Source organism: Cuculus canorus, chromosome 16 (assembly GCF_017976375.1).
Source record: "Cuculus canorus isolate bCucCan1 chromosome 16, bCucCan1.pri, whole genome shotgun sequence".
Taxonomy (NCBI): domain Eukaryota; kingdom Metazoa; phylum Chordata; class Aves; order Cuculiformes; family Cuculidae; genus Cuculus; species Cuculus canorus.
Genome location: NC_071416.1, coordinates 6,860,378 through 6,978,894, shown reverse-complemented (window position 1 = coordinate 6,978,894; position 118,517 = coordinate 6,860,378). Strand labels below are relative to the sequence as shown.

Sequence of the window (118,517 nt, the reverse complement as noted above, 5' to 3'; positions counted from 1 at the left end):
ATCAAAAGGATTTAATACTGAGCTTCTCTTTTGACAACCCCACATTAGAGCCTGCAGCCACTCCATGGCTGGACCAAACCTTTCCCCAGCGACCGGCTTTTCCCGGGGCCTCATTACGAAGGGCAATCTCACTCTATTATGATTATTTTTGTGTGAGCCCTCACGCATACCTCAGCTTTGCTCAGGCACAGAGGAGCAGGAAACCTCTCAGCAGGGAAGAAGGGATGCGGCAAAAATGCCACGTCCTTCCCAGGCTGGCGATGAGCAGGGGACGTTTCAAATGGTAGGAAATCACAACCAGTGCACATTACCATCAGCTCTCCCAGGTGGCTACAGAATGGGAAAATGCCTTTTTTTTGGAGCCAGGAGAGGCTGGGAACCATGGGATATTCCTGCCCCACCGCCTGGGCAGCAGTGGCAGTGGTGCCCTGTGATGCAGAGCAGGTCTGCCAGGTCCACTTGGACTTAGCGAGTGCGTTGCTTCCACCAGGGATATGCCAGAGGGACAAGCATCTGGACCATCAGCAAATTTTGCTTCATGAAGCACGGCCTCAAAGCAGCTTGGGTTTCCTTCTCGACAGCCATTGCGTTCCAGAAGGACAGGCAGTCTGGTGTCAGGCTGGCGTTAATCAGCTTGATGTGTTAGGAGGGACAAAACGTCGTGCTGGGATCAGAGGGTCTCTGGCTATCACAACACCAAGAACAGCATTGTGAGTTCACTGCAAAGATGGGGAAACTGAGGCAAGGGTAGAGGAGGCTCAGTGTGAGGCACCTGCAGAACACAGGACCCAGGCACCAGCCCAGGGGCTGCTTGGGAGCAAACCCTGAGCCAATGCAAGGGCAAGCTGTCAGTTGAGGGGCTGAACGGTGCACAGGGAGGACAGCAGCAGGTTGCAGAGGTCAGGGTGGTTTTCCAGCATCCATGGGACCCTGGATCAGCAGGGCTGCTAGAGGACTGTCTGGTTTCCCCATCCATGTCATGGCAGTAGGAGGCAAGACTTCGTGCTAGTTGTGTAATTTAATTTCTCTCTTTGCTTCTGGCTGATAGTATTAAACTCCTGGCCTCTGAAACACACATACAAATCTTTTTTTCCCCTTTTTTTTTAAAAAAAATATTTTATATTAACATATTTCCTTTTGAAACTGTGTGAGGCTTTTCTCAAAACTAATGGATTTTTTTTCTCCCCTTGTCTGGGTCAAATGTATTCAAATCTTAACTCAGTTAAGTCAGAAGATTCCTATCGTCTCAGCAGGGAATCCCACCCTTTATTCCACAAATCAGCATCCTTTTTATTTGACTTTCTGATCTCCAAAGGAAAACGGATGATTTTTTTTAGAGGCTTTTTTTTTTTTTTTTTTTAGTTTAACTCTGACGTTGATGTTGCAATGCTCTTTGATAGCCAAGAACACAAGGACTGACTTCAGGAGCAGCTGAAACTTCATCAGGAACCAAAATATAAGAAGAAGGGATGCGAAGTGGGAAATGGCAGAAAGTGATACTGTTGAAACAAGCCTTTGAATTTTCCCAAATGATGTTTGATCTGTGAGTCCCTTAAAGCTGCCGCAATACCTTTAGAATCAAAATGATCTTTTTTTGGGGGAGGGCGTGGGGGGCAGGGAGGAGTATTTTAATATTTTTTTTGATACTCAGAAGAAATACATTTAATTTTAACCTGTAAAGGCTTCACCTGGCAATTTTTATTTGTGTACGTTTATCTGGGATTTAGTAAGATTCTTTAACCACCTTTCTCCCCCCTTCTTTCTTGCTTGAATATTCCTTTATTTCAAAGGAACAGCAAAGGAGACACAAGGGACTGAACGCTGAGGGATAGATTACTCCTGAAACACGCTTTAGTTTTTCTTTATCCACCCCCAAAATACCAAGGCACTGGAAATGAAAACACAAAATAGAAACTCCCGAGAGGAGAAGGAAGGAAGAGCCCAGTCTTCCCCTGGGGAAAAGTCAGTGTAGCTGCGTGGATGTTGATGTGGCCAGAGGCGGCTCCAGCCCCGAGATGCTGCCCCAGCCCTCCTGCTGCAGTGGCGTCCACCGGAGCCCAAACTGGGCTGGATCTCTCGGTGATGACCACATGGAAATGGAAGAGGAACTAGTGAAAATCCCTAAGGAGAAACCGGTCCTGAGGGAAAGACATGGGGCATGTCCAGGCTGTGGAGAAAACAAGCCTGGGTGGCTGCCTTAGTCAGCAGGATAGTGATAGAATCATAGAATAGTTTGGGTTGGAAGGGACCTTGAAGATCATCCAGTTCCAACCCCTGCCTTGGCCACGGATATCCCACTGGCTCAGGCTGCCCAAGGCCCATCCAACCTGGCCTGGAACACCTCCAGGGATGGGGCAGCCACAGCTTCCCTGGGCAACCTGGGCCAGTGCCTCACCACTCTCATGGTGAAGAAATTCCTCCTAACGTCTAATCTAAATCTGCCCCTCTCCAGTTTATATCCATTCCCCCTTGTCCAATCCCCACAAGCCTTTATGAACAGTCCCTCTCCAGCTTTCCTGTAGCCCCTTCAGGTACTGGAAGGTCACTATAAGGTCTCCTCGGAGCCTTCTCTTCTCCAGGCTGAACAAGCCCAACTCTCTCAGCCTGCCCTCGTAGGGAAGGTGCTCCAGCCCTCGGATCATCGTTGTGGCCTCCTCTGGACCCATTCCAACAGCTCCATATCCTTCTTATGTTGACGATTCTCGAACTCGACACAGTATTCTAGATGAGATCTTACAAGAGAGGAATAGAGGGGCAGAATCACGCCTGGAAGACCTTGTATTTTTTTCTCCATGAAGGGCCTGGCAATAGGTTTAAGTGGTCAGAAAGAATATAAAATAACTTATTAATGTCATCCTGCAAGGGCTTAGCAGGATTTTTTTTCAGATCCATCCAAGTCAACGGTCCATGTATCTGCTCCATGTTCTTACCTGGTTTTCTAATTTCTCCACATTAATTTCTGGCATGTACTGGGGACCCACTCTGGGCAGTATCTGTGTGACTCTACGAAAGGCACACATTTTTCTGATGCCATAGAAAAGGCTGCCATCCAAAGTGAGCCAAAACCCGGGCACTGGATGCAATTGGCACCGTATCATTTAAAAAGCCACAATTTGAACCGGTCACCTCCTTTGCAGATTGCTGAGGGAAGGGAACAGGCTGCGTTTATACTACTCATCCCGGCTCCCTTTACTCTCGTAAGAAAGCATCACATGAAAGACCGTGTGGATTAGATGGCGAAGAGCATGCCTGTTTCTTCTGCAATTAATATCATATGCAAATGAAATGTTTCCACTGAAAGTTTGCAAAAAGGGAATGCTGCCATCTCTGCTGAGCTAAAAGGTTTTTCGCAGACAACATTTTTCATGCTGGTGTGCTTTACATTTATTGAGCCCTGGCAAAATGTCTGTAAATCAGCACAGTATAGATTTGGTGTATATCCAGTTTGCAGGAACTAGCAAGTCACAGAGATTAAGATAACAGTAGGAAAGCTCTCTGACCGACAGCAGCAGAGAGATGGATGCTGCCCTCACTCTCCCTGCAGCTCCCATCCAGTGTAATGGTTTTTCTCCCTCCCATTTGGTGTCTTCGCAAACATCAGACTGCTGCTCTGAGCTGTTTAAAGGCTGCTGGGCTCTACTGCGGAGACAGGCGCCTTTCTGTGGGAGGCAGAGAATTGCCTTCACAAAGCAAGTGCGAAGTCCCACGTGCAGAACAGAGATCAGAATAACCACAGCATCCCTGAAAATCAGATCGGTTGCTCTTAGGCACAAAAAATTTACCGTTTCCCACCTGTGGGATGCTCAAAAAATTTGGTGAAGATCCTGGGGACCCGAGTTCTTCGCTGACTGCCTACAGCTCACGGCACTTGCAACTCCAGAAGGATAGTGAACCCCAGGATAGGGAAATCCTCAGCAGAGCTGAAGGTCTATAACTTGTGAGTTCCTTTCCTGAAGATGTCAGATTGTTTAGTGCATTAGTGATGTGATAAAAGAGCCCGAGGAGGAACGGGCAAAGCTGCTCTCTGCCTGTCTTCTGCAAGCTGTCACTCTCCACCACCATACACAGGCTGCGAGCAACTCTTCGTGGCACTTGAATGGAATAAGAAAGATTATTTGAAACTACCTGCCCATCTCCAGCAGCGGGGGCTTGCGTACAGGTTGCTCTCTACTCAAGTTTACCAGGAGGGAGTTCTGGCTAGAGCACTTAAAATTAAAATTAATAAAATTAATATTAAAATGGAAATCTGCATTTCTGAACAAGCAGATCATGACCTTGGAGCAGAAGCATTTTTCCCTTTTTCTGTCTTGTGCAGTAATGCATCCTTCCAGGTTCCAATTTCTAAGCTGGGTCTCTGCTAATTTTGAGTTTTCTAGTGAGTACTAGACATTTTAGAAAATTTTCTTGGTGTGAAATGCACACTGAGAGTGTGTTAGGGGACACTGGTAACTCTTCTAAGCCTGGTTACATGCAAGAAGCAGAAAACTATTCAAGAACCAGTTCTAGCAACAAATAGAAATGGGTGGTATCCATAGATGCTATAAAAAGAGGGATGGGAGTCACTGGGGTCAGCCTGAAGCCAGGGTGATGTTAAGAAGAAGATTTAACAGCGTAAATCAATAACGGAGAAGACAAACATTTAAACTGGGCATTTGCTAAAGAAGTGCCACAGTTAAGAACCATTGCATAAGCCTTCCCCCGCCCCTCGCAGAGTCGGAATGGGGCATATTTCTCAATCGCAGTGGTTGTGAAAGGACTTTCAGACATTTATGGTCATCCTAAGGCTGCCTAGCGGGGCTGGTTCAGTGGGTGGGAATTGGCCTTGCTGGAGCTTTGAACAGACATCCCTTTGTTGAAGATCTGAAAGCCAGCACTATGATAAGTTTAGTTACAGCTACTCTGTTTTTCACCATGGTGGCCACGGGAATTGTCTGTAATATCAGTAAACCGGGCCAGGATGTGATATCTTTCAGTTCATAGCCATCCGTTTCTCTCCCTAACAAGGAACTCCAGAAGCCCGTGTTCTACTTGTCTACCAAAACCCTGGGTAATAGTGTCTTAGAGAGAGATTGTGATAAAGAAATAAATAAAGAAGTGTAATTTATGAAGCAACCCTTTCAAAGCGTTAAACCATTCATAGCTTTATGACTACATATTAATCTGCTCTCATTTATTGCTTTGTAAGGCTATTTTGACAAAAGTTCATTATCAAGACTGCTAAATGCTTTTAAAGCATTGATTGGGGGAATTATTACATCACGGTGATAGACACAGTGTGTTAAGATGGATTGTAAGGCTCGGACCGTCTGAAATTTCCCCCTTTTTAATTGGATCGATCCCCAGAATAAACAAAGTTTAATTGAATTTTGAGGAAAATTGAGCAGTTGTTTTCAAGTCTCTGTCAATACGCATTATTTCAATTACATGATGATAAGCATAGAGAGAGTTTGCAAACAGCCTGAACGGAGGTGGAGGCTACACACCAGAGAGGATCTCTGCACACTTCTGGCTTTTACTTTCTTTTTCCGGGATGAGCTACATTTTCCAAACGCACATCACAAGGGCAGAGGCCCTGCTCCTGCAGTCCAGATTTCAGAGAAAATTACCCCTTGTCTCTCCATTTTCTCAGCTGTCCTCATCTCCTGCCTGGCACCCCTTCCTCATGGTTCCCATACCCTCTTTCTTACAGAGACGGACAATTTTTCATTCTCAATCCAGGCTTTTTGTTCCAAGACCTCAAAGTGATGTGGAAACATTGCCCAAGATATGCTGGCTCAGAAAGCTTTGCTGCAGTGAAATTAAGAAACAATTACCCCTTGGAACCTATCCTGCTCCACGCCAAAGCAAACAGACATTTGTCTCCCAGTCTCTGCAGCTTCAGTGCAAATTCTGGCCTCTCCCTGGAAAGTCCTGGTGAAGGTATGTTGAAGTTAGACCAGAAACATGTTTCCTTTTGAGGACAATAAGCATTATTTAGGGAGTGGGGCAGACAGCTGGAGGTGCTGGTTTCCTGAAGAAGAGCTCGCCTGCCAGGTTTCGTTACTTGCACCCCTTAGACTGCACCAGGCAGAGAGGGGTGGTGAGCTGAGGCAGCCTTCTGCCACATGTTGGAGCAGGATCTCCATGCAGCGGAGCATCCTTTTTAAAAGGCATTGATACCTTATGCAAATTTCCGTGTTCCTTCAAAATCTTTCCTCAACTCAATATTCCCTCCTCCTTCACAAAGAGCAGATCTGAGCAAAAAAGCATGAGAACTTCGACCGAAGGAAGAAGAATTTGGCACCACTTGAGAATGAACAGCATTGATGTAGTGATGTCCTGATTCTCCACGTGTTTCTTTGAACATCCAATTAGCAGAAATTATTTACTACAATGTTTTCCTCCTTACTGTTGGTAGAAACCTCGCCACAGTTTTGTATCAGCCACAGCATCTTCAGATGCGCTCTGGCAGGATGGTCTTCACACCTTCCTTCTCTGAGGCTTCTTTAGCTGGCACACCTGCAGTGGTTTGAAGGGCAACTTAGCTCAGTCATTGTCTTTCGTATTTTCTTTCATTAACTGTCACCTCAAAAAATTAAGGTCCTCTGCTAAGAAAAACAATATAATTTATGACCTCTCCATAACCGTGAAATCCCCCTTTCTGCCCTTCTCTTGTAGTCCCAACTCACTGAAGCTTGGATAAGTTATTGTGACTCTCACTGCAAGAATATAAGGTGCAAACTCTATGCAAATGAAGCTGTTTCTCTTCTTTTTTTCCTCCTCTAACACCACCTTTCTGTGTTTATCAGCGAGTTCATGCTCCAGAGCATGGACAGAAGACCTTGGCAGTCCGAAACTTTCTGGAACGCTTGCAGCCTCTGGGATGACTGCATTGAGGTGGATGTGTGCTATTGGGTGCTTTTTAGCCCATCTCAGGCCTGATGATCCCAGTGGGAAGGTGAGACTTGATAGCAACAATGGCCTGAGACCTCTGGAATGAGTAGGAAGAGGTGGTTCAAACTGCATCTCTGGTCCCGTGGAGTCCAGGCAGCCTCTTCCAAAGCCCAATGGTTTGTGGCAGTGCCCTGCCTCTGTAATTCACCTGCAATGCTCCCTTTGATGCTTTTTTTTTCCTTGTGCCTGCACCGTTTCCCTAACCCTGAGCAAACTGGGTGACACTCAGCTTCACTTAGAGCTGCAGGCACGGGGCAAAGCGTGCTGGACTCAGAGAGCCGAGGGTCAGGATAGTTCCCTCCAGGGTTCCCTGCTGCAGCCAACAGCCGAGGCATAAAGGATATAGACGTTGTTATAGATTTGTTAGTTATTCATTGTAACAGCGTTGATCCTAATGAATTCATTTGGTATTCATTGGCTGTCACACACAGTTCTGTAAGTCTTCAGCTCTAATTTAGGACAATTAAAATGAAGTGTTAGCAAGCAATGTTTCCCCTGCATTGCACAATCTGTAATATTTTCTTTTCAGGGGAGGGATGCAGACTAACCGGGCTCATGCTGCTGATGTTATCAGGGAGTGAGATCTTACAGCTTGATCCTGCAATGCTTAATGAACTAATACAGCAGATATAATTTTCATGGGTCAGTGTGTTGTGCTGGCCTGCAGATCTGTCTAGATTAGGCCTAGGGAAAGACTAATTGAAAAATACATGTCTTGGTTTGCTTAAAAACAATAAGCAGATATCTACCAGGGAGAAATGTACAAACAAGATGCATAAAAGCAAGCCAGCGATTTGTCATATGCTTCATAGTTCATGTTGTAAATTAGACAATCTTTCATAATCACAGGGCTGGGAAGGGGGGAACCCAATCAATTTGTCTGTAAAATTCTAAGTCCTTTTGAAAAAAACAATTGAAATATAATTCCTCCGTGTTTCCCAGTTAATTATCATTTACAATATTTCTGGCATCAAAGCTTTACTAGCATGGAGGGATCATTTCTTCATCACAATACCACTTTCAGGATTCATTTATCTTGTCTTTTAGACTAATTATCCCCAAATTCACCAATAGGCTGTCACACTTACATGCTCCAATAAATGTAGTTTTAAATCAGGAGCTTACTTTGCTGCAGCGGTACAAGCGTTCCTGAATTGTGTCTAACTAGAGCCATTCATCTGTGATCACAACACTAAAGGGAGAACAACAACATTAAGGTTTGTATGAATGATCATGCTTATTTATATGCAAATACGTCTGACAAATCAATAATGTATGATTTAGCTGTTCACTGTGCATTAGTAGAAGTGCCGCCAGTCCCAGGTGGCAATCTCAAAAGGATCCTCAGCTCTTCGCCCTCCCTGTTTCGGTCCCGCTTCAACCAGCATCTCCGGTCAAGTGGCTGCAAACCCAGCTGCTGCCTGCTCGGTGTGTGCTGGTGGGATGGGCAGCCACCTCAGCTGCCGTGGAGGGATGGAGTTAGAAGAGGGCGATGCTGGCCTGGGGTGACTGGGAAGGGGGAGAGGTGCTGTGCGAAGGGCTGTGGGGATCCTGGAGCGCCCTGGGATGGGATGGAGGCAGGAGTCAGGGGGTTAAATGAAGAGAAGCTCTCGGATGACAGCATCTGACTTTCTGCAGGCTGGGGCTGTCACAGGCGTGTTCCTCCATGTTTCAAACAAATGTGAAGCATAATAACACTTGGAGCGGAGTTAGCCCTCTATGTTGGTCTCATGGCAGTCCTCCATCCTACTCCTTTTTCCTACCCAGAAAGCAGCTGCACGTACTATCTGCCTCTCACTGCAGACACTCAGTCACCCTCCTCTAGCTGCACATATATGTCTATATGGCCCAGTATCTTCCACACAGCCCTGCATGGATCTGCCCCACAGTGAGGGCTAATTTCTCACCCCAGCATCCCCTCACCCCCTATGTTGACCGTGGCTTTTCCTTTCTGCCCTGCCACCCCATCTGCCAGTCATGTGGCACCAAGCTCTTGGGTTTTCTATTATAAACCATCATTACTACCAGAGAGGCCTTTTACTTCCCTTCCCAAGGTCTCCAAAACAAATTCTCCTTTCTCAGAAAGAAAAGAGGCAGGAACTACAGTGGGTGTGTGGCACCATTTTGTCCCTGTCCTACACTGCCCATGCGCTGCTGGAGCGTAGTACGGTGTATCTGCACCTGTCTTGGGGACCAGCCCTACTCAAGGCTCCAGTGCACCCCTTATGACCAAGCTGTCAGGGTCTAAGAGATCATAGAATCCTAGAACGGTTTGAGCTGAAAGGGTTCTTAAAGATCATCCGGTTCCAACCCCCGGCCATAGGCAGGAACACCTTCCACTGGGTCAGGTGTCTCAAAGCCCCATCCAACCTGGCCTGGAACACCTCCAGGGATGGAGCAGCCACGACTTCCCTGGGCAACCTGGAACAGAGCCTCCCCACCCTCACAGCAGAACATAACTGAATATAAGTAATGGTATGATAACCGAAATAAGTAAATATTAGATATCTGTACCTTGTACCTAAGTAAAAGTGGATGCTGGGCTAGCTGTTAATGTGGTGTAAACGCCTGCATTCCTTTGGAGACGTGCTTAAGGCAGTGGTGAAGTGGGCTTTCAGCTGAAGCCAGAAGTGGTTTGTGATCCAAGAAAAAAACCTTGCGCTCAGCTATTGTCATTCTTGCTGTACCCTTCAGGCTGAGAAGTAATTGTGTCCTCCTAACCAAGGCAGACTGCAATGCCTCTAACTTCATTATTCAGTTGGCAAGAAACATCTGGGTGCTGCGGAGCAAGGCAAGTAGTTCTCTTTCTCCCTCCAGACTCCCCAAACCACCTCCGGTAACAGCTAGGTGTGGGTGGAGAAGGCTGTGCGGGTTTCCATGCAAAGGGAATGAGCCATACACCCTGCATCTGGCAATTGGCCGGGATGGGGGCTGATTTATATCCACCTTACAGGACTCCTTATCCCCTCTTGGCATCACTATCCATCACCTGTCCATCTCCATTTCCCCTCTGCTGTGGGTATAGATACCCACACCTTATGCAGGAAAGTGCATGTGGTCTGTCTTGGAGCTCTTATTTGCCATGACAGGTGATAAGAAGAGCAACTTGAACAAATGCTGTGCCATACACTCTGTCCCAGCGATAAATTGCTCAGTTGTTGCCAGCTTGGAAAGAACTACTCAGAAAGCTGTGAAAGCAAGCAAGAAATCCCAGTGTACACAACACTGGGAGGATGAGGGGAGGAGTAAGTTTAATGGCCTGCATGAATTTTCAAGCAAACCCTCTGCAGACTTCAGCATCTTCAGTGGCACATTCTCATTCTGACACAGAAGCGACATTTATAGGTCGTAACTCTGAGGAGCAGTTGGTCTCTCTGGCACTATTACACTTAAATGTGAAGGGCTTCATCTGCTGACTATCACAGTGGAAAAGGCAAGTTGAGCAGTTAAAGTAACAGTTCAGGAAGAACCCCGAGGGACGAAGTGAGCAAAAAAGAATAATCAGGCATTTCCACAACTTGCCCCTGTAGCATATTAGTTTCTGGCGACTAAGCTGCTTTTAGCTTTCCCGGTTTATTTTTAATCGTGTCTATAGAATATACTGCTCGTATTCCCATTGCATTTATAATTATAATTGGCTATCTAACTAAATAGCCTTACAGATCTGTGTGCTGGGAAACATGCTGTGCAGATGTGTTCGTCTGTGTGCACGCACACACAAACCTGCACATCCGCACACTCCTGCCCTCACACACACACTCTTAAAAAAACTAGTCCGAGATTGAATTAGCGTAGAGATGGAGCATCTGCACAACCAATAATTTCATTACTGGGGAAAGCAGGAAACTGTGTTTCTCAATGAAGCTCGGATTATGAATCCGGTCATTTGCACTGGAATTTTAATAGGCTTGTACAAAAAAGGACTGGCACACATCAGTTCTTCTTTGAATAAGGCATAATGCAAGGGACGTGCTGCACACTCTCAGATGGACACTGGACAGAGTAAGAGGTTGTGGTGTGCTGCCAGCAGGCACATTCAAGCAAAAGAACACGTGAAGAAACAGTGCCCGTGCTCTCCTGGGCCACTCTCTCTGTGGAGGAAGAAGACTGTTGCTTTAAACAATTTAATATCTGTGCCATGTTTGGTGACTGAAACTCTTTGCTATTGGGGGACAATAACGACATTCAAGAGTCCCGGGTTTGGAGCAGTCCCCTGAGCACGGCCATGCCGAGCTGAGACCTGAGAGGCTTTCATGAATAAGGAAGGAGGATATTATAAGTGCGTCAAGTCTGAGTAATTGGTAACCCATTTCAGAAAGAGGACCCATAACATGAGAGCCAGTCTCCCATAGATAACCATGTACAATCCCTGTTTTTTGTAGGGAAGAACTAGCTCTTGCTTTTATACATCATTTTTCCCTTCCATCAACCTAAATTGGTTCACACAGGAGGAATCACCAGCAATTGCAATAGTTCTGCATTTTGGATAGTGATTTTTCTGCGGGGTCTGTCTCCTTGCAGTGCTACCAGGCTGATGAGGCTTTGCACCCTCCCTGCAAGAAGAAATCCTCTGTGGTTCTCTTCAGAGTGACAGAGAGTGAGACTACATCTCCCAGCAGCCCCAGGAAGGAACAGGATGAGATTTTTAGGGTGGGTTTAATCCTCTTCCAAAAAAGATGGCATTTGGAAAGTTCATCTCTGATTGGCAGTTTAAGCCTTTTGTTTTCAATAGTGCTGGGGAAGTTCACAAGAGTTGCATCAGTTTTGCCAGAGTCTTTGCAGAAGAGACGTGTGCACGCATAGAATTCAGACAGTTTGGCTCGCATCTCAGTCTCCATAGGCTTTTCCTGCAGGGTGCTTACTAATATGAAATATTAAAAGTGCTGTGTCCTTTCCTTCATATATTTCTTCATATTCAGTCTGGCCACTCACTTGATATGTAAATAAAGTGTACCACCACTCTATAAAATGCAGATACCCTGCATTATTTAAGCTGCAAAAGCGATGCATCATCCGTTATGTGGCTTATTGGGGGAGCCCTGCTGTGTATTTGGCAATAAAGCCTCAGAGCGCCTCATCAGAAACAGCAGTTGGTCCAGGGGAAGTTCATTTATGCATGAAATATTCACAGAGCAACAATGCAAACCTTAAACATCAGTAATTGTTAGATTTCTATTGCCTCTAACTAGTGTCTCTAAATTATTGCAAAAGACCAGCCAATTTGCAAATTACATATATTTGTCATGCTCTTGTACCTTTAGTGAACAGACCATAATGGTGATAGCATTTTTAATGTACACAGTCACTGAGCTTCCTTTGGAGAGCTACCCAAAGACTGGCTCTTTAATGGAAAGAGCTGGCCAGCTTTCTGGAGAAAGCCCCTGCTATATTAATTAATAATATTATTATTGCCTGTGATTTTTTTCCCGAATGTTTATCTCTGGCATCTAGTTGGAAAAACTTTATCCAAGATGGTTCTCCCACTCTCTGCATGCCTTGGAGAAATTCTTTCTGATCACAATACCGGTAACATGTAGAGCCATGACATGAGCAAGTCCAGCTCAGACTTTTGCATGAGTTCTGCAATTCAGTCCTCGCTGCTAAGCGCTGACCTTGCCTGTGGCCCTGTTGTTTTGCAATTGTTGACCTCTGAAAAAAAAAACCAACCTGAGGTTCCATGTTGAAAGCAACACGGTGAAAGAATGCCTGGTGTACTCCCACAAAGGCTGCAGAGCTGTGCCAGGGATGACCGATACCTGCGGAAAGCATCCTCAAGTCTGTCTGTACAACCCTCCTGGTGGGCTCTGAAAGGAGGAAGGTGATAAACGGATCCACTTGCTTTGAGCTGTGTTGGGATTAGCTGTGACGCTGATCCAAGAGTTTGTGAGATGCTCTCTATTTCAAGCTGGGGATTTTTCAACTCCCTTTAGCCACATCGAGCATGAAGTCTGCAGCCAGGTGCTCTCATCCTGCCTTTTGTGTGCATGCTGCAATGCTTGTCTCCATGCCTTTGGCCCTTCAAGAAGACCAGCTGGAGCATGGCCAGCCCTAAGGGATACTCTCTGCTGGGAGTCAAATGCTGCCACAGCGGATGAGGAATTCATTTAATACCTTCAGTTTTATTAATAACCCTCCCGGCAGGACCCAAAACAACAACTGGGAGATCAAAGGGTCAATTAACACTCACAGTGTCTAATCTATCAGCAGATTAATTTCTGAGTTGCTTTATGACCGAGTATTCCCTACAAAAGGTGTAGAAGGAAAATGCTCTGTCCCTGTCTTTCCTTTTCTTGGTTAATATTGAACAGAAGTCTTTTAATGTGCTTTTCCATTTAACACAGTAATAAAATATAGCATCACCTTTGACAAATCTCTTCCTTTTCACAGAGGAAAGGGTGTATTTCCCCAGACGGCACCGTGCTGCTTTATCTTTTACGCCGTGTGTCTCTTTGGGAAGGAAGGCTTTTCCGTCAGGTTGATAAAACACAACCTCCTTTCCCCAGGCATATTAGTCCCTCAGGAGGACTCATTACCTTTGCAGAGGATGGGGGCCAAGAGAAGCATCATTTCTGGTTGTCAGAGGTGGGAAGTGCTGACTTTCTGTGGGTCACATTATCCCAGAAGGAGTTCATGGCTGTGGTGGCATCTGCTTCTCCCCTGTGAGTCTCAGAGTAATTTCCATGTGAGGTTTGATCCTTTTGACATACAAATTGTTGCTTGCTGACAACCATTGCGGCTGGTAAGGACAGCTTTTTGTACCTTTAAATAAAGTAGAATCACCCCAGACACGTGATGGGCCGTGGGGGGATGAAGGTCTCAATGTATTTTCGGAGGCAGGGCAGATCACCTGCTGCAAAGTCCACTTTGGCTTCAGATATGGGATCTCTGTGCCAATTTTACAAGTGATAGTTTTAAATTCATCTCATTCCTAAGGCCCTGCCTGTGCAAAGGGGGGAAGAGGAGAGTTGTGAGTGTATGTGAGCTCAGAGACCAGCGCTTTCTCTATGCCCAGCACTAAGAGTTAGTGTGGCTCTGGTTCATATTAAAGCCATCAGTGCTGCCCATAGAATAGCAGAGCTTGGGATATCAGCTGTGTGCTGGACTGGTGTCTCCTGGCTTCATCTGCTCCAGGCTGCAAGGGTGAGACCTTCACCTTGCACCAAGGTCCTTAGCATCCTTGTTTCTCTTCAGAACTTTGGCTGAGAGACGTGTGGACAACTGGATTTCAAAAGTGGACTTAGATGCGTGTGCTGAACATGCAATATAAATTCTTCCCCTGTGCCTCAGGCCCCTACTTATAAGCTGAAATAGCTGCACGTCTGTACCTCCTGGGAGTAAAGGCAGACACTACAGGAATTTTGCAGTGCACAGATATTACAGGAATAGGGGCTGGGAGTGTGTGAAAAGACCGGCTTCATCTTGGCTCTGTGTGTAGGAAGGAATTACATCCTCATCAATCTGAGCAAGGAGGCAGCTCAGGACTAGAACCTGAAAGGCAAAACGGCACCTTTTGGCCACCCGGCAGGAGATGACAATAAAAGCTAATTTAGAAAACCAAACCCACTGGAGTTTTTAGTCACTTAACGAAATGAATTTCTTGTAGAAGTTCTGAGGCTGAACTCTTTCAAAGGCGATCACTCCTGACTCCAGGTTTCTCTTTGACTTGCTTTATGATGTTTGCTGAAAGTTCAGAAAATTAAATCTTTTGCACTTTCAGAAATGCACATGATGGATGTGTTTTGGGATTCAAATCAAGGGAGGGAGAATGCTTCTTTAAATTATTAGTTTGGCTTCTCTCCACCATGCTGCCGCTCTGTTAATTAAACAGCGGACATATGTTAAGGCTGTTTTACAAGCATCTGGAAAGAAAAATTAACATTTTTTATCACTGTCACTGTAATTTCTTAACTGTATGTATATGTGGACAATATGAAAATTAGTTTAATTTAAAAGTTAGAGTGGTTTGCTTTGGTTAGAAGACAGGCAGGGTGATGAAAAGGAAGTCTGATAGCTGAAGAAGAATTTGGCCTGGAGTTTGGGAGGCAAACCATGATGCTCGATGAGGCTGGTCCATCAGGGTAGAAATCCAACAGCATGTATTTGTATTAAAACAACTGCACTGTGCATTTCTGTTAGCATTTTCATGGCTTTGGAGGTAGTTTGCAAACAAGCTCTGCAGAACTCTGTGGAGTAGATTTTGAATGGTCATCTTGGACTCCATGCTGTAGTCCAGGCTGATCAGCTTCTTTCATCCTCAGAAGTTCTGGACCCTCAGAGCATAGATTTTGAATCTGACACTTAGGTGCAATCATTTGGGCTCTACTGTTTCCTCTTGCAACGCTTGCACAAAGTCTCCTTTCCTAGAAGACTTTTCTGCTGGAAGGTGGGGAATCTCAGGGCTTAGCTGTGAAAAAGAACTTGGACGTGATTGCATGGGACCCATGCTTGACCTTTTTTCAACCATGCATGTTCACTTTCAACCTAGACGTAGAGACGAAGAGGAAAAAGGAGAGTGTCAATGTTATTGTCTGAACCTGATAGCTGTTTTCATAAATTGAACGCCGCAGAAAGCTCTGCTCCAGCCCGGGGTTGGGGGAGCTTCTCAGGTTGCACAATGCGCTGCACTGTGTAAATTAAACAATATGTTCCTCAATTGACAGATTGGACAGACTCCATTTCCAGAATTCCCAGTCCGCACTCGCTAATTATGGCAATATGTTGTTTATCAGTGAAGAATTGTCCAAATCCAAATTTCCTTGAGTAATGAGGTACACTTAACTCCAGCTGGACAGGATAGACTGTACAGCAGAGCATGACAGGGATTTCTGCCTTTTCCCAGGGCTGGGAAAGTCACAGACTTGGGGCCAACATAGGGCCAATTTACTCACATGAGCAGGCAGTAAGAAGTTAATGGGACTGTACCTAAGAATGAGGATCTGATCCAATGGCCGTTAAAAGCAACAGCCCTTTCATGGGTTACAGAGGCCCTTAGATGGAGCATGAGGGGAGGAGGATTTGGTCATGACCCTGCAAGAAAAATGAGCGGTGAGATATCTGCATAGCAAATGAAGATTACATAAGATAATTTGAGGTTTCCAGCACTTGATTGGCTTATATTAATTAATTTCTCTTTTCCTTGCAAACAATAAAGTTCCTCTTCTAGAAACTTTTATTTTCTGCCAGAGTAAATTCAAAGGCAGAAACGACTGAAAAAGCAGGCTGGGAACAGAGCGTTGTTCATTTATCCATGCTGCCATCAAACATACTCCCCTTGAAACCCTAATGGAATCGTTAACATGTCTTCATGAAGGTAGCATCTCTTGTAGGAGTGGCAGAACCATAGCCTGGACTGCTACATGTCCAGTAGTATGGCTAATCCAAAACTTCCAATTATGTTTCCATCATAGAATCATAGACTCACTAGTTTGGAAGGGACCCACTGGGTCATCGAGTCCAACCATCTCTCCATAATCCTCACTTTCTCTATCATTTTTCTTACAAGAATAAAGAGGATAATCTATTCCCGTATCCTACCAACAAGTCAGCTGGGATTTTTGCCTTAACCCGGGTGCTTGTAGGGCTCTGAGTATATATATGTTACATGACTGATTAACGTATGTACCTTGGTCCTGTGTGCGTGTTGTTAAAATAATGAATGCAGGAGCCTGGACTGTCAAACGAATTAATCTTGGACTCCTGATGATATCACAAACCACTAGGGCTTCACTCTCACAGGTTGCAGTTTCATCAACCCCCCTCGCCTATTGATTTATACCTACAGAATCCATCCTTCTCCCTATCCATTATCCTAAATGCAATGCTAACGTACCAGAGAAAATCTATTTGAGTTCATTTAAATTTTCTTTTTAGTTCCTGAATTAATGTTTTCTAAAAGGGTATTTTAATCAGGCACTTTTTTTTTATTAAAAGAAATATTACAAGAATAAAACACCAGCGCTCAAGTTTCAGTCAGTTATGGCAAAATAGCATATTTGGCTAATGCTATGCCAGTCTGCTTTTTTCCCCCTTTGCTAAATTAGCAATGTGAATTAGATCCAAGAATTTTAACCCTATTCGACCAATGAGAGTTAACTGATGAACACAGTTAATTTATTTGATGAATCAGTGTCGTGGGGATTGGTGAGGTTTTGTTCATTCCTTCTAATAATATAAAACTGCAAAACCGCAGGCTGTTATTAGCTTGAATTATCCTGTTGCAGTGATTAGGGAGATTTGTTTTTTTCTGCTTTTATCAACAGGGTGTTTCTGAAAATAAGCCTTTGTATTTCTGCATGGGATAGAACAGTTTTTGCAGGTAGTGCGTGGCATCATTGTCGAAGCCAGTGGACAAAAATCAGCTCAAGACTTAGTAATGAGTTTGCTTGTTCATTGCTCTGTATAAATTTTTAATCCTGTCTGGTTGGCAAGACTGCTACTTCCATTTAAATCACATTTTCAAATTTCCCGCGCACAGAAATTTTGCCAACCTCTTTTTCTCTCTTTTCATATTGAAAGCTGAGGTTTCTACACAGCCATTTGTTTCCAGAAATTAGGGCTTAAAGGAAATCACTATATATCCATCTCTCAGTCTGCAGTAGCGTCATGGGACTTAGAAGCATGGATTCTGCTGAAATGTTTGCAATATATATAACAAGTCAGAACTTACAAATCTAAAGCTTCAAATTCAGCTATTCCCAAATGGCAAAGACAAACACTGAGTGCAATCATTCCGCTTTATAAATAACGAGAAACAATTGATTTTATCTTATTCCTCTTTCCAGGGCCCTTAGAAAGATACAGTTTGCTGGCATCACAGTGTGCATCTCTATATGCTTACCTATCTATATGTATAATAAATGTGTTTGCACACACTCGTAATACACACATGGCATGTTTGCAGGGGCTCAGCTCAACTGCAGAGGGAGAAGGAGTGTGACGGAACCCACATTGCTCACAGACAAAAAAACCTAACAGCTTCAAGCAGGGGAACAGCAAGGTGAAGGAAAAATGAGGCTACCTGGACCTCAAACACCAGCCCTGTAGCTCTGTGACTGCAGCTGAGTTGAATCACGCAGCTTGCAGTGTAGCAGTGAAATCACCGAGGCTAAGCAAGCGCTCAGACCCTCCAGAGCACTAAATTCAGAAGATTTCCTCTGGATCAAAAAGGAGGTCTGGTGGAAAACACATCAGTTAAACTACGTTTGTCTGAATTCTGTGTTGAACATGCCAGCACTCATCTCTATGAGAGATAACACAAGCTCGCTGCAGGGAGTTTCAGGTCAGGCTGCGCAGGCTCCTCTAACTGTCTCCATACAGGATCTCATCCCAGAGCCTCTGTTCTCCTGATTTTTTTTTATTTGTGGCTGCAGGAGCCACATCCCTTCCCAGCGGTGAGCCTTTGGTGGTTTTAGTAACAGGATCTTTGGAAAAGAAGTTATAGGGATGTGTTCCTCTATCTGTATCTGGTCTTAATTCTCTGGGGCCCTCAGCACAGGAATCCTGGAATCACGGGAAATGGAAAAATAGTGAAGATTAATTGCGTTTGACTGGTTTTTGGAAGGTTGTGAATCAGAAAAGATTGTCCCTACTCAGGCTAAAACTACATATGAATGCAAACCAAACCCCAAAACTAAGCATCCCCAAGTGCTTTAGATTTTGCTCTAAGCTTTTTTTGTTATGAATTGATGTGCAGGTGACTGGTAGGAGTCTGGAAAGAGAGAGAATGTGAACAGGAAAAAAAAACAAAAGGGCTGTGGGGACTAGTTGGCGAATTTAAACATTTTACATGAAAACTTTGTGATGACTTTGTAGACAACAGATTTCTGCTTTCTTTGAATTCTTTGTAAAGCACACTCTTTAGCTAGTTTGCTACACCACCTCCTACTTGCATGAGTTTGTGTTATTGGAGGTCAGTTCATCGTGATAAATCTCTCCTGTTGGGGATAACATATCACCTATGTTACTTGTTTTGCTTGTTTTGGTCAAAGCTAGTGGGGAGGATACATCCAACTTGAGCTAATGTGTAACACATCCTTCACTTCCAAGTGTTCAGTCCCTGCTGCAGTCAGGCTGGGAAAAGTATCAAGCATGCTTGTAAGGTTTGCAGAATACTTTCTGCCTGCATTAGAGTCCTTTGCTGTCACAGTCTTTGCCTTTGCGGGTTAATAAAACCATCTATCACAGTTCTTGATGACAGGTGTCTAAATGTCCGAATAATACCCAGCATAGAGGGCTATGCGTTTTGACAGCCAGAATCAGGTTTCAGAAGAGATTGAGACGACTCCAGAAGTGAATGGAATGCACAGATGTTAGCAAGCCTGTCCTTCTGATTAAGTTTGCTGCAATGCAGAAGGTATAAATATGTTCAAATGCTCAGAAGGCCATGGGAAATGAGAAACTGCATTTTAGCACCCAGCACTTTTGAGTCCCAGGGTAATCCTGATTTTAAGTACACCTTTTATAGACCAATCTGGCTGAATTGTTCTACAAGTTAAATGAAGCAAAGACTTTGTAGAAGTATTCTGGCAAACAATATAATGTATCACTTAAAGAGCTATAACCAAGCAAGTGGAAAATGCAGCTCCTGTTGCAATTGAAAGCAGAGAAACCAAAGTTCATATTTATCATTTTATTGAGGAAAATTAAAATAAATATCGGTAAGCAAATAGATGTTGTACCCAAATGCACTCTGTTACCCAGAGATCAACATATGTTGTTGAGTAACCATCGTCCAGACAGTTTATAACTCTAGTGTAGTTTAGAAGAGTGTCAGTGGATATTTTCGGTGTAGTGGCAAGCTGGTGCTGTGCAACTCCAGTAAATTCCTGCTTGGAGAAAGAGGCTCTTATTCCTGTACTCCAGTTCCTAGGTTTTTGTGACACGCTGTTGTGGAGTCTCCTCCAGCCTGGAGGTAACACTCAGTCTTGGAAACAGCCTGACCTGACAAGAACAGGGATATGTCTCAGGCTCACAGCCTGCCACGTGCCCTGGCTGTGAGATTCCTCAGTTCTTGCCTGAGGATTATAAACCTATGGATTTCACACCTTTCCCATCCCAGTGACTTCACCAACCAAAGATCCCCACTGGCTTTCTCCAAGGACTTGGGTGAAATTTTCCCATGATGAAATTGGTGCTTAATTGACCTGGCAGCTTCTTGCAGCAGATGCCCGTGAGAAACGAGGAGATTGCAGTCCAGCACTGCCGTAATCCCACAACAGAATAAAATCAAACCTGAGAAAGTTTTCTCCTAGCAAAGACATCCCAGCAGAGGAGGAAGGGATAAATCATAGATAAGGGACCCTCTCTTCAATACTTGCGATTTCTCTGATGACTGTGATTTTAGTACATCTTAATAGGTCACTTCCTGGAGTCTCAAAACATTCACAGGGGGTTGGTTCCAGCTGCTGGGTGTCTCTCAGCATCTGGCTCTTCAGCAGGGAAAGCTGACACTCCAAAGACATCACGTGCTAACCACCACGATATCGCTGTACAGTGCAGTGATACTGCATGACCTGGGCCAACGCTTTGGAAAGTGCTGCTTCTGAATGACTCGGAGCAGGGGAAGTAATGCATTGATTATTCGTGGAACTATACTGAATTACATGATTTTATTAAAAACTTATACCAGTAAGGCATAACGTTTATGAGACTGGAAATGTCTTCTGAGTGACCGTTCCGGATGTTGGAAGCACATACTGCCTTGGGTGTCTCAGGGGTCTTTGCCAGGCTGGTAAATCTGAAATCCCCAGTTCATTCAGGACTGGAAAATGCTGTAGTCTTGAATGAAGAATTGGAGGAGTTTTTTTACACCCGGATTTTTATAGTCTAACCTCAGCAGAAAAAAGGAGTAACTGTGGATTTTCATATCAAATGAGCTCAGGAATAGCTCACATAAGCAAACGGTTCGGTTTAAGGGTTATTTTTTTGAGCACTCACTTTGGCTTTGTTTTCTTTAAATATCACAACTTGCAATAGCCACTGAGTCCACTGAGAAAAGTCACCCCAAACACTGCTTTCTTCTCATTTCCTTTCCCTTTCTTGTGAGCTCTCTACTTCTCTGCTTTTCCTTCAGAACTGCCCGATCATGTCAGCAGGCTTTGGGCAGAGACGGGGGTTGCATTGCACTCAAACCCTGCGCAGAGCACGGGGCAGGCGAGCGCACTGTGTGTGTGCGTGTGTGTGTGCACGACGTGCGGGGAGTTGCTGCACTGCCGCGTCCTGCAGAGCTGAGTGCAGGGCAAACAGCCATCCTTCCACTGCGTGAACAGAAACGGCACACAGAGGGTTAACAGCTATAAATCTAAAGTACTCATCTGCAATCTCAATTTGCTCAGAGTCCAGCAGCTGCATTAGTTGAGATAATTCTGTCAGTGAGTGCTGTTTGTACTCAGAACATGCCTGCTAAATTTGTTAAAGAATACCCCAGACTAACGCATCATTACACTCACAAAGTCATCTATCTTTTACTTCAGATTAATTCTTTTTTTTCCCTCTCTCTTCACCTCCTCCATAAATCCTGGTGCACTTAATTAATTTCAGTTCCAGTGTAAGGTCCATAATACAGAATTGTTCAAGCAAACACAAAATTAATTATTCTATTTACGGCCTTCTCATTGAAAGGAGCATTTCATCTTTCATAATTACATTTTGGAACGTCCAATTATGAATTCAGACTTCTGCTGCTTTGCATACCGTGATTGTACGCAAATGTCTCCATGCCAATGAGAACCAAGATTTGGGTCTTAAATTTCCTTCCAATTAGACTAAATTCAAGTACAGTTCCAGTCGGAAAAACCTGCTTAAGAGGTGACCCAGGGAGAGGTGGGAGATCGGGGGGTACCTAAAGAATCAGGTTAAAAAAAAGCCTATGTGAATCCACTTTAATGTTTCTTCTCCAGTGAGAGAGATGTCTTTATAACGCAGAACAAGGCTTGCTGTAGCTGGTTCAGTAACCCTGCCAGCTGCTACGAACTCAATTCTGCAAGCAAAAGACTTAATCTAGCTATTTTTGAGATAATTGAAAGATTCCTTGCTTCGTATGCCTTTAAAACCGCTTTTGAACTCATGCACAAGTTGATATATATTATACCCTTGATTTGTGTTAATTCTATCAATTTTTAATGCCTTCGATCACACAAGCTGTTTTCCTCAGAGCTGTGAGTGAAATCTGAAACTCCAAAGGTTTTCTGCTTGCTGCAAACCTGGGGCGGACTCAAGGTTTCAGGAGTTTTTTGAGAAGTCTGGTCCCTGGCCATGAAGCAGGGATGGAGACCCCTGGGCTCAGCAGCTCTGGCTTCTGCCTCTCTGCGAGCACATTTCCTCCATGAAACCGAGGTCCGTGCTGAGTGTTTGGTTCCCTGGAAGCTGCAATGCCATGGGAAGTAGGAGGGAGACAGAAGATGAATCGATGCTTTCTTCAGGGAGAGGGTTTTCCACCTGCAGCCACAGCAGAGTTTGGCTCACGTTTGGAGACTGAGGCACACCTGAAATATTTTAAGGTTATCCTTAACCACGCTGAAGGATTTGGATTGGGGGTAGCCATGAGGTAAGCCTTGTGGGTCTGTTATGGGGTTGTAGGAAAGTCTTGACCTAAGTCCTTACCCTTCAATAGGAAGCAGCTAAGGAAGCCTGAGCACAGGGTCTCAGCTTTGCCACAGACACTGGGGGTGACCCAGAGCAGGTAATTCCAGGCGTGATCCGTACGCTGAGGACAGGAGCTGTGAGCTGGGTAGAGCCTTTGGAGGCTGCTGGATGGACAATGGGATAACAGCTGCATGCCATCATCCCAGCACAAAATCTTCCCTGTGACAGTCAGTTTGGCTGCCTGGGGATGAAGCTACAACTCTTCCTTCCCTAATGCCTCCAAGCTCCTCTTCTCCTCCAAGCTCCTCGTCTCCTCCGAGAGCGCTGAGAGCTGCCTTTTGCATTCAGGAGAGAGCAAGGGCTGAAATCACATCTAGCTAAAGAGGTCACCCAGGCAATCCAATGCTTTTTATGCTCTCCCTCTTTGCATACTTGAGCAAAGGCCATGATCAATCTGACCTTTTGAGATATCTGTTTTAAAAATTCCTGGCCAGTACAGGTCGAAATGAGCTGTTATAAGAGCTACAAAGTGGCTCTAGAGTCTGCCTGTCAAGTCTGATCACGCTCTGAAAAGCCAAAATGTGCTCATCTCCTTTAGAAACACAAATAAATTGCTTTAGCCTTATCTATAGTTTTACAGTGACTGCTATTCTAATAGGATGAAGCGTGGTAATCAACTTTATAGAGCATATTTCCATGGCACACCCGTTATGTCATGCCTTGTTTACACAATTGGAATTAGGGATTAAGAGGTACACATACTGGGCAGGGGGCCAAAAATACTTTTACAGGCCTGATTTACTGGCTAGCCCGTGCAGGACTTGGGAACCGTGCGTGTACCGGCTGCGATTGGATTGTGACTGGCTTTGGGATGTAGGATTTAGTAAACTGTAGCATCGCATCACAGTTTCGAGGTCGAATCGCATTGCATTTCAGACACATCACAGGTGTCTGAAAACGAGTGCTGGCGGGTGGGTGCTGCGTGTCACCACCCGAGCTCTGGTGGGGTGGGATGGATGGGACAACTGTTGCTGCTTTGTTGACGTCTGTTCCTCTCCAAAGACATCTTCAGTTGCTGCTCAGATACCTGGGAGTTAAAAGGCTAGGCACAGTGCCTGGATACTGAAGAGAAGCACGCTAATGGTAATAACAGAGTTTAATCTGCCCGAGTGTGCTTGGAAGGGAGGTCGACAGCTGGGACTGGGGAGCATACACCTACGGAGAGATGCCAAGTCCTGGTTTGGTACCAGCATTGACAGAAACATGGCATATATAAGGAGAACTGAGATGTGAGAGTGAAGATTTTTCACAGAATTATTGTTTTTATTACAGAGAGTGATATTCGTTGCTTATGGATTTTAAATTTTGGATCAGAACAGAAAGAGTTCTTAACTTTAAATATAATTAATGTGTCATTTACAGCCAGAGAGCAGGAGAGGCTGACTATGCTGTTTGCCCGTTTGGAGCACTCTCATCGGAGGGGATCCATCCCTGCCTTGCTGAGTCTGAAGAAGGACTGATGCTCTTATACCCTTACACATGCAAACCCAGTGTTTCTCTGGGGTCACAGGGGATGGGATGAGAGGAGAAGCAGACTGAAGGCTCTGTGGCCATGTCAATCAGGTAGGAAAACTGCTTTATGTTCAGAGATAATGGAATAAGGAGAAGCAGGGAGATGGATGTGGACATTTCCCCATGGCTCACCCAGGAGGAGGATGCAGAGGCAAGCAGGAGGGCACACGCAGCTCTGCTGCAGAGCCAGCCTGTGACAGCCACCTTCCCTGGTCACCGATGATGGGGACTGATGGGGACGGGAGCTGATGTACCCTGCAGGGACACACACATGCACAGGGCTCATGGCTCCAGTGGTGAAAACCCACTAGCTAACCTCAGCCTGAACTCAAGCATGCCTTTGCTCAAGCTGGGAACAGTAAAGATATTTTTTTCCCCCTCCACAGATGCTGTTGCTAATTTGTTAGCTGTGTACAAGCGTTAAGTTTGCTGGGGGAAGCCAATTTGTGCAGTTTTTAGCTCATTCAGTGGTGGAGTCTGCCTTATCTCTTGTGGAAGTTACTTCATGGCTTACATGAAAAGACATAAATAATCTGTTTTAAAAGCTGTTGGAAGAACAGTGGATTTATCAGTCTTATTGCCAGAAGGGGATTATAATGACCCTCTGGTCCAGCCTCTGGCCTATCATAAACAATTCCTGAATCAAAGCCCACATCTTGCAGTTGAGCTGGAGCATGTTTTATTTTATTTTTTTTTAAAAATACATCCAATCTTGGCAACACTGCTTCATTCAATAACAAAATATTTTTCTTACTGTCCTTAGCTGGCAGGAATTAATTGCTCCCTTTTGTGGGCTATGAATGGGTTTGTGCTGTTCCACCTGGCATCTCTGCTTTTGTTTGTTAATTAGGTATTAATTGCCGGGGCTGCTGGGGATTCGTAGGTGAAAAGAGTACTTGTATGTTGGGGTATTTTTTTGAGGTATGAAAGATGTTATAAAGTGTAAAGGGAAATTGTGGAAAATGGGTTAACAATAAACCCATGTCTTGTTTTATTAATTTAATTACAAAACTAGAAAAAGCATGTAAAAATGACCCTTAGAGAAGCTGGCTTTTTTTCGGGCTGTTAAGAACCCTAGGAGAGGTGAGATGGTTAATCAGAGATTTTATACCTTTTGAAATAAAATTTACAGAAGCTATTTACGGGGGAAAGAGAAGACAGAAACTCCAAGTTAAAGTTACTAAGGAGGACATAGCACTTTAAGGGATGTAAAGGATTCTTTTAAGGTGGTTTTCCAAAAACTTTTATGAAATCACAATATAGAGGTCTAATTATTTCAATCATTTCTGATTGACGAATATATTTAAAACATAGAGAAAACTACAGTTTGATAAGTGGATATGGCTGAGCTAATTGCTTGACCTAAAGGTTACAAGGCAAAGGCTGTTACTTAGAAATTCTTTGGGGAATATAGAAAAGTAAGAATGCCCACTTTGCAGCAGTGAATCTCATGAGCCGCAGGGTATCAGCCCTGGCAGGGAGGGGTTGTATGGGAGCTGCAGACCCTTGATCTGCCTTTTTCCTTGATAGGTGGATTTGCCAAGACTATCAGCTGTGGCTGTTTTGAGAAAGACTGAAAATTCAATTTCCAGAATGATGAAGAAGGCAAAAGAATGTGGAAAATGAGGTGGGGAAGAGATTTTCAGTGGAAAGCTGAACAATTTCCTGTTTAATAGAGTATTTTAATGCCTCTGTGCTTTTGTTGTGCTGCCAATGAATCAAGAAACCTTGCATAGATTTTTAAAATGATTTTAAGTCAGCCAAATGAATTCATAACTATTACTTCTGATAAGCCAGCTCGTGCAAAATCATGCCTTATTTCTCCAGCAATCTTGTTGAAGCACTGTTTTTTGTCTACAAAACTCGGGCTCTTTCTGCTTCCGTCTCTAACTCCACTCTAAATGCTCTCCCTCGTGCTTACTTGTGCTCTCATATCAACCTCCTGTATCGGGACAATGTGCTTTTCCTATCATCAGTGCCTTTATTTTCCATGTTCTCCAAGGTTCTCAGGGGAATACCCAGTGTCTATGATCCATACAAATATTACAAAGTCATCAGGGCAGACTAAAACCATCGATTATCTTTAAAAGAAGTGTTCTGTAACTTACACGGGAGCAGGGGGTTTTCCACCCTTTGCCAATTACCTCAAAGCATAAATCCTGGGCAATAGGCATGTGAGCCTGTGATGTGGAAAATAGAGTCAGGGATTATAGACTTTCAGTTTTTCACTATCTGAAGTTGCTTTCGCATCCTTCTCTGTTTTTCATCTATGTCTTCAGTGGAAAGTTTTACTGTTTTGTGAGTTTGCTTGTCCTTCCCCCTCCCTCCACACACCCTACAGATACTTTAATTATGTGCATGGAAAGAGGACTTTCCAATGTTTGTGTGAGTGATGGTATATCCTCTGGAACGTGTCAGTGATCAGAGACAGTGACGGTTTCAGGAATGTAGATTTATTTCTTTTTAAACAAAAACATGTTTACTCTTCTAGCACACTACATTCAAACTGATGGCGTTGCAATGTCGATAGTGAGTCTAGGAGACTCTGCTCCCTTACCTCGTGTAATCACACTCGAGATGGCATCAAGGAGTGGTTTAACCATCATCTTTCAATGTGCAGAGTACCCAGAGAGGTAAATTTGCCAAGGTGATGGTGATGAGGGCTTCCAGATGAGACTGGAACCCAGCAAGCAAGTACTCACAGCGTTATTTTCAAAGTCCTTCATGCTGCCATGTTGCTAAGAGATGTTTTTAACAGAGGGTTATGACTCTACTCAGTGGGTTCTCTCTTGTGTACTTGGCTTTCATAGAGTTTAATTATCTGTAGGTGACTCGTATCTTGACTGAGAAGGGTGGTGAACTGGACTGTGGCATTTCTGTTGGGTTAGATCCACAAATTATGATTATTATTTTCAGCAGTTTTATTGCATCGGTGGTAAATCACAGACATTCTTCTTATAAACAACAAGAAACTTTGAACCTTTTATGCGCTTACTGAACCGCGGAGAACTTGTTAAGCTGTATAAAACACAGTAAGAAAGCAAAGTGCAAAGTACTGCCTGCCTTGTATTACTCACAGGTCTACACAGGTGGCCTCAGAGCGATGTTCCTGGTTTACCAGTGAGCAATGCAGGGTGCTGGGTAGGTAGAGGCACTTATTTCTTTGGTCACAGTGGGAATCTGTTCCTGTTAACCCCAGGAGAAGAGGTTCTCTGGGTCTTTAATGAATGTTTCTTGCTGATTGAGAGTGATACTGCTCCACTTCTTGCCTCTCCTCTCCTTCACTCTCTTTTCCTCCAAAGCTGTAAGTTTTTCCCAGCATGATGCCTATCCAACCCTTAGTCTTCTGGAGAGGTGTTTTGAGGTCCGTGAGAGCTCTGAGAATATTTCCTTCCCTGTCTGTTCTTTCTTGCACAGATCAAGATTGGCCTTTTGTTGGGGATGGGATAACAGGGCATCTCTGAAGAAGAAAGTGAAAAAGAAAGCCATGGTTATATTCATAGTGCTAGCAGGAAGGAAACACTTTTCACTGCTGTCCTTTACTCTCAAGATATTTTTAAAAACAGAAAGAATTTCTAACTGGCTTCAAGCCAGCTTGTTTCTGAACTATTCTGCGGGTCACAGCATCCAAGTATCATATTCAACACCCAATCAAGGAGAAGACGCATGGAGGCCTCACATGAACACATTTGGTTTGTGACTTGTGTATTGTCACCGTGTATAACTTGGGACACTGTTGAAAGACCATAGCTGTGAGACAGTTACCGTGAGTGCTGGGCTGTGGACGCAGGAAAAGTGCAGGAGGTAGTGCTAAAATTATCACTGACAGTAACACATGTGGTAGCTGTGCAGTGTCTGCCTGCTACAAACATCCCAGAGTTAATTCAGACTGACTCGGTGTCAGAGTAGGATCTAACAGGTCACTGGAATGACAATGACCAAAGGAACTTATTGCAGAAACATGAGATGGTCTCAAATTCCTATAAACATAAGCAAGGCTGTTTTCCCAAGGAAAATAGTTATTAAAATAAATTAAGCACCATTTCATAGAAAATGTAAACAAGGTATTTATTCCAGAAGATGTTTTGCTCCAGAAAACAGAAAGGACACTTACCCATGCATCAACAAGAACGTCCTTGAGAGGGGAGAGTGTTTCACTGCCATCAAAAACCAGTGAAAAGAAGACCGCCATGAAACAACACTGTTTTTCCTACGTCTTCCCCCCAGGCCTATCCAAGTACAGCGTGAAAGTCATTTGTTTTGGATGTAGGAGGTTCTCTTGAAACCCAAAGCGCTCCTTTTCCTTCAGAGCTTACTTACAAGTTTGCTCCTTAAATCCAGACAAATTCAGCGGTTAGTCAGTGCCTTGCTTGAAAAGATTAGTTTAAATTCCTCTGCACTGTGTACACAGTATAAAATACTATGGAGGTATTTTATGCTCAGGTATTGGTTTCAGTATATTTCTGTTTATGTTAGCAATGAATTGATTTTTTTTACTATGCTAACATTTTAAGAGACCCAAAGCTCTCCTTTGCTGCCAAGACAAGATGGTTACTAAATGATTCTAATATTCTCTTCTTTTATTGCCAGACGTGATTTTAGAATAAACTGGCTCTGTGAAAAATAATTCCTTTATGCTCTTACTGTTCACTAGTGCTTCAAGAAGTGGGAGGAGGAGGAGGTGGCAAGGCTTTGGTCTCCCTAAAGAAAGCAAAATTGGTCATTAACACGTCTGTTCTGAAGGAGAACTCTCTTGCCTTACTGAAGTTGTTCTGGTTTGAGCTCAAGTGGAATCAGTTTTCTAACTTCAGCTAAGTCTCATCTGAGTAACTTCATTTTCTGAAAGCTAACTGCATGTTTTTCACATGGTGTTCCTCTCTAGAAGTGATAACACGTGGCATTGGTGGGCAGAAAGGCCATTGCTTGTACTTATTCCTATAGAAAAGAGCTGGTGGATGACATAAGGGAAAAGGGTGAAAAAGGATCGCCCTTGCAGGGAGGAGTGGACATTACAGGTGACCGCAAACTGACCAACAGAGTATTTGATCCCGTATATGTCATACTCGGCATAAAACTGAGGGATCAGAAGTCAAGCTCTCTTTGATATTCAATGGGGAACTCATCTGTCTTTTTGCCTAATCCTGGATCTATGCATTCCTGAATCCAATTCCCGTGTCCAGCTCCCTTCTGCCACTGAGTCCAGCCTGGGCTTCCATGTGCCTGCTCTGCACCATCTGTGGTGACAGAGTCATCAAGGAAGGGATGGGCAATTCCGTATAGTTGTATGTTTTATTACTTCCTTATTAATAGTATTTTCCCTATTATTCTTATTGTTTCATTAAAACTGTTTTAGTTCTAGTTTCCAACCCACAAGTCTTTTTCTCTCATTTCCCTTCCCCATTTCCCTAGGTGGGGGAGGGTATGGAGTCAAGCTGGGCTGGGGCTGATCTGCGACACAGGTATAGGCTCATTATTACGGGATGTCAGAGAGCACTTGGTTCTATGCAGGATCTGGATCCACTCAGTATATTTGCTGGGTGAAATGTTTCTTTCTTTTATTCTTGGAAGACGTTCTCTGTTGCAATCAAGCTGTTGATCATCCCCAGCCAAGAGCAGCAAGGAGCTTGGCATCTGAGAGGCAAGTATGATCTTTAAAAATCGCATGGGAAGGAAGGACACACACCTTGGTCTTAGGGTCCATCTACAGTCAGTGAAGGTCTAGGCATAAGGACAGGGAAGCCTTGACTTGAAGTGATATTGTCCTACAACAGATGTAAAAAATACATTGGGTAGATGCTTTCAGGGTATGGTTTATTTCCCTCCACTAAGGGAGCAGATCAGATATGTGTTTGTAGTCTGGGCTTCTGGTGTGAGCCTCACCTCTGGGAGTAATAATAAGAGTCAGAGCCTGATCGTGGAGGAGCTTTACTGAAATACTGAGCAGAACTACTAGGCTTCAGCACGTAGCTTCAGTAGGTTGGTTGTTGCTTCTCTCTATCTCCTGTGCAAGTTTTTAATTCTAAACTGGGCTTTTCTTTCAACAATAGAAATGAAACCACCTTATTGAAGAAGTCAGCAAGTCAGACTCTTCACATGTGGAGATTTTATGCACAAAAGCAAACTCATAAAGTTGTATGTGTGTAAGATACAATAAAGCAAAGTCATTCTTGGGTTCTGGAGCTTTGTTTTGAAAAGACAACAGGCCGGTATTTTGTTATCCCTAAATTCTTTTTACACAGATACCAGAGGGAAGAAGAGTCCGAAGCAAAGATAGTGTTCACAACTCATATCCTTGCCCCATTATGCATTTTTCTCCCATTTTTCCCAGAAGGCTTGAAATTTCTCAGCTATGCAACAGCCAGAGCAAAAAGTCCCAAGGAGAATGAACAGCACTGGGAGTGCAGCAAGGTTTGTTCATCGTTCCTGGAGCCAGATACATTCCAGAGAGCAAGCCAAGAAAGTTTGGCCTGGTTTAGGTGGTCAAGAGCTATCCGGCTTAGCTTTGCAAGGTAGCTAATGGGAATGCATTTCCCAGCATGAGGTTATGCAAGCTACAGAGATGGAGGTGGGAGGGAGCAGGCTGATTGCGAGTCATTTGGTATCTGCATGAAAATGGAGTTCAAAACATTCCCTCTAGAGTGGTATCCAATACCAAAATTGGATTTGGGAACTCAGAGTACATGAATATTTGTGCTGTCAATAAGAGTTATCTGTATACAGAACCCTTTCCTTGTCTGCTTTCTCTACCATGCTTCCTTCTTAATTCATTTTCGGTCTTTAATGTACTGTTGTGTAGCATCCTCTCCCATTAGGCCCCGTAATGTGCTCCGATTGCCTTCAGCTTGACTGCACTTAATAGCCAGCGTAAATAGAACTTAGTGTAGCATGCACTAACATCTCTATCCATTGTCCAGAGATTAAATACATGCCACAAATGGTTTACGCATCATCAGCCTCGAACCCTCGTTTCATAGCTCCCAACCAAAAGAGGATATTAAATTAATTTGCAGGTTGCTTTAGCAAAGCCTAACAAAAAGAGAGGAAAAAAAATCCTGAGGGTCATTATGCATATAATATCCATCAATCAAAAAAGAGGGGTGGAAAATGATAATAGCAGGTCATTATAACAGGACAGGTGCACACATATTTAGCTGTATCTCTAGTTCAGGTCAAAGCTTAATGGTGTTAACTGGAGAGGAATGCAGGCTATGTGAACAGCGTGTATGTGTGAGGAAGAGGCAAAAGGGCAGCACAGTGTCAGGACAGAACAGTCTCTTCCAGATCTTCATGCTTAACCCTTTATTCTGCCTTGGCATGAGCTGTTGAGTAACATCGAGAAAGGAAGAAAAAGAGCAAAGCAGAGATGTCTGTCTCTCATCCTGCAGCAGCTTGAACTGTTCAAAGTACACAGAGCAACAAGATTGGTCTAGGGCGGTACAAAATGAAATTGTACAGTCCCAAGGTTCAGATTAGCAGCACCTGGTTGTAATAGTTATTGGGCTCATGGGTTTTGTCAAGCAGAAGGAAATGCAAATGTTCTTCATTGAAAGGGAGAAAGGAGACCTGTGTTCAGCAGTGGACATTGGCTGACACAGAGATGAACAGTGATCTTCATGAGAGCCAGGACTGAGATAACTGGAAAAACATTGACAAGGCCACATCTCACTTAATAAAACTAGAGCTGTGAATAAAGTAGTGAGACATGTATTTAAAGTGAATTGATGCTGCTTAGGCTGAGAGTGTAGGACTGCATCCATGATTTATTTTTATGAAAGGAAGGTACTATGTGAATGTGGACTGCATGATCACACACATGGGTGCCATCCCTTCTTGCCAGTCTATACTTTCAGCTTAATGGGCAAGACAGGCAATGACAGTGAGACTATGGCAGTCATACTTATGGGTTTCACACAACAAATGGAAAGAAAGACACTCCTGGTGTTAAAACACCAAGCTGAATTTAGTCTACCTTGGTTTGATTGGTGGCTGTGGCATTAAATGCCACTCAGGTATGCAAATAATTTCTCTTTATTTCAAGTTTCATAGCAGACCACAGGGATGAAGGAAAACAACAGTGATTATCACATTGGTTTATATGCCAGCATCAGGTTTTGCATGGTCTTGTGGATGAATAATAAACTGATTCAGTTCTAGAATGATGTGGCTCAGTGCCACGTGCCCTTGCTGTCTGGGAAAGTATGTTTTCAGGTGCTGCATTCTGTAGTCTTCATAAGGAAATTACTGAAATCCTTGCCCAAGACAACAGGTATATGCTTTGATTGACAGGTATTTTTCTAATGCTCACAGTAAGTACCATCAATATGCTGAGAAATGATAAACTGGGAACTAGAATAATTAAGTAAAGAAATATCCTTTACCACAAGAGTTTAAATGCCCAAGGACTCCTGTCTTTGTAATCATGAGCGTATAGTCGTCATCTGAAATTTTAAATGCTCTCACCCCACGCCAATTTTCAAGGCTGAGGCCATGCACCATGAAGTGAAGAAAAGCAAGAGTTTGGTAGTGCTGCCACTTTGGAGTTCAGCAGAAATTGTAAAATAAATTTGCTAGGTAAGATATAAATAAAGAGCCAATTTCAAGCTGTGTCTAAGAGCAGAAGATTGGCCCAAGTACTTTTTTTTGGGTGGAAAAAATAAACTTATAGAAACACCCACCAGGATTCATTTTGAAAGTGGGAGGATCTCTTTAGGGAGATGTTTGCTCTTGCTGGAATGACCCACACTAATGCAGAGGTGCCATTTCTGTCTGATCCGAAACTTTCTTTCAGATGTGATGAGCTCTATTTTCTCACATTTCCCTTTCACCATTTTTTCCCTTATTAGCAAATAGCTGAATCTGCTTGTTCTGAGACTGAGTGGCTGGGGGAAAATGTGGATTTCCTCCTGATCTGCTACGGAGCAACTTCAGCCAGCTCCTGCTCTGATTTTTGCTCCAAGCAGATGCTCAATCCACGTGTTAGCATTGCTGCCATGGGGGAGTGAAGGCTAGCGAGGGGAGAGGGAGGGGAGAGGGAAGAGCCTGATGGGGCTGGGCTATGTCGTGTGCTCCAGAACAATAGATGATCACTCTTAATTATGGCAGCCTGAATAAGCATTACTCTGCCAGTCCCTTTCCTCACGTTTGTGATCAATACAGCCTTAATTGCTGAAGAAAGGGAGTATCATACACAATCACAGCACAATGGTTTAATCACTTGGATGCTTAAAGTTAATTTCGGGCAGTTCATTTTTCATTGACTTTCCCTCCACCAGAGATGGCTTGTCTTCTTGCACACACAGGTGCACGTGTTTGTAGCTAAAGGTGGATTATTAATAGATTTTAGCAAGATTATTTGAGCTAATTGAAAATGTGGGAAATGTTACTATCATGCATAAGCTTAGAGGAGGGGATTTTGGAGAGGGTATTATTTTTGGAGAGGGTTATTGAGTCACTTTTTGAGGGAAGAAATAGAAAGATCTTCTCTTCTGGGCCATCTTGTCTACGGCCTTTGTATTAACCTCTCCAGACATTCTGGGGATCTTTATGGTCATGAGCCGGTGGTGCAGCAGGATTGGAAATCTCAAAAGCATTTGGAGTGTGAATTCACCTGTCTTTTCAGTAGCACTGAATTGTCTCCAGTCTTTGGGGCTCCTCAGGCACGTGGGCAGTGGCTCTGCAGGATCCTTTTTGTCATTGGCAGAGCATGTCCACTTGAGAAGGTAGTATTGGGATCTAAAGTGATCCTCAACTGAAGATAAGGGCACATCTGGCCCACTATCTGCAGTATTTCTGCTGCCTCAGATTTGTAGATTCCACTTGGATCACATTTTATAGATGAGGGTCTGCTTCAACATCTTAATCCAGTTTTGATAACTATCCAATAGGTCCAGCTGGAAACCTCAAGGCTGGAGCTGGGAAGTGTTTGCCGTAGGAAGGAAATTGGCTGTGCCTTTCTGTCTCACAAAGCTGAGCATCACCAGAGCAGAAATACAAAATTTTCAAAAGCCACTTGTGATGTTGACTACAGTTTTTGAGCTTCACTCTGAGACTCCTAGATCAGTCCCTCTCCTTCTCTTCTCTTACCTCTTCCCAGCCAGAAATTGAGGTGCCACAACTGGCTGCTGTTTTCATAAAGCCTTTAAAATCAGTAGCTAGCTGAGAAAAACTGGGTCAAGAAAACTGTGGTTAGAAATGAGTCCTTACAGAGATACCTGGTCTAGAGGAGAACTCAGCCATCACTTTGGCTCTTGAGTGAGTGTGGCCATATTCTGTCTTGTTTTATAATGAAACTACACTGTGGGGTGTTGCTGCTTTCTCAGTGTCAATACTGCATTAACGGGAACTCTGAGATTCTCACCCCTACCTCGGTACCGAGCACTGGGAAACCTGACCTCATAGGATCCTGGACACCAGGGAACATCGGAGCAAACGTAGTTGTTCATCTCATATAAAACAACATGAAAGCAAATACCATACAAATGAAAGCGCTGATGAAAGATGAACAGATCTTTTCAAAGCTATAAGACAGTCATCCATCGGACAAGAAAAATATTCGATGAAGCATGGTAGTGGGATGGGAAACAAAGTTGCTTGAAAATTTGTCTCGCAGCCATTTTAGTCACCTCAAACTTTGTTCTATAGAATGAACTTTGTTCAGACCATGAATCACTATGACAAAGCTCAGAGGCAGACAGAAGTTTCTGCTGACTGTTAGGTGGCCAGATAAGGATGAAGTTCACAGAGTACAGTGGCATTTCTTTTCTTCCAGAAAATAATTTCCAGGACAAAAATTGTATCCTGTGTTTTTTGTTATTATTTTCTCGCTACTGCATATCTGAAATGCCATAATACTCAGCTGCAGCTCTCTGTACATCCTGGAGATCATTTTCCATGAAGAATAGCAGGCAATGGTAGAAATTTGATAAGAGTGTCTTTCTCCTTTGATGAGTTCCTGCCCAAATTCTGAGGCAGATGATGAGGAATTCAGCATGAGGGATACGGACCAAGAGAAAGGACCTGACAGAAGCACAGTCACTCCCTTTGTTGCAATGCTTTAGGCTAACCATTATTCACAACCCTTTCCTCATATTGCATCTTTCATGATTTGCTTAAGCGATTTTAAATTGCTTTTGTGATTTCATTTAGCGGAGACCACAATAAAAGTGACCCTTGAGTCTATGAAATGAAACAGCCTGCACAAAAGGATTGAAGGCCTGTGTGGGGTGACGGGTTTCTGTGCTGCACACAGCATGTTTGTGTGGGACAAAGGAAGGATAAAGGGCTCTCAATAAAATGGTGCAAGCGAGGAACATTGCTACCAGTGGCTGCTCAGAACAGCTAGTGTAAAAGCCGCGTTAGCCAACTCTTTACCTGTGCAAACGAAGGGAAGAGCTTTGCCAGACAGCCCATAGCATGCTCACCAACCAGATTTTTCTGTTAAAAAGAAGGATTTGGGGTTTTTTTAATGCTTTTCTTGGTGAGGGTTGCAGCAGGCAAATTGTACTGGAGCACCAAATGCGTTTACTGAAAGTTTGTTTCAGCAGAGCTTTTAAATAGAAGGCTTATTTTAGCAAAATACATAAGCTGGTGTGCTTATGGTCAGGGGAAAAGTTACACCTCCTTTTCACCATGGTAGGGGTGAGAATCTCAGAGTTCCCGTTAATGCACTGAGAAAGCAGCAACACCCCACAGTGTAGTTTCATTATAAAACAAGATAGAAGATGGCTACACTCACTCAAGATGCTGTCCAAAGCATAGCTCTTATACTGAATCCTGCTCCAAGACAGTTTGGAGCGGTGGAGTACAAGGGGGCAGGCAGGTGTTTGATATGACATTTAAAGTCAATAGAGATCTTGGGAATGAGATCAGGGAAAGAGCCTGTGAGGCTGGAATAAAACTTCCACTTGGTCCACGCAAAAGCTTCAGACAGAGAAATAGTCTTTGGGGCTCATTTTCCAGGCTCTGTCTTATAGTTACCCAATGCCCAGCTGCTTGGGAAGAGGGTTACAGCCCCTTTACCCTGATGCCATACCTGCTCCTCCCTAAACCTGTCAGTCTGCTACAGTTATGACTTTTAATAACACTGGGGTTTTACTGTGCAGAACTACAGCTGAGCCCCTCCAGAGCTGAATAAGGCACAAATTAAACAAGCCTCAGCAAAGCTGTATTTTTATGCAGCTGCTTTGCTGGCCTGCTTTCAGCTGTGCCAGAGAGCAAATCAGCTCTTGGTAAGCCTACGATGGAGGAATCCCAAGTCTGACCTCTGCTTTCTTCCCAGAGGCTCCACACCAGCGCCCCTAGGACTGGCTTCCACTATCTCAGACAAAAAGTTAAGCAGAATATACAGGGGAAATGATAAAAAAAAAAAGAGACCTATTTTCATGCTGTTTGGCTGCTCTTTACAGTTGATGACAAGTGGTCTGGTGATGCTAGACAGCTCCCAGGGGGATGAAGGGCAGGATTTGATGCACTTTATTGGTGACACCTCATTTAAGGCACTACTCCTGCTTCTCTCCACTTTGCAGAAAAGCAGTGTCTGGAAAACCCTGGGGAAGAGGCTGCCTGCAGTCTTCCCTGCTTGCCCCCCACCGCAGAAAACACTATAGCTGGGGTGGGCAGGATGGAGTTTTTTCCCTTTTGCCTGTGTTTTAGCAGGAGTCAGCGGTTGCTGTCACACTGCAGCTTGGCTTGTTTCTGCTCCGAACTTTCTAGGGGAGTTCACTGTGTCTTTACTAAAAGAACAGACCCTCTTCCCCTCTGTTCCCAAACCTAAAACAGTAAAAAAACCTCAGCAACCCCAGAACAATCTTTTATAGAGGAAGAAAGAAGGCAATAGGAAGCTGAGGCATTGGGAGAAATCTGATTTTGAGATTTTTGTCGCTGTGGTGGCACAATTTCCTATGATGCAGCTGTGTAATGAGTTCACATCTGTTAATGCCACATGTTGCTCTGCCTTGCACAGATGCAAAGTCTCAATTTTTCTAATTAGCAACAACATGAAGTATATCTTAATTTTCTGTCCCCCTTCCCTCTAATAAACGTGATATTAACAAGATTACATGCCTGCTTTCACGGGGTTTAATTGAATGAGAAGCGAGATTGGGTTAGATCACACCGTTCTTTTGAGGTGGGGTTTGCCCAGATGCAGAGACATCGATCCATTACATTAAGCAGGAAGCACAGGACAGGAGGTGGGGGCGCGCACCCCTCCTTTTGCAGCAGCCGTAGCAATCATAACCATCGTTATCTGTGTATACGATTCTTCGAGCCTCTCTGGACCAAGCTGTGTGTATGTGTGTGTTGTCCATATATCTTTGTATTTTACAGTGTATGCACACCTATGGATGCATACTATCGGTAGCGTATACTACCTATAACACTAGCTCTGACTGGAGATTCAGCTGCATTTCTGGTCTGAAGGGATGGGAGAGACAGCCCAGGCCCATGCAGGCTAGGACCAAGAGATGCTAGAGACTACTAAAACCACTGGAAGACAACCAATTGAATCAGGAGAGGACACAAAAGGATCAGCTTCATGCCATGGGTCCTCTATGGCAACCCTGTTTGAGACTGAGAAACTTTACCCGCTTCCGTCTGTGAAAACACTCTGTTGAGGCTACAGGGAAGCCTGTGAGCTCAAGCTGGAGATCCTCACTGTAATGATCAACTGGGGACTGGGACCATTGCAGGCAGTGCGTGGCACGGTGCTCCCTGCCGCAGGATCCAGCCCTGCCCGTCCAGCCTGCATGCGTATTCCACCTGACTCTGCTGGGAGAAATCCATCGGGACCCCAACAGCAATTACTTGTGTGATTTAATTGGCATTATCATTTTACTGGCTTGACAGAGATAAATCGCCCTATTGGGTAAGGCCGCTACTGTGACAGCAAAAGCATAAGGAAAGACTTTCTCCTTCTCTCTGAAACAGGAGATGACTACCAGTGTATCTTAATAATTAGTGCTGTTATAATTAATTGGACTATTTGAGAGCCAATCTAACAAACAAATGGAGGGCTTGATTGTTCAGTAATTGACAATTTGTTTCCAATGTAGTATCACTTGCTTCTGCTTTTGCAAAGAAATAAGAGAAATACAATTAAGATTACTGGAGGATTGGGCCCTGGTCACAGCGAGGACAAGTGACTGTGAGAGAGCAAGGAGGAAAGGAGCATTCCCAGACACTGAATGTCCCAGGGACCCATTTGTCTTGAATACACACACACATGAGTTGTGATTCCTTCTGTTTCCCTGCTTTTCAAACAGTTGCAGCCAGCTGTCACTGCCTGTGTGGGGAGTTTTACAGAAAAGCAGAGTTTTCAGACCTTGGCCTTTCCATATTGTTTGCACTCTAGTTATATTCCTGGATCTTCTCCCTCAGTGGCTCTATTTCTTTCCTGGTCTTGCCTCTCCCTCTTTTTTCTGTCATACTTACCCTCTGCCTCACAGTGCAACTATCAAGCGCTCTAAATCCAGTGATCTGTTGCTTGTTGATGCTTTGGGTGGGAGCAGAACACACGGTCCTGGCAAAGGGTACACGGTTACATGGGTCACCACAGCACTGGGAGGATACAGACTAGACTGAGAGTGATGCTCTGCATAGGTGTAATATACCTATTCCTGCCTCTAAAGAAAAGCAAAGCAAAAGCAACTAGAGGGTGGGCAAAATACCCCTCCCCCTTTTAAAAAAAATTTTGATTATTTAAATGGGGGAGGCAAGACGGATATTTTGCTCGTAAATGTTATGTATGGAGCTATCAGGCTTTGAAAGACAGGTAAGAGTCTCTTCTCCAGGAGATTCGCCTCTGGATGACAGCTTCTTTCTTTCTTTCTTTCTCTTTCTTTCTTTCTTTCTTTCTTTCTTTCTTTCTTTCTTTCTTTCTTTCTTTCTTTCTTTCTTTCTTTCTTTCTTTCTTTCTCTCTTTCTTTCTCTCTTTCTTTCTTTCTTTCTTTCTCTCTTTTTCTCTTTCTCTCTTTCTTTCTTTCTTTCTTTTTCTCTTTCTCTCTTTCTTTCTTTCTCTTTCTGTCTCTCTTTCTCTCTTTCTTTCTTTCTCTTTTTCTCTCTTTCTTTCTCTCTTTCTTTCTCTCTTTCTCTCTTTTTCTCTTTCTCTCTTTCTCCCTCTCTATTTCTCTCTTTCTTTCACATAAAACCAAATGCCTCCAAGTCCCCAAAGCATCAGTGCTTCTATGGCATGTGCTTAACTCCCATGGGCTTATGAACTCCTGTCAGTTCTGCCCTGGAAGGGGTTTTCTATCACATTAGTGATAACCATGGCTGAGGTGACCCTGCAGGGAACCCCAGACTGCCACAGCCCTCTAGAATTGGCCTTGGCCATCAAATGTGCATAGTGGGAAAAATAATTCTGGGGTTAGTTTTTGCTCCCAACACAATTCCTCCCTGTTGCAGCAGAACTGCTGCTGTATCCAAAGAGGCTGTTCACAGCTCTGCCAAGTGGCAAAGCCTCTCCCCCTACCCAGTTTAAATGAGATATGAATAATTGATTTGCCTCCTGAATAATTAATTGGATATTCAATAATGAAAGTAATTGTTTGGCTCATTCCCCCATTGATAATCAAGCTAATCTTCTCCTTCAATATGTGGGCCATACGGATATGTAAAGCAGCGAGACAGTTTATAGGCTGATAATACAGCTAATGTGCTCGGTGCGAGGTCACCTTGTCCAAATACCTCAGCAGCTCCCAGGGCCGCTTTCCACTGGGTTATCTACTGCACAGCCAAGCTGTGTGCAGCAAAGGGTTTTTTTTTTCCTTCCTCATTTTGATTGCTGAACATCTCCCACCAGGGACGAGTCTTCTTTTACAGTTTAAACAAAACTCGTCAGACGCCACTTACTCCAATTAAGGCTTGCAAGGGAGGTTTGTTCTTCTTCTAGTCAATAGTATGCAGATTAAAGAAAGCAAGCAGCGCTCTGAATTCACGAGGCTGCTCTCTTCTAGAGGCATTCGAGCTCAACTCCACAGAGAGGCTCCAGAGCTAGAGCTTTCCTTTGCCACTAGCCCTCTAGAAATCAAAATCAAGCCTAAACATGTAAATTCTGGTCTTGCAGCTGCTGCATTTGATTTTTTTTGTGCTTCTAGTGTTGCGAGTCTTGTGGGAGACTGAGCTGACATCTTCGTGGCACAAAGTAGACATGCCCTCTGGAGAAGAGCTTGGCATTGACAGTGGATTTTGAGTGGGTGACATAGCTCCAGGTTATCTCGGAAGCACTTTTCCTGCTGTCCATCTGAGGTTTCCCCATGTGGTGGGTTTTCCAGCATGGGCACTGTTATGGTACCAGATCTGCTAAGGAGGTCTGGTATTGAACCACAGCATAACACCACAAAATCAAGCAATGTGAACAGAGATCCACATTGATACGCCCTGAGCCAGATGCTGGAGGGTTGTAATATTTGCACTTACAAGCTGCACCACCAGATAACCTTGCCTGCATTTCCCACACCCCACCAAGCCTGTGATTCCCAACCCTTCCTAGTGGGTCTGGGCAGGGCTTAAGTTACCAACAAATAATGCAAGCCACAATACATGGAAGGCATTTCCGGATGATGCATGGCCCATCCCAGAGATGCTGGTGTTGACGGGTTAATCCTCTGTTCCTGTCACAGGAGGCTGCCTGGCAGAAAGGGCTTTCAGGAAGCTCTGTTTGGAGCTAGATGGGTTTCATCTTGGGCTTGTTTATAATGAAATTAAGGGCTGAGAGAAGCCTGTTCTCACTGTATTGTGTGTTTAAATAGTGTTTGTGCTAATGACAGAGTTTATTAACATCATTGTAGGCAGATAAGCAGAAAAAGCTGCTAGGTGAAGTCTGGGATGATCTGGAATGAGGGGGAGAGGCAGTTGTGCTGTTCTTGCTCCTGAGTGACCAGCCTCACTCACACCCTCCTTGAGTTCTCCCAACCGGTCCATGCCCTGTGGAGATACAGCTCTCAAATGTTCTAAAACTGCTTTGAGTTTCTGCTGGGCGTTTCTGTAGATGCTGTGAATGGAAGTTTCCTATGAAACGCATTTGAAATAGCTTTACTGGGTTAGTTTTTGAAGGTGGTTAGGAGCTTTCAAGCACCTCTTATTCAGTCCTTAGTCCATGCTCTGACAGCAAAGTTGAGCTGGGGTGGGCACTTCCAGCAAGGACTTTTACATCCTGGAGCACAAGAGTCATAATCTGTTGTACAAACCCATTCTTTCTGAGTGTGCATTGAGCAAAGCAGTTCCTGAGGCGTCTGCCTGAAGGACAGGAGATGAGGATGCAGTTTGGGAAGATCAAAGCAGCAAGCTCCAGCTTTTTATATTTTGCCATTAGCCTCAAACCTTCAAGGAGGTGAGCAGCCCCTGAGTCAGAGAGCACTACATCCTGAGACTTTGAGGCTTCAGGCTCCCGGTCCCCCGCTTTTCCTGGCAGCAGCAGTGAGTGAAACCAGTCACCTGGAGATTGATGCGCTACTATAAATGTGTATGCGGGAACCATTCAAAATGAAAAAATAAAGCTGCACAGTGTTCCTGAAGAAGGATCTGTTTGAGATGACAGCGCAATCTGGGAAACCCTCCACCACAAAAGCTACTTGAATTTAGGTGCCTTTCATTTTAACTGGTTTAATTTCTTTATGAGGGTTTTCATTTGAAAAAGTGGCAGCACCGACAGGACTTGGAAAGATTCGTCTTCAGCCAATTTACTCTGCAACATATTTATCATTTCATCAGTAATTTAAGTAGAGACACTTGATCATGCATTCATTTATATTGCTCAAAGCTGCTTGGATGTGTGTTTCTTGTAGAAATCATGAGGACAGATCACCAGGGAAGGCGCAGTGCCAGGAGTTTTCCTAAGAAACCACCGCAAAGAAGACATTGTGTATGGAGAAGGCAAAATTCCAGGAGCTCATCAGCTGGGTAAAGACAATGAAATTCAACTTCATTTAAGGCTTTTTTTCCCCCACCACTGGGTAATTCGGTGTGAGGATGGCAGCATCACCCTCCCCTCCCTTCTCCAGGCTGTTAAGGGGTTTCTGTCAGGTTCCCAAGATCAAAGCTCCTTCCGTTGATTTAATTGATGCTCGGCTAAGAAGGGAGGGAAGCAGGGGCTGTGGGGAGGGAAGGGAAGCCTGGAGGGATACACAGTAGCCCCGCAGGAAGAAATACTGCAGAAAGCCACCCGCCTCTGCCTGGCGATTGTGCTGTTATTTATGCACACACATAAATGGTTTCATGCATCCCACTGAAATCTCTGTTATTTGTCAATGAGATCCCCCCCTCCCACTCTGCCTTAGCTAACATTTACAGTAAATCTGTTACACTGACCATTAAATCTGTAGCTGCCCTGAGCGATAGTTTCAATGGGTGTGTTGACAGCCCGAGTGTTAATAATGATGCAAACACTAACCTGTTTATTGATTTGCTTTTTGTACCCTTCATCCTAGCTCACTCCTTCTCACTCTCAGAGGAGAAATCCTAGAATTAGTAATCAGGTGACAGCTTAGAGCTCCCGTCTGTTCCCAGCAGTGTCATCCAACCCAAACTCCTGGAGATAAATTACAGGTGCCGTATTCTGCCTCTGCCAGCCATTCAATATACTGTTACTCAACGCAAGATGTAGTATTTGTCATTGGTGCCAGCAGACAGGAGGGAAAAAAAAAAGAAACATTAACACAGACATGAAAAGCTTTTAACTTTGACAAGAGAAGCATAGGAAAGTTTTAAATGTAGCCCCTCCACAGAAGGCCACTGCCTATCCATTAAGGCAGCTTGTCAGGCGGCGGGTGGGGTGGAACGAAACTGGGACTGGGATGCTTAGAAGAAACCTGATGGGATCACAGTGCTTCCTCCTCCTGCCAGGTGGATGCTTACCTACAACAATGCAAAGGAACACAAAATTGGTGAAGGGCATCTTGGGTTCCTGTGAACAAATTAGCTTATTCGTGCACCCAAATTCCCTGAAGCTGAGATGCAGATCCATGGAGGGGATGTAAACCAGCAGTTTTGACTCACATCACTGGGCGCTAGGAGTCAGTCCAGGCAGTGGCAGGCATGAGGCAGAAAGAAACACAGCCCTGAATGCTGGTCCTACTTGTTCCCTGCTGAGAAGCTGACTTATGAGCTTCTAAAACATTGATCCCAAAGCAGTCTGAGCTAACGGGCAGGTTTCTCCTGACTGTAAAGTGCAAAGAGAGATGCAAATAGAGACAGGAGCTAACCTCTCTAGGGGATCAGTCCTACCTCAATTCAGGAGCTGCAGATACTTTCCCTGTGATGAATTCTGTGTGACATTCAGCGCTCCATACCACGGTTTTACTGATGAGCTGCACAGGCTTGTGTAAGAAGAAGTTGAAGCTAAATGAAGGCCAGGCATCGTGTTCCCCATATAGCAATGCTTTTTGACTTATGTTTTTTATGGTTGGGAGAGAAACCTGCCAGTAAATAAGCAGAATTTATAAACCCTGCAAGGGCTCTGATATACTCCCCAGGAGCCGAGGCCTCAAAGGCTTTCAGTGGCATTTATAAGCTTCACTCAGATGTCAGACTCCTTAGTTCCTTTTATTTCTGCTAAGTTTATAAGCTCCGAAAAAGCAGTCTGCAGCATTTATTAACTGTGCTGAGAAGCTGAAGGAAAGCAGCTGATCCAAAAGAAACACAATTCTACCTGTACTGCTTAAACATGGTTCAAATTGAAGCCCCAAGTTATGTTTATTTTATCCTGTCTTCCAATATGCACACACCGCCAGACAGACAGACCTGTGTTATTTTAGAACATAGAATTACACCCATGTTAAAAATCCTTGTAGATGCCTCAGTTCTTTGAGAAGAAACTGAACTAAACATTCAACAAACTGATAGAAGTGGGAGTTTGTCAAGCTCTAAATATTAGTATCTATGAGAACATGTAATTGTGTCCATAAAGAGAAAATAAAATCCAATAACCAGTGAAAATAAACTATGTTTTTAGAAATTATGTCATGCATGTTTCAATGCAACTGCTAGCTTTTAAATAGGGTCCTTCTGCTCCGTGAAACACAAAGTATTAGATCCTAGGGAATTAGCTTTGGCAGCCAACATTTTGTTAAAGAAGTGTTTAGTTGTGTAGTTGTCACGTGGAAGAAGCCTCAGGACAGCAAGAGCAGCCACCATTTTTGACATATATAAAATAACTGTGCTCAAATTATAAATCCCAGGACATTTTCGACTACCTGGTGTGTCTGCAACGATGCTGATGGAAACAGAGCTGCGTCCACAACAGAATGGACACATAGATTTGCTCCACTAATTGGTGTAAAACGAAGCAGTAACAGATTAGTTGCCCTCTCCTCCATTTCAATAAATGTAGAATGAAATTCTGCCTACAACATTATGCAAAATTTTAGCATTAAGGATTATCTATACTATCCAAGATTTCAGGATTATTTATTTTCTAAAAAAAATTAAACATATTTTTTATCCTTTCCTATTTACTTTGCCTGAGAGCAATATCTTGTTCTTGATCATACATAGAGCTGATTATATTGGTGAGGGCCAGGCAGTTGTGAATGATAGTTTAACATTTCAAGTTTAAATAAACATGCAAACATGCTTGGACCTCAGCTTTTGAGCCTGGATGAGAGCTAAAGCCCATGGCTTGACTGTCTCATGTTCTTCATGGTAGGAGCTATTTAGAGTTTGGTACTGAGAAGTATGTGAATTTAGCAGAAGAGAAGCAATGGAAGAAGAAACCAAGAGCTGAGGTTTATGTGTGCTGGGATGCGTGATGAAATAGCAAAAGTATTTGTAGACAGAATTGCTTGAAGTGGGAAAAGCACAGAAATAAAAGTAAAGCCCAAGAGGAACAGAAAGCACATGAAATTAGCAGAAAGGAGAACAAAGCCTCATCCTGTGAGACACAGGAGAAGGTCAATCTTAAATAATTATAGTAACAGTTTAACTTTAAAATCAGGATGTGTATTTGCTGTGGTTCCTCCAACAGTGCAAGTCTCTCCTCCTCCCTTTCTTTGCACAGATTTCCCCAGACAATTCAGAGTCTTTCCCTTCCTTTATTTATGTGGGTTCATATTTCATGGGTTTCCTTTACAGTATTCCCATTGTGATTTATGACCAAAGAGAAACATTGCATCCAGGTGATGATCCAGTCAATTATCTCTATGGAGATACCGACCACTGTAGGGGAGCACAGAGCCCGGTTGTACTGCATGATGGAGAACAAACAGAAAAAGAGGCCTTCCGGATTACAAGAGAAAAGCATAATTCTCGTAATTTGGACGCTTAGATAAAAATCCTTTCTCGTCTTATTATTGCTCTCCCTGAATGCTCTTTGATGTTAAAAAAAAATAGACTCAGGAGACCGAATATATTCAATCCGCTAACACACAGCTGCCTTTGCTAAAATGAACCATTTTAAATGCATGCTACAACAGGGCAGGTCTTGATACCATCCTTGGCTGGTCTGGAACACTCTACTTTTCCTTCCAATTTTCTGCTCCGCTATCAATAAATCAAGATTTCTTTGCCCTGCTCTCCACCCTGGCAGCTTTTGAAGATCATTAATACCGAGACAGGGCTGTTAATCTCTTGGTCTCAGGGCGCGTAGCCCCACTTGCAGATGGAGCGGCTGGGACACAGATGGGACCATGCCTATGGTCACTAATCAGGCGGATGCACCCCAAGGCCACACTTACTCCCACAAATGTCCCCACAGGACCTGACCTGGCCATCCTGCATTGACAGCAGCCGTTGTATTTGGGCTGGACCTTGGGATTAATCTTGACGTGAGGTGTCTTGCTGCTTGGCTTTGCAGTAGTTCTGCTGCCTGTGCCCTGCTTTAGCAGTGGCTTTGCAAATGAGTCTCTCCCTCTCTGATTTTATTGAAATCTTATTACCAATTTCTGGATTTGTTTTCTGTTTCAGCCTTTCCACCCCTAGCAGTATGTAAAATAGGCTAACACACTTGCTTTATTTTTTCAGGTCTGTTCCCATCAGAAAAGGCCAGGAACAAAGCTTAGCAATGAAAGGCAATTTCTTCTAACCTAGTGGGCGAGTGAAGCACGGTAAGAGTGCTTTTAAACAAAAAAAAACCCCCAAAAAACAAACAAAAAAAAATCCAATAACTTCCATATAAATTGTCTAGGAGAGGAAACTTTGTGTTTTTGACATTTTTAGGTGTTTCAGCATTTTTCTGTGGAAGATGAAAAACTTTTGCATTGAGCAAAACACAGATTTATGATCAATAAAGTGAAGTTTAACAGTTTATAGTGGCCACACATTTTTTTTTTTTAAATCTGATATTAAAAACTATTTTTCCCTCCTAACCATGTGAGGAAGCCTCTCCAGTGTCAGTCAGAGTTTCAGCATAGTAAAGCAGCTAGCAGAGCATTCTGGCTAATCCTGCAGGTTGAGTTGCCACCTAAGCCATCCCTCTCTTACTTTCATGCAGTCCTGTAGAAAGCTTGGGAGCAGAAGGCTGCTGCAGGTCCCTTTCTGGACCATAAAATAAAGCCATTTCTAATAAACTCCCACAAGGCCCTGCAAGTCTTACTGCATCACAAAATACAGGCAGAGAGCAGGCAGCTGCCAGATCAATAACTGATTTGCCCAAGGGGTTTGGGAACTGCTGATCAGTATTGGGTATATGTGACATTTTATTGGTGCTGCCTTGTGTTGGGCTGCCAGTGGTCAGAGGGTGCTGGGGATGAATTGCCAGCTCAGCTCTGATCTGCAGGAGCATTGAGAAGTCAAATCTTGTCCTTCTGTCATTTCCCTCTGACCTTTACCTCTCACCTGAGGGTGCCCACCTCTGAAAACATTGTGTTTTACACACTGACGTGCGTGCCAGGTGCTGTTGCAGGGATACTTCACGCACTAGAAACAGAAAAGGCTCTTACTCTCCAAAGAACAGACTACTGCAATTGATTGCTTTCCATCTCCTACAATCATATCCACAGACTGACTGATAAAAGTTATTTAAACTTAGTTTTTACAATAGACTTGAAATTCAATTTTGAGTACAAAATTATTGAATATAGGGCCAATTCTGCTGCCATTAAAACCAGTAAGAAATCTCCTTTGATTAGATTTATTGTAGAGCCAGAGAGGTGAAATAGCTCTTGCTTTATGCTCGTTTCCCTGATTATGCTGTCTCTGGGCTTCCTCCACGTGATGACGTGTGGAAGCACTAGAATTGCTGTTCTCTCTCCAACGTTTTCTTCTTTGCTAAGAACTAACTCAACACAAGATCTACAGCAAAAAATAGGAAAGTATCCGTTACCTGAACAAGGCAGAGGTTTGGCCTTCTTTTTTCCTTTTCCACAGAGCATTTCATGAAGCCAATAAATTTGTCAAGGAGGTAAGTTGGACTAAATAATCCCTGAGGTCTGCACAAAGGCGAGTGTCACAGTGTATTCGCGCCAGTCGGGTCCCCTTCTTCCCATGATGTGCCTTGAAATTTATCACCTGTTTGTGAGCTTTTACTGCACGAAACTCCAGTGAATTGATGGGAGAAAAGAACCTTGCTGAGGTTTATACTGTGGGTCTTAAACCCTTAAATGCCGGCAGGTGGCTGTGTGTGGTCCCTGTAAAGTCATGCCTTTGGTGATATACACCTGGGGAGCTCGGCCACATTTCCTCTGTGGAAAATGGGATCGAAGTAAGTGGGAACTCAGAGCTGAGCAGTAGCTCTTGAGAAGGCCAACAGTGTGCCATGATTTCTGTCGAGTATACAGCTATTTTCCCTTGATGAAATAAAGTTGATAGTTTCACTTTCAGAAGATCTGAAAAGTGCCTTTTAGAGGGTTTTGTCTAAAAGCTTGCAAGTTTTCCCATTTCTTCTGAAGAGAAATGCATGCTCAGAAAATTAAAGGATCTACAAAGTGATGTTTTCTGAAGCAAATATCGATGTTATGAACATCTTAAGCACTTGCACTGCGTATCTGTGCTAAACTGCATCTCCTGACTGACAAAGCCGTCTCCTGCTAAAAGCAACTCTTATAAAATTATGACTGGTGCATATATAATGTTTGTGTTTAACAAGACGACAGAAATGCCACCTTAGTAAAAACTGATTATGGTTACAGCTGAACAATTCACATCATGCAAGATTTATAATATTAAGGTTATGCAATCATCTAATCGGAGAGACAAGCCTTGAGTAATAATATGAAATGCATGTACTTCAATCTGCAACAGTAGATTCATTGCTGTTTTCTTATTAGCTCATGCCAGCATTAGGGCTGCATTATCCATTTTGCCATAGTCTAATTCAGCATTTCCATCTGAAAACATATGCACAGTAAGTGATCTATGCCAAACAATGAAATGGAGACAAAGCCATTTGAGTGACTTCACGGCTATAAAAATATACATAATCTGTATGTCTTTCAGCAATTCTCAATACTTTATACTCATTTCTTTGCATGAAAAGTTTTCCCAAAATAAAGAAAAAGATAGAAATTGCCCCTTTTCTTCCCTGGAGAACAATACTTGGGAGGCTTAAGCAGAGCAGGAATCCAGCCTGTGAATTTCACATCCTGCAGATGAGATGTCAGATGATTTTATCAGCGCTGTACCAACTTTCTGGGCACTAGTAGATGTAACTTAGGATAGTAGAGAATACTTGAAATTTGCATTTTCCATTCTAGGTAAGATTGCTAATATTTAAATTGAAAGGCGATCTCCGTTGCTCCCAAAAAGTGAAATATTTCAGCTATGCTACAAACATCCAATATTTTCATTCAACGAAGAATAGCAGCACATACATGTATAGCGATGTATGTAGAAATTCCAATTGGTTAATCACTGTACAGAGAAGTCATAATGTAGTTCAGGTTAAAAATACCATATTTTGGGGGCTGACAAGTTCAGGCATTGTATTTCAAAAGCACACATTATGAAAGTTGACAAGTGTTTATAATGCAATAATCAAATTAACTGACTGATATCTCTGATTAAAATGAGAATTTTCATGCAAAGCTCAGGCTGAGCTTCCATCTTAACTGCATGCAGTGGACTGAGTTCATTTTCTCTGCCCTGAGAGGCACCAGGCTCTTGGGTATCAGACAATTCAGCAAGGAACGGGGACCTTACAGGACCAAACCTTTCAGGTAGTTTGTTGTTTGGATCCCTGTACATGTAGGTGGATACATCAGACTTTTGCAACAATCACTGTTCTCAGGAAAAAAAACCACTTCACAGGTAAACAGAAGGCATTTGTGTGCCGGAGTCTGATTTATTATACACACTACGTATAGCTGTCATTAAATGAACAAGCTAACATGCAACTATTCATCACCGCGTGGCAGATTGAACAGGCTATTCTCTGCTTCCCTGGGATTGTTCATATTTCTGAAAACTAAAAGCAGTGTCTAGAAAAGGAAAGAATGCCTGAAATGCCATAAGATATTTGGTTTATTCTTTTCAGGCATTACCTCTCTATGTTCTCTGTGCCTAAGAGTATTATTCAAGTCAATCGATCTTAGAAACTGCTTGTAGCAATCCTCATTTTCCCCAAAACTCCTCACTAAAGACCTTAATCTGCCTCTTTTTGTTGTTATTGTCAGTAAAATAGACACAAATTGGACCGTGATTTTTGTTTTACTTTGAAGGTGCGTTTTGATCCAAAGACAGCTATTCATCTTATCATTTGTATTACCAGCATTTCAGCTACGAGTCTGTATGTGGTAAACTGCAATATCCTTTTGAATTCCAACTCAAGCAATTCACAACTTGCTGTTTAGTTACATGAGAAACAGAAAATAAGTGATAGTGCCTGACGGAAACAGCTCTCCGAGTGCTGCTTCAGGGAGATGACTAGAAATATTGGGATTTTTCTCAGCAACAATTAATTGCTGAAGAAAATACAGGGATAATTTTAATTAATGAATACATAGAATTACGAATTATTTGTGAATAAAAAGAGACACATGATGTAATGTACTACAAGAAATGATTAGTACAACCTCAAAATTGCAACCAAAATTGTTGTTTCAACAGAAAACTGAATATTAGTTAGACTATACCTTTAATGACAAGGCTGCCTTGGCGTAGGTATGTGGTTTTCCTCACCAAAATATGGAATGCTTTTGGCTGAAATAAAAATTTTTTTTTTTCAGGAGAAAAAAAATGTTCACTATTTTAGGCCATGAATTTTTTTTTGAAGACTGTTTTCCAGGGCTCTTTCTATGTCCTAGTTTCCACCTCTGGCTGTGTAATTTCAAAAAAGTCTTTCCTAAATGAAAGTGAGTCCCATGCATCATCTTTGTAGGTAAAATATTGTTAGCACTGTTTGCACGGCTCGGGGGTAGGAGGAACCCCCACCCCAGAGCAGCAGGACCGCGTGCTAGTGAGTCCCTCCACTGACCTCACTCCATCCCAGCATCTCCAGCAGAACCCTGGAACAGCCCAGCTCAGTGCAAGGAACCCCTGTGATGGGGAAACCTGTGCATTCTAGGCAGATTTCTCCTGAAAAAGGAGAGTTTTCACCATGCAGACGGCCAGGGGAAGGGGTGCATCCGGCTCCAAGCACTGGTCAGCCCCACTAATGAGAAACTCTGATGTTTCCTGCCAACTCTTTTCTACACCCACCCTCAGCTTTTAAGACTTTTTGGGTTTTTTTTTCATCTTTTCCAGCTTGAGGAAGCCAAGGGGGAGGGAAGAGGAACAAGGAAACAGTCTGCTGAAAGGCAAAGTGGACAGAGGGAACACCATCCCTCTGCAGAGGAGATGAAAGGGCTCTGTTATTTGACAGTGAGGGTGTGTGGGTGTCTCTCATCAAACCCGCTGACACCCAGTGCTGAGCCGCACAAAATACCAGGGCAGGGGGATCGGTAAAGATAAAAGCAGCTGTGCCCCAAGGGCCTCACTTTCTGCTCTGCTGCCATGTCAGATGAATTAAAGGTAGGTGAGACACAGGCAGAAGTACTTTTCCTCACTGCTGTGTTGAGTTTTCGCATCTCTTTTCTCCTTCCCCCTATAATCAGCAGGGGAGGAAAACGGTCTCAGCCATCAGCTCTGGCCACTCCACCCAAACCTTTCCAACCTCCTCAGAGGTGTCCTTCAAAAAGAAATGTCTGCTCTGTCTTCTTTAAAATAGAGGTGTTTTTAAATTGCTGTTCTTGGCAGTGCAACTCCTTCATTTCACAATGGTTTCACTCAATGACTTAAAACACAGACCTGAACAATTTAGCGTATGTAGGTAACAATACACGTATGTGGAAGAAGATGAGATGACTGCATTTAGTTGCAATGGGGGCCTTTCCTGCAGCTTGCAGATTTTTCCTGGCTGTACACGCACACACACACACACACAGAGACAAACACATACCAGAAACAGCACCAGGGGATGAGACCACACTGGAATTGCTTATGCGCAACAAAAACCTTAACAAAAAATCAAGGTGTTTTGTTCTAGTTTTGTGTGGGGAAGAAAAGGTTGGGATGCTGACTAACGGACTGTTTTAGGACAAAACTGATGCCATTATGAGTGGATTTCAGCCGCCTCTATTCTGTTCCCTCCTTTCACCCACCCCCACCTAATAACCTGCAATCCAATTAGTGCTGAGTGTGTACGAAGCGATCACATTTAATAAACAGAGCTGGTGGGTTTTAAAAAATAAAGTCTTGTCCATGACCTTTTCTTAATTTTGTTGGATGTAATCTGAAATTCGCATCCTTATATTTACACTTGCAGTTTAATTAGCATCAGTCATTTCACCATAGCCTACCTGCTTGTGGACGTGTAGGGGAATGCACACACATTTTGCACATTTTCTCTGTTATCTCCAGGCACTGCTGTACTGAATTGCTTTTGCACACGCCCTCAGTAGAGCAATGGTGACAAAGGCAGTGTGTGAGTGTGTGAATGACACACCTTGGCAACAAACCAGAAATACAGAGAGGAATTTGTGTGTTTTAAATGAGTTTGGGACAGTAATATGTAGCTTTTTTTCCTTGCAATTTAAATTTTTATTTGCTCTTCTTCATTTAATCCATTTAATTAATTTCTTTCCGTTGGAGGAGGTGCCTTAGAAAGCTCTTAAGTCACTATTACAAAGAAAGGTGATCCCCTCTGAGCCTTCTTTTTAATTCTTTGAGAGTAGACAAAGCAGAAAAGACCTGATACCATGAACAATAAGCTATGTTTTCCAGAACTGATGGTGAAAACCGGAAAGATTTCAGCTGGGGCACGAGGTAGAAGAAGAAAAGGGCCTTTGGAGAGGTGTGTGAGAGAGAGTTTTCTCTGAAGGCTTTAAGAGATGGAAAATGGAATCGAATATCAGCTCCTGACACAGTGGCTCCAATGGTAAAATGCATCATGTCTGGGGATTCTCTGATTCTGCCATTTCTATGAAGCACAAATATGTACCAAGTGGTAGATAGGGCAGGCAGGTCATGAAGAGCCCCAGTGAGTGCCCAAGTGCTTTGGTTGCTCCATACCCTCATCACACCAGTACCGTGTGAGACTCATAACATCCCCTGAGCACACCTTATAGATCAGAAAAGGAGAGCAGAGGGAGAAAGACCCATGACACTGAGAAACTGAGTGGTGGTCTACTAGACTGGGACACGTCTTCCACATTTGGGGAGAACACTTGCCACTGAGGGAAGCTTCTGGGTGAACATTTAGAAAACTTCTGAGTGAACAGTTCAACGAATACTTTGCAAAGCACCAAGTAAGGCTGGTGTCCTGCTTGCTTTCCCACTTTGTGGAATTGTGTAGTTCCAGTATGTTGCCTTCAGTGGCAAAAGCAGCGTAAGAAATTCTCACTTCCTGCTTATTTTCCCCCTTCTCTCAGATTGCCTTTCCTTTCACCTGCCCAGGTTAAAAAAAAAACTCCCTCTCACCCACAAAAAAACACCAGGCAGAGGTTGGCAAGGCTTGCTGAACCGGCTCCCCTTCCCAGAGGCTGCAGGCTCCCCACCTCACACCACCCTAGTGCCAGACTTCCCATATCACCCAAAATGCACTTGAAGTGGCTTTGAAGTTTGCCCGGTGCCGAATGGCTGCAGCACTGCCCTCGTCTTGGATTTACGAGCGGGAGGATCATGTGGAACCAAGTTCAAGAGTTGGCAGTTTCATTTGCATATCAGAGGCCAAAATAAGCAAATAAAAACTGCCACACAAAATGAACCAGAATTGGAATTGGCTAAACACTTTCCCGTGAAATGGATTTTTAGAAGTGACTTTTGAACTCTTCAGTGGAAAGATAGATTCATTTTCAATGGAGTTTGATCTTGCTCTTCAGCTTCATTTGTAAGACCAATTACGGAGCATTTTATACAACAATTACGGGCATTAAAACCACTCTGTTCCATTTGATGAATTTTAATAGTAATTGAACAGAAGAACCCATCAACTGAAAGATTGTCCAATCAAGTATGCCCACACATTGAACTGTAATTTCCACTCCACAAATGTGTAACGCCATTTGAAACGACCAAAATGTCCTCTCCCCACCAACACCCAAGCAGATTCTTGAGGATTTGGTCCAAAACAACTTTATTCCCTGAGGCCTTAAGTACACGGAAAACATAGTGACCATGTTCCTGCGTATAACTTTGCCTCACAAAGATCCCTGGAGCTCATTCTTTTATGGGGCATTTGCAGAGTCCTGGTGACCACAAGCATTTGCTGGGAAACACCCTATAAATGCCCCTCAGTGTGAAGAAAGGTATTTTTTTGAGGATTTTGAGCTAGATGGCTGCTTTGTGTCATTGTAGGAAATGGAGTCCATCACCAGGACTCTGGATCTGCTATTTAAGTTTGGGTTTGTTTCAGCTTCTTTCCTGGCAAAGAAAGAATGTGCACGATGGTGGATTAAGGAAATGTAGGCCTGAAACGCATCACTTGGTCATGAGGACAGGCCTCTCATAGCCAGATTCATGTGTTCTCCACAGATTCATGCAGATTCATGTGTTCTCCACAGGCCACAGGCCCTAAAGAGTATGTAATTGAAGTTATGAGTCCAAAAGCCACAAAACCAACACGGTATGTCAGAGCAAAGAAGAGATCAAAGGTGTCACCAGTATCCCTGGTCTCTGAAGAATGCTAATGCATTTCTTAATCTCTGTTGTGAATATTTTGTTGTTATTTTGTTCCTACTAAACTCGCTCTTTCTGTCTCCGGTCGGCCTATGCCATGCTGAAAATTCCTCGAGGGAAGTTATGTTCTTCATTGGGTTTGCTGGAAATTAGAAGAACAAAAGCACTGTTTTGATGAACTTGCTCTCAATGGGATTTCCACGTTAGCTTGGGAAACAAACAGAGATTGCTGTAGTTTAGATCAGTGGGAGATAAGTGTCCGACTGTCAGAGCTTTCCTTTGAAGTGCATTTTCCCTTGCCAATGGTTGCTATACACAACTTTAATTTCAATTTAAAGACAAAAGATGAAGTCTTGGCCTTACTGAAGTCAATAAGAGCTTTATCACTGGCAACTCAGAGGCCAGGATTTCACCCAAGATGTTTGTACAGGCACTAACTTTAGCATCTGTTGAGAGCCCCATGAAATATTTATGTTGAGGAGTCAAACTGTAGTGTTTTCTTGCATCTCATTCTGAACACAAAACCCACTCTCACTGGAAAATCACCACTGTTCTCTGAAAAGGTTATAGTTTCAGTTGAGAGATATCTTATATCAGTGTGATCAAAATAAGAGTTACAATATGCGATTTAAAAATTATTAATATGAACTTTCTTCCTGGGATATATCTATTTTTTTAACCTGTTAGTTAGGGGAAAAAAAATAAACATTGGAAGTTTTCCTGTAAGTGGGAAGATCTGTTTCCTCCTCAACTAAAATTTCAGTCCACTGTTCCTTATATTTGAAAATGTTTGTAAAATCCTGCTTTTGAAAGCCCAGGAATGCAGTTTCTGCTGAAGGTACTGAAGTCTGCATATTTACATACATTGAGCAAGTCAGTTAATGGGCCCAAAGTTCTACATGAAAAGCAAAGTGTTTTTAAAAGATCTGCACAGGACCTCAGCCCAGTAACAAACCTTCTGAAATGTGGGCAAACACAAATCTGGTATAAATCAAATTTTTTCCAAGGCTTCTTCTCCTGTTTCCTCTCACATGGAGACAAGATCCCAACAAGTGAGATCTGGAGAGGTGGCAGGGACTGGGGGTAGATAATTTGAGACATACAGGGTTTCTTTTGGAAAAAAAAAATGCAAATAAAAGGCCTGAGAAATGTCTTCCCTTTCTTTTCTTGCCCCTCCCCTCCCACTTCAAGTGTTGTCTCTTATTTGTTTCATTTTATGTATTTTAGCGTTTCAGTCACCGGCTGCTCTGTTGTTTTTTTTCACCCTTCACACACCATCACATACTGCCTGCCTTTTTTTGACCACACTCTGTGTTGTAATAATAATAATAAAATACTGGGCCTGATTTTAATTTGTGTAATGTTTTTGTTTAAAAAAAATAAAACCTCTACAGCCTAATTAGGAAACCCGTTAAATGGCTGCAATTCAAATATAATTCTATTAAATTCTCCCTGTAAAGTTAATGTTACAGACTTTTTAACAGATGTTTTAATTAGACATTGTTATTAAAGGGAATACTGTAGAAATTAAAAGCAGGTCCTAAATGTGTTAACAAAGACACTTTTCTTGCATGGCATCGATGGTGGCAGAAACATTAGCAAAGAAATTTTGGCAGCAGGTCATGAAAAAAAAAGAAAGATGCGTTAAAAGAAACCAAATGCAGTAAGAGATATGCATTGCTCAGCTACTATGTGATAGGGGTTCATTTCACATCCAGTACCACCTCGGGCCATTGTCTGAGCTGGAAAGGAGGCGCGGAAGATGCTTCAGCACAGTGTTAATGGTACCATGTGAGGAACACCATTACCAGCACAGACACTAATCAGCAAGAGGAATTTGATTGTGAGATACTTGCAGCTTCCAGGATTTCCAAGAAAACATCAGTGTTGCCATTTTTTTTTGTGGTTTCATATGCTGCCTCTGTGTTTTGGGTTGTTTTCTAAGTATGACTCTTGGGATTAAGCAACAGCATAGGGATCACGGTTTTTGCAAGACAGGTTTGCTTTGCGCCCTTCCAACAGCAGAGGCTGGTTGGGAAATGCGTGTGCTGTAGGCTTGGAAATGAGAGAATAAATAAACCCACAACTGTATTTTTGGGGAAGAAAATTTAAGCAAACGGCATGATGTTTTGGGACATGAAGAGATGTTTTCTGAGATTTATAATACTAGGACCATGTGAAAAAGGTGACAGACTGGTCAGGCTTCAAAATGAGTCCTTTTCTACTGGGGATTATGAGGTGTACAGGTCTCCACTTCTTCTGTGCCAGGTGACCTGCTCAAGGCCAGGTAGAGAAGTCTGTTACTTCATTTCATACTACTGGCTGCTGCAAGGCAACATCATTCCATGGGACTGCTGCCCTAATGTGGCCATCAGCTCTACCTGGGGGCCATTGTCTACTGATCGGAGCCCTTGCAGGAAGTGGAAGGAGAAATCAGTAAGCTTGATCAGCAAGGGAGCATAGACAACTTGTAGACAGTTGTATGCCTTGTGTGGGATGCTGTGAATACTTATTAGTCCAGAGATAATTGGTTTGGACCACAGGAAAAAGAGAGGAAATATCATGCTCATGAGACTGCTTGAGTGGATGTCTCTGTTCCAAAGCAGGATCAACTCTAATCCCAATAAACATACATTGAAACCCAGCTCTTTTATATCTCTTCACCTACGGGTTATTTCTGGTGTCTATGCAGTTAATGCTAGACCTTAGCTCTTATTCGTGTAGGCACCTCCTCCTCTTCATAGCTCTTGAAAGAGTCAAAGAGAGCGGTTGACAGTGGAGGAGATACAATTTTTGCAGTTTTTCACCGTGACTCTGCTTTTGTTCTTTCTTGTTTATTCGCACAGGAATATAAACCGAATTTCTCTTTAAGAATCCATTTTATCTCAATACAGTGGAAAATTATACACTCCAGGGTTCAATTTCTTGCAAAAAGTCAGCTTCGTGGTGCCCAGCACCTACGAAATGGTACAAAGGTTAAAGCTGGCCACTTCCGAGCAGTCTGGTGGAGGAGCAGAAGGAGCAAGTGATGGGCAGTACTGACATACAAGTTTACGATGCCGTCAAGGGCTTTAGGGCATAGTAGCTCTAAAGACAGAGCTTGGCTATGATGTCACCATCAGCCCAAGGTGGCTCTTTAGGGTCTTTAGAAGAAATTTCTTACTAGCTGAATAGACAGATCTGACATTTTAAGGGCTTTCCACCCCTGAGTCCCTTCCCCTTGTTTCTACTGGATGATGCTGGCATTGCATCTATGTGTTAGAAGATGACAGCTGTTGCTATCCGCAATAGAGATGCTCTTTGGAGCACACGGTAGATGAGAAGTGAATGCTGCTGAAGTACTGTGAGATTAGCCAAGAAGAGAGAAAAGCATCAGAGGAGAAATCTCTGAGAATGCAGAACAGGTTCATGCTGATCTTGTAATTAGCATTAGACAGTGGGATAGGGATGCAGACAGGTAGGTGAGCTGGCAAAGCTGCGTGAGATAGGATAAACAATTTAAACTGATCCAAACCTTCTGATTTCTTCTCTCAATGAGAGAAACCACTTCCTCCTGAAACACTAGGAGAAAATCTCATTATCACAGCTCTGAACGTTTTATCCCTGTCATCAAAACCCCTGTTATTGCCCACTCTGGGAAGAAGAATACAAACCCAGAGAGAAAAATACCTGGAAAATCATGTTAAAGTGGTGTTATCATTGATATTAGCAAAAAATGTCAACTCTTGTTCCTTCTTCTAACCACAGATTTCATCTTTTCAGCCACATCTACCTATTTATAGATTGGAGACAGGGTATATCCAGAGCAGGACTTCCTCGGTATTTGGAGGTGTTTAAACATGGCTAGTGATACCTGTCAGTGACTCCTGCAAGCATCTCTGTAACCTCAAGTGGGTTTTTGCGCACTCTCACTTTCATATGTTTTTAAGCTTTGTTTATGATTTATTCTTCTTTGTAACCCCTTCCCTTTAGAAGCCTTTAGCTTAAAAGCAGGGCAGTAACCAAATTAATGCAGATATTCAAATTTTAATGACCACGTGAGTCGAGCAAACTGGAAAATCGTTCCTGTGCAGCTGTAAGGGTGAAAAAGAGAGGTGCAAAAACCCCACCAACAGAGACAACTGGCTAATTAACTGATGTGAAACCAACGTAAAAAAACAGAACCCACAAAACAAATGAAAACCTGTACAGCAATTACTTCCAAAAAGGTAACATTTTCCCAATTAAAGAGCTTTATGTAATTATGTAGGGTTTTTTTCTCCCTCTCTTCCTTTCTCCCCCCTCCCCCTTTCTCTCTCTCTCTCTCTCTTTTATTAAAGTCCATCAGGGCTCGTGATGTGTGGGAAAAGTGCTAACATTTGCAAATTGCTGGTTTATGATAAATGAATTGTGGAAACTCAGCCCCTTGGTTGGGGCCCGGCTAGATTGCAAAGCACCAGCATCTCCGGCTGCTGCAGCCCTGACCCTGACTTTACACCCATTGATCACAACTGGTGCATAGCCATGACCACCAAATGCATACATTGTAGCTGGGGGACTTGCTTTTCCCATAGTATTTCATCATCGTTCCACATCGCAAGCGCCATAGTAACCTTTGGCATGCCATCCTGTAAGACTAATACCTGCAGGAGATTTCCTCGTGCCCCAGTAATCACTGCTTCAACTGCTCCATCTTTAAAAAACCCTTAGTCATTAACCCAGCTCTGATTTTCAAAAAATACCCATTGATTCCAATAGCACCAGGAAAGGAAGGAAGGGCTGAGAGTGTTGGAAAATGAAGCCCTAAATAATTCTAACATCTCTCCAGCTATAACTTCCTATGGGTTTTCCCCAACACTCCTGTTTTAGAGAGAAATTTACGGTGTCTTTTCTGCATGTTAATCCCAGTGGTTCTTAAGGATGTAGCAGTGAAGAGAGAAAAGTATAATTAGAGATATCACGCGAACGACAAATGTGCTCTTCGTTATCACTGCATGCTTGGAGTGCAGGAGCCCTCCAACAGCTCAAAGCATAGTCGTGCTCAGGATTACACAAATACATAAGCAGAACCCTCTGCTCCATGTGAGGGAGATGTGTAAAGTCAGCCAGGGATGAAGGAGATGTGTAAAGTCAGCCAGGGATGAGGGAGACACTCTGCAGCCTCATGCCAAGCAAGGCTGATGAAACACAGGAGGTGCTGGTGGCTAATTTCACTGCTGGAAATTGGGATAGTAATGCCATGCAAGGCTGCAGACCGAGTTTTGTATTGGCTTTAGGGACTATTTATGGTGTCAGGGAATACATAACTGAAAGGAACGCAGAGCACAGCAGCTGCATATCAGCTGAGATTCCTGCACGGGGAAATTGTTTCCATTCACAATTCTGGGTCTACAGGCAGGTCCTGATCTTGCTTTAATGAAAACAATTCCTCGAAAGTCAAGTGCATTTTTCTGACTGGCACTTGGCTGGGCTGTTTGCTCTGCAGAGTCAGATAATGCTGAGAGTGTGTCAGCCCTCGGATTTAGCATCAGATGTGAAACCCATCATCCATGAAAGAGTCGGGGTAAGAGATGACGGTGTCCCAAAGAGATACAGAGTGATGAAGTTATGGAGAGCTAGGAAATGTTAGTATCACTTTATTACAGTGTACTGAAGAGAGCTTGTGAGTTAGTGCTCTAAGGGTTATATTCAATAATAAAAAAATACCTCTGGTTTCCACACATGGCCACTGAAGCACCAAAAAATCAATTTTTTTTAGTCATTGAATTGGGCCCTAAGGTGCAGCAAAATGCCTAAGATTCACAATAGAACAGTAAGGAAAATATATAGCTTTTGACTGAGGAACAATTCCCTGCTTTGTTCCCAGTTTTACTCCTCCCAGCAGCAGGACTGAGGGAGTAACCCTCGGCTGCCCCAGACCGCAGACACCGCTGACACCCCAGCTTCCCGGGGAAAGCCTTCTGCCCTCTTGCCGTGCTAAAACTCACTCAAAATTGATGCATCTGGTGCAAAACCATCAGTGTGCGTGCAATGAGCAAGCTATGATGCTCTGGCTCTCCTTCGGGAGGCTGTAAAGGCAGAGTGGCACAAGCATCGGTGGCAGCACCCAGCAGGTTTAGCTCCATTTCGGGAGGTAAAACATCAAAGACATCTTTGGCCAACATGGAAATGGAGGTGTGGAGTCAAGTCAGGTGCATCCACAGAAAGACCACCCCTGTGTGCTTCAGATGTGAATAATGTGAAGGAACTGGAAATTGGTTTCAAAATCAAATTTGAACTGAAAAGTGAAAAGTGTTTGAGGAGAGAAAGGCTGGAAAATGTCTGTTAGAACTGGCTGGCATTTTCCAGGCAGCTCGGTCATGAATTCAGTGTCTGTGTCAGTTTTCTCTTGTCTTTATTAGAGTTCTAAAGCACAGTGTCTGAAGCAAAAGTTATTGAATTTTCACTAAACCCTTCCTACATGCAAAGGCTTTTTCTACTTTAATGTTCAAAAAAGTCCAAGTCGCAGCCACCGTCTCAAGCACGTGCCCATATCTTTTCTCATTATAGGCTCAGGTCCAAAACCAATACGAATTAAATAAATATCCCACTGAGAGCTGTACTTTTGAAAATGGCCTTATTGCAGTGCAGATGTGTGCTATCTAAAACCAGCTTAAACATTTTATTTTTTTATATATATATATATATTTAAATTAAGAAAATAAAATCTAAATATTATCCTGGAAGGAAGTGTATGCACTGGTGGATGTTTGATTTTCATTTTTCTCCCAGCATGCTCTGTCCTTTCATCCTATAATGGTTCTTCTTTATTAATCCTTCTCAAAACCCACAGGTAGAGATGCTTATTGATAGAAGGCGAACATGTATCTCAGTTTACAAAGCCATATTAAAGAATACAAGTAACATATTTCTCTTGATGTCTTCTTATTAATGCAATTCCACTCAGAACATTTTGGCATAAGAGGCATTGCCAGATGGAAGATAAAACTTCACTTTTATGGGTATTTTCAGGAAGAAAACATTTGGTTTGCATCAGTTCTAAACTAATAATATTTATTGCCCTAATGATTTGTATTTTATAGGCAGGATAACAAAAAGCACTGTCAATTACTTAGTATTTTAACAAGGTTTAAAAAAAATTGTCTGATAACGTCAAGTAATTTTACATGATCAAGTGCTTTTAAAGTTAAACTGTAATAACCCAAAGGAATGGGTTGTTTACATAATAAAAATAAATAAACACTGACCACAGCTTGGCTGTATTTAAAGATTCTGTCATTTGTTACTACAAATCGCAGCTCACAGCATGCTTTGGGGAACCCAGTGTGTTACAATCACACACACATCAAACAGCCGTGTTTGGGTCCCGGCTACACCGTGGTGGAGGGGTGGGGAGCTTCAGGGCTGCTCCTGGGTGGGTTTGGGAGGAAGTGCAGTAAATTCTGCCAGTCTTATTTTCTCAGGACATCAGCAGGTCTCCTGCGGTTGGTAAGGCTGATTCTGTGCTTACAAAGGACAATCTTTCTCTGATGTCTACCCATCAATTATTTCATTATGGTCATCTCTCTCCTTTATTGAAGATCATAAAATTCCATCTTTTTCTTATTTTTCTGTTTTGCTTTACGCTACTGATTCTTTCTCTGTTTGATACCTTTGCAAGCATTAGGTATGCCAAAAATGTTGAGTGGATCCAAACTTGTGGTCTTTCTCCTGCAGCACAGCCACCTTCACCCCAAGCTCATTGCTCCCTGAGGCATGACTGCCCCTGCCAGCCCTCATCTCACTTTGATTTGACCAAAGTGGTGGGCACTTCTCAATGCTAGACCTCTCCTAGACCTCTCCTGGAACAACCAATGGTGGAAATAGTCTAAAAAATGAAAACCAAGGAAATTAAAATGTTGTTAAACTTTCAAAGGAAGAGGAAGGAGAAATAAATAAAATTGATTTCAGATTAACTTCTCTTGTAGCATTTGAGTGTCACTCTTTGGCTGACACCTGAGAGGGTTTGAAGTCAGGCTCTTCAGAGAAAATGACTGTGGTCTGTCCTGTGTCATACAGGACCTGCTGAAGGGTTTGGACTGACAGCAGCACTGGGCTGGACTTCATTTCTGAGTCTGGTTCTGCACCGCAGAGATTTGGTCCAGACTGCCAAGAGATTGTGGAAGGAGAAGGGCCCGTATTATTTTCCTTTCTCCTCTTTTCTTCTGTAACTGGAGCCCTCTCTACCCCTTAGCAATCACACCCGTAACCAGTAATAATCATATTTACAAATTTTCTGTACTTGGGACACTGCTGAGGATGGTGAAAACTTCATCTCTGCAAGAGACTCCATATGCTTGGAGACATCTTGAGAGAGTTGCATTGAGCAAGTTAGAGTAGGATAATGAGGAGAACCATCCACTTTTTCTGGCCTGTAATGATAGAAGGACTTGCAATCGCATTTACATCAATGACAATCCAATGACATTTGTAGCCTAGCTTCGTTGATATTTGATAAAGAGGTTCCAAAGCTTGGAGTATTTTACTCCAACATAATTTTCATGCTCCTCAGGTAAGATTTCAGAGGTGTAGTAGGTTCTGCTGGAAGTTTTCTCTGTCTGGCCAAATAGATGGACACTTGGCTTCCCATTGAGATGATTGTTTTATCCCGTCCTTCTGATCAAACATCAAGAGCTAGATGATGTTTCCCAGTTTGAAGACTGGAGGGAAAGGAAAAGGAGACCTTGAACACTGGCTAAGTTAAGGTTCTGTTGAAATAACATCAGATTTACTCTGACATATTCCACGGGACTTAATATTGATTTTCAAATAATGTGGAATGCTGTTTTTATAAACAATTATTGGCAAGGAAAGGCGTTGTTTTTGGAAGCTCTTGTATGTACAGTAAGGCTTTATTTCTTCTTGTTTTGAAGTGCGGCACGTCTTTTAAAAATTGCTGTTCAGGAAACATCTGCTGTCAATTAAGGAGTAACACATTAAGGCATATTAAAGTGCACCCTTATTAGTGTTTCAGCAATAAAAAGAAAGGTTTTCTATTTGAATCATATGTTCTTTAACACATCTGCCAGCCATCTGAAACTTGCAAATGTTCCTCAGTAAAAACATCTTCATAACCTTGTAAAAACTTAGTAATACATAGTGCTCTGTTAGAAAAAAATCTCTTTATGTTCTGATTTCAGGTAATTCTCAGAGAGGTTATTGGGCTGATGCTGATTGTTTTAATTAGATGTCCTGTCTGGTCAGTCCAATCAAACCCTCTAAGGAGAGCCTATTGGAAAAGCAAACTTTCACTTTTATGAAATCAGAAAAGCCGAAAACCCTTCAACAGAAAAATAAGACTTTTGACCAAACAAAGAATATAATAAAGCATCTGAGTTGGAAAAAAAACTATTAGATTTGGAAAGAGGCTGCTGTGCATCAGGCAAATGGTAGTTTCTAGGTATTCAAATCCCCTGCACCTTTTAGCCTACATTTCCTACAGCTCATTTCTTGTTGTCTAGCAAAGTTGTTCCATCATATTAGACCTTGGTCAGATGCATAACAGATATGTAGGTCACAAGGGATCATCCTTACATAAACTGCTGTGATTTCTGAGTGTGAACTATCCCAGCATCTGGAAAGGTGCATGAGAATTGAAAGCTGAAGTGACTTAGTAAAAACGTTTGAAAGTAATAATACATCAACAGAGAAATTACTTTTTTTTTTACCAGGAGGACTATGCAGATGACTCAGTCGCCTGCGAACACAGTTGAAGGTGGCACTAGATACTGATGTTTAGGCACCCATATCTCTCTGTCTCAGCTTACTATAAAATGAGGATGATAGGGTAGGCTAAGAGCTCACGATCTTCACTAGTCCAGCGGGATAAAAATGTAGCCCACCTCTAGGAAGCTCTAATGCTCTTGACATTAGGGTATGGTGTGAACAGTGTGATGTGGGATCTTGACACAGGGACACAATGGGAATGATGCAGCCTAAGGTCTGCAACAATCTTGGCTGTTCCCCAGTGAAAGGAATACACCATCAAAGATTGGCTGCAGCATGACCTGAGGAAAAGCCTGGGCTTGACATTTATAGGCAGATAATTGTGTCCTTATACTACTGAAGCCACAACTGTTGACTCCTCCAACCAGAACTGTGTTCAGGAACTGATGAACCTGAATAACATTGCTTGAAGTTGGTCCATCCAATAGAGTTTATGCTTGATTTTCCTTAAAATTCCTTGAGAAAAAATCAATCTGATCTTAAAGAGGGTGAGAGAGAATCAAAACCTGCCTGGGAAAAGAATCAAGTGCTTTTTAATGCTTTCCTTCTGTTAGGAAATGTTTTAAACACAGATCCCAAAGCCAGGGAACCACTGAAGTAGCTCTTCCACAGCTACTTGATTAATTTTCTTACTGATACCGTGGAAGGGATCGTTACTGCATGGGTCAAAGAACCAGCCAAGCAGCAACAGAGATTTCCTATTTCTGTGTTTTTAAGGAGCTAGGTGCTGTTGTAACTGAATGCTGCATCATCTGATGTTCAGTGATGGATACATCTGCTTGGCTAAACAATAGAAATTTGACTAATTAGATGCTGTTTGAGACTGACCTGCTTCTGTGACTCCAGCATGCAGATCTTCTCACTGAAGGATGATGTGGTTCTTCCCTGGAAAATCACAAATCAAAGCTTGATCATGCTGGTTTCTAACAGCAAAGAGATTGTTTATATTTTCCAGAGCTGCAGGGGGAAGTTTGCTGGAGGTTCAAACTACAGAAGGGAAAAAAGGAAATGTAACTTTCATTCAGAGCTCACATGCTAAATGCCATTTGCCCACTGGGCTTGCTCTTCATGGGGAGCTGCAAATTGCCCGTTCAGCTGCCAAGCAGAAAACAAACCTAAAGACAAATGCAAAAAAACTACTGTGCTTCTGAGCGGCTGGGAACTATACGCTCACCCAAGCATGGAAAGGCAGTGTGCGGCTAACTTATGGCAGGGGATTTAGTGGTGGACCACCTTCAAAGCTTTCTGATCTTTCCGTTGGACCCTGTGGGATCTGGACTTCTGGGTCCTGTCCCTTGATGAAAGAAAGAGTAACAAGACCTGAAACTAGGAGTTATGGATTCAAAGTGGTTGACTAGGAACCGTATTCAGGCTTGATATTGTTTTGATGCAACTGATTACTACCAGTGTGATTCTGACAGGACTTCTTCCACATCCAAAAGCAAATGGACTCTTTTCCCACACATGGTTCCCCTCCAGCTAGTTGAGCTTCTCGCCAGGTGGGTCGTGGCAGTGTTTGAAAATCATTTTATTATCACTTATGCTATAACAGCAATAATTACCCATTTTACCAAGCAGACATGGAAGATCAGAACATATCATATCCAAAACAGTATGGTGAAAAAATAGCGTAAATAAATGTAGCATGCTTGCCTCCTTCGGCCAGCAGAGTCAAACTCAGACATACTTCCAGTAAAGGGAATTATTAAGTGGATTAGGAAATATAAAACACAGTTCCTGATAACAAACAACCTGGAAAATAAGAAACTCTGGAAGCTGTGCTTAAAATGATTTTATAAACCTGTCACTGCATGTCAGTGGGTTGCCTAAGGATGTGCCAAAGCCTCTGGTGCTGAAGATCAGTGAGAAAAGTCTAGGCTATGCTGTCTCTTTAGGTAAAGCTATGACCCTGATTCCAGATTTGGAAATGGATTATGCACGAAAGAAGAGTAACTGTTGATTGTCTACAAGGAAGACATATGACCAATTTCAGGCAGTTCTTTAAGGAACTGAATGCTGCTTTCTCTTATATCTCATGGCCATGGGTACTAACTAGGTTGCAAAACAAGCAAAGGATGGAGGTGGGTTTTTGGTAGCCACCATGAAATCTCAGAGTTGTTCTCAAAGCTGGCTGGTGAGATATCAATTAGAGGCTCTTCACAACAGTTCAAAGTGAATTTTAAAGCAATCTTTAATGGCAAATAATCTATAAATGAAAAAGCTGTCATCTGGCTGTGGCACCTAAACCTGATGGCACAAGGCTGCTCTGCAGCATGATGGTAAGCAGAGTCTGAGAGTCTGGCACAACTTGGCACTTTTGACTTTCCTTGTTGGAATAGTCAACTCTTAAACCAAATACAACAAGAGTCAGAAGCTTCTTCACCGAATATTTTCCACCTGTAACACAGCGCTCAGGATAAAACATGTTGAAACACATGTCACGTTCACACAGAATGGAATGAGATGTAGATCCAAGAGTCCAGGACAGATGCTAGCAGGTGCAGCAGTGTGAAAAGAAGATCAATCTTTGGAGATAGAGCTGTGAGAAAGCCAATTTAGGAAGCTTGGCTTCGAGACTCAGCTCTGGCACATATTTCTTGAGTGATCTCGAACAACTCATGAAGCTCAGACCCTCAGTGTTTAACTCCCTTTTGATCTTAAAGGATGGAGGTGCTTGACTGTATGCTATCAGCAAGCCTTAGTTCTCTGTCCCAAAAGCAAGGAAGATATAAGTTCCTTTGGGGACTATTCTACAGAAGAACATGTTATGTGGTCTGATGCACCTTTTTTTAATGGGCTTAGAAAAAAGTCTTCACTACCTCCTGAAAATATAATGAAGTGACACACAATGTTGAGTTCTGAAAGATATGATGGTGGTCTTCATTTTCAAGGTCTGTGGCCACCACTGTCACTTAACAAACCTTGAAGTCCCTGCTTGGAAGCATTTTCCAGGAGCAGGCAGTCACTGCGGTATTTCAACTCTCCTTCAGCTGCCCTGCCAGTGATGAATACTGTTTAATTACAAAAACAGAATTTCTGTCATTTCTCTCGGCATGGCTTCTATTGGGGAAGATTAAACATCAGCCAAACATTACTGAATTACCTTTTTAAACCTATTATTTCAACGTGATTAACTTCTCTTCTTTTCATTTAGCTGTAAGCAAAATCTTGTTTACAAGGCAAAAAAAATGCATTTGCTATAATATCGGCAATAATAATAAAAATGAACATCACAGGGAAATAATTTATGTGTAAACCAGCATAAAAATGTCATTGATGCATGAGTTTCCTCTTCAATTAATAAAAAAGGAGGAAATATTTAAAAACAATTTATCAAGGAAATACATACAGTTCATATATCATGCACTCACAAAGGCTGTACTAGTATCCATTCCACAAATAGCTGTGTGACCCGGACTATCACACAGATGCTGGATTCTTTTGTGTGGCCTAATTTGGAATAGTTGCGTAGGACAAGACTTTGACTTTGTCTCAAAAGAAAATCCTGAGTTAAAATACTGACAAAAGCATATTCTGTTAAAATAGGTAACAGTTAGTGCTGATTGGATAACCCAAAATAAATAAAATATTTCTGTCAGTATTTCTGGCTTTATCATCTAAGCTTTGTTGGGGTCCTTGTCATCACCTGTAAACCCAGGCATTCTATTCATAAAGAATAAAACATTATCTATTCCATGTATGATGGAGCTAAGTTTCAAAATGGTCACAAACGTAACATAAGTAGGGCACGAGGGTCTCGCAATTATTGTTTCAAAACAGTGTTAACCAGAAAATTTAGAGTTAAAATAAATCCAGAGGGGTGAGGTGGATTGTGACTCCCCTATTAATTTTAGCTCTGACCAGTAGATCAAGATGAGGGAGGTCTCTGAAGGCCTATTCATCGTCATTTCCTAATGGTGTCAGAACAGGGCTTTGGCTGTTCCTGCATTATAAATATTAGATAACGAAAGTTCATTTACTGAACCAAAATTTACAGATACACAAGCCAGCAGTGTTTGGTAAGGTACTTGTGTAGTACATGGAAATGAGACAAGTCAAGAAAAATTTGTTTTCTCCTAGTTGTTTTTCTGGGCTACTTACAGTGGGATGCTTTGAGGCAGGGAGCACTGATGTACTGCAAACCTGCACAAACCCTAACAGACCAGGCATGAAGGGTCTTGAGCACTGCAGGATGGACCATGTGCTTAGAATAAAATGCATTGATGAGGCTTTGCACAACTGAGGCTTTAAGGCAAAAGTTTTACCAAGTATTTCCATAAGTTTTAGTGTAGGTGCGAAACCTCATGAAGGCAAATGCAAAAGTATGAAACTGTTTAAAGGCAATATTTCTGTTTTCTGTGTCTTGAACTTGTGTGTATTTCTACTCAATTTTAATGTCTGTATTTAAGGACTATGCTAATTCCTAAATGACAGATTTTCTCTTAAGAACCTGAGGAGTTGGAGAGGAAAGAAAAAGCACATGCTTGTAAAATCTCAATGTACATAACAACAACACACTTCAATATTTCCATTTCTCATGGGATATTTGACTGGGAACTTTTACCTCAACACCAGCTATTCCTGGAACATACACACAAGTGTTGTCACCTCTGCTTGCAACTCCTAATCAGGAATCAATGCATAAATGGGACAAGTGGGAAATAGAGACATCAATAATTTTGTTCACCAGAAATCATTATGCTTTGTGTTCTTGGTCTGTATGAACATGTATCTCAATCACACACCATCTAGACCAAAAAGATACTTCGGGAAGGTCAGGTCACCTAGTTTAAAGTTGATGCAACTTTACTGACGTCAGTGGAATTACATAAATTTACACAGTGGGAAACCTGGCCCTTTGCGCAGACCTGGCACTGGAAAATCAGATGCCTTTGGAGTCACATGTGGGATCAAACTCATGTTTATAAGTCTCAATATCAAAGAAAAATGACAGAATACCTATGCAGAACAGCAATATTGTCATTGCCAATTATATATTGACCCCTGTTCATTGGTTTGTGGCAACCTGAGTAAATATTTTCCATCAATTACATCCCTACAAAGAAACTTGTGCCTCTCCTGCATTTGGCAGTCTATAATTCACCTCTTGCATTGGTCTCCGAAATGAAGTATCCTTTTAAAGAGTCTCAGTCGGATTCTAAAGTTAATTTTCTGTTTCTTATTGCATCTGCTCTCTAAAAGACATCTACAATGATTTCCAAGGGAAGGTGAAAAAAAGCCCAAGCCTGGTCTTAATTTCATTCTGTGCAGGAAGCTGGTTCTAACAAAAGGTGTCATTGTCAGCAAGTTTGACTTCTAATGGACAAGCAGTTAATGTTTTTCTTCTGTTTTGTCTTACAGATATTGAACTTTGCGGGGCAGTGAGGAATGGGAGAAAAATAAAACCAACTAGGTAAGAATAAGCGCATCAGTTAAAGTTATCCTACCAACAGGTTTCTGTAGAAACCTGGTAACAACATCATATTCCATGTGGAAAGCCTGAAAAGTGAATAGATTCAGATGTTGGAGTTTACAGAACACATGCTGCTACCTCAAAAACAAAGGTTGTGCAGCTCTGTAGGCATTTGCCACTCAAAATAAATGATCAGCAACACTACGGTCCTTCTGGCAACCAATTGTGATGTGACTTCAGATCTGTGTGTGCTGGTTAAAAGCAGAAATATAATTTGTTTCATTGCCATTTTTCTTGGGTTTTTTTTTTTTTCTTTTTCAGAATTGTCCTTAGGTAAATGTGTGCTAAATTATAATTGCTAGAAAATGACAGTCTGTGAAAGGTTTTGCATCCTTCCAAATAGTCTGCTTGGCTCTAGGACCCAACCACAGAAGAAAATTCTCTTCTGAAGGTTGCTAGATGTCACACAGAGGTTTTCCTCCCTCTTCCCCGCTCTGGAGGAAAAGGAGGACTTGGAGCTACATGTTGGATTGGAGAGCTTTTCTGGTGTTGTAACAAGGAGGAAAAGGTATGAATAATTTGGCACAAAGCACATGAAAGTCAGGCAAGATGCGATAGGAGGTTTGTGCATTATTGTTGTGAAGTCTCTGAAAATCCAGTTGGATTCAATTTTGTAGCCCAAAAGAGCAAAGGACACTTCTGACAAGAAAGGCAAGCAAAAGAGTCACTGGAAATGAGGCTGCTTTATTGGAGCTGGGTTGTTTCCTTGCTCACTCACACAGCTCGGCCAATGCAGGTTCCTGGAAGCCGCAGGTGGAGGGAAGTGCTGCTGCGCATAGTGGGGATGTTACAGGGAGGGTGTGAGAAACCTGATAGTTTCTGTTTGCTGAAGATACTTTTTCACTCCATTGTGGCTGACAAGTTTCCGGGGATGCTTGTATCCCTGCACCTGGGAAGGCTGCTCAGCCCACCTTGAAAAAAAATGCAGAAAACCAATGTGATATTAAGCAGGATTTTGCACCTAGCGAGGGTGGAGAGAAATCATGTCTATAAATCCCCTACATCTCCACAGCAGCTGTTGGTTTAATCAGGCTCACTTGTACCCCGAGAGCAATCCTGCAACCACAGACATGGTGCTGAGCAGAGTTAACCACAGGCTTTGCAGCCTGTGCAGATCTCTGCCCCGCTGGGATGTTGCTGCCTGCTGCATCTCTGCTGATTCATTTAAATCTCCCAGGAGAGAAAAACCCTTGGCTTGCCGTGGCTAACCCTCGGTTCCCCTCTCTTCCCTGGCTCACTGGGACTAACCCATCCAGTTAAGCACCTTTTCTTATGTATTGCCATCTATATTGCTAAAACATTGAGTGCATTTAACAGAGTGAACACAGCGTGCATCCCTATTGCAGACAGATTGCACAGGCAGTGCCACATCCATCTGCCAAACTGTCACAGAAAAAGCACTTGCAGGTGTTTTCTCAACTGCAAGCAGACATCTCGACCTCCTTTCACATTTCTCTATTCATTTCTTCCTTGCTCCTGCCTTAAAAAAAATGAAGATGCAGGTCTTGCCCTGGCACCAGGGCTGCTGCTGGTATGTGGTTTTGTGGGGTAAAATTGGCTGCTGAGTTAATACTTGGTTAAAAGAATATCAAAGAGTGCAGCTACAGCAGATGGATGGAGTTTTCTGTTCAGGGCAGGAGGATGTTGAAGGATTTTTTGAGCAGAGAAAGAAACTTGGCATAAAGCATTTGCCCTTCTCCTTGCTGAAGTCTGGGTCCCACCTGTCTCTCATGGAGCTGTTTTCTGAAGCTGCAGATGGACTTTGTTGTGACACAGCAAACGACAGCATTTACAGATTAGAAATTACTCAGCCTGCCACTTCACAACCTAAACTGTGACCAGGGTAGAAAGGCAAAGTACCCTGAGTCACTGCTGTTTGCTTTTTGTCCAGCCAGTTTGGCCATCAATGCTTCAAACAAACCGCTTTCAATTCCTGGACCGGGAATACCAATCCTTCCCCTCAGAAACGTTAAAGGATTTCTTTCCCTCCCCTCTAAGGCTTCTTCCAACTAGGATTTTAAAAAGTGGCATTAAATTCTGCTGGCCAGGGAAGGCACCTGTCCTGGGGTAGTTATTTTTAGCGGCAGAGCTGACATCCAATCCAGTAGCCCAAGTTACAAAATTTGGCCAGCATCATCTCGCTGTGAGTTATGTTTTGCTTCAGCTTGATTAACTGTAGTTAAAAAATGACCTTTGAGGGCATATAAACAGGAGAGCAGAAGGGTTGCTTAGAAGCATAAATCACACAAATATTAAATGGGAAAGTACATACAAATTGGTACTTGTTTGTTCAAAGCTGTTTAAATTAAGGGAAATATCATCCCTTCTCAAGAAATATGGTTTATAATTTCTTCAAAGGAGGCCTAAACCAGCAAAGATCCAAAGTAACGCTATATATCCCAAAGCATTACCAACACAGCAAAAGGAAAGCAGAATACTTCCTGGCTCCCTCTTTGGTTTCTCCATAGAAATGGTGTCATGAGGAAGGATAGTGACCATGAGACAAATGAGTTTAGGAGGCCACCTCAGCAGAGAGGTCACAGCTGGATACTTCGGTCTCCTCTGCTTTTCCATCTCAGCCTCATGGCAGTAGCAGAAAGGAGAATTTACTTTCTTATCTTCAACACAAATTGGTCTTTTAATGCCCTTGCTGATGCTGACAACTAACTGAGGGGCAAGAAAGCCCATCCCTAAATTGAAATGTTTTAGATTTGCAATATCCTGCTGAGTTGATGGGGAAAGGGAGCTGCGTTTTTCTTTCCACAAATTTCAGTGAAAATTCAGTAGAAAGAAAAACTTTTTAAAGTCATAAAGTCCCAATCTTCTAGAACTACATGTAGTGCTTTCTTCTGCCTTTGTCTATGAGAAAGCTACAGCTGGGGTATTCAAGACTATGTGTATATTTTTCTGTGGTAACACTTGGAGGTTTCCATCCCAAGGCAAGCTCCCACTGGGGTAGGTGCTGCACAAAGAGAGTCTGTGCCCAAAGCCATGATAATCCAAGTGTCTGGGAGCAACAAGGAGTTGTCTTACTTATGTCTAGCCCTAAGATTTTCCCATTAGTGGTAACAGGCACATTTTTTTGCTTGTGATGAAACCCCAAGTAATAGCATTGCATGCTACTCTATGACTGGATTTGCTCAAGGAAATGGTTATTTATTCACCTGTAAAGCAAATGAATGTTTTCTCTGGGTTGAAGTGTATGCTAGGAACATGCCTCTCTACATCTCCCTAAAGCTATATCTCATCTTCCAACTATGATTCAACATTTCCCTAAGTGTCTTGGCAGCACTCAGCTTGAAAGGTGATACTGTACCAGGCTTTCCAGTTCTTCACCTGACCAGCGTCATTCACATCCCTCCACCACCATCAGGGCTCTGAATAACATTCACTGCTGAATGCTCACATAATATTTCATTACCCACTTCTGTTGGCTTTGTGTCCTTTCTGTACACATAACCAATATGCATTAACAGTTTCCAGTAGGTCCATTAGGATTTTCTCCCCAATCTCCTTGGCAAATACGACAGCAGTATCACAGGCTCAGATTTAGTTAACCCCTCCATATTCCGAGCACCTTTCCTCCTCCGCTGTCATCTATGCTTCCTTTTGCTTACCCTGATGAGTTTCATTTTCAGTAATTATTAGTAGGGGTGGTTTTTTTTTTCTTCTTGAACACTGCAAAATGCAAATGCAGTTTGGAGGCTTGTTTTAATTAGGCCCTCTTATATAAAATCCGCTATTGCAACTTTGTGTAGAATCTGCTTCAAACAAAACAATAAAGAATGCTGGTTTGCTCTGTTTTAGTTCTAAGTTTTTTCACCACTTGGTAGATTAATTGAAGTGATGCTAAACCAGACTTGAACTTGGCCTGTAGTATTGTAAAATATTAAAAATTAATCAAATTATTCCAAGAAAGCAACACATCAAAACTGTTTAGGGAGACTGAGTTAGATTATCAGGCAGGGATAGGCAGGGTTTGCTTCTCTGATGCTGCAGTCCAGTCAGGGTTTAACACTGGATCAGGCACAGACTGAAGTATCCAGCGTATCTGACTAAACCAGACCAAACTCCTCCAGCAGCTGGTTGTTAGATATGTTTAAAAGAGTGGTAGTTTGGATCAGTTTGCACTGTGCTGTTTCAGGCGTAGAGATGTCACAGCACGCAGCACCCTCATCACAGTGACAGCCACACCAAAGCCTGCATCAATAAAACCCTTCAGTGTTTAACTTGAAAATGCTCCAATGTGTCCATTCGTGTTGCCTCCTATTTCAAGGCTGGGGGAGATGTGTTCCAACTGCTGTGCCTCAGGCTTGTGAAATATTATACGGTGAAGCTAAATGCGTGTTTATTTTAACAATAATAGCTTTACACGAGGGGAACCCCCGATGGACTGTTAATGGCTGTAGACATGGAGCAAGAAAAGAGGAGAATTGTGCCCAGGTTCAGTGCACAGCACAGGCTCAGCTGTTCTTCCAGGTGAGAGACTGGGACTGCACCAGTTAGTACCAGCATGACCATGTCCTGTTTTCTGCTCCCAGCCACATCCTCTCCAGCACCTTGTCCGTGATGCCACTGTTTGCCATTCACTGTGATCAACTTAACAAATTACAAACTCAGTCCTGAGTCCTTTGCTATCATCAGTGTGGCTCAGCCCAAGCATACGCAGAGAGATGCTCATTCATCTCTACATGTCAGCTTGGGGTTTCAAACTCACGCACAGTTCATGGCTTTCCAGAGCTTTGATTGAGTTTGGACTCCTCTCTTATTTTCATTACTTAACTCAAAGCATTTACCAGCTTGCAGCTGAATGTCAGACCCAGCCTCGCAAGCCACCTCATGGGTTTTTTGACTCAACCAATCCATGAGAGGAGGTTTTAAAGCCTATCCAGAGAGAGGCAAACTTCCAAACGAAGTGGAGGTCAGATTTTCTGCGGGGAAACATCCAAAAAACTTGGGCATCTCTCCAGAGTTTATCTAGCCCAAACAAAACTGGCCTCTAACCTGGAAAGTGAACAAGTGATCACAAGATGCCAGCTGGATTAAGATCAAGAATACTCCTTTGGGTGCAAATCTTGGACTTGTAGTTTTGGTCTAAGTCAGCAGCCGTGAGCCCGAAAGTGATTATTTTATCACCTCACAAAAAAATTTGGTGTGAGCCAAGGCTCTGAACACAGGTGAGATTTCAGCTTTTTCTCAAATGGAAAAAACTGAAGGGGTATACTTGTTCCTCCAAGTCAACCTCCTGAGGACTAGAGGATACTGGATCCAGCGCTGGGAACCGTGTGCCACCAGTGATGCTGGACACTGGTGACTGCAAGGGGGAATGACCGTGAGGATGGCAACCAGCATCAGAAACCAAAAGGGCAAAGACTTGGGTTTGTGCAGGGTGGGAAGAGGAAAGACAAGGTGCGACAGTGCAGCTAAGGGCATGTGGTATCTGTTAGCTGTCCTCTAATCTGTTACAGGGGGCATAAAAAGCGAGATGACTGTTTCTTTTCTTCGTCCGTAGGGAAAGAGAAAGAAGTCATTGAGCTAAGTCATAGCAGACAGTATTGAGGAAATGACACAAGTTAAAGAATTGGAATACTCTACCTGGGTAAGCTGTGGGTTCCTTTTCAATGAGGATTTAAGGAAGTCCTCCCTGTGTCCAGAAAGGACACAGCTTTGTCCTGCAGCCAGGACCATGGCCATCTAGATGAGACTGAGTCTTTTTTTCCCCCTAGATCGCATTCAGTTTGTTTGTCTTTACTGTTTAACATACTGACAAGGGACTTTCGTACCTGTTCTACCAAAAGACAAAAGGGAAGAAGATCTTTCCTGAACCGAATTTGCATCTTTCGCTGACCCCTTCTCTTTGCATGCTTCCCTCCTTGGAGAGACTAAAGCTGGTGAGTGGGACCATATGCATTTGCAAATTATTTGTTTATAAACTGGGTTGTAGATATTTTTGTTGCTAGAAATCTACAGCTTATTGATCTAAGCTCACCTTGCCCTCAACCAAGGACTGAATGTTACATGAATAATACAACCAGGCTGTAACAACACTGCAAAGGGACAGGATTGGAGGCTGTAATAAGAGTGTAATCTAAGTAAAAACACTGGATCTGTCTGTTTATGGATCTAATAAATTATGTTGGAATTGTGTGGTTATAAATCCAGGCTGTCCAGTAAACCCAACAACTAATTTGTCAGTCGCTTGTCTAGCAATCTGACTCTCTGTTGCTATTGCACCATGCAGATAACAAGGTGCCTTACAAATCTCTTGGTTAAATGTCATTTGTTTCGGTGCCATAACATGCTATGGATCATTGCTCACACACAGTAACCCAATTATATTAACCTGTGCAGCAATACGGTGTAATGACATGACATTAATGCGAACACTTCAGAGCTTTCCAACAATTTGATCTTTTCTCCAAAGGGTTTTTTTCTCCTTGAACATCTTTCTCCTTCTTTCCTCCTTCCCCCATGCTTGCAGGCAAAGCAACATATCTAACCAAAGACATATAAAATCATGATTTTCCAAATAACTGAAGCTCATTCACAGCTTGGAAAGCAGGCTTGAGCTGTATTAGCTTTTGGAATCTCTCCAAATCATAAGTATTGTGGTTCCTTAGGCTCTGACTTCTCTTTGGCATTTTTATAAAAGTACTTTTTAAATACAACCCCTTACATTTTGTCAGCACTGATCATGTGGACCCTACAGTAGCTGGGGAAGACAGCACTTTTAAAACATAAACAGGACAAAAAAAATCCAAGTGTACTAAAAGGTGAAGCTGTTATTATTTTCCAGAATTAGAAAGAAAACTAGTTGAATGTGCTAACAAATCCCTTGGATTTGGAATGTGCTAACAAATGCCTTCTCTTTGCATCGCTGCAATAGGCAACCACAGACAACAAGATAAATTTGGTAGAATTATGTTGCTTATAATAATGAACAATGTGTTGTCTTTTACTTCTACTAAAAGACAAATGAATTTGAAAGTATTGCTGAAAATTCCCTTTAATTGTATTTCTGAGAGAAATGTAGAAGACTTAGAATCATAGAATTGTAGAATCATAGAATAGTTTGGGTTGGAAGGGACGTTAAAGATCATCCTGTTCCAACCCCCCCTGCCATGGGCAGGGACATCCCACTGGCTCAGGCTGCCCAAGGCCCATCCAACCTGGCCTGGAACACCTCCAGGGATGGGGCAGCCACAGCTTCCCTGGGCAACTGGGCCAGTGTCTCACCACTCTCAGGGGGAAGGATTTCCTCCTTATGTCTAGTCCAAATTCTTCCTTATGTCTAGCCTAAATTCTTCCTTATGTCTAGCCTAAGACTTCTGCCTAGTTTCACTGAAAAAAAGCCCAGAGGACTTTGGAAAGGTTGCAATAGGGTAACCAACTGGCTCAGAGCAGGATACAGGTCCAATGGAAAGATGTGAAGGCCTTGTAGCTCTGTCTCATGGTGGTAGCTGTTTTCCATTGTTATGGGGTGTGTGTGGATACAGGACAGAATCTGACCCTCTGGCAATCCTTCCCTCTCCACCTGGTTTGCTGGTGAAAGGGACACCACAAGTGGATTAATGTGCCCACAGTCTGTGTTCAGAATATGTCATTGTGCTTCTGTGTATTTATGCTTTTTTTCGCCTTTGGCAGAGAAGGAGAGTAACCCTATCACATAAGCATCGGGCTAGACTTGCTGATATCAGCTAAAGCGAGCTTCTTGTAGGAAGAGTTTTAGTAAATAAAGAAATAAAGAGGCTCATCTATGACAAATCCTACCTGACACAAACATATTTTGATCAGCTCCACACAATCTGTAACAGGCGCATCTAAATATTATGAAGAAATATGTGGTGATCAGCTCCAAATACATGGTCTGTAATGTATACTTGCTAAATTCTTTCCATTGTGCTGTTAAATGCATCCAGCTGTCCATACGTTAAAGTTAAATATACTGTACTATAAAACTGAACTGAGAGTGGAAACTATTAAAATAAACCCAGCTATTTCCCTGTTCCCCCTCTCCCTTCCAATCAAGCGTATTTTAGTTGGGGAGGGAGGAGAGTTATGACAACCATTATTTGATGTGGTGTATGGCAATATGAGTGGGAGAGGGGAGCACGAGCGGCAGGGAACGGGAGCAGCCCCAGTCAGATGAGCAAGAAGAAATCAGGGTGAATATTCTGAGTGACCTCAAGGGAGGCAAAAGATCCTTCTTGAGAGGAGTAAGCAAAACCCTGCCTGGCTGGGTTTACCATGCATAAAAAGGATGTATGGGAAAAGGCATGGAGAGGGTGATGTTGTCATAGATGAAGGCTGAGTTCTAGGAGAACCATAATATCTATCTCATAAAGGAACAAACCATCTTTTTTCTGCTAAAAAAGCATTGAGTCCATGGGTTGCGAGTGTGTCCTAACAACTGATTTTGTTTTGTTTCTTATTTATCATTATTTTATCATTAAATAGTATAGAAAAACAAGAGATGCAACTGAAAGAAGAATGTAAAAAGGAATCTTTGCAGTTCTTATCAGCAGCACAGGTTCATGTCTCATGTTCTAGGATTAGAATATCAAACTGAAAACTCTCTTATCCAGGGGCTGGAGCAAGAGGAACATGGTAGAAAAGCAATATAGCCTAGGAGAAAACAGCTTTTTTCTAACTAACTTCTATCATATTTTTCGAAGGAAATGGGGTTTGTATTTTCTGTCTGACACACAATATCTATTTTTGTTTTGTTTTTTTTTTCAAATCAGCTGAAGACGAGTACCAAACACAGTGCTCTCGCTGAAAGGAAGGTGATTACAGCTCAGCCCTTATCCATTTTGAGAGGGAGCAGCCAGGTGACCTGCTGGGCCACTTGCTTAGCCAAAGAGGCAAAGAATTTGTTTTGGTTACAAAATTCTTCTAAACATGTATTTTTGCCAAAATTCCTGCCTATAAACAAGGTTGGGCATCATGAGAATGTCCATTTCAACAGCTATTTTCATGTCATAAACTGACCAAGGTTGAAGACAATGGTCTTCTCTTTAAAGGAGGATGAAAATTATGTCTGGGCTGGTGGTTGGTAGCACAAGCTTTAAAATGCAGCAAGCAAGATTTAAGTGAAACACTAAGAGGAAAAGCTGAGTGCTTTGTACAGTGCAGTTGGGTTCAAATCTTTGCTGGTTATTCATGCACAAAGTGATCCTGTTTCCTGCTCTGTTGATGTCTATCAACAACAAGGTTTTTTTTCAGTACTGGGAAGTAATCCACTTAGTCCCCAGTTATTTAATGCTGTGCAACTATCTTGTTGCTGTTTGTCCACTTGACAGCTCAGGCAGCAGCAATACAGCATTTCTGCACCCCGAAGTATGTCTGTTTGGAGGTTCACTATCTACTGCAAAGGTCAGGGCCTCTGAGGGTGTCAGTGACAAAGAGGAGACTGTGGAGAAACTTTCTGGGACGAGGAGGGTGATGGATAAATCAGCTGCCTGGATGGATGAATGTACGGGCACGGAAAGCAGCTCGGTCGTTGAGGTTTTGCCAAAAAGGAAGGGAAGGTGGAGGGAGATGTTTGTGATATGAGATGTCCAGCAGACATCATTCACACTTTGCTTTTGGTGGTTTTTAAAATAGATGTCCCTCTGTCACGCTTACTCGTAGGGGATGCACAGGAATAGCAAAATCAAGTCATGTCAAAATGTCCTAAGAGCACATCAGCAATAGCTTTCGTAGCTCCGATGGCCTCAAATCCTTCTCTCATGTCGTATGCTTGTGACGCGAGTGAATGTGCTATTTGCCAAGTGTCACCTTTCAGGAGCATTTTGTATCAGCCTACAACTATCAAAAGGCAAATTAGAGATGACCTGGAGTAATGTGTACAAATGTGTGAGGTAAGAGGGTTTTGAAGCCAATCCAAGTTGCTTCCTCTCTCTTTCCTTCCTGCCTGGTTTAGGTAAGGAAAAAAAAAAAGCTTTTCAAAAGCCATTTCTATTGTGATCATCTCTGATTTTCCCTCCTCTCACTGATTTCCTGCACACTTTATTTTTTTTTTAAATAGGAGAGATCTTTGTTCCAAAATAAACAAATGCACTTTGCATTTCTATGATGGATTTTCTTCCAGTATTTCCAGCGTCTTCATGAACAACATTTCAGCACCTGAGAAGGACCAGAAATGCACTCTTTTATAGCCTAGGACCTTTATGTCCTAAGGGAACCATCCCAACCTTGGTAGCCACTTACTCCTGTGAACGGAAAATTTAACTTCCTGGCTTTGAAGAATTTTGCTGTCAGCTCACACAGCAGGGCTGGGCAATAGGGAAACAGTTCTTCTGCAGCAAAGAGACATGAAACTAGCAGCTCAGTGCCAGCCAAGAGGAACCCCCAGCTCATCCACAGCCGTTCTCTCTGCTGTCCCTGCCAGGAAACGTCCCTCCTTTTTTTTTTTGCCACCCATCCAGGTCAAATGTAGTAAGAACGAAACAGTGCCCATATCATCCATGTTAGGCTGAGGTTTTCAAACGTTTATGAAGAAGTCTGGTGACTGATTCCCACTGAAAATATGTTGCAAATGGACATTTAATGCTCTCTGGCTCCACTGACAGCTTCGTCTCTTGCTGTGTTAATGGCCTTAGATTCTTTCCCTTCCCAAGCTTGATGCAATTGTTTTATAAAAGCTGCATAGTCCACCCCATGACAATCTTTCACCAGCTTTAAAATCCTTTTTGGTTCAGGTCTTGCAACATTTGCTAGACTTCAGTAATTTGACAGAGTGAGGATTGTTGGCCTTTGCTCAGCCAGTAGGTAAATAAAAGCCCAGGTCTCTTTTCTTCTACTAAGAATAAAATGATGTATTGACAAAGGGCACGATGCATATTCACCCCCATTCATCCCTCCTGTTACTCATTTCCATTGAAACATGAGGATGCCCCCATTCAATTACCTCTGCTGAGGACACGACCTGTCGAGAGGTGTGCGGTTAAATGGCAGAGCGGAGCACGCCATGAGAAGTGGCAAGCGGACCATATGCCATTTACATTAAAGTCACGAGTGTTTTAGAAAGGCACATAATGAATAAAACACTGGCTTTTCCCAGGCTTGCTGCTGCCCTTCAGATGACCTTGGAACAAACATATAACCATTCCTATTCCTACTCTTATACAAACTCCTACTCCTATTCCTATACCCATATAAATATCGGCATGCCCTGTTTCTCTTCCCGTTCCCTCCATTGTATAACTGATAAGTTACAGGGTGAATTTCTGCAATTGTAAAAACATCGTGAGGACAGAAGCAAAGCTGCATGGTGATATTTGTAGACGGTAGCAGTAAAACCCTGCAGACTTTTAACCAAATACTTTCAGAGTAGATTTGGGGGAGGCCCAAGAGATGGCCATAAGTAGCATGAATACCTTACATCCATCCTGCTGAACTCCTCAGCTGACAGGGACAGGCTACATGTAAAATGTTTTGGGTTTTTTTTGCCAAGTTTTGGCAGTTTTTACCAGTTTTTAACTTATGATGCCTTGCTGCAGTTCAGCATTTGTAAAGAGATTAAATCTCTGATGTACTTAACTCTTCTGGCAGACCAGGGCTGCCTACTGACAAAGGTTTTCTAGGGAAGATTAAAGTTATGCTGCTGTTTAATTAGGGAACCAGGGAGAATTAGAGGTCTATGTGACTGCACCCAGGATCTTTGTAAGGGAGCCTTCACTTATCTCTAATGCAGGAGCTGTTAACAGCTGTTTCACAGGATTATGTCCTGAATGTATTTCAGAAGTTAGTCCCAAAACAACAATTAAAGACCTGTTAATGACAACAGGTAAACAGAGAGATAAAGAGGTTTGTGCAAGCTTTTTTTTTTTCCTGTAAAGGTGCTATCCAGAGAAAAACTTTCTCCTTCCATAAACATTTATCTGTTATTTATAGCCCACTGGCCCACTCCCCAGCTGGGGTGATTTGCTGCCCCGACTTCAGCAAAACTATGGACCAGCACAAGACAAGGTGTTAGCAGTGCTCCCTCAGCAGCCTCTTAGCTCTTGGGTATTGAAATGCTCTAAGCAACCACCAAAACACTGGTTTATAACTGTCTTGTGACTGAATTTCAAACGATTTTTATCCTGTATGAAGTGACTTTTCTATCTTTTCAGCTGTAAGTCGCCTCTGCAAAGCTCCATTTTTGCTCCATGTTGAGGGGATCAAGAGGGAGGGAAGGAAGGAAGGAAGGAAGGAAGGAAGGAAGGAAGGAAGGAAGGAAGGAAGGAAGGAAGGAAGGAAGGAAGGAAGGAAGGAAGGAAGGAAGGAAGGAAGGAAGGAAGGAAGGAAGGAAGGAAGGAAGATGCTGCCACTTGAGGGGGAAAAAAAAAAAGAATAATCCCAAACTGGTCCAATTGACTGGGGTGCAGATTCCTGCTGTCCACCTACACAAGTCGCCTGCCCTTGATGGATTGATTTTATTTGTCTATTTATTTTGTGGACGTTTTTGCAAAAATCCAAAGGGAAGCAAACTACAAAAAGAAACGCTGTCACTGGGAAGTTAGTCATTAACAGCCAAGTGTCTCCCAGACAAGACAGAGATGTTGCAGCCTCTCTGAAGTCTGCATGTCATTACGGAAGGATGTTGTGATGTGACAGACAGAGGGATTTAAGACAGATCTTTTCCTTGCTCAGGGTCCCCTCTGCTTCTGCAGTGTTTATATGGGATCACTGAGCTATATCAGGCATTCAGTATCGAATGCATGAAGTACCATCCACATGCATCACCCGTCAAGAAATATTAACTTTCATTGCACAGCAGCACAGAAATATTCCCAGAGCAAAGAAGGACTGCTCAGACAGAACTCTTTCTCTTTCTTCCCCTCGCTGTTCTCATTAAAACTGTAGGTGGCTGATGGAAATGGCTTACCTAGCTCAGAGATGAATGGCCAAGAGCTAATTTGCCACAGGAATTGACTCTGTTGCAGTTCTAGATAGAACAGTGATTTGACAGCACCTTAAAAGTGCTTAAAACACTTTGCTGAATCAAATCCGAGTCCCAAATTAGATTAAAAACATAGCTGATCTGGAATTTAATGTCAATTATTTTGTACTCTATCTGCCCCTGAAGGGAAAATAAAAATATCCCGTCCCTTTCCCCTGTAAATCCTTTTCAGAGCCAATCTGAACCTCGCAATCCCATTTAACCCAGGGAGCTCAGGATTTCCCCTGGGACCTGGATTTCAGCTGTAACCAGGTTTGCCACTGTTGCCCTTAGGAAACAAGTTTATCAGCTGCAGGTCCACTGCAGGGATTGGTGTCCATCCCAGTGTCACCTGGAAGAGAGCTGGGCCTCCCGGTCTTGATGTGGACCTGTCCTACAGCATCCTTGCTGTTCTCCACTGTCTGTGTTCCGTGGGGTGGCTCAGGTAGGGCTGGTGTGAAGAGGTTCCCATGTTTTTTCTAACAGGCCATCACCCCTGAGCAGAGCGTAAAACCTCACTGAACAACGTGTTTTTTCTTTCTGTGTTTTAGCAGCAGTGGGCACAGGGGAAGGAAGATGGTTCAGTTACCTTCACCGCTCACTAGGCAGGGCTCGTTACACTGGGCAGCACGTTGCCTTCTTGTTTGGAACGAGTCAGCCAGCACCCATGAAATGAAACCACCTAAAACACTCTACAAAGGACAGGTTGGCATGGCTGATTGTTGAGAGTGTTCTAGGAGAAACCAGCTGGATCCTTTTTAGACGCAAAAGCCAGGTTTGCAGCAGCATCAAAACCAGGAGAGCCAGTGCTGGCTCCAGCTCTGGCTGAGAAGTGATTTAGTCATTCTGATGTGCAAAGGATTGCTTACTGATATCTACATGGCCTTGGTGGACAGGACAAGGAGAAACAATACACGGTGCAAAGCTATTCTGCTGTCTCTGGGCCCACATTGTTCAAAGGAGCCGAGTAACAGGCTTAGAGAAGTTTATACATGGTTCTACTTCATGTAAATCTCCACTAATCTAATCACAGCATGTTAATGAAACTAGATCTAAAAGAGTAACCAAAATCAATACCAAAATGTGCTAATATTATGTACCTTGGACCAAACAGCCCCGTTTTACATGCTTGTTTTCATTTTTCACTACCATTTTTTTTCTTATACGAAACACTCAAGTGCAATGACTAACCTCACTTTAAAATTCTAGCAACATTTAAAAAATCTTCTTTTGGTGGTATTTTAGTGATGATTCACTGCAAGTAGCCATTAAAACAATTTAACATGTGGCATTTCAGAGCAGAGCTAAAAGACGAGAAACCGGAGTTCAAAGACTGAGCTGTTGCTGAACTGCTACTCCCACAATCAGTGCGTTTCTTTCTGCAAGAAGTGCATGGTAGAAGCAATTTTCCAAAGAGAAGGAAAAGCACTTTGCACTGACAGGAGGTGCAGAGGGAGGGGACGAAGCAGGGAAAGTTCGCTGTTTGATGCCCTTAATCCTATTATCTGTAGAAGCATCACAAAGTGGGAGTGCAAGAGCTCCCGAAACAGGAACAGAAGGAAAGACTCTATTTTCTTCATGCTCTTCCTCAAAAGTTAAACCAATCTTTTTTTCTGTGTTATTGTGCCGAGACCTTCTACATGAAGAACACAAATTGCCTGACAGTGATGACAAGCTTAGATACATCACTCATGTGCAGTCAAGATGGACACACAAAACTCTGCTCCCAGTCTCAGAAGAGATTGATGATCCTCAAACACCAAGACAGCTATGCAAAGAAGGGGTCTATATCATGGGGTTTGGGGTTTTTTTGGTAGATTGCAACTTAAATTTATTTTTTTCAGAGTAATTTCATACTTCACGTGAGGTCTACTGCTCAACCTGGGAAACACAGGACATTTTGGTCCTAGATACTATTTTGTATTTTCTCATAGAGAAGCGCTCTTCTTTTGTTCACCCTTTGGTACTTCACCTCAAGCAGAACAAATTTCTCAGACATGATTGCAATCTGTTGGTATAAATACAATGTTAAAGATTAAAATATGTTTGAAAGGGCAATGAAAGGCTATTTCACTACACTTATAATTTCAGCCCAGCACTTCTGGTACACCAAATTTTCCAACTTGCAATACGAGAGCTCGCTGTAAGACGCTAACAACCAACACAATGTACTTAGCTTAATGTGACTGATTCTGGAGGCAAACACAGAAATAATGTAATAACCTTCTTTGCTTCAGCCACATACAAACATCCCCCACCAAAGAAAAGCTACCACCAAATTTGACTCATTTTTTTTAAAGAAAAAAGCAATTTTTCACATTTTAATAGCTTTCATTCCATGTCTTAATAAATGCATGTTTGTTGATTTGTGTAAGCATGATGTAGGATTCTGCAAATGAATGTAATCTGCAACAAGGGGATAGCTAACCACTAGCTAACACTTTTGAATAATGAATCCCTACTGTATCAGATGGACGCTATTCATAATAATTCCTTGCTTTTCTCATTTTGTCGTGTACAGTAGCGATTAATCAATTTGCAGTGTTATGTCACCCGCAACAAATTGCTAGCACCAAGACAAATTTATTGCTTTATGATAAAAGAACTTGTTTAGGTAGAAATAAATTAAATTTGGGGGTTGTTATTTGAATTTGATGTTTACATATATGACCCATGCTGCACAGGCCAGCAGAGGTAAGGGTATCTAATTATTACACCAGTGTTTTGAGGATAGTTCAAAGAGATGCAAAAGCAAGTGGTATGTTTGTATAGCTAACTAGTCCTTGAAGAAAGTGAGTCCTCGTGGGAACTCTTTGTACCATGAATGAGGCTCTTCAGAAGAATTTGGAAGGATTATCAGGGAAGAGAGTTGTGTGTTTAGTGTTTCTTCCATTTTAAGATGGTTTGATGCACTTTGTTCCGGGGGATCTTGAGGAGAAGCACCTCCCAGGCCCCGACAACTGACATGTTCACAGCTCTTCTTCTGAAGATTGAGTTGCTTTTTGGAAAGGGTCTGAGCAGAAATAGCTTTGCGGGAAAGAGACGGGGAAGTCTGTCTGCCAGGGTGCGTGCTGCCCTGCCACGTCTCTCCACTGCCGATGCAAACATTTTGCATGAACTGCCTGGCGGTGCCCACAGCAGCCAAAAATTTGGTGCTGGAAACCAAGCACTGCACATCTGCTCTCCCTCCTGCAGCTAGACGCAGTCTTTGAGGTGGCTCCTCAAGGCACTGGGCAGAGATGACCAGCCTCAAGGGTACAAAGGCTGATTAACTATTAGCAATAAGAATGCAAAATTGTTCCCTTCTTTTTTTATTCCTTTATTTTTTTTTTTTTTGTTTCCTTCAATCTTTGTCAGGATCCAATCTCATTTTAGCTGCTCCTCCATAAATCTTACTTTTCCTCATACTTTCTCCTTCTCACTGCTGCAGAAATCACTTTGACTCTTTCTCCGTGGGTTAAATGCTGTTACTACTTCTCTTTCTTTGTTTATTTCTTCCACTCTTCACTTTTTCTCATTTCTTGTATTCCTGACCAGGCATTTTCTGTTGGCCTGGATAATACCTCTCCTTTCCCTTCTACACCCCACTAATGTCCTTGTCAGCGCTCTTCTGAATCATTGCTGCACCATCCCAAAAGATGTTTAACTGAGATTACCCCTTACTGGAACTGTGAGACTGAGAAAACCCAGGTGTCAAACCATTCCTCCCCCAACACATTCCAGTTTGTAAAGGTGACCCCAAAATCCTGAGGAGAGGAGAGGAGAGGAGAGGAGAGGAGAGGAGAGGAGAGGAGAGGAGAGGAGAGGAGAGGAGAGGAGAGGAGAGGAGAGGAGAGGAGAGGAGAGGAGAGGAGAGGAGAGGAGAGGAGAGGAGAGGAGAGGAGGGATGCTTGGTGTCTGGATGCATAGCCCGTTCTCTGGTGGTGCAGACAAACCTTGCAGAAAGCTGTGGTCAACAGAGTAAATTTCCTCAAGTACTTGCAGGGTTATGAGGGCATCATAGATCATTCGCTGAAATTCCCTCCATTTGTCCCTTTATCTGAGCCATATAATCCTGTGTGTTTGTCTCAGAGAGAGCACCCACACAATTCAGACATGAGTGTTAACACCTGAAAAAATTATATACTCTGCAAATTCACATCAAACCTACCATTAAATCCAAGTTTCACCAGACTCCAAGAGTTCCTCTAGATTTTTGCCAGCGTAACTAGTCTCAAAGGGTTCTAATGTTAGTCCATGGTAGCACAGTAATGGTCTATTAATTAGCCAGCTTCTATCAACATGCGCAGTGCAGTTTTATTACCCATGACGGCAACCAACCTCTGATAGCAATCTGCCCTCAGAATCAGGTGGAGGAGTTTTCATGCTAGCTGAATAGTCCTCATCTTCGACAATATCTGATGAAATCAAAGGTATTTCATAAAGCTTTCTTGCCACCAAATATTCCCAAATTAGAGGTGGTGGGGAGAAAAATACAAAACAATGCATTTTTTTTCTATCTTATTCCTGATTTTGTTCAGTACATCATCACTCGATGCATTGAAGTCAGGTGGTTCAAAATCTACTCCAGCCACAGAAGAAAGCATACAGTGACAGAATGCTGAGGTTTACCTAAATTAATCTTTTTTTTGTGAACGCATAAAAGAAACGTAAGCATTGTTATTAGTTTTTTTATTCACATAAGGGCAGTTTTGCAACCACAACCCAATTGTAGTATAATCATGCCAACTACCATAGGGTAAATGTAGTCCATTTCTATCTACATTCCAGTGAGAGGTATAATTGGGCCATGTGGGCAAGGATACCCAAACAAATTTTAAATATATGACAGTTTAGCAGTGTCCTATAAGCACTTAATCATTCCACTCCTCTTAACTCATCTCCGGGCTGCCTCAGCTGCAAGGGATGAGCTGGAGCTGCCCCAGTGCATGATGAGGGCTCTGCATGACTCCTGACTTCAAGCCCCCTTTATGCCATGTAACTGTCCCTTTACCAAGACAAAGTGAAACACCTGAAGTTCTGGATCTCTTCGTTTTAAAAAGTTACACATTGCAAATGTTGAGATCTACATGTTGCCTTCGTTGGCTTTTTTTTTAAGAAAAAGCAAGGAAAGAACACTGAAGTATAGAGTTAGAAAATCTCAGCTGGTTCAGTCAATTAATTGGCAGTATTAAGTCCTATAAAATAAGTAGAATAATACGTAAAGCAGGTTTATCCTTAGGTATATTAACGCAAGAGGGAGGGTGCTGTGTTACTCTTAAAGTGAATCAATATTTTGACAAAGCTGATATTTACTCTTGCATGTTTCAAACCCTTTGATGCCCACGTGGGACTTGGCCTCACAAACATGGATTGCCAAATGCATATTCATTACCCTTGCAATTAGCTAATCCAGTAAAAGCAAGAAAAAAGAGGAAGCAAGAAAGCAAGGAAGGAAGGAGGAAAGCAAGGTGGGAAGGAAAGTGGACAGCAAGCAAGCAAGCAAGAAAGAAAGAAAGAAAGAAGGAAAGAAAGAAATGTTGTCTTGGTAGCATGCTTGTAGCATCATTTATTTTAAATATGATCCAATTGGCTCGTTCCAGATATGCTACTAAAAGCTTAAAAAACACCGGTATTGCTTACCCCCTCAAATCAAATCCTGCACAAAGAAAGGGCCTTCAGCCCAAGCCAAATGGAAAAAGGGAATTAGAAGGATGTAACTCATTCATTACTGCCACTTTAATCACTTAGAGGTCCAATTAAGTATAAATCATTAGTATTAAGTTACTTTATCCAAGCCTCTTTGTGACACACATGACTGGATTTGGAGGGCTCTCGGTGGCTGGATGTTGTGTAAGCTGAAAAAGGCAGTCAGATGTTGGGTTTCCCCCCTCCCTTTCCCTTTCCCCCTCGCTATGAAATTGATAAATGAAGGCTGCATTCTAGGTGCAGCAGTAATTTCTGTAGTGCAGTCAAGTGCTAGGTCCCTTGTCTCCTCCGAGCAATGAGGCCACCGTCCCCTTTAATGCCTCAACCTTCCCTTGGGCTGCCAAAAAGGCCGTACCAGAACCAGGCACAGTTTCATTTCCATGCACAAATTCCCAGTGCAGGAACCTTTATTCATTAACAGATCCATCCTTTCCCAAGGAAGGAAGTGGAGGGAATAGAAAAGCCAGGAGAGAAAGAGGCTTTCATCCCTTTCCTGGTCTCTGACCGCTGTTACTGCACAAATCTCTCTTGAGGAGTGAAGTGGCTTTTGGGGCATGTTAAAGACGTGATGCAATAACATCCTCTAAGATGCCTTCCTCTTCCCTTCCTTTTTCCCCCCTTCTTCCCAGGGATAAAATTTCCCCAGCGGCCTAGATCGCTGTCTGGGAAGCATATTTCCTTCTAATCGGTTTTACAGCTCTTTTAAAGTAATATGTCAGATCATTTTCTCCATATACATAGTTAATGAAAGTAACCCTACAAATTCATTTTAAATAGATGGAAGTTGTTATAACCCTGATCTGGAATTTATTACATTCATTACAATCTTGCTGAAGTAGGTAATGTAATGGACTATTACTTTTATTATCTTTTTAATCCCTCAAAATTATTAGGGACTGACTAATATTTGGCATCACCCTGTTAATGTTTAAACAGAAATTGATATCTTCATTCATCTAATAAATGATGGAGTCTTTTTTCTGCAGAAGAACTAAAGCTGGTGACTTTTTTTTTTAACCTGAACTAGGCCAAAAGATTTCCAAGTAAAACCATAAACTGACAATGCAATAATTTTTTTTAAATCAGCTCTTTTATCAGGTTATGAGAACATTTTCCAGAATTATTTTCATGGCTCCTGACTGCCCAAGAGCAATCTGGGCCCCATCGTTTTCTCCGAGGGATGAATTAAGATTTTACTTCAGTGGTCAGCCCTTTAATCCAGCTCTTTGCCTCCTGACAAACACAACCAAAGTATTTCACATAAAACCTTCCAGTCAAGACAAACGTTAATAACCACTCAAGAACAGGATTTTGCAAGGTTATCCTCAGATGCTTTAAACTGGCCTGCCGAACCCGTCACTTTCTTGTACGTGTTCTTTAACACGGTATTCAGTCATACCTCTGATATCCACTGGGAGGTACAGTCCCCGCTTAATTCATGACACACGCTGCCAAAATTAAACTTGTTTCCTTCTCATCCCCTTTGCTCATTGGTCCCAAAGCACGAAAGTTCGCTGAGCAAGTTTGGTTTCAGACTGAAGTAAGAGGCCATGCATTGCATCATCCATTTTGTGGGTTAAAGAGTCTTCTGGGGGCTGTTTCAGGGTGGCAGATGTGAACATAAGCACGTGGTAGGAACCATCCAAGGTCCATGTGTCCACACACATGCACATACACGTGTGCAATGGTACGTTTGGGCCCAGCAGCCTGTGCAAGACAAAAAGTCCCGGACAGAAAGTCTGGGGTGCTGCCGGCTGCTATGCACAAAGTCCCACCAGACCCTGAACTTTCCACCAGAGGCAATATGGACCACATTAAAGCCCTCATCCGCCAAATCAGTTGACATCTTGCCAGACTTGTGTGCTCACCGATGTCCCTGGGAGAAAACTTCCTGCTATTGAAGTGATTATTAGTGTTCAGCGGCAAATGTAATGCTAAAAGGGCAAGAGCAGTGTTTTGCCATTTTCTATGAGTTCCAGTAGATTTGGACCAACATCACTGATCATCTGTGGCAGAAACAGAGTTCAACACTATTTAAATGGCCTTTTTGGTTTTCTGCACAAAATCTGTCACCTCGACTTCACCTCTGGTGAAAGCCCTGGGCTATCCTAGTGGGCACATCGGGCACGTTTTCCAAAGACCTCTAAATGACCAGGTCTCATTTTTGGAAGTTATTTAGATAGAGGTGGTGATGATGCAAACAAGTGTCTAAATGGATTTGCAAAAGCGTCTCAATTTTATTTTACATTGGTGATGATGAAGGTGCTTTTGAACCGCACATAAAATACCTATTTGTACTTTCGCATTGCTTTAGACACCCTGAAAAAGAGGAGTCAAAATCTCTTCTAAAATTGCACTAACAAAGCTGGCCCTTTGGCACTTCCAGAAATGTTATCCAGCACGCAACCTTTGAAAACATCCAAGCTATGTTTTAATGCTTTTAATCTGTACCTCACCTTACAAGTGCTATTAATATTCATTATAGATTAAGGCCAAAATGAAAATAACAAAGAGTTCTTTACAGTTTCTTTTGAGTTAAAACTGGCTTTTGCAGCGCGGTGCAAATTAAAGGCAAGAAAAGTTTCTTTGGACAATAGCCCTAAAAACCAGTAACTGAGGTATAGATATATATATATTTATAAATATTAAAAAGACCTTTGTATTAGTATATAGGTGAAAAAAATGCATAGAGTTAGTAGCATGATAAAAGAACTACAAAGAGGACTCACAGCATGGTTTATTTTTAATTGAGATGAAAAATGAAAAATATAAAAATTTAGAAGCACCCTTGAAAAAGAAACATTTTCTGCAAATTGACCCAGTGAAGTGAATATTAGACAATATGTATTCACAGAAGTAAAGATCCAGAAGACAAAAAGTAAAAGATAGGTGCCAGCTTTCAATGAAAGTAATGGGAATGATAGCAGGATGAAGCTGCATAGGCTGCATTTTTTGAAGCTTTGGAAATCATGCAGAAATAACCAATCTGCAAACTTTTACCTGCAATATTCACATCTTCAAATATGCCAGTGTGCCCGGTATTTCGAGAGCAGGTCAGGATAGAAATGCAGCTGGGCTCTCTGCTGGTTAGGATGGCCCTATGCCAATTTATACCAGCTATGGATCTGTTATGAACATGATCATGTTTTGTCCTCAAATGTTCTCTCAAAGATCAATTACCATTTTAATCTTGTAAAACTGAACCTGCTGCTGCTACCTGACTGGAATAATCACTGAACCATACTGGTGCTGTTGGCCGCAACCTCTCCTTAGATTATGAACCAGACATCCACAAAGCAAAGTGGCAGAAAGATGTTATTTTCTGGGACTTCCATTCCCTTATTGTTTCCCTGCTGATTGTAAAATACAAACAAATAAATAGATTTGGTGGCTGGTTGGCAGAAAATCAAGTCTATCAGCTTCATATTAGAACCAATACTTTCTGTCTTGCATTAATGCTTCCCATGCTTTATGATCTGCTGCTGAGACAGAGTAAAAGGAGCAGAGGGAAAGAATCCCTTTTTTGTATTCCAAATACTGCTTTAATAAGACTGAAAGTCTCTCTCTTTCTCTCCTTATAGCCCTACAGCAAATAAATGGAGGTGTCAGCCCAACACCCTTGTAGATTTAAACTGAATGGAAGTGTCCTTTTGAAAAGCTTGTTCTGTCTGACAGTCCTGAATGTGCTCCTATTGCAGTTCCTTTGAACACCCATCTTTTCTGTGTTGGTGCTCTGCTGACATGGCTTTTCGTTGAGTTAAAGATTAACAGAATGCTACGGAATGACAGGACTTTGTGATAACTTAATTGCACAAAACATAGTTGTTCCTATGCAAATCAGAGCATAATTGGATGCTAAGAAATTACTCTCCCTGTATAAAGATGGCAAAGTGGATTTTGGACACATATGGGGAATAATAATATATTACCTTTTATTATACTTGAGAAACATAGATCATAGTTTTTATGATAAGTGTTAGACATGCATTTAATGCCATGAAAATATTTGATTATGTATGTTAAATAGAAAGCCTGAAAGCTCTAAAGCCTCTTTCATTTTAAGTGTATTCTAACTGCTGATGTTGGAATTAACATAACAATGCAGGAGCTTCGCAATAAATTCATAAGTTGTGAATCATAACGGACATAGCTTTCAAAGGTGCCAGGGTATTTACCAGCTAGAGAGGACGCAGTAGAAACTCTCTTAAATAAGAAACCATGGAAGAAGCTCCCTGAAACTGTTTCTTTGTTACAGTTATTTTTGGGTTAAGGTACATATGGGATTGTGGCGTCGTCTAAACAAATACCATAAACCAGACAGAGAAATAGAATCATAATTGCAAAAGAGGACCATCCCGGGGCAATTGCTGCAACCGAGAATAAAAGTGTGTGTTAAAGAACAAACACTAAAGCAACGTTAGAAATGAAAGTGATGTGTGACTACTGTAGAATCAGTGATAGTGTTTACTGAACTATTTAAGACCTTACCTTTAACAACAGCAAGGGATTGTAAACCAAAGTGCGTGAGTTAAGCTCTGTCTCCCGTTGAAAGAGTGCAATTACAGTGCATCCCATCCCTCTCCTCCAGTGTTTCTCTGCAGAGGCTCAACACTTTAGGAATGCTAAAGCACAACAGAATGGAAATGGTATTGGAACAGAAAGAGCCTCCCGAAATGAACTGTACGCAGTCCGTTGTGTTGGCATGATTGATACTGGAGCATGTAGGTGTAATGAAACTGATGCTGTCTCTTCTGCACCTGTGATTTATTGAGTACAAATTTAAGATGAGAAAAGGCCCCATACCAGGAGCTGCATCTTCCCCCTCAAAGAGGGTATGGTCATCCATCACCAGCCATTGCAAAAGGCCCAATAGTGAGCGGCTCATCAGATGAGCCAATAGTCTCTTTGTTGGGATTCCTAACAAGTGTTGGATCAGCAAAAGTCTATTTAGGCTGGTGGACCTTTCAGGACCAATTTGTAGTGGGTCACTGATTCTGCTAGTGTATTATCTTCTTTACTACTAGTACCAGTTGGGCAAGCAGCAAAGATTAATGATTTTAGCTGCCGACTGTTTGTGGCAATCTACAGCTTCTGGACCAAAGATTAAGATTTTTTTGTGCTTTACTAGAAAGGACACACGTTTTATCCGGGACCCGTTTTTATGTGCTGAGTTCTGTACAAATAATAAGAAAAATAATGGGCACCTCAGCTGCCTTTTTAATGGCGATAAAAAGGATTTTTGCTGGTACATAGCACAACAGAAGAGGGTTTTGCAAGAGAGTAATAAAACTCAAAGCTGTGAGTAAGTTTCATTCTCATTGGGCTAACGAATATGGCAAAGCGCAGCTCTTATCCCCATCCCTCAACAGACTGTGCTGGGGAAATGCAAAGATCTCCTTCCTTCTCTTTAAAGGAACAGGAAGGAAGGAAATGGGGGTCTCTACAGCAAAAGTTCATTTTCCGGGTTGATCTCTCATTATTTTTCATAGCAGAAATCCCCATTATAAAGGACTTCGCCACGGTGTGAAATATCTCAAGACCCACCTCAGGAGCTTGAATGTGTTGGAGCCCCTTGCCTTCTGGGAAGCTCCTGGGATGCCAGGTAGTTTTGGTCCCTTTTGGAGCAAGTTTCTCTGTAAGAGATTTCAGAAATGTAAAAGAAATTTCTCTGTAAGAGAAATTCAGAAATCATTTCAGAAATGATGATGCTTTGACAGCAATATTAGGGTAAAACAACTGACTGACAAGAAAGCAAGTAAGGGAGGGGAGAGATTTTGGTTAAATGTGTCTTTCCAGAGATCCTGCTAGCAAAATCTGAGATCTGTTCCCAAGGTGGTACAGAAGGACACTGGGCACTTCCAGAGAAATGCCTCTGGCTCCTTATGAAAAGGAGAGACCTGGTACCGCTCAGCTCCTTGGGCTAAGAAGGGACAAGCTGCTGCTAGAGAAATCAGAAGTAGAAAGATAATGACAACTAAGTAAGAAAGAAGAAGGGGTGAAACCAGGATAAAAGAGCCCCAAACTGCAGCTCTTCTGAAACTCTTTTCCACATTTTCATTATTGGTATTATTTGTCTGTAGCAGTGTGATGTGCTAGAAACGTCCCAGCAGCTGAGAAGGCTGCAGCTGTGTCACAGACAAAGGTCAGGCAGCAGAAAGATGTGAGCAACCAGCAGTGAGAAAATGGTACAGAAACCACAACAATTCTTGCAAAGGACTTGCTGGGAATTAATCTTTGCAAAGGGCTTCACCTGCAGACAGGTTGGGGCTTGTGGGTGAGCTCAGGGAAGTCCTGTGCACTCCTGCAGCTTTCTCAGTCCCTGTGAAGTTACAAGACATTGCGCAGCAGTGTTTCGAAAGGAAAGCCCAGGATTTTTCCTCAACTGAAAAATAGGACAAAGCATCCAAGTGAGTAAAAAATGCACTCATCACAGATCTAATTTTTAAAGGGAAGGATTCTATAAATGACCTAATAAAAAAGTGATCTAATTGTTTCCACAACTGCTTCCGAAATTACCAGGGCCTTTTTTTCCCTGTTTGTCATTGTTCATGGAGTCATAAATCACAACCCGGGAGATCACTCAGCTCTTGACAATTTGCAACCATACTACCAGGTCTCTTATTCGGCCAGGCTGGGATCAATGACAAGCTGTTACTTAAGCAGTTGACACGTTCAAAACGGCACAAACTACAGGATACCATTAAGTAAAGAGCTTCTATTTTTTTTTTTTACATACTTATAAAATAGTTTGTGTTGGAAGGAACCCTAAAGATCATCTATTTCCAAAGATGCCTTCTGCTCTCGTTTTAAGCACTGTCAGAAAACACAGGTATTCCACTGTACGGGTTGCAAAATCACATTGTGAAATCTAACATGAACATGAATTTTCGCCTGTGCTATTTCTTGAAATATTAATGTAATTTCATAAGACAGGCAAAGGCCTCTCATTCTGAAGGACATTTATTCAAAAAAGTCTCTGACACGTTACACGCAGGATGTTTTCTTACTTCAGCTGCTGAAACAGGCTTTCATCAAAAATGAAAAGCACAGGAAACTGAAATTTTAGGAAAACTATTGACCTTCCAGAAAAGCAAACAGAATCATATTACATCTCACACCTTCTTCTTTGGGGGCCGTGTCTCTGGATTGGTCTTTGGTGGTATTTGGACGCTGGGAGCCTGTGTGGTTCCCTGGGAGCAAGGTGCGAGAGCTCGGGCTCCTCTGGTAGGAAACAGAAGGGAAAGCCACCCTTCTCATTTAGGTGCCTGAGCAGCACGGTGGCCGAGCAAAGCAAGCAGTGCTGTTGGCAACAAAAGCAGGGTGATGACATATATATTTTAAATCCCAGCTAGCCAAACAACAGTAGGTGTTTCTCAAATTTGATCCTCTGCATGACAAATGCCCTTCTCTCTTTTGTTCCCCCAACAAAATCGAGCTTGCCCGTTTTGCAGCTGTATTTCATTCCCTGGCCAGCCTTGCAGATGTGTTTTGACATTGCTCAGTGAACCTGGACTGTATTTTAAACACGCAGCTATAGAAACCGGGGTGCATCTGGCACTGCAAAACACCGCACTGCAATCTCACTTCTTCCCTCATACAAACAGCAGAAAATGTCCTTCCTAAACCACTTCATAAATAATCCCGCAATTTATAAAGTTCAAACTCATTTCTTTAGACACTTTCTTGGATTTAATGCCACTAAGTGAAAAAAAAACCTGATAGTAGATATTAAACTTAACCCATAACTTCTTCTAAACCCCCTTGGCGGTCCTTCTTTTTTGGGACGGTCATGCCATGTGCTGCAGCTTCTTTATTTAAGGAAACTTTCCCATACGCAGGGAAAGTAATAAAACCAGTTTTTTCAATGAATCATCGGAGAGTGACCTAACCTTTGCTCAGAAGGAACAAGCACCTGACAGAAGGCTGGGGCCAAGGAAACAACTTTCCTGACCCATGCAAAAGATACGAAGAAATGCATTTAATAAGTGAACATTGTGAAGGGGAGAGCCAGTGCTATGGTGAACTCCTAAAGCAGCTGTAATGAAAATGAAATGAGGAATTACCTGTGGCAGGAGTAAAAGTTGTACAAATTACTTCATAATGGGAAGAGTGGTGAGAAAGAAAGAAAAAAAAAAGCTTGTCGTAATCTCTCTTGTTCATAATCTCGTAATGCCATGTTTGGGGGTTTCTTTGGGATTTTTTGCCCTCCAAATACTGCCACCTTGGGAGAACACAGCCCTTTTAGGTGTCTTTTATTCAATTTTGGCCTGGTTTCCTGAAGCGTTGAAGCACAGGCAGAGGACTCGGGTGGGCAGTGTGCTAGGCAGGGGTCGAGGACTGAGCTTGAAATTTTCTGAAGTGTTGGCTGAGAGCAAAGCCAAGGCAACTCTCCATGGCCAGGAACAGCGAGGATATCCTTATAGCAGAGCTACAAGTGGTAGGGCACTTTCCTGTACCCCCCAACTAAGATACAGGAGATGAAAATGTTACTTGAACTTGCAGGGAAACCCATTAAAAGTCAAATCCTCCTGCTTAGTATGGATTTCACCAAGAAAAAAAACACCCTTAATGCAGAGTTCTTTTGCAAACAGGGCAAAACAGTGGCGGCTAGAGATTCTACTTCCTTTTTGCTCTAAGGAAAGCATTCTTGAGCCCAAGTTCAGACATGGATACAGCTTTTCTCTACTGAATTCAAAGGCAAAGTGCACAGCTGGCCTAGGCTCCAGCCTTCTGTACACAAAATCAACCTGCCTTAAAGGAAGATCAGGCCTCCAGTGATGACGATCAGTAGCGAAAGCACAACAAAGGGGCATCAAATGTGGTGCAGATGGTCAGAAAGTGTTCAGTGAAACACCGCGAGACACTGAGCAAAGCCAAGCAGCAGAGAATTCTGGTGTCTTTGCATGGAGACTTGGTGGAATGCTTAGGGCAGCATGGCACAAAGTAATGTGGAAATAGAGAATGAGCTCCTGTGGAAGGGGAGTTCGGGACAAAGACTGAAGGCACATAAAAGCATCAGCTCCAAAGAACTGCTTTCAGAATTGCCTTCTTGCAAAAGAATGAAGTCCTGAACAAGTGGCAGCTCTGCATATTCACCTTCATTTAGGCATCTGTGTGATTGTACAGTCATACCCCAGTGCATCCACAAGAGATTTTTAGCCGCTCAAGGAGGCATACAAGGACCAAGCGACATGACCAAAGCCGCACAGGAAATCAGTGGCAAAGCAGAAAAATCCTTATTCTTCTTCTATCCTCCTCCAATTCCATTAGTTGCTCAAACTTCTGGAGGATTGTGCTTATAGAAATCAACAGGAGTGTCAGTGGTTTAAAGGTTAGGCCTAAGCACAGCAAAGCCCTGGGATAAAAATGTGTTTCTTCTCCTCTCCCTTCCCTCTAGCAAATGTATATTCCAACACTTTCAATAGGGAAGGTTAGTCCTTCACTGGAGTCCCTGGAATAAAGAGAAGCTTCTGGGAGCACACTGAGCAAATGAGTTGTTTTGAAAGGACAAGTTAGCTCTATAATTTGCCTTCACAATGTGTTCTGCACTCTAATTACAAATGCAAACACAGTAATTGAGAACAGCATCATAAAACTCTAAAGTAAGCCATAAGTGATATAATACACGGACATGTTTACCATTTGGTGCAGCAGGATGCCTCTATGATGTTTTCCCCACGTTTAAACAGGGTGGAGATTTGCTTTTCTTTCATAAAGTTATTTCCATGACAGCAATTCTTCCTTCAGCCCCCCTGCTCCTGAGCCTAGGTCAATTAAAATACAGCTTTGGAAAACATTTCCTCTGTTTTCTCAAGTTAGAAAAATCTCTTTTTCTTTAGAAAGATAAAAAATTCCAAAAGGGAAAAAAAGGGACTCTCTTAGTATATTCTCTATCTGTGACATCCCACTCCTGCCTTCAACAGCAAATAATTCAGCAGGGTGAAATGCAGAAAGGTTTGGAGGGATGTACTGCTGCTCCCCTATCTAAATTGTCCCTGAGGAGACTTCAGCCCTTCCAATGGTTTACAGGAGAGGGGTTCCCACGCAGCTTTATTCAGGGTACCCACTGAATACCCAGATAGAGCAGGAAAGTGGTTGGTGTCGGTGCTCTCCAGCCATTTAATGAGCTCTGACTTGTGCTGGGGTGTGGAGAAGAGTTCAAAGCACCGTTTTTTTCCCAGTAGAAGAAGGGTGAGTAGTTTAGAATGATGAATAACAAATGAAGTCAGGCAAGTTGCTTGCAGACTGGCTGAGAGTTTTCTGCATAGATGGACAGCAGGAGGGCCTACAGCATCCTGCACACGGTGCAGTCCCACATTCCTGTCTTCATCCACTTTGGCCCTTTTAGCCCTTCTAACCCTCCTCCTCTATCGTCTCTCAGGTCACACTCCCCATGTCAAACGGGTCCTGCTCCAGCAAAGGCTTTGAATCAAGGCAAGGTCTATGGGTCTCAAAAGTCCTCCGAGACACAACGCAGAGAACAGAGGAAAAGTGGAAAAATAAATGTAGTATCAGTTATAACTTCTAGAAAGGGCCTTTAGGATGCTGAGTGGCAGGAAGGAGAGGACAGGAATGTTGCTCAGTACTTCAGAGAGTACTGCAAGACAAAAGGTGGGACCGATCTGTTTGCAGAGGAGCCAGGTATTGTCATGAACAAATAAGCAGAGAAAGAATTAGGGCTGAATGTGCATCGACAGGGTCCTACAAGCTCGCCTAAACTTAACAGCTGCTAAATAACATGGCAAATCATGTGATTCAAACCAGAACAGTTCAACCTCCCTTTTGAGATCAATGAAGACGTGTGTCCTATCTGCGGCTCGCACGCGTGCACACCCCGTCTCTTTAGATTTGCTGAAAGCTGCTATGGCCTGATTTTCAGAGGTGCTGAGTGCCTGCAACTCATCATGACAGGCTATACATCAAATCCATCACCTCTTGGGAAACTTGATTACCCTAGTGGAAACCCTCATTTCAAGCATTTAACTGGTTACTACTGGTTTCAGCCAGCCAGCTAGCTTTCGGGACAGATCACTCAGTTCGGGCTGTACTAATCCTTCAGGAGAAATAAATCCGAGTCCTTGAAGACCAGTGTAGAAGCTGCTGAAATGTCTAGAAAGGTATCAATTAAAAGGGAAAAAAAAAAAGATCTATTTTTAAAACATTGAACCAATAAAAATAACTCACACTTGGCTGGTTAGAGCTGTTCATCAGGTGACTTGCTGCTGAACAGATGTCTCCAGCTGGGAATTCTTGGATGAAAATCTCCACCATCTCTTTTTTTTTTTATGAACGAGTTATTAAAGAAGTACATTGGAAGTTTGAAACGTGTTAATTCAAGCCAGAAAAACCAAACAAAACAGAAACGACACATATTTTGCCAAGAGAGAGGTTGCTGAGGTGTCATCACAGCTTTAAGGGGTGAATCTCTGTATCTGGATGTTTGAAGAATGGAAAACATAGTTATTAAAAACCTGCAAATACAGAGTTAAGGTTGAAAGTAAACAGGGAACTCACACTGAAAGCATGAAGGGTCTTAGAGAAGGCTGTCCAGGAGACTCTAATCTGTTTTTTTCACAATGCTCAGAAAACGTACAAAGTGTAGATGGAGATTAGTTCACAGCACTCAAAGAAATATGTTTTTCCTAAATTTTCAGCCACAGTGGGTATTAAAGTACATCTATATACATGTATAAAACCTAATTAATACTTATATTACTGTTTAGCCAAAGACTCTGGCTAGGAGAGGAATAACTGAACCTGATGTAGCACAGCTGTGGATGGATCGCTGCAGGAGCTGTTTCTGTTCTACCTTACAGGGCATAAGCTGGAAATTTTGGTGTGCGTTTTGTCTCCACTAACATAGAAGGAACTGATCCCACTAAAGGAAAAGAAGCAGAAATGAACTACCTTGGTATAGCAAATTCCCTGTATCCCATACGATTGCCATTAAAACAGACAGAAAGGAAGCAACCTTCCCTGACCGACTTTCATTCCCACAGCAGCCTGTGCTCACCTTATGCCGCCCCTCTCCTTGCTGCATTTTTCTTCAAGCCCTCTCTCCAGCAAGGAGATTTGATCACTATTCATGGGATGTCAGAACGACCTGTACAGAAACAGCCCAGTTTGGCTGGAAAGCATTTAGTTTGGGAAACACTGGGTGAGAATTTGTAGCAACACTCTGCTGCCTGCTCTCCTGAACAAATTAATTTAATCATTCTGCGGAGAAGCTCTGGAAGCAAAGAAATAGTTACAGAGAAACTGCAGCTTATCCTAGGGACAGCAATGATCTTCATGAGCCCTTCCCTAGTCCTGGTGTTAGATCCACTTCCCTTGGACCTTCCATAGGATCCTCATAGCAGCCAACTTCGGGAAACACCTCCAGCTTTTCTAAGGCCTGCAGGTCTAGTGAGGTTTAAGCTGGGAGGTATTCACAACACACGATACACGGATACACTTACTAAGATACAAATATTTCCAGAAGAGAAAATGGCAAGTTACACTATGAGCCAATGTTTTCTTGGGTAAACAGATTACAATTTACACTCTGAGACTGGTTTTAAAAGCATCTGGGGTCAGTTTATATGCAAAAGAAACCAAGATTGAGAGTCTTTTTCTTTCCCTTGTCTGGGTAACAGCTGAATAAGTGTTCCTTAGACTAACAAGGAGAGCAAACAAAAGCATTTCGCTAGAATTATTCCCTTTCTTTGTCTCTCTTCTTTTCCGTTCTCATGTTTAGGACTTAAAAATGTTTTGGGAGGAAGGTGGAGGCTTGCAGAAGCTGTGTTTCCAGTTCCACTCATCTTTATCTCTCAGAAATGCACAACAGGACTTTAATTTCTCTGAATAACAGCTTTCTACTAAATACTTCCTCACTTTTCTTCTGCACCTGGATCTGTGCGGCGGGGCTAGCAGAGGAAGGTAGCTGCATTTCCTTGGGTGAATAGAGAGCTTCATTCCCAAAGGGCACAATAAACCCGATCCTTCCTCTTCTGATCAAGAAGAGCACAGAAGCAGCAAACCTGACCAGTACATCAAAAAGGAGCTTGAAAAATACTTTGAGCAAAAAATGCTAACGGTGCATCCTGCACCTGTAACTGCACTGATATTAAATCAGGAAACAGTACAGAACAACCACAAACACATATATACAGGGGCTGTCAAAACAGAAACAAAACGAAATCCCTAATGGGGACTAAAGGTGCAAAGAGCAAAAAGAAGAATATACTGTATAGGCTTTATGATTATATTTAAATCCTTATGCAGCAAATGCTGGAAAGGGAATTCCAAAAATTTTCTATATATAAGCAGTTTTTTTGATCCAGGACTTTGTGCAGTGAAAAGGATTTACAAATCAGTCTGGATGAAAGGGTATGGGTCCCAGCGAGTGTCAGGGCATGGCTGTGGACTCCTGGGCTGTGATGACAATCCCTTGATTCTCCAAGGGCCAAGGGACACACTTAGCTCTGCTGTGAGGAGCTTTTCTGGTGCCACAGCTGCTGAACCTGCAGCAGTGCTGGTCTTTCTGAAAAGATGCTTGCATGGTCCTTGATTTCCTCAAGCACAAACTAGGGCCAGATCTCCCTTCCCTCCTTCTTGACCACATAAATGCCTGATCACCAAAGAGTCTCCTGCTGAGCCCCTTGAAAAAAAAAAAAAAGGCAGCAGGCTGTGGCCAGGAAGGGGAGATGACCTTTACTGGAGGACCTTCTGGCTGCTTGTGACTTCATGACACTGGGCATAGGTCCAGGATACTTCTCCTGTCTCCCTGACATCTCCCTTTTCTATATCCCTTCCAAAGAAATCAAAACCCCTTGGTTAGGAAGATCGCTTTTCCCACACAGACATCTGTGCAGTACCTCTCTATTCGTAAGAGCAGCAGATAAGCAGGAAAGAATTTTTTTCCTAGTAAGATGTGTTCCAAATTCTTAAGTATTTTAAAAACCTATGAAGGACGTGAAGTGCCATTGAAAGATACAACTGCAGTAATTACAGTTCTTCAGCTTCTGCTGGATATTCAGTCCCCAAAGGCAACTTCTGATCACTGAGAAAGGTTTTGGTGCTGGTTATTAGCTAAATGCTCCTAAAGGGACTCAGATAATGAATTCAGCATGCCGGGGTTAGAGTGAAAAGCTGAATTCAGCCAAGCACAGGAGGAAAGGTGATCCTAAGAAGGCTCAAACAGGGGATTTTGTGCTTCTGGATCAGGTGTTTCTACTAGAAACAATTTTTACCATGGTGGCAAGGGGAATAATAACAAGAGCATGTGTTAGTGAGGGAGCTGTGATGAGACTGTGGAGTTTGGGAATGATGAGGGAGAGACAAATTCCTTTGAAAACAAGTTTGGATCGACTCATTCCTAGCATGATGCGGCTAAGGCTGAAAGAAGTAACTAGGAGGAGAATGCTTCTGCTCTCTCCTTACCTCCCTGCCAAAGACGCCCTCCTGGGACGTTACAGAAGAGGGTGAAACGTTGCCATTTCAACTGGAAAACACCCTTTTCCGCTCCCCAGGGTGCAGCCAGACCCCGATCAAACTGCAGAGGGTGCCACTGAAGAGTTGCACTCCTTTCTCTGCAAGTGCATAAAAAGGCAAAAGGAAAGGCAGGGCGAGAACCTTCTCCGCGGGTCCCCCATCCCGGGAACACGCATCCGAGCATCCCCGCACCCGGCGGCTCACCCTGAGCAGCGGGGGGACCACTGCCCCCTCCAAAAGAACAGAAATCCCCTCTCTTCAGCCCTGCATCCACCCTTGCTTGGGCATCGCCCCCAAAACCATCAATCCTCCCAGCTCGCCGGGATCCCCCCATCCAGGAGCCGTCACCCACATCCCCTCCCATCCGCACCAGACCCCCAAAGCCGCTTTGGGTGAATGGGAAGGGGGAGCGGGGGGGTCGGGGGGATCAGGAGCGAACCCCTCCCTCGCTGAGCCGGGGGGCAGCTGCTCTCGCAGCCCCCCAGGACAGACAAAGCCGAGGCCACGGCTTTAATGAAACGCGGTGCGCTCAAACCAGCCCCCTAAATGACACCGTCCCGTAGAACAAAAACCACCCGAGTGCGCTTATTCTGCAGCATCCCCCCCCTCCCCCGCCACCAGGGAACCCCCAAACCCGCCGCCCGCACCCGCTGATCCCTCTCCTCAAGCAGGGATTTAACGCTGGACGCTGCGAAGCCTCGGGGAAGGAAAATACCCCGACAAAACCTACCCTTCTGAAGTGTTGCTCCACTCCCTCGCCACAGATCCACCTGTGAAAACGTGTCTAAAGTTAGAACTGGGATTTGCCCCGCTCTTAAACTGGTTCAGGCTAAAAAATCTGCAGAGATCCCAGTTAACCCAGGAGGATACAATAGCTTATTTTATACTGCAAAGCTGCCGTGCAGACTTTGTCCAAAGAATGTTGCACGCTTTACTTTGACAATCCCCGCAGAAAAGGGAGAGCGAGCGAGAGGAAACAAAGACTTATGATTACCATTAGTAATTTAATCCTAAATTCGTGGGCCATTCCCAGCAGCCCGAACAAGCAAACATCAACACTTTTCTTTCTCATGCACATGTATCTGCGATAGATGATTAACCAGGTCCCTCGCTGCTTACACAGGGAAAAAAAATCCTGACAAGCAGCACGGTGTCTGCTTGTAGTTTGGGAAATTAAAAATCAAGCGAGAGGAGGGAAGAATTAGGAAAGTGATGCCCTTTTCCTTCCCCAATGCGGGCTGCCAGCCATGGGTGATTTCGGTTTGGGTGTTTGTTTGTTAACAAATCTCTCATTTCAGACACATATCCCAGTGATGTTATGGGGTGAGAAAAGCTAATTCTGGGGGAAACGCAGCAGTCAGCTACCAAAAACGAGGAGCGCTTCTCAGGGAAGCAGTAGCGTGGAAAATACGTCTATACCAGCCGTCTTATTTTTTTATCGGTCACCTAGACCTGCTGTTTCTAGGCATTACTGGTTGGGATGCCAGCGTAATACGATTCCCTTTCTAAATGTCACCCTCCCCGCTTCAAGCAGAAGCTCTACCAAACCAAACGCATTCAGGTATCGACGTGCTCTAGTGTTAAGGGTGAGCTTTCAAATTCCAGTGTCTCCAGGACCCCCAGCGCTCTGCCCTGGGCGGACACGGAGGATGGAGCTGATGTGAAATGACGCTATCATTTTGCTTTGAACTCTTCCCGATTTCGGCCGAGAGTTTGCGAAAGGGAGGGAGGAGGCGAAGGAGAGAGGGAAGAAGTCATTCTTTACTCGAAACTGCCCTTCAAAAAAACGGATCTTAAAAGCAGAAAGCTCACACAAATATAAACCCGCTCCATGAGCGGCTTTCGGGCTTGGGGAGAAGGTCGCGATTAAACAAAAATTGCTGGGAAAGCTGGGAGGGGGGGAAGGAGAGCTGCGCCCTGGGGAGGCGGTGTCGGGCAGGTGGGTCTCTCTGTTCCCGCAACAGCGGTGCTTTTCCTCCGCGGGTGCGGAGGGGACGGGAAATCCTTTCGGCAGCAGCCGACAGGCTTTGCCCCGCGGGGCTCCCCCTGCGCGCAGCTCCGCGGCTGCTCCCCGCGCAGGGAATCTCCTCCTGGGCTGCTCAGCCCGGGAATCCTCCTCTTCTTGCTCTAGCAGCATTATTTCTTCCCCAATCCTTGTTAGAAAAAGCAGATCGGACGGAGAAGCATCCTCCCCCCCCCCCCCCCCCCCCCAAGACGTAATCCCAGCGAGAATAACCTTTAGTGGCTGAATTAAAAGCTCTTCAATGAACAAAATCGGCCTGTAACAGGGAATTCGGGATACAGAGCGGATCTTACTTTAGGGAGCCGCGAAAAGCAGCAAATTTAGTAGGATGTATTATGTAGAGGGGAGGGAGGGAAGGAAGAGTGAAGAAACGGACCCCAAAAAGTGCCCCGAAATTTTATGACTGTGAGGATGGACCGATCTGTAATTCATAGTTTGAAAGATTAAGTACAGAGACAGAGTGCGTACGGGCAGGGAGATAACCAGATCAGTGCTTCCTCCGCCTTTCAGTAGCTCCACCTTGTGAATATACCTCAGTAATTATGAGAGGAAAAAGTATTATCCATCTAATGGCACATTTTGCACGGCTGCATCCTGGCTTCCCATGCGCTCGCCAGGCTCCCCTTTCCCCTCACTGGCAAAGAGAGCCTTTAACGTGCGAGTAAAATTAAAACTCTCCTGGACCTCATAAATAATCACCATCCTCGTTAACAGGGGAAAACCAGCTTTTTCCCAAAGCTAGAGCTGATGGGAAACCAGCAGCCTGGTGCCCCCGCGGACCCCCGAGCGCCCAGCACCGCCGGGGCTGCGTTACCCTGGGCACAGCCCGAGGGGGGGAGGTTTTTCCACGTTTGGAGGAGGGAAACCTGCGGAGAGAGAGGGCTGCGAGCTCCCCGGGATAGGGCTGCGGAGCGCCCCGCTCCCCCTGGGATGTCAACGCGTGGGGAGCATCGGGGCTGGCTGCTCTCGGGTCCCTCCAAACCTCCGGGGGAAAAACTCCAACTCAGCATTGACACACGAAACTAAACCCTGGAGCGCCTGTACTGGGAAGGGGGACTTAACCCAAAGCCTTCTCTCTGGTTTCCACCTCCTCCCTCCAGCCCGCTATCAAAAAGACTCCTGGATTTATTTTATTTTATTTTATTTTATTTTATTTTATTTTATTTTATTTTATTTTATTTTATTATTTTATTTAATTTATTTATTTTATTTTATTTTTTGAATTTTATTTTTAAATTTTATTTTTAAATTTTATTTTTTAATTTTTATTTTTTATTTTATTTTATTTCATTTTATTTTATTTTATTTTATTTTATTTTATTTTATTTTATTTTATTTTATTTTATTCTGTGTTAGGAGACTTTGCTTGACTTTTGTCTCCTTGTCTCCGTGGAGATGTGGAGCATCGGGACAAGCGGAGCCGGGCTGCAAGCATCGCCCCGGGGCCAACAGGCAGGGAGCGACACTGGAGGGGGGCTGTCTCTTCTTGGGGACTTTAGCAGCGTTATCTCAGCCTCAGAAAGGCAGTTCCCTCCTAGTTAATTTCTGAAAAGCAGGCAGATCTTGAACTTTTTTGTTGTTGTTCTTTGGGTTAAATAAATGCGGGTGAGATGGGGGGATATGGAAGGTGCTGGGGTGCAGGGGCCGGCGAGCAGCTACGGCGCAGCCCGGCTGGAACCTCAACCCCGGTCCTGCTCCCTTTGCCGCTCCCGCATCTCTCCGCTCCCTCCCTCCCTTCTCCTTTTCCGCCGAGTGTTTTTTTTCCCCCCGTGAAAAGTAGCTGTTATTCTCCAAACGGCCACTTGGGGTCGTACTTTCTGTCTGTTTGAGCGTAAAAACCGTGTAAAAAGGAGCCCTAATCTCCCTTAATCGTTACAAAATGTTAAAAAAAAAAAAAATCCTGTTACTGGACCGAAAAAAAAAAAAAAAGAAACTAAAAAACCTGACAAGCGGAGCACTCCTTTGCATGCAGTCACTCACTCAGGGAACAGCAGAAGAAAGCAAACACGGCCCCCTCAGAACTGAAATGTAATTATATTTTCTCCCTTCTCTCCCTAATATTTGCAATTGTCTGTGTCAATGCCTTTGCTTTACTTTAGGGAGAGATTTGCTTCCTGTAAACGGGAGGATTTTCCCGGCTCTATAAGGAGAGCTGACAGCCTTCCCGAGCCGGTGCTTCGCTCTCTCCCTGCGCATCCCCCTGGGCACCACCCCGGCCCGGGGCTCCCGCTCGGCTCTTTCTTTCCCTGGTACCTACACAAAGTTGGAAGGAGGAGATGCGCGTAGGACGGGGGCGAGAGGGAAAGCTGAGTGATTTGAAATCTGCTGCGGGACGGCAGCGGGGCGAAAAGGGGACTCGGTTATGTTTAGAACAAAGGGACGGGCAGGACGTCCCCGAAGCCTCTTTCTTTGTGGATCGCAGAAAAGGGGGGGGGAAATAAATAAAGAGAAGAAAAGGTGGAGGTGCGGAAGCGAGGGGAGAGCCAAGCGGTGCGGGAGGCGGAGCGGGGAAAGAGCCCGGCGGTGCGGGAGAGGGAAAGGGGGGAGAAGCCCCGTGGTGCGAGAGAGCGGGGGGAGAACCCGGCGGTGCGGGAGAGAGAGCGGAGAGAGCAGCCGGCGGAGCGGGGGGAGAGCCAAGCGGTGCGGGAGAGGGAGCAGGGAAGCACCCGGCTGTGCGGGAGAGGGAGCGGGGAAAGAGCCCGGCGGTGCAGGAGCAGGGGGAGAACCCGGCGGTGCGGGAGAGGGAGCGGGGAGAGCATCTGGGGGTGCGGGAGAGGGAGCGGAGAGAGCATCTGAGGGTGCGGGAGCGGAGAGAGCAGCCGGCGGAGCGGGGGGAGAGCCAAGCGGTGCGGGAGAGGGAGCAGGGAAGCACCCGGCTGTGCGAGAGAGGGAGCGGAGAAAGAGCCCCGCGGTGCAGGAGCAGGAGGAGAACCCGGCGGTGCGGGAGAGGGAGCGGAGAGAGCAGCCGGCGGAGCCAGGGCAGAGCCGAGCGGTGCGGGAGAGGGAGCGGGGGGAGCGCCCGGCGGTGCGGGAGCGGGACCGGGGGGGACAGCCCGGCGAGCGGCGGGCGCTCAGCTGTCTCCGCGGAGCTGTCACGGCGCTGCCCGCCCCCGGCCCCGCCGCCCCCGCCCCGCCCGGCCCCGCGCTGCCATTGGCGCGGCCGCCGCCGGCCCCCGCCGCGCTCTCGGCCGTATAAGAAGGCAAGGGGGGCTGCGCTGCGAATCACAGCTGCACAACGAGCGCTGGAGGCGGCAGCTACAGCGGAGACCTGGGTTTTTCTCGTCCCCCTTCTCCTCCTTTTTTTTTTTTTTTTGCGTTTTTTTTTTTTTTTCTTGAAGTCCTCCCCCTTTTCCCTCCCCTTCCCCTGCGCAGAGAAAACTCCCGTGCGAAGCGCAGGCACCGCGCTCTCCCGGCTGGGAAGTTGCGGCAGCTCCGGTGCTCTGCAACCGCGGGGAGAAGGCTCCGGACTTACAAAACCCAGACTGGGGGCCACGGGCTAAACGTTTTGCACCGTTCTTCTTCTTCTTCTTCTTCCTCCTGCACAGACCCGAAAGGCAGCATCTTTGTGTTTTCTTTTTTTTTTTTTTCCTTTTTGTTTTGCTTTTTGCCCCCTTGCTGCTCCTTTCTCCTCGCAAGCGGCTGTCCGAGCGCCGGGAGCTGCTGCAGCCTGCGGGGCGTTGCGAGCGCTGAGATATAAAAAGACAGGAGACATCCAGGCGGCTCGTCCTTGGCTTTGTTGCTCCGGACAGAAGAAGCCCCAGAAGCCGGGAGGAAGGAGGCGGTGGAAGGAGGGGGCGGGTGGGAAAGAGAGGAAAGGAAGCCAGAAAGCCAAAGTTGATTTGGAATAAGGGAGAGCGGCCGGTCCTCTGCCAGGCTGCGCGCTGGAGTGAGGTCTCCAGCCCCCCTCCGCCGGGAGAGGTGCCCGCAAGACAGCGATGGCAGGAGAGCTCAGCATCGGAGCCGAGCTGCCCACTAGCCCGCTGGCCATGGAGTACGTCAACGACTTCGACCTGATGAAGTTCGACGTGAAGAAAGAACCCCTGAGCAGGAACGACCGCTCGGGCAGGCACTGCACCCGCCTGCAGCCTGCCGGCTCCGTCTCCTCCACCCCCATCAGCACCCCCTGCAGCTCCGTGCCCTCCTCGCCCAGCTTCAGCCCCACCGAGCAGAAGACCCACTTGGAGGACCTGTACTGGATGGCCAACAGCTACCAGCAGATGAATCCCGAGGCGCTGAACCTCACCCCAGAGGATGCTGTCGAAGCTCTCATTGGGTCCCACCAAGTGTCCCAGCAGCTGCAAGGCTTTGAGAGCTTCCGGGCCCACCACCATCACCATCACCACCACCACCAACACCACCACCAGTACCCCGCGGTCACTCACGAAGATCTGGCCGGCAGCGGGCACCCTCACCACCACCACCATCATCACCACCAGGCCTCTCCCACCCCCTCCACCTCCTCCAGCTCCTCCCAGCAGCTCCAGAACTCGCACCAGCAGCATCCCCCCTCCAGCAGCGTGGAGGACCGGTTCTCGGATGACCAGCTGGTCTCCATGTCCGTGAGGGAGCTCAACAGGCACCTCCGAGGCTTCACCAAAGACGAGGTGATCCGCCTCAAGCAGAAGAGGAGGACCTTGAAGAACAGGGGCTATGCCCAGTCCTGCAGGTATAAACGTGTCCAGCAGAAGCACCACCTGGAGAACGAAAAGACCCAGCTCATTCAGCAGGTGGAACAGCTCAAGCAAGAAGTGACCCGGCTCGTCAGAGAGAGAGACGCCTACAAGCTCAAGTGTGAGAAACTTGCCAGCAATGGCTTCAGAGAGGCCGGCTCCACCAGTGACAACCCGTCTTCCCCAGAGTTCTTCATGTGAGTGCTTAACAAAAATAATTAAAAAAAAAAAACAAAAACAAAAAAAACCCCACTCCCCCAAACCTGACCCCTGTCACCTCCCCCCACCCTCCTCTGACATCTCCATCCATCTGTCTGCTTGACTAGAGAGAAAGAAGGAGAGAAAAATAGAGACTCGATTTTTTTTTTTATTATTATTTTTTTTTTTTTGCAGCATCCAGTCTTCTAGATTAGCTGTGGGAAAAGTAGGCTGGGGGTGGGGATGGGAGAGGTAAAGTGCAACTTTTCAACTTTGGTTTGTGAGTTAGAGAGAGGGACAGAGGCAGAAGCAAAGGAGAAAAGGACAAATGAAGCGTTTTATAGATCGCTTGCTTGCAGAACGAGATGGACTTTAAGAGAATAATAATAAAAAAGGACAATGAACAAGCCATCTATAACATACTGCCTGCTTGGAAAGAGAGAGGACATGCACAGCACCATCTCATGCACAATTTACCTGCTTGGAAAAAGAGAATAAATAAAAAGGACAATATATGCAAACTCTTCATATATTGCCTGCTTTGAGAAATAAGTTACAGGACTCAGACGGGACATTCAATCTAAGAAAGGAAAGAAAGAAAGATTGAAAGAAAGAAAGAAAAAAAACTCATCAGTTTTATTGCCTGCTTGATTATATAGAAAAAATACGAAAATCTGCATTAAAAATATTAATCCTGCATGCTGGACATGTATGGTAATAATTTCTATTTTGTACCATTTTCTTGTTTAACTATAGCATGTTGATCATCGATCATAGATTTCTGTTGTTGTTTTGTTTCATCGATAAGAAAAGCATTACAAGTTATCAAACTTTTTACTGCTTGTGCAGTTCTGTTCGTTGGTTTTGCTCTCTTATTTTCTTTTATGGTTGTTAGCTTGTAAATATCTGCTACTTCAAACCGCACAGGAGAAAAAAAAAAAACAACAAAAACAGAAGCAAAATAACATTTCAGCAGGCTGGTTATACGGTTTGTTTGGTATTAAAGAGATACATAAGGAAAAAAGTTATGGGCATTTTGCATTAGAAAAAGAACCAACTTTGTATATCTGGTGCACTTTTAAGTTGTATTTTTTTGGTTTTTTTTTGTTTTAGTTTTCATTTTGGTTTTTGTTTGTTGCGGCAGATACAAAAACGCCTGAATGGCATTGACAAACCTAAACTTAACAGGGGAAAAAACCTCTCATCGGTCACAAGAGCCTACTCCGTGCTTTAAAGTGGCAGCAAAAGCTCTTTCCTTCAGGACAATTCCCAGCCTGGAGTGGTTAGACTTGGCCATATAGTTTCCCTTCTGATTGTTCACTCAGGAAGCGAAGGACAGACGGGATATCAGTTCCTTTTAAGAAACAACTGCTCCTTAATTTTCGGTAAATAAAGCCCCCCCTCTCCCCCTCCTCCCGTTCCAACCCCAGTTGCGAGAGCAGCGAGGGCTCCCTGTGCCACTGAGCTTAGGTTTCTCAATGATATCGATGATAGCAGCGAATGAGTGGGCTGGAAAAGCATATAAATCTTATTTTTAAGACGACATACTGCAACTTTTAAGTGTATTCTTTTGCCACGATTTGTAATCTGCTTCTCTGCTTCCCTATGCAGCGAGTGAAAGTTTTAGCCAAAATTTATTTGCTGTTGTGTAGTAGTGGTAGTTTGGAGTCTTATGGGTGTTTTTTATTACTTTTATTATTTTTTTTTCCTCCTGCAGGTCAGTAAAAGGATTTACGTTGCACTGACAAAAATACCAAAATGAAAACTTATTTTTTAGTTTCCTTTTAGGATAGCTGGCACTGCTGGCCGGATGCATTTTAAGTTTGTATTAGTTTATAAATTAACAGTAATAACAAGATTGTAATGAACAGCATGGTGCTTGCAGTTTTAAATATTGTGGATATTAGTCATGCATCAGAAAACGATCTTTGGTTTTTACTGATTCAACTGTGTTGAAATCAAAACATTGCAGCAGCGGAAAAAAAATTGTTTTTATTTCATGTAAAGTTCTGAAGGGATCAATTTCAAATCCTGCTTATGATATGAAAAAAAAATATTAAAAAACCTGGTCTATTGTAGTTTTATTCAGACTGGTTTCTGTTTTTGGTTATTAAAATTGTTTCCTATTTTGCTTATTAAAATCATTGAAATGGCATTTCTTGGAGGGACCTGCTTCTCTGACGTCTCGTGTGCTGAAAATAAACCAGCAAGGAGATGTTTCGGCCCCTGACCTGCCCTCACCCCGCAGCAGCCGCCCGGGTCCTCTCCAGCCGCGGGTTCCCGGGGGTGCGAAGCCTCTTTGCCCGCTCGGGATCGCTGCCGCACGCAGGGTAGGACCGCACAGCCTCGCCCCCTCCTCCGCTTTGCCCCAATCTGAGCATCCCAGCATCCCTTCTCATCCGCAGAAGGAAGCGGAGCGGAGGGACCGCGGCCGTCCCCAGGTACCCGGTGGGAGCCTCGGGGCTGCGGGACGCGCCACGGGCAGGCACTTTCCCCCCCTCTTATTTTTACATTAAAAAAGGAAAGGACTTATCCAAGTCTGTCCTTCGCCACCCCCCCAACTCCTCTGGGATCCGGGCGGGCCATTCGCTTTCCTCCTCTCCATCTGCACATTTTAATTATTCGGGTTTTTTTTTCTTTCCTCCTCTTCCTTTCCTTTTTTCCTTTTTTTTCTTAGTAACAGGCACTTTAGAAGACTCTTTAGGTGTATGTAGAGAAGGGCTCATGCCACCTCCACCATCCCGCACCCTCCCCAGGGCTCAGCACCTCACAGTCCCGCCATCCGTCAGCTTCTTTCAAGGCGAATTATGGCGCAGCTCCCTAAGTTGCAGCAGAAAGAGGTTGGAAATGGTTCCCCACTCCTTGCCTGGGTGCGGGAAAGGGAGCCCCAAAGCTGGGTTGCAGCGTGGCTGCGTGCTGCTGCTCTCAAAGCATGAAAACCGTGCTGAACTTTAAATCCCTCCTAAAAAATAAAACCCAAAGCACCACACAATCAAAAATAATACGCTCTCTCCACCCTGCTCTTCTTCCCAAGAGCAGCGAGCTGTCTTTGCAGGGACAGCATAAGGCACATTTGGAGAACAAATCGGTTAAGGACAAAGTGTGGTGTGGGGGGGAAATGAAACGCAGTAACTTAAATTCCCTTCTTAAATGCCAGCTGCATCCCTGCTTTGCCAAAGCCTGCTGGGCTGGGGGATTCTGGAAGAGGCCCGTGTCCATCCCAGTCCCCTGGCTGCATGAGTCAGGCCCGGAGAACAAGCTCCTGCCCTGCAAAGGGGGGATAAGAGTTTGCGGAGGAAAAGGAGGAGAGCGCCTGGCTTTCCCTGTATAGCCTCCCCTCTTGCCAGTAAATGCTATGGCTGCAGAAAGCCTGAGAGGAATATTGTTTGTGGGAACTGCCACCGCATATTAATGTCCCCTCATGCGTGCATTGAATAAATCACTAGGACTAATTGAACAACAACAACAACAAAAATAGGAAAAACAGGCCTTAGAAAAGCCCTCCCGATTCCCACCGCAGAACTGTGTCAGCGGCGGGGCAGACCCGCCGTTTGATTTATCCCGTTTAAAAGAAAAGGAAAACACCACCAAGAACCGCCACGGGTGATGCTTGGGCCCGTGGGGATGGGAGACGATGGAATGCTGTGGGGAGAGGTGATGGGGTGCCCCCGGGGTAGCAACGGCTGCCTTGGGGTGGGTGGGGGGCTCTGAGATGCTGAGAGGGACGAAAAAACATCCGCATTTATGTCTGGCGCTCTGTCCCCATGCCATCAGCACGGGAGAAAGGCAACCGTGTGGATTTGGGGTGGGCAGGGCTTGCCTGGAACCCTTGTTCCCATCGAATCCCCATCACAGACAGGTGACCCCAGCCCGGTTTTTGCCATCTTCACATCTCCACTTTGATCTCTTGCCGCTCATCCCTGATTCCTAAAGGGCTGGTGACACAGGAGTCGGGGGCAGGATGGAGAGTGGTTTCTTGAAGAGAAGGGGAAAAAGAAGGCTCCCTCTTTTCCTCCCTGGGACAGACCTGCCCGCAGAGGGGTCCCCTGGCAGGGGTCTCTGTGGGGGGCGGCTCTGGGCTGCCCTCCCGGGGCTCCTTGCTTTCCACCCGGAGCACTGTGGTGAAGCTGTGTGTCAGTTGTGGGGGTTAAAGCATCTTCCCACCTGAAGCCCCTCTCTGTGTGCATCCTCTGCCCGCCCTTTCAGCAGGGGGTTTTGGGGTGCAGCAGCCCCCAGCAGCCCTGGGGTTTGGAGGAGGCCGGTATGCTCCAACTGATGCCGTGCACTGGTGCTGCAGTGCCCACGAAGGACACAGCTCAGAGGGGCCGAGCGCTGATCACTTCTGCTCCAGAAACCTGCCAAGCCATCAATCACCCTTTAGGTTCTCCGGAGGTTAGATCCTCCAACCTGCCTCAAAAAAAAGCCCGATGTAGCCAGAGAGTGGTCCCCAACCTGATAGTCTCCTTGCAGCCTCCGGGAGGATGGAGTTGGGGTGCCAATAAGACAGAGTCAGATCCAGCTGGGCTGTGTGGAGAGTAGAATTGTTGGTACCTTTGCAGCCAGAGATGCGCCGGTTGGAGCCCCTCAAGAGCAGCACGGCTGCCCTGCACACCCGGGAAGGTGGGCTGTGGCGGGGTTTGCACGGCTAAATTTGGCTGCCAGGAGACGGGTCACTACGTGATCCCGTGTAGTGCAGGAGGACGATTCCCTTCTGTGAAAGATCATATTATTTCGTTTGATCTCGCACTTTTGCAAGAGCTATTGCTAATGGTTGTATGGAGATCTACAACCTCACCCCCCCACCAGGGCAGAGGTGACCATCGGCTGAGGCTGCTCCCAGAATTGAATGAGACGCTCACATAGGAAACACAATTGGCAACACAACCTCCTTCCCCCCATTTAATGACACAAAACTTACAGACTATCTCTGCCAACTGTTTAATAGACTCTTTTCAATATTCCCTTCCCTCCTCCTCTCCGGGAAAATATGTAAACCTGATTATCCTTAATTCAAAAAAAAGAGAAATCTAAGATTAAAAAGATTTTTTTTTTGGACTAAAGATAGAAATGGTGCTCTAAGATTTTCCAAAGATGCTGAGCACCGTTGCCGGCCGGCAGATGAGTTGCTCTGTATTGCGGTGAGCAGGCGAGATGTGTTATGAGGATGAGCCCGGGCTTGCGAGATAACTGTTCCCAGCTGGTTTAGGGTTTAATTTTTCTTTCTTTTTTTTCCTTTCTCCTTTTCCCCCCTCTCTTTCGGCCTGGCTCAGTGCCCTAGCAGGCTGGCTGGTGCGGATGATTGACAGACCAAGGTCAGGGAAGCTCTTGGGGGCTGTGGGTGTCAGGTTGCGAGGAAGACAGATAAAAACATCTCCAGCTCGGGAGAGCCCCTTCTGGCTCCGCGGGGCTGCGGGTGGCTCTGCCGGGCACAGCCTGCCAGCATCCTTCCCTGCCGCTGCTCCATTCCCGGGCCTATCCTTCTTTTCTTCTTTAAATGTTAAGCTTTGACCTCCTCCTTATAGGACTGAAAGAGTACACTTCCCCCCCATCGAGGGGAAAAAGCTGCTCTACTCCTTATTTTGTCAAGTTTCATTTATGGTTTCTTTGTTTTTTTTTTTTTCCTTTTATTATTTATTATTATATATTATTATTATATATTATTATTATTATTATATATTATTTTATATCCTTATAGATGAAATCCTTATATTTCACTCCATTAAGGCTACAGTAAACCTGGTTACGTGTGTGCATCCACGCTCACTAAATAGCTTATGGCATAACCCCACATAGTGTGTTCAGTAGCATGCAGAGGTCTGATAGGATCCCACACCGGACTTTTGTTTTATGCAAGAAGGAGAACAAGAAGACAACGGGGAAAGAAAGCTTTCAAGTGCTGCCTTTTCTTGTTTTTTAAAAGGTGAGTTTCAGCGGTGAATGCTGAACACAGCGTGAAGTGCTGCAATACGTTCTCTTGCTGTTGCATCCAGAACAGGGAAAAGACAATTTTTATTTGCGAGCTGATCCTGTTCATCACAGTGTGTGGAAGTGTCAGAAAATGGACTGTGGTGTACTTGAGACCTAAGGCACTGCAGATCCTTTGCCTTAAACAGAATTACTCCAATAGGGTCTTATTGTATTTACAGGTTTGTCACTATGTGGTTAGAATAAACACTGCAGTAAAGAGGGAAAAAGCCAATTCCACATAAAGAAAGTGACATATTTTCCCGTCCCACGGAGACTGCTGTTAGGTTTTAGAGACAGTTGTCCTCTGCCATATTTCATTTCCCCTTTTAAAGTTTCACTGTTTGTCTTAAGGCACAGATTCAAAACACTCCATTTCCACTTTATACATGTGTTCTCTTAAAAGATTTGTTTAGATAAGGAAACCAATGCTAAGTGTTCTCACTTGAAAGAAATTAAATATATAGAATGATAAGCTGCTGCTAAAATATATAAAAAACACTTAAATTAATAATAAGAACTTGTTCTGAGGCAAAATTGAATTTTACTTCCTATTATGCAATCTTTGCATGTAAAGTTGCTTTAATGCAAAATAGCAGCTCATCAAAAATTCTGTTTTATTGGTATCAAAAATTTATGATATCCTGAGGCATGAGGGGCAGAGAGCAAGGTAGGAAAGCTGTGTCCTTTTACCAAGTTTAGTGCTTTCTTTAAAGAAACATCTCAAACTTATCTCTCTTCCCTTCTTCCTCGTTTTTCAGAGGCAGTGGGCGAAGGTTTATGCCAAAGAAAACTCCTCCACTTACAACGTTGCTGTGCAGCTCTCATAACCGTTTTGTTAACTGTGCCTTCTCTGCAGACTCTCACTTTCACTGCAATACAAGGAGATAATGTCCGCACCAATATAGAGATGGGATTGTTTCTAAACGCCGGTGTTTTTATTCAGTATTGTAATGGTGCATATGTATTGCAAACGTAAGTGCATTATTTGTGCCTCTATTCGACTACTGTAGCCTATAAACTCCCACCAATCAAACACAGAGATCCAATCCTGCTCTACCTTCGACTTCCCTTTAACGAGACGTCGTTTGTTCCCAGAAAGGTGCTCCTGGCTTTATAGAGGGTATTAAACACCTGGTGATGAGGGCATTGTACCCAGTAGGATTTTTTTTTCTCTGAAATAAACATGGTGAGAAATCAGTGTCAAGCACCTAAAATCTGCATTCATAAAAATAAACAATAGCTGCTCCTTCTTCAGCAGAACTTCAGGCAGTTTGTTATTCAAGGAGGCCACGGGCCTCGTACAGCTCGGGAAACGGCGGCACTGAGAGATGTGTTGACCTGGCCAAGGTGAGCTGCAGACTGAAGAGTCCCTCTGGGCTGTGCTGCTTCTCCTCCCACCAGCGCAGCTGGAAGCACAGGGCAAGATGACTGAGCGCCAGGGGATGGTAGGGGGTGGAAGGCAGCACTAGGCCCTCTAATCCAGTGTTTTTATGGGTCCTGTCTCATTTACTATTGAATGAAGCAGAAACTTTCCTGCTGGTTCAGGGGGCCCGTTCAGAAGAGAAATTACGGAGGGCAATAAACCTGCTCCTTGGACTTCTGCTAACTGCTTCTTCTTTGCTCTTATACCAGGGTGCAGTTGCTATTGAAAGCCTTTACAAGCACGAGAACGGGGACCTGTAATTATAAAGAGGTCTCTGAGCTAGCGCTGGCCCTTACAGCTCTCTGCATCTGCATTTCCCCTCTCTTTACTTCTGCCTACAATTATAGGCAAAAGGGTGTTGAGTCTGAAATCTCTGCTCATGTCATCCTAAAGGAAGGCTTTTGCATTTATCCTTAGTTTGGCCCCCATCTTGCTTATCATCCAATGACATCCAGCTCCACATGTCGCGTTAGCGCTGTCAGCTCGAGCAGTGAGCCAGCCCGTGTGGTTACTGAGGCTGATAAAGACAGACTGCATTCAGGGCATCAGAAAGAGAGGATTCCTAAAGTCCTTTTGATACAGGCCATCCTTAGTCTTAGGTCAGCCTTGACCTGCGGATCAGGCTTTTTATTCCAGGTATTGCAGTGGCAACGCTACACTGGTCTGTCAGAGCACATGCTGATCTCAAGGATGTGAAGAGCAAAAATTCATTAGGTCCAACACTAGTTTCGCAAGTGAGAGCTTAACCCACTCCATAGATGGATAAAAGGGATAGCAAGGACGTTAGCAGAAAATGATTTTGTAAAGGTATTTCCAGATCCTCACTTATCTCAAGTTAAGCACCCAAAAGAACAGGGTATTAAGCAAATAACTGTGAGCTTCTGGTGCTAATGAGTCACTCGTGTAAGTCAGACAGACAGACAGGCAGCATGGTAATAACAATAATAATAAAAAAAAGGTCTATGAGTTTCTGATTTGCAGTATTACCAGATATCTCTCATGTAGTGATTTCTGTCTGACTGCATGCAGACTTAAACCATGAGGTGGCACAAAATAAAACACGCTTTCCTGGTAACATTAAATAGTCAGTAAGTTTAAATTCAAAATAAACAGATTTTCTAGTCATGTTACTCAGCTCAATAATTAATGAGATAGCTTGGATAAAATTTAAAACACAGCAGAGTTATCAGCTGGTCCCAGCTCTAGAATCTGCAACCACTGTTTCTATTAAAGAAGTCTTGTATCTTTTAAAAGAAACCTTTCTCTGTAGCCTGCTTTCAATTGAACACTACAGTAAATATATCAAGATTACTGGATCACATTGTTTACAGATGAAACAGTTTAAAGGTGAAGTTCTTTTTTGATTTAAATCTTCTGAGATTTAAAATGAAAGGCATTTCTGGAGCAGTTGCTGAGAAACAAAAATACCAGAAAAAAAAAAGAAAAAAAGGAAGAAGATAAAACGTGGCACTGTGAGGGTTAAGCTAGGTCCTAGGATCCGAGTAAATATTTAGATGAGTGCTCAAAGAGGGGGGGAAAAAACCTCAATATAACCAAAATATAAATCATGGTGCTTTATGTTAGCTGTCAAATTATTCTAGCCCCTGCATTCCAGTACTTGCTCTACTGGTAATGTCACATACAATATGTGGGCTTCTGCCTTGGTGCAGGTTTGGCAGGTAATTAAACTCGGTCGCATGGAGGTTTGCACAGACTCCCTCCGATCCACGGAAAGACAAACAACCTGTTATCTGTGATAGCTGCAAGTGTGCAAAACTATATGGGAGCAGGGATTCTCAGAAGCAGGGGAGAAAATCCTGATG

General features: G+C 43.6%; 1 protein-coding gene and 1 long non-coding RNA gene across 2 annotated transcripts; one reads left to right on the top strand and one right to left on the bottom strand.

Moving 5' to 3' along the window:
* Positions 1–26,615: 26,615 nt before the first annotated feature.
* Positions 26,616–103,470, bottom strand: LOC128853821 (uncharacterized). The gene is made up of 3 exons (XR_008452599.1): positions 103,408–103,470; positions 103,144–103,183; positions 26,616–27,547 (listed from the first exon to the last, which is right to left on the bottom strand). It is a non-coding gene; the product is annotated as an uncharacterized LOC128853821 (long non-coding RNA).
* Positions 103,471–107,688: 4,218 nt separating this feature from the next.
* MAFB (MAF bZIP transcription factor B) lies at positions 107,689–111,388 on the top strand. The gene has a single exon (XM_054081861.1). The coding sequence runs from the start codon at positions 108,372–108,374 to the stop codon at positions 109,305–109,307; it is 936 nt and encodes a 311-aa protein (XP_053937836.1). The 5' UTR covers positions 107,689–108,371; the 3' UTR covers positions 109,308–111,388.
* The last annotated feature ends 7,129 nt before the right edge of the window (positions 111,389–118,517 follow it).

Coding starts and splice junctions, on each gene's coding strand:
- MAFB (XM_054081861.1), top strand. CDS start 108,372: ATGGCAGGAGAGCTCAGCATCGGAGCCGAGCTGCCCACTAGCCCGCTG.